A 144,179-nucleotide genomic window follows, 5' to 3' on the forward strand; every position below is an offset into this window, starting at 1 on the left:
AGGGATGCCAAATACAGAGATTTTTGGTTTGGAGTTTTTTGGGGTGTCTTTGGTTTTGTTTTTTAAACCTAGCTAATTGCTGTGGTATCAGCTGCAGTGCAGTCCTACAGCTAACCTGCACTGGTACAACTGAGGATACATTAAACAGGAGGAGAGGGGTGAAATTAACAGCTGGTACAAAGAGGAGCAAGAACTACTTAGCATTTTGCATCAGCAAAGTTGGTTTGATAGGGAGTAGTCACAAAGAATGACCAGATTAGCTTATATGTAGTAGAGTTGTACCTATGTTTCTGCCAAGGCCAAACCCCATCTTAAGCCTTGCATAGGGTTGGACCTATTGCTCTACACAAAGTTTACATGGTTTGTCTGTAGTGAAAGGGCCGTGGCCTACAGTATTTGCAAAGATCAGGCCCATGGTGCAAGTGCCATTATCTCCCCATGCAGCTTTGAGGGGTGTCAGGCACTGGGCCAGGCAGCTACCATGGCTGTCCCTGCTCCTGGCCCTTTCCCTTGTCCACAGTTGTTCAGCTGCCAGGGTGGAGCAGAGAAGTTTGGCTGAATTACCTGGTGCTGGGCGCTTCCAGTAAGCCATGCCCAGGTTTTTCCTCAGGGGGAACTTCTCTATCGTCCTCCTCCACCTCTTGTCCTACCTGGGCAGGCCCTGCACCTAGGGCCTCACCCTCGAGGTGAGGCTGTGTGGCCTCCTCCAAAGGTGGTGGAGGCGAGAGGCCCCCGTTAGGGGAACGGATACAGCCCCTCGCCCTGAGGGGGTGCCCGGGGAGGGCTGAAGAGCCCCGGGCACGCTGGCCGAGGAAGGCGGCCGCTCCACCGCCCTCAACCTTCGCCGCCTGACAAAATGGCTCCCCCACCCGTGCTGCAGCCGGCGGAGCTTCGCGGCGGGGGGGGGGGGGGGAGCGGCCGGGGAGGCCCCGCGGAGCTCTCCATGGTGGCCGCCGGCCATTGCCCGCCGCGGGGCCTCGGGGGCCGGGCCGCCCGCCGCGCCGCCCCTCGTCGCCCGTGGCCCCCCAGTCTCGGCCCCACGCCCGCCCGTCCCGGGGGCGGGGGCGCGCCGCGGCGGGGCGCCTCCGGCTCCCCGCTCGCCTCCCCCGGGGCGGGGGGGAGAAAGACCCCGGAGGCGCCGGGCCACAGCCTCCGCCCCTCTCCGCGCCCCGCGGCGGAGGCGCCGCCCCGGGGAGAGCGGAGTTTCGCCACGCTCCCTAACGGCCGCGCTGCCGGCGCGGCGGAGCCAGGAGTTTCGCCACGCTCCCGTAGTCCCCTCGTGGGGTGGTGGCGCGGTGCATGCCGGGCCCGAGGCGGACTGTCCCTTCGCTGCGCGAGGAGCTGGGAGCCGCGCCTGCCGCCATGTTCCGCCGGGCCGCCGCCGCCCGGGGCCTCTAGCCGCCCCCGCCCCGCCTCGCCGCCGGCCGCCGCGCGCCCCTCTCCCCGCCAGCACGCCGGCGGAGGCGGCGGACTAAGGCGTCGCCGCGCCCAGCAGCAGCCGCCGCCGCCGGAGCCCGGCAGCGCCCAGCGATGTCCGCCAAGGAGGGGAGCAAGGTGCTGCTGCTGCCGCCCCACGCCACCAGCGAGCGCGCCGTCAAGGGTGAGCGTCCCCGTCCTGACCCGCGGCCTGGCGCCGCCCGGGCCCGGCGGGGGAGCGCGGAACGTGGCTGTCCGGCGCGGCGCGGGGGCGGCGGCCGCGACCCCCGGCGGGGCGGAGGCCGCCCGAGTGTCTGGGGGCTTCCGCGCGTGGGGGGGTGCCCTGGCGCCGGGCTGCCCAGGGGTGGGGGCGGGAGCGGCGTGTCCGCGGGAGGGCTGCCCGGCTTCGCGCAGAGGCGTGGGGCGCCCGCACCGGCGTGGAAGGACGCGGGGTTGCCTGGGTTTGTAGGCGGGGAGGCCGAGCTGGGCGAGGGCGCTGCCTGCGGTGAGCCCCGGGGCGGGCCACGCCGCCTCCCGGCGCTGCCCGTGGGGCGGAGGGGCTGCGTGCCGCGCGTGGAAGCGGTGCCCGAGGCCTGCGGCCCTGGTGCATCCCGCCCAGATGCGGGGTTGGCACGAGTGTTGCGTGTGCTCTGCTGGCCGGGGGCCACCGGCTTCCCCTCCTGGGGTCCGGCCCCTTTCCGCCTGGCTCGCTGCGGGGGTTTTCCTCTGTCTGCGAAGAGGAGATCCTTATAATTGCAGAAGCTGACAGCGCCGAGGAAGAGGGAGTGGGAAGGTGCTGCCGCCCTTTCTTTTGGCAGCTGGTCTCCGGTTCCCAATTCTGATGGAAAAAAATCACCTTGATCTATTTCTTCAGAGCCTGTTTCAGTAGCACAGTCTCATGGGACGCCTTTAAAAGTCGAACGTTGTACTTCCCCGAAGAACAAGTAAAACGTTTTAAAGTAGATAAATCTGCGTGAAACTAAGATGGTCTAGTGACCAAAATGCTGTAAAATACTAAGCTCCTTTGCTCCGGAGCCCATCAAATGTGTCATTTTAGTATTTGTGGGGAGAATAATCCTCTGCAACTAAAGTATCCTAAATATATTCATTAGATCTAAACTGTCAGTTAAGAGGATAGCATAGGTAACACTTAAGAGAATTTCTAGGTTTTGAGTAAATTGAGTAATTTACTCAAATTACGGATTATTTTATTTTGATCTCAAAGGTTTTGATACTGAACTGCGTTTGATGGTGGTAGTGTGGACATTTGTGATAGCAGACCTGGGCTATTGGAACTCATGGTTGTACACAAAGCAGTTAGCTTTTAAGAGTGAAATTCCTAGGAACATAGTGTCTTAACTGAGTTCAAAGGGGTGGAGATCTGTTCGTTTAATTTTTTATATGACAGGCGGTCCTAAGAAAGGAGAAGGACGCCTTTGTCTTAAGCAGGTCTTAATTAGAGCCTTGGAATCCCATAGCATGTTTTGGATATTGGCATGTTTTCCAGTAAGCTGGAAAGCTTTGCTCATAGTAAATTGTTAGACATTTTGGATTGCTTAACCTGTTGATTTGTTGGAACGAATTGCAAGACTAAAAGTAGAAAATGTTAAAACTAGTCTGTTGGAAACTTGTACTCATTAGCGCTGCTTTAACGTATAGTGTTTAGACTTGCTGATATTTTGTACCTTTACCGCAATTTGTTGTAACAAATTAAGTTTTAAAACTATGCAAGAGAACTAATGGTAAGTGGTTAGATACTTTAGAGTGTACTGGAAAGCCTGCTGGTTTCCAGTCACTTGATAATTCATCTTGTATAGATGTGACCTGTGCACCTGGTTGTTTAAAATCATACTTAAGACTTGCTTCATTCTAACAGGATCACAGCCTGAGGTTACAGTATTTGAACCCAGGTGTGTAGGATACAGAACTATCATAAAGGTAATCAGACTTTGATAGCTTTATCTGACATAATTGCAACCAGTTAAGTGTTCATATAGCAGCGTTTTTCTGTTCCTTCTGTTGACCGGTCCTGTTCGTACCTATCGTGCTGAATCATTGGCTTCTGGAATAAGCCTGGACAGCTGTGCCAAACTGTCTCTGTTCTTGATATGAAGGACAGGGTGGTTTGGTTCCCCCCTCCCCCATTAGGTGCAGTGCAGCTGGAAGTACTTTTTTTCAGATAGCAACTCTAGAGGTGCAAGATAGCAGGTTATGTCAGTGCCAAGTGGGAGTATCTATGCAGTGTAAATATGTTTGTTGAAACCATGTTAAAATGTGGCAACTATATCACATCCCTGTTCTCAAACAGATGTGTTGCCTTTCAAATACCAAAAAATGTTCACCGTACTCTTTACCTATTGTACAATGAATAGATTACAGATGTGGTGATAGTCTCTTAAGGTGGGCCCTCTGCTGTAGTCAAGACAATGCTGCATACCAGGGGACCCAAAAGGGTAAGGTTTTTATACTGGAAATGTGTGGACCAGGTGTGCTGGTTGAAACTGTTGAAAAAAGAGTTCAAATGGTTGCATAACGTCTTATACTTTTAACTTCTGTAGTGCTTATGCATCACTGTAGAAATTGCTCTATTTTCATAAGTATCCACTTATTTATTGATAATGATTAGTGAATTAGTTTACTGGAATAAGATTTGGGGTGTCTTTTTATGGCAATACTTTTTTGTGTTTGTTTTGTTTAATGTGATCCACTATAGGAGAAAAAAAAAAAGGTGTAAAAGTGGTCTGAAAATGTTCCTTTTGTGTGTGCCAGTTCTGTTCCCAAGAAAAAACATCCTAGGGGCACTCAGACTTTCTGTCTCTCCTTGCTGAGACATTTCATTTATAATGTCTCAGGTCCTTGAGAACAGCCACAGAGAAAAATGTAGTGGTATTACCTGGTATATCTGTGTATTTGTCCATATTTCAGCTTTTCATGCTCTCCATATTCTAGGTCTTTTGGGGAAGAAATGTCAATTAAGGACTTAGTGTTTGCTGTATTTGCATTGTTTCATCTCTTGCTTTTATTTTAACTTTGTTTCTTCCTCTCTATTACTGGAAGAGGGGAAAAAATAGAAGAAACCATTATATTTCAGAGGCTATGAGAAATTAAATCCTTTACCACTAATAATACATATTGGCAGAAATGGGCAAGAGATGCTCACCCAAGAAAAAATTGTTAGATTATTCTATCGTCAGTAACTAGTCTTTTCTAATAAGGTAGGATAATAATTAGGATGTGTCCCCTTTATATTTTGACCTGTATATTTAGCAATTAGTGGAAAGTGCATGTACCTAGAAAAATATCTGAAAGGTTAACAGGTGTAATGTTCATATTAGACATACATATAATACACCTAATAATGGCTTTAAACAGGCAGTTTATGCAGTCTAGCGGCATTGGTCTGGCATACCTTCCCAAGTATGAATTGTCTCATCAAAGGTCATCGGTTGCTTTTAAAGTGTATAAAAAGCTCAATTTTTCTCTCTTTATGACTTAGTTAAAGTGTCTAAGTAAGTTGTACTTACAGAGTTTCCTATAAATTAATGCTTAGCTATGGAATTGAAATGTCTAAAGTCAGGTTTTGGCATTTGGTTCTCAAAAGGTGTCTTGTGGCACTTCTTTGTTACTGGGGTTTTTTTTTAATAGAGATGAGAAAATGTACCTGTTGTCTTGATTCAGTGTTTTCTAAGGCATCCTCTGCATCTTTGAAGAATGATACTTAGTGTTTTACTGTCTTGTGTAGATAGCATTTTCCTCTATTATGTTGTCAAAATCACAGAGGAAAAAAAAAAAATCTTTAAACTGCTGTTGATACTTAAGTGCCATATCTGGTTAGTTTGGGTTTGCCTTTCTTTTTGGATGGTAATTGACTGACTTCAGTCAGTGCACTTGACCACTCAGTGCATGTGACTTTCATACTTTAAATTTGTCCATGTGCTGTATCTTTTGTATTGAAACAACTGGTTTACTACCTTGTAGTAAAGTGTTTTTCACTGATAGGGAGGAAAAAGGGCTTGTAAGCTCAGATGGTTTGATAGAGTGGTCCCGGGCATGGCAGGGATGAGCCTTCATTGTCTGTCTTTCAGGGCAAAGCACCAGGGCTTGTCTGACCCACCTGTGTGTAGCTACACCACAGAGTTGTACTTGGAGGTACTCTATCCTACCCGGCATTGTGCTTGCTCACTATGGGTGTTACGAGGCTTTGGGAAGCAATCCACAGGACCTTGTCATGCTGAGCTGATGGGTATTTTTTGCTGAACTTGGAGATGATGTCTGTTCTTCTGGAAGTGGGAGGCTTCGATATTCCTTTGTTTTGGATAAGTCATGATACAGTCTGATTGGCAAACAGTTATTTTGGATATTAAATGGTAGGTCACTGAAACAACTCTTCAGAGAATCCCAAAGAGAAGTAACTCATAGCCTTGATTAAGGTCCTAAATTAAGACACTAATAGCTGCTTTTAAACAATGATATCCATGTAGGAGAAAAAGAAATAATTGCAGTATTTAACTTTAAAATTCAGAGTCTGGTAAACAGAAAAAAAAAACAACAAAAAAAACCCCAGCAGGTAAAAGGATATATGCTTACAGACAGCGTGAAGGCTGTTTTAAAGATACTATAAGGCACTTAGAATGCCTTTATGCTGCTGGTCAGAAATTACCCTATAGTCATCCAGAAAAGCAGCAGAGTAAAGAGACTATTAAAAGGTCATAATTAAAAAAAAAAAAAAAAAAAAAAAAAGAAAAATCACAGGGGGGTTTTTGGGGTGAGACAACGGAATGGAATTGAATTCTGACAAGTTAGTGTTTGACTGTTTTTATTATTTTATTGAGAGGATGGTTAGAGGGAATGAATCTTAAAATAGCAACGGCAAAACCCAAAAAAACGACCCAAAATGGAAGCCCGCCTTAATTTCAGTAGCGCCAATTAGCAGTTGAGGCTTGGAAAGGTAAGGCCAAAGCAGAAAAATCTGGCAACTGCTTACGTGTGTTATTTTTTGTGTAAGGAGCTAAGGACTCTTTCACCTACGAGTCAATTCTTATTGCTGAATCGGACCAAAGAATTGTCTCATTGAAATGTAAGTGGTTTCAGAACATATCAACAAAAGAAATGTTCAAAAAAAGTATCCCAGGACCAGAAGATATTTGTCTGTTGGTTCTAAAGGAATTCTTTGGGGGGTTTGGTACAAAATTGCAGATTTATTTTCCATAGCCTGTGGCATAACTCATCTTCTGAGTCTGAGAAATGGAGCACAGAAGTATTTTTTTAAAAACTCTAGATCGAACTGGAGAGCTGTAGATCAGTAAGTTTAATTTAAGCAGACTCTTAGCACTTATAAGAAAGAGTGGACTATGTCCCTGAGGAAACAGAGTATTAAAGAGGAGTTGGTACAGTTTTCATAGATGGAAATTAAGAGAAATTGTTAGAATATTTTGGAGGAGCTAGTGAACTGGTTGATCCAGGCAAAACTATTCATTAGGTTCCTTCATTGGAGCCTTTAAAGTAAGCAAAAGAGGAAATACCTCTTTTGAATCAAAATTAGTTAGAAAAGAAAGGGTGTTAATAGGTAATAAACTCGCATGGTTGAGAGAGGTTAACATCTGTCATCTGTGCCCTTCAAATGTATTGATAAGTTATTTAGAAAACAGAGTGAATGGCATATAACAACATTTACTCAGGATAGTAAACTTCCAGAGATATTTCAGAAAACTATAGTTAGACTGAGTGCCTGGGCAAAGAAGTTGCAGGAGACGCTATTCTGATAAATGCTCTACAAGGGAAAGAACAATTCTTGCTTAAACATAGAGGGCAGCGAACTCAGGAAAGAAACATTAGGGATTGTATGGATAATATTCTGAAAATGTTAGTGTAGTGGCAGTTGAACAGGCTGATGGGAATTTAGGGATTATTAGAAGATCACTTTAGAAAAAAGAGAATGCACCATCATGCCATTGTATGCATCTTATGTTTTATGTGCATCTTGAACAGCAGCATGTTAATTTTGGTCCCCCTTCCTGGTTTTCTTTTTTATCTAAAGATCTGTTTGGAGGCACAGAGTGGCTTTCATTCAAGGTGGTGCAATAAAAATGAGAAATCCGTGACTTGGGAAAGGGGTAGGTAAGTAGGGGATAGAGTTAGATAGTGCTTACATCATGAGTGGTATTTGGAATAGTTGAATAAGAAACAACTGTAGTTCTTGTCTTCCTATGAAAAGGAGAAATGAAGTACTAAACAAAATTTTCCAGAAATGAATATAAAGGAAAGGAGAAATACTTTTTCATATAACGTGTAATTAAAATTGTGGAATTCATAGCAGTAAGTTGCAGTGGTGGCAGAAACTTAAAAAGCGTCTATTTAGGATCTGGACAAAATAGTGAAAAATAGTTCTGTCAGTGATCATAAACATGATGGTCTGGATGAAATTCTAGAGGAAATTCTTAAAGCCACCCTGTTTGGAAAGCAGAGAGTATGGGGAGGGACACATCTATGAGCCCATCATTGCCAGAAGCACATTAAAGCACTCAATAATCTTTTGGCCTAGCCCACTATGGCAATTTTAATGGGAGGAGCATCTTTAAATACTTCTCAAACAATTGTATTTTCCTGAGAGAAACTTCCAAAAGCATTCATGTTAACTGAAAAATTACACAGACAGTATAAAAGGTGAATGCACCATGGCATACTAGGTGTATCAGTAGTTTCATTTGAGATTTAAAATTCTGTGAAACTTATCTTAGGATCACAGAACTATAGAATGGTTTGGGTTGGAGGAGACCTTAAAGACCATCTAGCTCCAACCCTCTGCCATGGGCAGGGACACCTTCCACTGGACCAGGTTGCTCAAAGCCCCGTCCAGCCTGGCCTTGAACACTGCCAGGGAGGGGGCAGCCACAGCTGCTCTGGGCAACCTGTTCCAGTGTCTCACCACCCTCACAGTGAAGGATTTCTTCCTTCTGTCTAATCTAAATCTAACCCCTTTCAGTTTAAAACCATTACCCCTTCTGTTGTTTTAAGACTGCAAGTACATGGTAGGCAAGGCATAAAATAAATAGTGCCTGCAGAGCTTTTGTAGGGTTTCATGGTTTACAGGGTCATTTTTCGTTGCTTCTAGAATGCTTCTTGATATAGCAGGCGGCATGCATTCAAAGAAACTTGAAGGAGGGATTAGTTCTTGTGGCGTTTTGGAAAAGTACCATAATTCGCAAGAAACTGACTTTGCTGAATCTGTGCTTTCTTGTTTGGGATGAATAGGATAACTCCTATCTTTTGACAACTATGATTTTAGCTTTCCAGTTCAGCGAGATGCTGCTTTGTATTTGTGCTTAACTAATAATGTTTTCAAGGTTGCTGGTCATAGACCATCTGTGATTTCTTTATGCTCTTTCTTTTCAGATGTGTTCTGCCAGATTCAGAAGGATAATTGGATGTAGTCTGTCCTCATAGCAGCCATGGAGGCTACATCTCTCTTTCTTCTGTATAGATGGTGGTAGAAGGGTGAAAACTCCAGGGACAGATAGAAAGAAGTGCTAGGTGATTCTTCTGAGTGACACTACATAGACAGCAATGCATTTATTAAACCAAAAGCCACAAAACCTGACCAAACGACAGAAAAGCCACAGACAGCTATGCTATCGTGCTAATAAACCTGCTGACAAAATGAAGGATACTGGCCTTTTAGCAGAACACCATGGTTGTATTGATATATGATATCACTTAGTGGAGACAAATGTTACATGCTGTTTCTTGTATACCTACCATCAAAGCAACAAACTCTTTACACACACCATGTCTTTGTTTAGTAACCTTAGTAATGTGAGCTGAGATTTTATCTGTGAAATCAAAAACACTCTTAAAACGAAATCTGGGACATTGAGCATGCTTTTACAGCCAAAGCTGAGTTCATGGAACATGTCATGGGCTCCTGATTATAAAGGAAAAATGTTTGATTTTCTTTCACTGTCAGAGAAAAATAATTAAATAAGTTTTCAGGTCTTTAAGAGCAGAAAATACTTTGCTTGTGGAAGTACAGTACTTGTATGGTTGATCCTTGATATTTTTCCTACTGTTAGTCTAGAGGCTTTGATCTCATCTTGTTTCATGAGCCTGTTCTAACAAGGTGTCTCTGATATAAGTCAGATTTTACCAAGGTTATTAAAATGGGCATATATATCAGTGTGGTTTAAATTTACACTATCTACATGTAGGATTTTTACACGCAGCTACTGTTGTACTCAGTTACTAGACAATGTGAGATCTGCTTTGGGTCTGGAAGTAGCGTGTTTGTGTTAGTTGCCATATTGCACCTCAGAAGGATTATTATATTGAGTAAAGTGCCATGCTAGTGTAGCTTTTCTACTTTTGAACCTTTTAACAACGTACTGTGAGTTTATCCATTCAGATTGGTGCTAACTTTTGGATCTCTCTAGCATGCTTTATTGTAAGGTATAAATATACCCAGATGCTTGTAGAAAGTCAGTATAGAACTAGGTTTAGAGGTTTTGCTTTTGATATCTCTTGTTTTAGTAGTACTACGGTATAAAGGAAAGGTGATTATTTTACTCTTTGTAAATGCATGTACAAATAGTAATAAAAACCATCAAAGCCTTTTTGTTAACAAATCCCAAAAGCTACTTGATGTTTTTCTTCCTAGCATTTCTGTTTAAAATTTTGAATCACTATGTTAAAATTACATCATCCATACCTATTTTAAAGGTGAAATTGATTGATTTTTGACTAGTAAGCAATGGTTTGGTTTAGAAAATCTTGTCTGTTACTGTAAATCATGATATGTTATCTTTGTTACTAACTTCTATACTTTTACTAATAGGATATAGTCTGTTATTTTGTAGTGCAGTGTGTATTGCTTTAGAGATTAATCTCTAAATGCTTTTCTATTGCTTAGCTTTGCTGGGAACAGAAGAAGGGAATCCCTTAATGACCAACACCATGTTATTTCCTTAGGGCAATTCCTCTTAATTACCATTCTGTTGCAGTCCCAAGAGTGCAGGTTATGCACAAAGACTTTGAAACATAGGTTATATTTCTATCTTGGAACACATGATGCCGCAATTCTTTTTCCTTAGGCTATAACATTCTATTACTACTTCATCAAAGGTTTAATTAAACCCATTAGTTTGCAGAAATTGTCTACATGCTTCAAAAATTACAATCCTTAACCTATTAAAAGATGTTATTTCTAATATTTTTCAAAGCTATGAACTTTAATATAGTGTTAACTATTGTTGAGACAGTATAAACTGGAAAGATACAGGTTTTATAGTAAGCATTACTGTTTTATTCAGCTGGGTGATGCAGATAAAATCTTTAGCCATGTTTTATTCTGCCTTCTCTGGAAAATTATTCTAAAAATAATCCTTATTGATCAATAGAAAGATACATGTATTGTATGAGAAGGGTTTTGTTAAACTTTGAGGAACTAGTTTTAAGACTTAATTATTTCATGAGGCAAATATAACTTTGCGGATGTTTTATTACTTCTGATATTACACTTGTGAGTTTTGGACATTATGGGTTACCTCTGGATATACAGAGTTTTTAATTTGAATCTTATCTTTATAAGTATATTAATTAAAATAGGTTGAGACAATTCTTTGCAGACATTGGACAAAAACATGTTTTTATAGCCTCCTAGAAAATGTAACTTGCGAGACAAACTCAAAGATGTAGTTTGTTAAAACAGACAGAATTAATTTTTGTGCAAATCTGATCTGATCCACATAAGATATTATGTGGACATAAGCACTTTATTAAGAGAAGAAAATTTAATCTATCATGTGCTTAGAACCTCTGAAATATTTCTGAACTGTGATAAGGAAGAGGTCAAAACCATCCTTCTGAATTCTGCAGGCATTGGTAATAGATAATGATTTGCACATAAGAGAATGAAGAACAGCTGGTTACTTCAAAAAACCATTCCCTACCACACCCTGCATCTATCCAAAATACCTCCAATACCCTTCACTCAAGTAGATCATTGTCTAGGAATAATACTAGAACTAATGAATCACAGTTCCTACAGAACTGTGTCTTAAAGGTGATTGACTTTGGTTCTGGGAAGGTATGATCCCTAATGCTTTTGCAGTAATTAAAACAGGAGAAAGCTACTTTGTTAATTGTCTGATCTCTCATGAAAGGGTAAGCTCAACTGCTGAAGGCAGTTGTGGGCCCCCAAATAATGTATTTTTAAAAGTGTGGAAAGGAATAGCCTACAACTAATTTATGTACACGTAAATATAAATTTCTAAATAATGAAAAAATAACATTAAGGGAATAGGAACTTTGGAAAGTAAAATTAAAAAAACAGTGAATGCTAGAATTGATGCTCGCCTGGTCATAATTAAGTGCTTCTAAAAATTAGTTAAATTTATCTTGGTGGAAGAATGGATTTCTCTTTTCAGAGACAGACTTATGTTCTTAAACGATTTTTATACATGGAACAGAAGGTTTTGTCTTTCGATTTCTTAAATGCATTAAGTTTATTAAAATTTGGACTACATGGAATGTTAGTACTGCCAAATGAAACTTGAACCATTGCTAGAGGAGACTGGAAGCAAAGGCAAGCCATTTCTTTTCGGTTAATAAAATACTTTATGTCCAAAAATAAAGTGCCGGATTTGTTCTACAATATGAAATGTAAAGGCATGTTTTTCAGCTTCTTCCTACTTAAAAACTTTTATAAGAGGAAGAATAAACAATTCTCCAGTTTACTTTCTAGTATAATTTAATTTCAGTGAATATATTGTATGTGATTTATGCATTAGTTTTCTGGATAGATTTTTATTAATTGCATAAAGAAGAAGGGTAGCAATGTGTTGCTAATAATCTAGAAGTCAATATAAATGAAGTCAGTGAATGTTTTAGTATTTAAGCATTGGTTTTTGGAATGTAGAGTTTAATTTTGGAAAATAAGAAAATAGAATATAAATTATCTACAAGCGGATTCACATTACCAGTTGTTCTTATCTTTGGATCGTGTGTTTCCCAGGGTTGTTTTTTTTAAGCATCACAGAATCATAGAATGGTTTGGGTTGGAAGGAACCTTAAAGATCATCTAGTTCCAACCCCCCTGCCCTGGGCAGGGACACCTTCCACTAGGCCAGGTTGCTCAAAGCCCCATCCTGCCTGGCCTTGAACACTGCCAGGGAGGGGGCAGCCACAAACTCTTTGGCCAACCTGTTCCAGTGTCTCACCATCCTCACAGTAAAGAATTTCTTCCTTCTATTTAATCTAAATCTAACCCCTTTCAGTTTACAACCATTACCTCTCAGCCTATCACTACACGCCTTGATACAGAGTCCCTCTCCACCTTTCCTGTAGCCCCCTTTAAGTACTGGAAAGCCGCTATAAGATCTCCCTGGAGCCTTCTCTTCTCCGGGCTGAACAACCCCAACTCTCCCAGCCTGTCCTCACAAGAGAGGTGCTCAAGTCCCCTGATCATCTATGTGGCCCTCCTCTGAATTTGCTTGAGCAGGTCTATGTCCTTCTTATTTAAGGTGCCCACGGTACTTTAAGTGGGGTCTCACAAGAGCAGAGTAGAGGGGCAGAATCCCCTCCCTCGACCTGCTGGCCACACTTCTCTTAATGCAGCCCGGGATACAGTTGGCTTTCTGCGCTGTGCAAGCACATCGCTGGCTCACAGTCAGTTTTCGATCCACTAGTACTCCCAAGTCCTTCTCTACGGGGCTGCTCTCAATCCACTTATTGCCCAGCCTGTATTTGTGTTTGGGAATACCCTGACCCATGTGCAGGACCTTGCACTTGGCCTTGTTGAACTTCATGAGGTTTGCACGGGCCCACCTCTCCAGCCTGTCCAGGTCCCTCTGGATGGCACATCCCTTCCCTCCAGCGTGTTGGCCGCACCACACAGCTTGGTGTTGTTGGCACATTTGCTGAGGGTGCACTCGATCCCACTGTCCATGTCAATGACAAAGATGTTAAACAGTGCCAGTCCCAACACCAGCCCCTGAGGAATACCACTCGTCACTGCTCTCCGTTCAGTCATTGAGCCGTTGACCGCAACTCTTTGTGTGTGACCGACCGTCCAGCCAACTAAACCACTGAGCGATCCACCCATCAGATCCATGTCTCTCCAATTTAGAGACAAAGATGTTGTGCAGGACAGTGTCAAATGCTTTGCGCAAGTCCAGGTAGATGACATGAGTTGCTCTTCCCTTATTCCCCAACGCTTTAAACCTGTCGTAGCAGACCACTAAATTTGTCAGGCACAATTTGCTGTTTGTGAAGCCATCCACCTTCTTATTTTCCACACACCCTAGCATAGTTTCCTGGAGGATCCACTCCATGACTTTGCCAGTCACAGAGGTGAGACTGACAGGCCTCTAGTTCCCTGGATCCTCTTTATTTTCCTTTTTAAAAATAGGGATTTCTCCTTTTCCAGTCAGCAGGAACTTCGCTAGACTACCACAACTTCTCAAATATGATGGACGGTGGTTTAGCCACTTCATCTGTGAGTTCACTCAGGACCCATATTGAAATAATATTTAAATGGAAATAAAAAATGAGGTTTTGCTCCTTTTATATTTTATTTCATTCTTTCAATAGTGGTATGCTTTTTGGGAGGGGGTGGTTGGTGTTTTTTTTCAGATTAGTTTTATTTTCTGTAATCCAGCATTAGTGTGATGATATTTTGATGCACTGCTCAGTAGCAATTTTGATGTATCCTCTCCTCCCACATCCCTATTTCATTTGTGCAGTAACTGAACTGCCATTTTTTTAATTCATGTAAGATGCTGCATGTCAGATGTATTATTTGGGCAGTTTCTGAGTCCCCAACCTCAGACCACTTATTTGCTCCACTTCAAGATATGGATTACATATGGTTGCTTTTGACCCATGAAGCCAGGATCCAAGGTCTCCAATTCTTCCAGTAATTTTCTAAAGTTGTGTCTAGTATATGGACAGCGTCTACTCTGACTTTAATCTTTCTAGAGACAGTGCAACAGAAAAATGATGACAACAAGCTCAAAGGAAGAATTTCAACCTACAGTAGCAATGTTGCAGGCTCCCAAGATTACATTCTTTTCTGATTTGTCGATGGTTTGACAGAACTTAAAACTGGCAGTTTATCCTGCCCTTTTGTGCCATTCAGGGGCCAAGAGCATGTGAGTGCTGCTCTCTCTTCACCTTCTCTGTAATGTCATCATAGACCTCTGTTAGAGTTCCCTTTAGTTTTTTGGCTTTAGGCTGAAGAATCCTAGTCTACTTAGTTACTTCTGTTGCAGAAATAATTCTAACTTTTTGATTTCCTTTATCGTTCCTTGAATCCTTTTTAAATTATTTTTTCTTTTTTATAAGGTGGACAAACCGGAGTTCCATACTAGATTTATCAGTGGCATAATTTTATCTTCTTTTGTTTTCTATTTGCTAATAATTATTAATATTCAGTTTTCTGGGTTTCTTAGACTTGACATCATCAAATATTTTCCTAGAACTATAGGAAAGACCTTGCTTCTGAATAGTAACACTAATTTTATAATCTGTGATTTTTATATGTAAATATTTATTTCCTTCATTAATTTACATTTATTAATATTTAATGTGTCATATTTTGCTGATCCACTCAGTAGCATAGATGACTTCTGTAGCTCTTCATAGCCTGCCCTATTCTTCATTGACTGGAATACTTGCTGTGACCTGAAGGCTGCATCACTCCATGAGTTACCTTCTTTTCAGTGTAATTTATGAATTTATTAAATAGTGCAGATTCTTGTGGGCCTCCTCCAGTGAACTTCTTCCTTTCCAGGTGTTGGCTATTACCTGCTATCATTTCTAGTCCTTTGAATGGTTTTGTATCCTTTTCTTGCTAGCTTTGGATTCGTTTTGGTGTTCATTTTGTTATTGTTGGGCTTTTTGAGTTTGGTTTTGGGTGGGGTTTTTTTTTTAGGCTTTGATGATGGACTTATTTTAAAATGCCTTTTTAAGTCTGAGTGGATATTAAGTGGATCTCCTGCATCCCTAGTACTTGCTGAGTCTTTCAGAGAATGACAGTATATTGGAGAGAGATTATGTCTTTTTGCAAAGGCAGTTTTGATTCTTCCAAATGTTGTACATATTATTGTGCATTCTAACTCTGTTTTATAGTTTCTACAAATTTGCACATTATAGGTGCTAATTTTTTTAAATACATACACAGATAGCACTATTCCATTGAGCTTTTAATGTTGTCATTGAGTTGATTGATTGAAAGACAAATTTGCTACTTTGGATATCAGCTATTCCATGATAGATCCAATTCTAGAAGGAGTATTTTTTTAAAATAGCATTGTTGAGACTACAGTTTCTTCTTTTTAAATTTTAGCTGTGCCTTTTCCACCAACACATCGCTTGACGTCTGAAGAAGTGTTTGACACAGATGGAAGACCAAGGGTTGACATTTTGAAGAACCACTTGATAAAAGAAGGTCGAGTAGATGAAGAAATTGCACTTAGAATCATCAATGAGGGTGCTGCAATATTACGGAGGGAAAAAACTATGATAGAAGTTGAAGCACCAATTACAGGTAATATTTCTAGATTATTTGACTCAAATAAAAATACCAGATTTTTTCAGTAGTAGAGTTCGTCTTAAAAATTGCTAAAATAAAATTTCTGTATAGTCTTACTGAATTGTCCCTTACAACTGCATTTGCCTAACAGTACTTCAAATGGTCTGAAAAAATAGGCTGCACGTTATTTTGCAAAATGAAGGCATTAAACCTATTTGAAAAAAATAGTATAGTTGGTATTAAAATGACAAAACAGAAACTAGTTAAATGCTGGTGAATTATGGATTTCTAATTCCTGCAGTGTTCTAAGTGGGAATAAAGGCATCTACCTGGAATAGAAAAATAAACTCAGAATTATCCTAAAACCTAAATATGTGAAGAGAAGCTAATTGCTGTGGTTTTAAGCAAATACCCTGAACTGAAATTCTGAGTGAAAAAATAGTTCCTCTGTAGGTGAGACTGACAATTGTATGTAAAACTATGTTTTTGTCAGGGTAGTAGTACTGGAAAGTGTTGAAAGATTGTTTTAGAATCTTTATTGTGCTAGGACCAGATCACCTGTGATACAAAACTGACTCTTAGGGGTTTTTTGAGTATTTTCATGGTTGACTACTACTATTTCTGTTTGACATGGTGAAAGGTGGAATTGGTGTCCTTTAGTACTTCTATTTATAAACAATCCAGACTGATAGAAAATAGTTTATGTTGCATATCTGTTGTTTATGATAATGAAAATAGATTTGACTTTTGTGTTCAAATTAGATTTTCTTTCATTTGAATCTGTTTTCTTCTAAATGGACCTATATAAAATTAGTGTTTGAAAAGCTTTTAGGGCATCAGCTTGCTTTAATTTGTTAGCATTGGGTAGATGAAAACACTTAAACAGTGCATTATTATTACTGACATTTTAAAAAAAATGAATGATTGTAATGACGGAAATCACTAAGTGACGAACTCAAGAGTCTTTTGAAGCTCCAGATAAAGCTCAAAACTACAGTGTTGTCTATATGTTTAAAATTTTTATATTTCCATTGATTTAGATAGTTACCCAGAGCTACTGGTGTATTGGCAACTGAAAAAAAAGGGAAGTTCTTGCAGTGTTTGAGTAGAAATCTTTAAAAAAGTGACATAAAAGAGGACACATTCTGTTTAGTCTAATATTTTGTAGGTCATGATGAAAAATGGTCTGCTCCAAGGGACTAAAAACCTTTTAAGTGTGGTGCGCTATATCCAATATTTCCTTCCAAAATTAGAACAACTTTTTTTCCCAAAAAAACCTTACTGATAAACTCTGAGGAGTCAGAAGATGCTATTCATCAGTTGATCAGTGACATTTCTCTCAAATTGCTGTTAATTATTATCAGCCATATCTCATGCAGAAGCAAGAAGGCAGCTCCTGACTTCCATTGAGCTGGGAACTCCTGTGGGAATGAGGAGTTAGGAGCAGTTGTCTCTTCCATACATTTTTAATTTATTTTTTTTTTTTAAATAAATTGTGAGATGACCTGGCTTTGCTGTATGCTCTTCAAAGTCTCCCCATCTGCTATCTTTGGCACTTCTGCCTTAGGTTGCTGACCACTGGTTTTGTCCTGTCTCATATTCTAAAAACACAAGAAAAATCCACTGTTGAAATAGTGAACGTGGTTATTTGAAGGAGAAAAGTAACTGAGCAAAGAGAAGATATGATGATATTGAAAGGTATGTTAGTCTGACACAGAAACAAAAGCATATTCCCTGCTTTTTTCAATCCCACATGGACATAGCAAATTGTTGCAAAGCAGCAGGCATTTTCAAATATGCATACCAAGGAGAATTTGCAAAGATACCTAAAGGGTTGGGGAGGACATTAAAGAGCTGCTGACAACTTTCAAGACCTCGTTGCTCAGTGCATTAACTTTGTTTGCAGAATATTCCCCAATCTGCTAGACTCAAATAGGGCTATCATCAGTGTCACCACATGTAGTGAGGACAGCATCTTACTGAAAAGCAAAGGGGGAAGCTTCAAAACTTTCTGTTATTCCTGCGTTATAGCTGCCTTTCCTCTTAATTGCAAGTACTTTGTGGCTGTTTACTTAACTATAACTTAGTAGCTTTTCTGTTAGATTTTTTTAAAATTAATTTGAACAAAATTTTTGCTTGCAGTGTGTGGTGATATTCATGGCCAGTTCTTTGATCTAATGAAGCTGTTTGAAGTGGGAGGATCACCTGCTAACACAAGATACCTCTTCCTCGGTGACTATGTAGACAGAGGTTATTTTAGTATAGAGGTAACTGAATATATTAATCTGTTTTGTCCTAAATTTTTCTATAAGCACACTTTCATGGAGGTTTTCAAATGAAATTTTAGGTATGCTTTAACATGTAAATGTATTCTTCCTTGCTGTGCTTCTTGCTATGACAAATGCCTGCTTACAGGAGGATACTGACCAGCTGTTTGGAGTGTCCTGTTGAAAACACCAGACTTTATAACATTTTCCTCCTCTTTCTTTAATTAGTTTTTTAAAAGTTGAATTCTATAGTATTATTTTACATAATTCTGCTTCTCTGGTAATATTCAGGAGGGTGTGTTTTTATGTTTCTGGAGAACAGGTGAGTCATGACTGCAAGGTCTTTTAATTTATTATGGCTGCTTATCTGTATAGATTCATTTTATTATGTAATCAAATGTTTTTAAATAATATTTTTCTTTACTAAAATTCTGAGGGTGATTACAGATATTCCCTAAGGATGACGTGTGTTTCTGCTATTAATTTTTCAGGTATTTTGAATTCAAATATTTTTTTTCATTTTCAGCATGTTTATTCAGTATGCTACATTCCAGAGATACTCACTTATTCATATGAATTAGTTTCAGAGCTATGATTGTTAAGGTAACTATTCCTCTGGAGCCAGCTTGGGAAATGCCTCAGCTTGGGATCTCTTTATAGATACCAAATCTGATAGAATGGCATACCATTTGAAATAGTATTTTGAAAGTCATGGTGTATGATACTTCGTTTCTGCGTTAAACTCACACTGTTCTAATAACATGTGTGGGTACATACTGTAAAGGGCATACACAATGCCTTTTGGGGTTGTTAGGGATGGTAGACGAACAGGAGATGCAGCAAGAGTGATTGCGTCAAAGTCATTTGTAAGGAAAAAGTGCAACAGGCATTCCCTCTTCATTAATTCAGTCTTCTTGGTCTGTTCTTGATGATTGCAAATAATGTAATTGTCCTTGAAAAGGACATTTACATAGCAGCACCGTATGTTAATATATCAAAGCATGGTATGAAAGCTTTTCAACCATTACTCTTAAAAAAACCTTCTAAATAATGGACATTCTTGAATATATTAATAAGAACAGGCTCAAATCTTTTTCCTCATATGATTTTAATTTAATTTTTAATATGATATCTGGCATGCTAAATATATTTGTGGAATATGTAAAGATATGCTAAATATGTTCTTGAAAACCACTCCGAGGTTCTTAAAAGGTTCGTCTTTCTTCTTTGAGATAATATGCTCTCTTGTACTCTGAGTGGCTGTTGGAACATCAGTGAAGTACGTGGCAGATTATCTGAATAAAGTTGAACTGATGCAAGGGCATGAAGGTGGGGCTATGCTTTGTGGTTCTATTGAGAAAGAAAAAAGTTCATGAAAATCAGACATTTGTTCTTAAAAAAAATTTCCTACTTAAGTTTTTGCATTAATTAAAATTTAGGAAGTTTAAGTTGACCTCCAGGAGTTTTCATATATGGTTAATTTGAAGCCTTTCTTAGTGATCAGAAATCTAATATACTTTTGTAAAATATTTGACTTCAGAGAAAAGTGAAGGTGAAATTTTTAAAAAATGTGCAAACAGTGAAATTCCATTTGTCACTACTAAATTCTTAATCAGTCTGTCCTGAAGCATCTTTAATTGCATTGATATTTTAGTAGTAAACCATTTCCAATTAAAAAATGTCATCATCTAATAGGAAAGATAATTACATGCTATTGTGATTGTATATAACAAACTGCTGGGATCAAGATGGAGCCCTTCACATAAGTGTGTGCAAATTCTTCTTTTCTGTATGGGAAGTAACAGAACATAGAGAACTCTGACATTACCCTGTCTGTGTTTGATAATAGAAAATAAAAATACCAGCACAGGAAAGGTGAAAAAAAAAGAAATTTTTTTACTTAATAGGTAATATGTTTCATGCTTAAGAACATGTAAATCTCAGCAATTTAATCAAATGTAGTATCCATTCACTGAAAAGAAGGCACTATGTTGCCACTTTTCTATTAAATGTTTTCAAGGTTGCCAGCTTGTATAAATTTTTCATCCAAACTGACTTAACTAAAACAGTTCACAATTGTAGAATTTGCCAAACTAATTCATGTATTCATTTGATGATAAGCTGTTGTTTTGTAAGAAACTGATTAAGCTCTCTGCTGGGAAACAGTTTTAAAGCGTCTGCGAACTTTGCAATATATCAGGTTATTTTAGAGTTACAGAAACATTGGGAATCAAATAGTATCATTAGAAAAATTACTGGTTTGCATATTTTTACTAAGAAGATAAGAAAAATTCAGTAATTAGTTTAGCTAAACTTCATAATAGAAGTCTTTGATGTATTTCTCCATGTTTGCTGTCTTTTTTAAAGTGTTCCTTTGTTTTCTTTCTTCCTTCGTGTTCTTACTGTTCTACGCAGAAAAACTGAAAAACGGTAGCTTCAGGGTATTCACATTGATTAAGAACAATAATAACAACTTGCAGGTGACTTCAATGTAATCCAAAACTTCCATGGTTTTAAGATTCCTGTACTCAGTTAAAAACACAAGAATCAGATTTGAAATTTAAGAAATAAATTTTGGGTATTCAAGATTGCTGGGTGGTGATGGACTCTGAACTGAAAAAATTGTGTGTGTTCTGTAGCTCTATCCTCAACTCTGTTTGCTGCTGATGTTGCAATAATAATGATATATGGAAACTTACTGTAATTCTTTGAATATGATGCTTGAACAGTGAATAAACAACCAACTTTCCCCAGGTCTTCAAATGATATATCTGACTTTAATGTAAATAGTTTTGTGGGGTTTTTTCTTCAATCTCTATTAATAAATATCTGCTTTCCTTCTTATGCCAGTGTTTAGAATCATATTATAAAATCAGATTTTAGGCACAAACACATATATTATTTGTCTAGATGAAAGCGTTCTGCAGTATAATTCTGCTGAGTCTGTTTTATTATTGAGTGTCCAGTAAATATATTTTCAGCATTCTGTGTAGCTGTTCTTAGGTATTAAGCAATTTGTATAACTCATGACCAGAATGGGACTCAGGGAATCGGTGCTGTATTTTAAAATGGCACATTAAGCTGTACTTGCTTTTGAAGCTGTTAACATTCTTACTCAATGTTTTTCAGTAATAATTTTTAAAGTTCTTATAAACTACTATATTTTACTGGATATCTTTGTTTTTCAACAGTGTGTGCTGTACTTATGGGTCCTGAAAATTCTCTACCCAAGCACATTATTTCTTTTGAGAGGCAACCATGAATGCAGACACCTAACAGAGTATTTTACCTTTAAGCAAGAATGTAAGTACTGTCTAAGAATGTAAAATTAGTAAAATCGTTGGAAGTAAAATTACTTCCAACATGCTGATCTACAGTCTGTCATTTTGCATGAGAGATGTTTGTCTGTTAGTTTACTTAAGGTCTTGCAAACATTTGGAGACTGCATTGACTTCTGTAGAATTGCTTGCAGTTAAGTGTGGCGTTGGAGGGCAAGTTATGTAGAAAACTGCTGTCTGTAAAGATATGTTACGGAGTAAATGTTGACATATGAGTCCTGGAGAGAGGAACATTACTTTGCTGTCTTGGCTATAACTGGGAGTGCAAAGTAACTTGCTGAGCAGCATTGTGAAGCTAGCAAGAAAACCCTGCTGCTGAGTAATTTTTCCATTTGGGTATTGATTTCAACTATTCTAGTAAGATACCTCTCGATGATGAACCAGCTCCTCCATTTGGAGACTTGTGTAAGTATTGATCCAGTGATAAATGGATCATTTGCCCTGGTAAAATCCTCTTTGATGTGTAAAAGTGATGTGATCTATAAGCAGTTCTTAGCTTTTCACTGTAAATGGGAAATCATAGACTTTTCAGTAGCATTTTATACTGAAGTATGCTATATAATTGTATAATGCAAAATAATTCTGTGATTTTTGAAAAAAACAAAATAGTTTCTCCACACGAGATAAGAAGAAATGAAAAAAGCTTGTAGTTCTGGAAGAGAGTATATCTTAGAAATGTGCTTCTTGTTGTGGTGTTTAGAAATGCTCATTTAAGCCCCAAAATAATTATTTATTTGGGGTTTTTTAAGCATTCAATTTCAGATTTGCTCTTCTAATTATGATCTACTAGATCTACTTGCTTCTTCTATCTAACATGGATTCTTAATGTTTTATATTCTTTTTCCTGCAGGTAAAATAAAGTACTCAGAAAGAGTCTATGATGCTTGTATGGAAGCTTTCGATTGTCTCCCTCTTGCTGCTCTCTTAAATCAGCAGTTTCTTTGTGTTCATGGTGGACTTTCACCAGAAATTAATACACTAGATGACATTAGGAGAGTGAGTATTTTGTGTATTTGAAAATAAGTGAAAATACAGATGTTTATATGATGCTGTACAAAGTCATGTTTATGAAATTGTCAGTATATTATTATCTGTTCTTGTCTCTTTTGAAAGTGTAAATCAGGAAATATAGGCTTAGTAGTATCTTAATTAAAAACTCTTGGATTATCTAGTGCATTTTCCATTAGTAGATCTCACTGGAACAGCTGGGATTGTTACAGAACACACACAGAAAAAACCCTCAAAAACTCCACATAGTTTCCTGAGGTAGATCGTACATGTGAAGAGTTTCATATCCAATCAAAGTAATGCTTTGTGTTTCTTTTTAGGTAAGAGCTAGTGTTCTCATGGCTTTCAGAACAAAATTCATAGAAGTTAATTGTAGTCTTAAAATTGTTTGGTATGTCAAACATATTTCAGTTATTCTTATATTTATTTGAAAACTTTTATTCTCTTGATTATGCGGATTTTGGTTTTGAAAGAGTGTGAAATTGCAGTATTAACAGAAATTCAGATTGTTTTTTAAAATGGCACATTTGGTAGGCATTTGAGTGACAGCTGTGAAGTGCTTCTCACTGTGGTAAATGGGCTGAGTATATGGGTAAGAGGAATTAAAAGTTTTTATGTTATGGAAACACTAAATAGTGGTGTGCAGTTTAGAGGGAAATAGACTGTGACGATGTGAGGTATCTGTTTCTAACAACTTGGTTTCAACTTTCATGGACTGCTAATGTCAGGTGAAGATTGTATCAGATGGGAATTTTCAAACTCAGTTGCTTTCCTTTTTGCATACTCCTTTTTTGACTTATTGTAGTTGGCTGACATCGTGACTGCTGTGTTTGGAAATCAAAACCATTCCCGTTACGATTAGGAACAACTAAAGTGTAGCTGATTTCAGCTTACAATAAATATAGGTGGTTCTAAAAAGTCTTTGGGATTATAGGTAAGGATGGAAGAAAAAAATTGTTTATCTACATACAGAAGAAGGTATGTGGGGACCTACTTCAAAAAAGATCTAAATATCAGAGAGAAGAAAAAAGTATGTTCCAAATTTAGTTTTGTAGTAGATAAATATTGATGGCCCATTTTGTCTTTTATCTTCATTTATTGTATTTCTCATTGTCTTAGCATTTTCTCCTTTACTTGTGCTGCATTTTTCTTTTTTAGCTCTCCCTATCCTCAGATTTATGGGATGCTATACAGTTGAATCTAATTTCTGAATTCACCAGATTTTTTTTGTACTGACTGGACCATTTCAGAGGCTGGAATGTCAGCTTATTTCACTTACAGATATGCTGCCAGGCAGAATTATGTGAGAGGAGAAAAAAATGGTAGAAACAGAGAGGAAGCATATGCTTCAGTGGTGTGAGAAAATGTACTGAGGCACATTGCATTTTCAGAGCAAATACTAATGTGTTCAGAAATCTGTATGCATTGTACAGAGGAAGAAGTAAGAAAGCAAAGCAACGGTGCTATTCTGGCAAGGCCTTAGCTCTTCTCATGTTACAGATGAAAAGAAACATGGTCAAAGCTATTTGAAAAGTAGTGTAAAAGAAACATAGTCTGGAAAAACACTTTAGAAAGCCGCTGTCATAATAAGATTGTGATTAATTTTTCTTTTAGACTCTAATTTGCAGCTAATCATGTTTCAAAGTGTTGAGTAAACTTAATTAAAAGGTAGTTCTGACATTGTGTCCTGTACTTTCATATGTGCTCTGTAATGCTCAAGGTTGGTTACGTTAGGATGAAATAGAAGCTTGTGTGTTTTATCTCTCTCTCTCTCTGTGTACGTGTATATATATATATATATATGTGAAAATCTGCATTGTATATTGCTTCTGATGAAAACCACATTTTAAAATATAAGGCAGTGTTATTAGAACTGCTCTTTGGGCCTTTTTTGTTTTTAAACAATCATCTGCTAACTTGGAAGAGGCACCATTCATGGATCAGCAGCAGCTTCATAGCTGTATTAGGGCTTGGCATGCACTGATACTGTAAATATATTTAAATGGGTGATGTGAAATGCAATTTTTACATCTAGGAAAATATCATATACTTATGGTACAAGTGTGATACGTGAAATGGCTTGTATAGTATTACAAGCCTTCTAGTTTATTAGCAGAAGTTCTTATAAAGGAGAGGTCTACTCTGCAAATGTGTAAGCATAATCATCTGGCATAAGAAGGGAAATCACGGCTCTATAAACAGTGTAGGAATCATGTAAGACAAAAAGAAAAAATTCTGTGCAGATGCAATTTCTTCTGGATGGGATCTTTTCTCAGTATTTTGACATTCAGGAAGGTCATTAAACTACACAAATTAAATTATTATTTTTGCTGGCATAAACTTATTGCCAGTAGATGACAGCAATCATTGTAGCTATGACAGTAAAGCCTACCCAGAAAGATTGCTGCAAGCGCTTCTTATTTGGGGGAAAATGGAAGTTTGTGAAACTTGCAGTAATCTGAGTTTTATTCTGTGACTTCATTTATGCAAATGTTCTCATTGTGTTGGTAAAGAGTGTCTCTTTCAGACACATGTCCATGAACTTAGAGAAGCTGTTTAGTTGATTACACATTTACACTGCCAAAACTTCTGCTGAAACAAAATTCCAGGAATTGTGATTTTAAGCCTTGTGATTTATAAGGAGGGAAGTGTCCAAATAAGATCAGAGAATATTCAGATTGGAAAAAGACCCTTGGGATCATTGAGTCCGACCATCCGCCCTACTCTACAAGTTCTCCCCTACACCATAAAACCTAGCATCTCATCTAAATGACCCTTAAAGACATCCTGGAATGGTGACTTCGCCACCACCCTGGGTAGCCTATTCCACTGTCTCACCGTTCTTTCTGTGAAAAATTTTTTCCTAATGTCCAGTCTGAACTTCCCCTGTTGCAGTTTAAAGCCATTCCCTCTTGTTCTATCGCTAATTACCTGTGAGAAGAGACAGCACCAACCTCTCTACAATGTCCTTTCAGGTAGTTGTAGAGAGTGATGAGGTCTCCCCTCAGCCTTCTCCTCAGACTAAACAGTCCAAGCTCCTTCAATCGCTCCTCATAGGGTTTATTCTCCAGGACCTTCACCAGCTCTGTTGCCCTCCTCTGCACTCGCTCCAGCACCTCGATATCTCTCTCATATTGAGGTGCCCAAAACTGGACATAATACTCCAGGTGTGGCCTCACCAGTGCAGAGTACAGGGGCACTATCACCTCCCTACTTCTGCTGGTCACATTATTTCTAATACAAGCCAGGATGCCATTGGCTTTCTTGGCCACCTGGGCACACTGCTGGCTCATGTTCAGCTGCCTGTCAATTAGAACCCCCAGATCCTTTTCTTCCGACAGCTCTCCAGCCACACCTCCCCAAGGCTGTAGCCATGCATGGGGTTGTGGCCCAAGTGCAGGACCTGGCTCTTGTCCTTGTTAAAGCTCATCCCATTAACATTGGCTCACTGATCCAATCTATCCAAGTCTCTCTGTAGAGCCTCTCTATCTTCATGCAGATTGACACTCCTGCTTAACTTGGTGTCATCTGCAGACTTACTGATGATACACTCTATGTCCTTATCAAGATCATCAATAAAGACGTTAAACAGAAATGATCCCAACACCGAGCCCCGAGGAACACCACTTGTGACTGGCCACCAGCTGGATTTAACTCCACTGACCACCACTCTCTGGGACCATCCATCCATCCAGTGCTTGATCTAGCAGACCATACACTCATCCAGGCCACGAGCAGCCAGTTTTTCTTTGAGAATTCTATGGGGAACTGTGTTGAATGCTTTTTGAAAATCCAGAAATCCAGGTAGACAATATCCACAGCTTTTCCCTTGTCCATATAGAAGGAGATCAGGTTTGTGAGGCAGGACCTGCCTTTCATGATGACTAGGCCTGATCCCCTGGTTGTCCATTTTATGACTTTTAATGGCACTCAAGATGATCTGCTCCATGACCTTCCCTAGTACTGCAGTCAATTTGGATGGGGATTCTTAATTTAAAGAAGAGAAACAGAGAATTTGTTCTTCATTTGCAACAGATGGTCATTCTTGGTTTTTAGTTCTTGGTGATACTGAGGATTGATCAGCAAAGTGCCTTGAAATATAAGGGGGCGGGCACTGCTGGGAATCTGTGTTTATAATACCTTGCTTCCTTTCTGTGGTCTGCTGGAATTTCCTTTTCTTCAGTAATACATGACTGCCACTCTTCACTGGCCTTCCCACTGTTTTAGGGCTTTGCTATGTGATAGTTCTCAGGAAAAGTAGGACAGATTAATTAAAACTGATGTCTGTATCTTCAGGTATGTGGAACTTCCATGAAGGTCTTTTGTCTCAAAAGTAAAACAATTTGTTGTACCTTAATCTACCTCCAAGGTTTTGCTACACCTGAATTTGAACATCCATGTGGAGGTATGATGCAGTTTTGTAGCCCTGACTGCATAATACCTAGAAATTAATTTAGATTTAAATATCTTGTGGTATATATTAAAAAATACGCTACCTATTTCTGTTTTAACAGCAGGTGTAGTGATTCTCATTCTTAAATAAAATTGTTGTTCTCAGTTACCTTAATCATATTTAGAAATAAGTCAGGCTAATTTGGATTGAGATTCTGTTTTGACGTAGTCACAACATTCAGAAATAGTTAATCTGTGTTTTGAATTGACTCGCATCCTTTGTTAACTTTCTTGCTGTCCCAATGTAGAAAAGCCCTTAAGTTGATTCTGATTTGATAATATGCAGTCTGGTTGAGTAGCTTGCAGTGATATTTCCTTAAATTTTGAGTCTTGAGAACCCTGCCAGGTGGTAGACTGACTGGTGAAGGAGACACTGATTTGGTGTGTGTATATTTATTTTTTACAAACTGACCTCCTACTTCAAGAAATGGCTACATTATTATTCCAGTGCTATGGGAAAGTAATCTCAGAGAGAGGTGCATTGCATGCAGCAACCAAAACCTTTTATTTATAACGTCTATCCATTTGGCCCGAGTCATAAGGAAAATACTTGAAGAATAACTCAAGAAAATTTCTATAAATGCTTTCTAGACTTTAAGCCTTCTGTATTGCAGGACACATCAGTCAACGAACAGTTGAATCTTCCTTGTGTGTGTGCTTCTGTTAGCTTCTGGACCCAAATTTATCGCTGGAGGTTTAGAAACTTGATGGTTTAATCTACAGAAATTCAGGTACTTGCAGAAGTTGATGGACTGACTTCTTCAATCTGGAAGAAATATTCCATACCGGGTTTATCATCCAGTGTGGGAAATGTTAAACCACTGGATTTTTAATACTGAATAAATTCCAACAACAATTTCAGTTAATACCTGCCTTGCCATTATCTGGCAGGAATTTGTAAAGATCTGGACCTCTCCACTTATGTTACAGGTGGCAGCCTCGGGAGCTCTGATTTTCCAGGGCATGAGAGAGCTTGGCACTACTGCTGGTTCCATATTTGAATGGATTCCTATGGACCGTTAGACTCAAATTCACCAGGTGTTCACCAAACCTCCCATCGAACCTGTCATGAAGAGTTAAGTGTTCTCTAGTACCATCAAAGTCATCTTCTTTGGTATGGGAGGTAAAGTGAGATAAATGCACTGTCCATCGAAGAACTGTTCCTACATTTCTTGGATAAAATCATCTTGTGAACAAACTCCAGCTACATAAAGATCAAATAAACTTTACATTGAATTTGGGATATCTAATTTCATTTCTGGGACATCAGAGATTGACTGACTGTTATTTACTTAAGCAGGGTATTTTCCTTTTACGTTAACAAATGCACTGTCCTCCTTACCTCTGCCCCTTTTCACTGTGGTTACTAGGAAGGTTGCAGGTGTTTCCAAGTGGAAATGTGTAAAGAAGAAGCTAGAGAAAAGAAAACAAAGACATCTCCCAATATGCTTGTGGCCCATTACACCAGGGCTATAGCTGAGAAATAAAGCCTGTGTGAAAGAAGTCTAAGATGGCTAAGCTAATTACCTCTTCATTACATTGTTAAATATCCATTATGGAGAGGGGTGTTTCTGTTTTTTTTTCTAGTTGGGGTTATTTTTTTTAATTGGATGATATATTTAGTCACTTCTAGTTATATAATTATTCATGCTTTTCTTTTATAATTCCTGTTTTCTATACTGTTTCTCTTGCTAATTCCTGGCAGTGTCTCCAGATTGGTAGATATGGCATGTGCATGAAAAAGGACCATTTTGTTTCTTGTTTGTAACTTGACCTGGTATTACACATATCCATCAGTCTGGAACTTATCTCCCTTCTTTTTGCAACTAATAAATCTTATTGCTCTTAACAGGTTTGGTTCTTTTGGCATGCCTCTGCCTTATTTCATGAGGAGGAGAGGAAAAAAATATACAGTAACTACTTCTCTTTGATATGGTTGGGATTTATTCTAAAAAAGCTTGGTATTGATGGATATGTAGTTTAACAAATGGGTAAAACTTACTGATTTAATATTCAAAGAATCTTTGTGCTCTTGCCTTTTCTCAAACAGTTAGATAGATTCAAAGAGCCTCCAGCCTTTGGACCAATGTGTGACTTACTGTGGTCTGATCCTTCAGAAGATTTTGGAAATGAAAATTCACAAGAGCATTTCAGTCACAATACAGTCAGAGGATGCTCATACTTTTATAGGTGAGAGTATCCTATGATCAATTTGATGTTTTAATGCTGACTCTTGCTGCATATTTTAAGATAATTTATTTTACTCATAGTTCTTTTCATTTCACAGCTATCCAGCAGTTTGTGAATTTTTGCAAAATAATAATTTGTTGTCAATCATTAGAGCACATGAAGCACAAGATGCAGGGTGAGTACTTTCTGTCCTTCAAGAAATTATTCACAGTGTAAAATAAAAATTAATTGTAAAAATTAATTATTAAAAATAAAATAATCTGTTTGGTTTTGCAGTTATAGAATGTACAGGAAAAGCCAAACTACAGGGTTCCCATCATTAATAACAATTTTTTCAGCACCTAATTACCTGGATGTCTACAATAACAAAGGTAAGAACTTGTTATTAGTAACTGTATGCAATAATAAAATAAAAATGTCTTACTAGATGAGTCATCTAATATCGAAAATTTTTTGCCAGTTAAGAAATGAAAGGACAAAAAAATTCCATTAATAAAAGTTATGTTATGAAGAAGAGCATGTATGAACATTAATGATGACCTGTAAGACTGCTCCACCTTGATGCACAAGTGTGGGCAAACATTTCCTTTGTAAAGTTGTTGCTATTTAGTACTTAGAATGTATTACCAGGTGTTTTTCACTCAGGCAAGGCTTTCCTGTGCTGTGTTTTCACTCCTCCGGTTGTCTTTAGTTTGTGAATTAAGTAAGGAAGGGAGGAAGCATTAATCAGCTGCCTATGCATAAGGTAGTTTGTGTTGTGTATCAAGGGCATCTGAGGGGCTAATTGTGGTGGTACAGGGCCATAATGGGCAATCAGGAATGGGCAAGTACTGATCTAAATACTGATCACAACTGGAAATGTTACTAGGGAGTTGTAAAGCAGAAGGAATTATTTTTTGTCCATGCACTGCTCAAGATAAAGTTGCATAGGAGAAGCATGCTTAATATTGTAGAGAAAATTTACAAGTCAGAATTACAGAGAAGAGCTTAGCTGTGAATTAACGTTACTCATAGATGAGAACAAAGTTCAACAACAGAAATAATTAAAAATAAAGCCTGCTGAAATTCAAGTATGGTGTTCCTTTGAAACCAAGACCTCTTTTCTATGAAACACGTTGCATTTTCTCCCACCCGCCTCCAAAGAACCACCCCCCTAAACCCATACGACTTATGTAGGGTGATGAACTGTATAGAAGAAAAGATGAGCTGTTGTTACTTGCGCTGATTGTAGAGGAGGAATAAAAATAACTTTAACTGACTTTTTACGGTTTTTTCACTATCTGTGTGGATATTGCATTTTAAGAATCCTTTTTCACATCAGTTATTCCCAGCATAATGCAAGAGTAAGTATGGAAAAATGCCATCAACAGTTATTTAGCTTTAGAATGCTTCTGGTTTTCTGTTTTATTTCTCTGTGGTTTCCCTTCTCCCTGATCTAGATTTCTATGGTTTTATGCCAGGCTTACAATGTTGGAAGACACATATGAAGACTAAAACCTGAATCTGGATATACTGCAGTTCTGAGTTAGGTTTTTGTTAAAGTTGCTGAAATTATACCTTTTAAGTACCTTTGTTCATTATGGACTATAATAGGATATAGTACAAAACTATATTGACATGTAACAGTACTTCAAACTGCAACATGAGCAGTAAAAATCCAGAGTTTATTAGAAATCTGTCCTGTAGATACTGTGAAAGAAAGAGAATGGAGTATCTCTGGGATTATTTTGTCTTTAATATAAAATAGAGCTAAAACAAACCTGTAATTTAACATTTGTGATACACATGAGTTTTAAAATGTCTGAATTTTATTTTAGCTGCTGTATTAAAATATGAAAACAATGTGATGAATATTCGTCAGTTCAATTGTTCTCCTCATCCTTACTGGCTACCAAATTTTATGGATGTTTTCACATGGTCTTTGCCATTTGTTGGAGAAAAAGGTAGGCAAAAGTTTCACATCAGTGAATATCTTTACTATTTCTCTCAGACTGGTGGTTGGAAGATCTATTTTTTTAAAAAATATATTTACCAGTGGGAGGTTAATAGCATAATTTTTGTGAAAATAGATATTTGTATTTGTCTTTATCAGGTAGAAGATTTGGTGAAGTTGTTAAACTAATGTGGAGGGTTCTTTTGGCATGTGAAAACACCATTTCTGAAAAAGGATAGACTGAAATACAACTCTTTCTCAGTGTTTTGATTGTTTTCTTCACCTGTTTCATTTGAGATAATTAAAACTGCATCTAATAAAGCAGAGGTGTTCGCAGAAATTATTATTTCCATTGAGGGTGTATACCTGCATTATTGAGTAGTATCTTTGAGCTGCATTTGAAGTCAGTATGAAAATGTTTATATTCTACAAAATGCTAAGGTATATACATTATTAAACTTGTTATAGGTATAAACTATGTTGAGATGTTCATGTAAAATTTTCAACTTTTCTATATAGTTATAACAGAGTGACCTTCATTAAAGATAACTTTTTTCGGTTACAGTTTTTCTTGTAAAAAAGGTAATTTAGCACAGATCCTCTTCTTTTTTTTTTTTTCTCTTTTTTTTTTTTCTTTTTTTTTTTTCTTTTTTTCCCCTCTAGGGTTGATAAGTGAATCTAGGACACTGGGGCTTCAGGTAGTCTTCAGTTAAAAAGCAATAAGGTTAGAGGCTATGTGGGTCTGTTTCAAATCCTTCCATCACAGGAACTGCTCTTTTTATGAAAGAGATCTGGAAAGCTCTTAAAATTTCTTTGAAAAGTATTCTTGAAATGACATATTTACAGTCATATAAGCTTAGTATTCTAGATTTGTTTATATTGTCTTTAGTGAGCAGGATAAATGCAAATAATTTGGACACGTTTTAGTGTGGTTAACCTGCCCAACAATTTTTTTCATTGTTAAACAGAGGGATTTGACATTTGAAAGGAGACTGTTGTTTGTATCTCCCTTACCTGACGATGCAGTAGATAGCATTTTCAGCAGCAAAGGGTTAATAGCGTTTATTTTGCTTTTGTTACAGTGTTTGTAATGAGACACCCAAGTGCTGTTAAGTAAGTGGCTCATTGACCCAGGTGTATGTTTGAGACTGCTGGAATCATGGCCTTTGTCTTTGGGCAAATACATGTTTCCACTTTTGATGAAGGATACAGTGTCAATATTATCTGGTCTGTGCTGAACAGGTCAAAATAAGAATAATTTGGGGTTTTTTTTTCATTAAAGTAGAGAGTAACTTTTCCAAGAACGGAGAAGAATACCATAGCAGATAACAGGGATTGTATGAATTAGTATGAATAAATGCAGACAACAATTTACAGGGTTTTTAACCATCTGACTGAAATTCTGGAATAGGATTCTGAACACTTAGTGGGAGGAGAAGTTAGACTGTTTTAAGAAGGAGTCTGATATATGTGGGAAAGATTGAGTGACAGAATGGGGAGATTCCTGGAGAAAGAAAATACAAGCTTTTTGAGACAAGTTTGTCTATCCACTATGTCAATAATTTTAAGGGGAGTTTGAAAAGACATGCAGTTTGTACCGTATTTATATCATAACATTTTTCTGCTTCAGTGCTTCTGCTACATGCCTGCAGGTGCCAGGAATGGAACAGCTTTCTCATTTTAAGCCTAAATTTGAGCAGTCAAAATTTTTCATATTTAAGTAAGTTTTGCATAAAATCAAGTTCAAATACTTACTCTAATGTAAAAATACTAATACGCAGGAAGAGAATTCTTATCTAAAAGAACTTGTACGATAGGAGAGAAAGCTCTGCTGTGTTCTTTGTTAGGTGGTATAATTTTTAGCTGCTTATTTTTCTGAGCTTTTTTAATTCTGTGACAACGCACATCAAGAAAAGCACATATTTTTGAAAACAGATTACTGAGCAATGGCTGTGATTTGAGAAGTTCATTCACTATCATTACTGGTGACTAGTTATATCTTGTGTTCATGGAAATATTTAAAATTCTACAGGGAATTAATTAAGATTTATTTTTTCCTATACAGTAACAGAAATGTTGGTGAATGTTCTGAGCATTTGCTCTGATGATGAACTGATGACAGAAGGAGAAGATCAGTTTGACGGTAGGGGTTACTTTAAGATATACAAGTCTTTTAATGGTAATAACTTGCGAAACAATAGTTAAACTGGTGTAGTGTTACCTGGAATTTGTAGAAAATTGCCTTCAGATTTTTCTTTAGATAATGACGCTTGGAGGGGGGCAGAGAACGGAATTGTGGTTTTGTGTTTGTAATCAAGAAGCAGTAATGGTATCCTTTGCAAATATCATATCTGATTTCTATATAAAACTGAAACTTTATGTGGAAAATTCTCATAATTTCTTGGCACTTTAAATTTGTAACATACTAAACTTACTTTGCTAATATTCAAAATAAATTTATTATAAGATCTTCAATTTCTTGTTTATTCTCTTCAATAAAGAGTTGATGTAGGTTGAAAGTCAGATAGAATATTTCCTATGGCAAAGTACTGTACGTAAAGTGTGAAATACAAGTTTAAGTCTTGGTGTCTGAGTTTAAAGCATAAAAGTTAAAGAAGAACTTTTATATGTAGACTGTATAATATGTATTTATGTAATGAATTATAACTTTCTTTTAAACTATCATACAGTAGATTGTTAAGGAGATGTTTGTAGCATGATGATTAAGAAGTAACATTAACATGAAGACCTAGCATATCGCACTTTGTTTTGTTGTGTTTTTACAGTAGTGCTTAATGTCACAGCTAAAAGTTTGTCAGACTTGCTTCATTTTATCCAGTAACAGAACTGATTTGGTGCATCGTTTGATGATGGGGGAGGAGGAAGGAAAGTTTCAGCGGCCTTTGAGGAACACTAGAGGGTCACTTATAAAGATATCAGAGACACGACCCCATTCTTAATGTTTGATAACTACTGTGTTCAAATTCAGTAGCAGAATAGTCTTGTGCTAAGCAGCTCTGTGTTTTAGATTGAAATGTATTGGTTGTGAGCCACTTGAACTTTGCTGCCATTTAGATTGTTGCCAGAAATACAAAAAATGAGAAATAGTCTCAAATGTGATCCTGGAAACAGTTAATTTATGTTTTTAATTCCAGCAATCCTACTAAATTGAGCGTAAACCAATTATATCAAGCATTTGGAGAGCAGGGTGAGGTGGTATTCTGAGACGTTAGGATTTGCACTGATCAGCATAAGTGCACTCATCAATTGATTGCCTATGCCCTGTTTTTAGTATAATAGTTGCAGTTTCCTAATTTGAATTATTTTATTCTTCTGTCTCCTTTAACAATTTCTTTGCTTGATGCATCTCTTAATGCCACTTAGGTACTGTCTACGCTTTATCTTTCTGTGTGAATGGATTTTTTTTTAACTGTCGACTTTCAAACTTTCACTTGTTTATCGTCAAATTTTAAAATATACTCAACAATTCCATTTCTTGTTTGATGAATGCATTTTTAAGTGTTGTTATTTTCCATTTTATTTTTTCACATTTCTTCTCCATTCTTTCTTTATTACCACTGCCAAGTTAAATATCTTTATTTTATTTGTCTCACTCTCACCTTTTTCTCCATCGTTCACTTCCTTTTTTTCTGGACTCTCCATCTGAAGAGCGACTCATATATGGCAATAAAAAAGGTACAGACCAGACAGAGTAGGAATGTTTGAAATATGACTTCATAGAACCTGACAGTATTACTATTAAATGCAGAAAACACTTTTCTGTTGAGAGACATATGTAGCATTTTATTATTATTACCCATTCTAATGGGATGTTTATAAAGGTTGTGTATTTTGTTATCAGAAGTCATATTCCAAGACATCTGTCTTTCTGTGCATGAATTTTTTTCCTCCTTTCTTCCATTCCTTTTTTTTGTAGAATTTCATTCTTTTACCTATTTCTAAATTTTTATCTTTGGTCCTGCATGTGTAGGGAACGTTCAGTTGTCTGTCTTGCTCTTTAATATTTTTATTGTGAGCTTTTTTTAAGGTTGTGCATGGAATGTATTTATATAATGTTCCAAAACCTGATTTGTATAGTACTTTTAGTTTCCTTCAACTGAGATGTCAAAAAGGTACTTTTTGATTGTATGTGCAATTTTGAAAATGGCTAGTTATGAAATGTAAAAAGAAGCCAACTAACTTAAATTCGTGGTCTATCACCTGTTTTTCAGAAATCCCAGGGTAGGTGATTCAGTGCAGAAAAAGTCTTCTGACCATTACTTACCTAATAATGTTTGCTCTCTATATAAATTTGCCCCTTCCAGATAATATTTCTAGTACTTGGGAATGCATTACATTATAGAGATGTTTCCAGAGGTGATGTGAATTTTTCAGAGCATAATAGTATAAGGGTTTCAGAATTTTTTTCCTGTGTAGGTATTGGGAATGGAAAATGGGAGAGTGTCGTATCTCCTCTAATTTAGAGTGTAATCAAGACATTCTTCTGCAAGCAGATAACACCTTACTGTCTTCTCTGAACTAACCAGGATTCAGTGGCCACATTAGTGCAGTGCTGCAGCCTGGAGTAATATGTTTGGCCTTTTGACTTGGCTGTGTTGCTTCTGGAGGGTTGGGGCAATGAAAGATAATGTTAAAGAAACCAAGCCACAAACCCCAAAACTACCCAAAACCAACCTTTCTCTTTTTACTGTTCCAGAGTTACATACGGGCACTGCTTGAAATCTTTTCAGCCTGCATGTTACAGCTCTGCATCAGTGTAGCTGTCAAATAGGTGTAGGTAGGAGGAAAACTGAGGGACATGTAGGGAAAGATTGATGGTCCCTCATTTAGCGCTAGCCTTTACAGAAACTCTGAAAGTCTCCTTCTCATTCCAGATCCCCAAGCTGTTATTTAATAGTGTTCAAACATAGAAAGTAAAAATTCCTAGAACTTTAAAAATTAAAAGTTAAAATTGAAAATGAACTATTTTCAGTAAAAATAGAATGTTTCAGTCTATCCTGTTCAAAGTTTTTCTAGACCCTTCTGGAGTTTTTTGGTTTTTCTTTTAATTTGTTGTCTGCAGTTCATAAAGTTGTTCCTTTGCCTAAAAAAGCTTTATTCAGTAGTTCCTGGCTTTTTCATTTTGTTTAAATGGATTGGCAGATATTTGTCATACCCTGAGATTCTTTCATTGTGTTCATACAAAAGTTGTCTCTTGCTCCCTTTTTTCTTTGTCTCTACTATACGTTTTCCTTCTTGTGTGATTTTGTTGTTGTTGTTTATCCTTGTATGCCTTATCTTGAATTATGTTTGGTTTGGTGTTCAGGGTGGGAAGTCCACCCACTTTTGCACAACAGAAGGCCTTGCATTCTTGCAGCTGTGGTCTGAGAAGGGTGACTTTTGTTCTAGAGTCTGTGTACTCTCACGTGGAAGCTAAATACTAGTGAGCAGGGATGAAAAAAGCTTCTTCCACAGCTGCCTTTTTTGAATGTGAGTAGACAGATTTGTGGATATACAGCTTTCCTCTGACCACTCCTGTGATCCTCTCTTCTACCTTCTTGCAAATTAGTTTGGCAACTTTTTCATGAGTACCTTTCTCCCAGGGTTAATGAACAATTATGTATGGAAGATACGGAATACCTAACACAGCTGTCTGAGTTTGTTCACTTTTGGTCCCCTGTGGTTGAACTTAAAAGTATGACTGAGTTACTCTTTATCTTGGTGTGATTAATACTCTCCTTCTCCAATGACTGAGGAGAAGTAAGGATTTTAGTTTTGATACCTCCTCATCTGCCTTTACGGTTTTAGTGGAATTGAGGAGTCAGCAAAAGGAAAGGAGGATGAGAGGAAGGATGACTTTTATACGTTGAAATGAGCCAGCAACACCTAGTGTTGGAGAAAGGAGCTTCTGTTTTTATAATGCCAAGGCAAGCAAAGGTGGCTGTCCTTCCCAATCATAAACCTCCTTTTAGAGTTTTGTCTTCACTTTTATCTGTCACAAATGGTATCTCTCTGCTCTGTGGAATATGCAATTATTTACTCCAGATCTTTGGTATTTGCCATTTCTGCCAATGATGCAAATCTAAAATGATACAAAACATAGACTTAGGTGGTAAGGGAGGTAATACCACATTTCTTTGGTATTTTACTTTGTTGTTTTTTTTCTCGGGGTGCATTTTGCGGAGTTGACATAAAAACAAGCAAACTACTGCTTTCTCTCAGACAGCTGTGTAAGAATTAGCAACAAATACTTATTTTTTGTTGCTTTAATATCTCTTTGGCTCCTATATTGGGCAGCATGCAGATATCAGTGAAGAATTTAAAGTGTAAAATTTAGGCAAATGAGTTATGATAGTTACTACACCTTAGTGGCGGTAATTTAGATGCTTGCTAGCTTTAGGAAATCACTGGGAACATCCTAAACTTTATGAGTGTTTTGTGGACACAGACATGATGGTGGTTTTGATGGTCTTCTTTGCGCCCTTTGGGTACTGGCCTCCTGTGAAGAGTACTGAATTGTGTTGAATTCAATGCACTTTAAAATGGTAACCTTGTAAATACTCATGAGCTTGAGACTCTCTCTTATTCCATTGAAAGTAGGTACAGCTGCCGCACGGAAAGAAATAATCAGAAACAAAATTCGTGCAATTGGCAAGATGGCAAGAGTCTTCTCTGTTCTCAGGTACTTGCGTGACTTCTACATTCCTAAAACCCTTCTTATGTATAGTAAGAAAACATCTCTGTTCCAGGGTAATGAATCCAAATATTTTTCAGGGAGATCATTGTGCATCAGAATCCTGTTTGGCGTACTGATGCACCCCATCGATGTTGATATTTTTGGTTAAAGAATATTTTAAAATTATTTTTGATAAGTGTTTCAAGAAACTAAGAGAATGTGGTCTTTAGTTTACAAGTTATTTGTCCAGCCGTTAACTGTGAGTGTTGGAAAGACAATAACAAAATAGAGAGATTGAAATCAGTGGTGTAATGGAGAAGATCAGGACTGGCTTGGATAATTTCTAGCATATCAGAAAGTTGACGACTAGAGGGATTTTGTTTCAGGTTTTTGTTTGTTTGTTTTCAGCTTTTAAAAAATACCATTTTCTTGTACCTGTCTATATCTAGAGATTTCATGATCACATCTACCCAAAATGTATAATTTCTCACAGACCATAATTGTTCAAATAGGGATAATTTTTTAAAGTTGGTGTTTCCTGAAGCACAGATACTTTGAACAAAAATGTGGATTGTTTTATGGCACTGAGATATGTTCAGTACCTCATGAGGCATTCAGTGCTAATTTCAAAGCTAATGAGCCTGCATGTGAATAATTGCTCAGAATTTGGTTCAGAAGCAATCTAATCAGTGTTTCTAAGTCCTAGGCAGAGGAAAGACTGGTATGAAATAGTAATATTTTCCCCTTTCTAGTTGTTTGAATTCACATTCAGTCTTGACATGCATAAAGCATAGTAAAAAAGCTCTTCCTCTCCCCATCCCTTATTTTACTTTATTTCAAGTTTTCATGAGTGGCTATTTAGGGGTTTGTTACTGTTTTTTCTCACACCAGGGAGGAGAGTGAAAGTGTGCTGACACTCAAGGGTTTGACTCCCACTGGAATGTTACCTAGTGGAGTGTTGGCTGGAGGACGACAGACCCTGCAAAGTGGTAATGATGTTATGCAACTTGCTGTGCCTCAGATGGACTGGGGCACATCTCACTCTTTTGCTAACACTACACATAATGCATGCAGGGAATTTCTTATGCTTTTCAGTTCTTGTCTTAGCGGCTGATACAAGCATAGTGTTATGTGTTAATCAGGCAATGTGAAATGGATACTTAACCAGGGTATAAAACTAAAAGCAAATGAGTTCAGCGGTGTCAGGCCACATTTTTCAGACTTTGAGCTTCCTTAGTTTACAATTTTTCAGGTGGTGCATATGCCTGAAGGGGGGTGACCGTATAGATCTGGTATTGAGGCATTTGATCATTACTAATACAAAAATGGCAATGCAATTTTGCATCATTATTTGTCTGCTTTCCATTAAAATGGTTTTATTATAGATGTGTTAGTATTTTCATTTACAATGTCAAATATTTGTTGATAATAGTATTAACAAACAGCTACAGGCTGCAGAGTTCCATATTACACTCCATTGGTAGATTGAAATGTGCTACGTTTTGTACCCTGGTAATTAATGCCAAAGTTTGTTCTCTGTGTTGTTTGTCAAATGTTCTATGTATAATTGACCTCCCTGAATTGTCTTTGTAACATGCTGTTTCCTTCCTCTGCAGATGTAGCTGCTTTCTTAGATCTGTCTGTCTCTCTCTAGGTATAGATGTATGTCTGTATAAGTGTTAAAATTAAACCACTATCCCAGACACTTGTCTGTCTCTTGATGTAGAAGCAATGTTGTAGCACCTTGTTTTTTGAGGTTTGCTGCATTTGCTGCTGCACATTGTCAGTGCATTTTGAACAATAATGTACTTGAAAAATATTCAGTAATTGTTATAAAATCAGTTAAGAATAAAGGGATTGAATTTAAAACTTGTAAATAAATCAAAATAAAAGGGTGTTATTAAGTGTGCATATATTTTTTGCATGAAAATAAAAAGAACTCTATACAAAATATACCTGTAATCTGGCTCATTGAATATTTTGTAAAAGGTTTTTCTTCTTTTTTTAGTTTGTTGAATCATTGGATCATATTTTTCACAAAGACCATGAATGATTAACTAGGTTTAGGGAGAATGCTATGAGATTATACTGAATATATTAAAAGAATGAAGTCCACGTTTCTGTTCACAATGGTAGATAACTAAAGTATACCAGTCTGAAACTGGACTTTGTATCAGCAGCACTCTTAATTATTGAAAGACTTTTTGTTGGCCATCTTCAGGCTTTACTAGAAAGTATAAAACTGTTGTGTGGGACCACTGTATTTTATAACTATTGAAAGATTGTGATACATGAATACCACTTTTTACATAATCTATTTTCCAAGAGTAGCTGCTTTTCTCATTTTGTGATTTAAGCTGTTTATTTGGATTTTTAAAATTTTCTATGTAGTTTTTTTAAAACCTTTCACTACATTTTCTATTAAACTATCAAAGCTGGTTTTTAATAGCTTTGAAACATGAATGTCATATTTTAAGTCATTTTTCTGTGGACATATAATGTCTACAAGTAAGTTTATATGTCCAGTGTATGTATGTGATTGTTTTGTGAACGTCTATAACAAGAAATGGTGTATGTTTCCTAATCCATCCAACTATTCCAAAAGCATATGTTCAGTTTTAATTTTCATTGTTTAATAAGATACTTTATTATGCTTAAAAAATAAGACTGCATTCCTCTCACTCATTTAACGAATTTTTATCCATGTTGCATTACAAATATCAGAGAGGATCAAACTGACTAGAAAATTTTTTTAGCATAAAACATATGACTTTCTACCATTACCGAAAATGTGAGAACATTTGGAAAGTATGCAAAATGCGTTTTGGATTTTTATGGGTGTGGTTTTCCTCTTGACACTAGAACTTTTGATGGCAATATTCCTTGGTGCACTACATTAATATACCTCATTTGTTTTAGTCATGTTGATTGTTCAAATTAACTCATGCCAACTGTTAGTTCTCCTTAAATTACAGTAGCTTCTTTTTACTGATAAGAACTTTACTGTTTCAGTCTTTAAAACGTATTTTTCAAATTATTATGCTCAATTGCAAAACTAGAAGTAAACCAAAAATAAAATAAAACCACTAATTGACACACTTCTAAATCATCATAATATCAGTGAATTCATAATCTTGGCAAAAATATGGTCACTGATAGTATAGTAGGATTTCTTACTACAGGTAATTGTCTTTTGAAGTGTATTGTATTGTGTTGATCAGTATACTATCAATAATTTAAATTAGTCTAGATTTGAGAAAATAACAATAGTAATTGTAGTAGTTTTTATTCTTCATTTGCTTGAAAATTCACAAAATTGGCCAATATGTCATGGGTTTCCAGGTTTCAGTCTTAACGAGTGCTCAGTTTTCAATGGCATATTGGGAAAAGGTCTAGCTGTGCTGGTTGCTATTAAATCTGTAAGAAGCTTTGAAAGCTGTAGAAATTAGAGTGTGTATCTACAATTCTCTAGAGACCTGGGCTAAAATTTTTTTATCAGGGCAAATATATATATATATATATATATATATATATAAAAGTCACCATTAAGGCAATGTATATGCAATTTTTGCATATATGCCTATTATAATTCTTAATGTCAGTAATATATTCAGTATTAGGTCTTAGCACATACCATTACTGTTTCAGGAATTTGTTCAGCCACACCTGCTATCTTTTATGGGCAGTGCTTGAACAGATTCTTACAGTAAAACAGAGCAGTCTGAGGGTGAAATACAAATTCTTAACTGTAGTGAAAGGGTTAAAGAAAGACAAGTCAGTTATAAAATATAATTTTGGGGAAAAGGGCAGAACTACATCCTATGGAAGAAGTCAATATATGATTTTTTTTTTTCCCTAGAAATATATGGATATATTTTTTTGGAAAAAAAAATCATAGGTTATTTTTCAGTAGCTTTAATATACTAGGATAAAAACAGACTTTGGGAAATCATGGCCTTTATGTATTTCTAAACTTTTTATAAATGTAGATTTATGGTTTTTATTATTTATGTTGCTTGCATTACAGTAGCTGAAAGATTAAAGACCATATTGAGTACTGTTCTTTAAAGTAGCATTTCCTAGTGACTTATTCTGTGAACTGAATCCAACAAAATTATTTTCCAAATAGAGTCATCATCTGTTAAAAAACCCCAAACACCTAAAGCCTTATTCAGCAACATACTAAACACAAGCCTAATAAGTACATCCATGGAAATCAGTTGTACTAGCCAAATACTTTCACTGCTGCCCTTCCTATTAGTCAGAGGGGCAGTAAGATAGTTTTTGGTTTTATGTTGAAAATTGGCAAGGATTTTGTATCAGATCTGTCCTCTAAGTAAAGCAGAGGGAGAGCTGGAAATGAGGATGGAAATGCCACTGAACCCTGTTTAAATTTGCACTCAAATTGAGAATTTTCTGAGCAAAGACTTCAGGATTATCTGTTACATTATAAAATATATAATAAATCTCTTAGTATTTATTTGAGGTTTATCAGGGTTTACAAATAATATAGTTTTAATTTAGATGTACCTGCAAAAGAGTATCCAACAAAATTATTTTCCAAATTGAGTCTTTACAGTCTGGTTTATTTAAGTGCTTCTATTTTCCAGTCAGTTTGTTCTTTTATGTCAAGTTGAAAATGATCTTTTTCTTAACTGTGATGTATATTCCAAGATCTTTTTGGAATAATAGTACTACAAGTAGAATGAACTAGGAGTGAATTTTGAAATTTGTGTTTATGACCAAGCCACATAATTTACAGAGATAAATCAGTATTCGTGATCTTTTCAGGAAAAGATTGAAAACAAAGACTTCACAGGTAACAGGAAATGGTGGAAAGAGGTTGTTTTTTTAAATAGTTTTGTATTTGTATGGCAAATTGATTATAGTATGTAAGTATGTATTTGGTGACTTTCTAAAATAATTCTTAAACTAATTTATTTTTACAATTTGAGAAAGTTTCTTTCCCTTAATGTAAACTTAAATAACCATTCATTCATGTGGCTTTTTGATTTAATTCAGGGATTGCCCTTGTCTCTGTAGATTTAAATGCAGGAAATGTTTATTTTTGGGGGTTTTTTGGTACCATGGAATCTACAATATGTAAAAGTTAGAGCTGCATTGCCCTCACGTATTCCACATTATTTTAGCAGCACTTAATGCAAGTATCTAATTTTATTTATTTTTCTAGAGTATCTCAGTGAAAATTACAATTTTATGCAACAGTGAGTTTAAAGCGTAATGTAGGCAATTAATACATAACAACATAGTGTGGGCATAGTGTTGGCAATTGAAGTGTTGTCTGGTGTTTGTTGGATAGGAAATGAGAAGTAGTAAAATTAATTCACTTTAAAGAATTCTATTCTGATCTAATGCCATGTTTTCTTATATGACTAGTTTCCTCAACATTTGCCTCAATACGCTCTTACAGTTTTTGTTGTTAACAATATGTATCAAGCTCTATGCAAGTGGGTTTGCCACTCTGTATGCTATTTTTGGTTCCCATTTCTGAAATTATGGTATTAGAGCATGGCACATAGTAGGGGAGGTAAAAAGTTGTTACCATTATTTGAAATTTAGCTACAGCTTAGGTCATAGTTATAAAATGGTTTCTTTAGTAAGTCTGCCCTAATAGAAAGTTATTTCGATTTTGATATCCTAAGTACCTTATGTTAAAACTTTCACTTCTAAAACAACTGGGAAAGATTTTACACCTAAGAAGTTACAGCAGATGTCATGGTTATTTAGTCTGAAAAACAACTAGTAAACTAGATTTTTTTCATATTCACATTAATTCACCCACCAAGACTATGTTAAATCCAAACCTCCTGCTGTAGACCTTGTTGTTGATTCAACTAAACAATTTACGAGACTGTAAATATGACTTGCTAGATTTGCCTTTTTTGGTTTAAATTTCACGGTTCAGTTCTCAGAGATACCTGTCTTAGCTTAAAACACAGTGAAAAACTGAAGTACTAGGTAAACTTCAGGGAGCTAAATATAAAGAGAAAAATAATTTATTAGAACACTGCTAGTGTTATTTTTATAGCATCCTTCATGGTAATGTAATGAAGTTTACTAATCGATTTTAATATTTAGAAATAGTAGCCTCAAATAGATTTTCAGTATTTTTTTTAAACCGTACCACAGCTTTTAACATCAGTTGAAATTTCCTGTTGCTGTCTTAGAAAAAACAAAACCCCTAAAAACTTACAGAAATGTGCAGTTAATAACATCAGTTAATTAGTGTTGCTTTGATGTACTTTCAGTTGATAAATTGTATTAGTTAAAATTTAGGAGAAGTTTCACTTAAACTTAAAAACAACCCCTTAAATCCTTAATTATCATTTTAACTAATTGTAATCTAAGCTGGCGTAGCATACTATATTAAATTGATCATTGCCTTTTCTGCTATGCGATATTACACTCTTCATCTTTCTCATTCATTTTGCATGCATCTGCTCACTTCTGTACAGCCACTGTAGAGGCAATTGAGGCTGAAAAAGGTATGATCAGAGTCTTTGCCATTGGCAGAGATCTGTGGTGTCTGGGAGGGAATTCAAAAGTACTCTGTGTGGGTGTGTTTTACTTTCAACTTGCACAAGCAGAGATGAATCAACTGCATTGATTCATCCCTTTTACATGTAACATTCATTTCTGGCTTTAGGATGATGATTATCTTTAATATTTTAGGGACATTCTTGGGATTTTTTTGGTCTTTTTTTGTTTGTTTTTACAAAACATGCAGTAGGTTTTTGTATAATAGCATGTTGTGATACGTGGTGTTGTCTTGAAGTCCTTAAAAATGGTAGTGTTTAGCGGTTTTTTTCTGCATTCAACTGCAAGGTTTTATTTGATTGGGGGGGGGATTATATGTGGAAGAAGGGTTGTTTATGCATGCCTTTTCTCATAAAATCTATTTCAATGGCTTTAAACATATTTTTTTAAAACTTTCATAACACATCTGGTAGTGCAAGATGTATAAATGTAATGGTTTTTTTCTATAGATTTTGAACATAATTTGTTGACGAAATTTATTTCCAGTATATAGACCAGCCTGCCAGTATGAGGCATATTAAATTCCATGGATTATTAGTGCTTCTGTGCTAATAAATAAGTTGTATATATGTCCTTTGTTAGTGGTATTGAGCAAAATGCTATCAAATTATTTTTTGTTCAGAGTATTCAATTTCAGATTGTTATCTTTTCAGAGAGACTTTAATTTTCTCTTGCTCAATATTCAATCAAGTAAATGACAATCAGCATAGCAGTTGAGAGAGCTACCTTTGGGGTTTTTCAGATTTGATTGCAGAGCACCATTTTAATGACTATATTCTTTGTTTTTTAATTAAGGAAGTCAGATCTCCAAAAATATAAACAAGTGCCATATTCTGTTCTCACACACACGTGCAAGAGGTCCCGTTGTTGTGAGTGGAAAGCTGTACTTATATCTCCAAAGAATTATTTCATCCCAAAGACTTCAGTCTTATTCTGTGGTCAGCCATTTTCAGGTGTAAATACGACTACAGACCTCATTCATTAAAATAATCAGTAGCAAAATAAAACCTATTTTCTATACTTCTTTTAAATACATTTGTATTTAAATGATACCATTGTTTAACCACAGTGCTAAGTCAGTGATTGTGGTTGTGTCCATTTCCATCATCCACATGATTAGCACAGAATGTGAACTACATCCTGCAGTTTTGCCTGCATGAAAACTGCAGGATCAGGCCATCGATGCGTATGCAGGATGTAAATTTACTATTACTTTTGTAACCCTTTGCTGCTTTGCCTCCGCTGCACTTGCTGTGCTGCTTACATCTTGCTGACATTCTACCAAAGAGAAGGGGGATGTTAGTAAGATAAGCCTGATGCACTGGGCAGCAAAAGCAGTTGGTGTTGATAGCTGGCCATGCCAGGGACACGCAGAAGCAATCAAGTGGGCTTAAACCCCTTGATTCTTACTTGTAGAATATTTGCCATACTTGGTTCTTTTTGTTACAAACTGAAATCATGATTGCCGTTGAACATTTCAGGAAAGCAAGTTAGAGAAGCTTTTACTAATACAGATGCAGAGCCATAAGTTTCTTTGGCTGATTTCTTACCTGTTTTTAAACATCATTTGTTAGAAAAAGTATATGCTTTCAATTTATTTTTCCATTACTGACATATCAAATTTGCATTTTGTTAAGCAATACGAGGATTCTCTCCGCAACATAAAATCTGCAGTTTTGAAGAAGCAAAAGGTTTGGATAGGATCAATGAGAGAATGCCACCAAGAAAAGATGCTCTTCAGCAAGATGGTATTAATACTATAAACACAACAAATGCCAATGGAAACAATGGAACTGGCAACAACAATGCACAGTGACCACGTCAGCTTCTGGTTTACTCATGTCTTGCCTGAGAATTCCTAGATTACTGCTTTTTGATGTGACAACAAATGCAATAGCCAGGGGGATCGCTTGAAGTGACTACTTAATATGAGGTGGAAAACCATCCAGCTTGATCCCGCTGAAAAAGACCGCCATGCTTTTGAGACAACAGCCCCTCTCTTTACGTGGTGACCCGACCTCCTGGGAGCGTGCCTCGCCTAATTACACAAAGTCCATCACTGGCTGCTGAAGCTCCAGAAGAGATCTGGGGAAAGAACCGGGCTGTTACCACTAAAGCACATCTAGACTAGCATCTTATGCTTATTGTTGTCAACACTTTTGAGTTTACAAATGGGATTTTTCTTTCAGTAGAGGTAGTTTGTTTGTTTGTTTTTTAAACCAGACTTTCAAATACAACCCTAAGAGCTAACTATTTATTAATGGACATCGGTTTCATGAAATGTCTTTAAAAAGCTAGATTAGAATGGTCTTAAAATATCTGAGGCTGCAAAAACTGTATTTTAAATAGAGAGAAAAAATGCCAAAAAAAAAAATCTCAGTTGGTCATCCTGTAAAATGCTGACCTCAGGTTTCTCCTTAGATGTTGCTAATTCTATATTGTATTCACTGTATTTTTTAGTTACAGCTTATCAGAAGATTTCTATGTAGGAATGTTTATTACTTGAACACAGATTTAAAAAAATATTTAATTTAGAAACTTTTTTGCCCAGCTTTTTCAAGACTCTTCCCCACCTTGAATTTTAAAAAAAAAAATATTATATATACTAATTTTAAAAGTAAGAAAAATATGGAAATGTTAATTTTAAGGTACTTTTAATTGAACTTTGTACATTGTTTAAGTAAATTTTGATTCATATCAAGTCTGTAAAGCTTGGCATTGTATTTTGTGTATGCATGTTTTAATTTTGCAAATATTTAATATATAGACCTATGATGTACATCTATAGGTTACCTAGATGTTATGGGTACTTTTAGTTTATTGTGAGTATTACGGTTGCATAAATAGCTAATAATCACTGGGCTGAATAGCTGCAAGCTTTTTATTATTTTTAAATCTGTAAAGGAAACTGAAACTGTATCGGACATACTTTTTGTTTAGGCAAAGCAGCGCGTAAGCAATTGCTCTGTTCAACTGCTAAGGCATTAGTGAAAGTGTAAACTTGAGACTGCATGTATTTTGGTATCTACAGGACTGCTTGGTTAAAATAAAAATTGAAGCCCTGTGCTAATTTGTTCACAAATAATGGACTGTACTGATTGCCACTGTACTTTGTTACATATTTTGACATTTGCTCCATGTCCTTCTCATCCCCTGGAACACAACTTGAAACTTATGTCACTAGAGTTCATCTCCCCTTTTTCTTTGCTTGCCATGAAGTACAATCTGTACATACCCCTAAGTTGGAAATTTTATGCATGTTCTGAACTATTCGAGTATTTTATAAACAGTAGCACACAATAAATTTTGTGCATGGGCTGCGGCTCCTATCACTGTGTATTGGTTTTATTTGGCATATGTAGGTCTCATATGACCTTGAAAATTGATTAGAAATAGTTTTCAAAATTTAGGCTATTGAAAAAGCCTAAAAGGTCAGATATAGCTTGCAGAGAAGTAGTTGAATGTAAATGGTATTTGATTTAACTGTTATTCCTGCTGCTTTTTTTTTTTTTTGCTTTTGAGCTCTCTGTCATAAATAAAATACGTAGATATTTTCTGTCTGATAAACTGAACATCCATTGCTGGTTTGTACAAACTTGTAAGAGCAAGGTTAGTTGATTCTAGGAAGGCTGTTCAGTATAGCTATGTTTTATGTGTTGGTTTAACTAAATATTCAATAGTGAAGCGTGTTGGGGTTGCTTTTTGGGCAGAAGGGGTAGTCTGTTTGTTTTGACAATCAATACAGTTACATGATTTAGTCTTTTTGGTATATTCTTTTTAAAGTAAGGACAAGAACAGAATGAGAATTAAGATTAAAAAATAAAAAGTGGCACATGGTTGCTAATGGAGCTTTAATGTATGATTTTACTTTATTGCAGATGCATTCTAATTGAAAACTCTCTGAAAGTTAGAGTGCAGAAGATCCAAGTTAAAAAATGGTAAGTTTTTTTGTTGTTTTATGAAGCACTCCCATACTTGCAAGCTGTACAGTCTGCATATGATGCTGTATTAGAGCAGAACGAACATGTTGATAAGTACAACTGAAATGTTACATGAACATTATGATGGTACCTTCCTCCTTGTAAGTTCTAGTGGAAAATTTCTTGACCTCACAAGACAGTATTTTTCATGATTTGATAGATATTAGTTGTGATGAGTATTATGACTAGCTGGAGTTGTGGATGTGAAGAAAATCCCCAGTCAGTCTTTGATAATAATCAGACCTCATTGTAATAGGAGTCAACTGGTTCTGATACTTGGCACAGCAGTTAAGTGCCCAGCTGCAATGATCCTTGCTTCCTTGAGGATTCCCTTGCAGTATCTGTTCTGCTTCCATGTAGATTCCCTTGCAGTATCCATTGTCTGTAGTAGTTTTTGCTAGCTATGAAGGCAGATCTGCAATAAAGGAAAATTTCTTGGACAGCTGTTGACCTGATTTCTCTTCTCATGCTGTGTGTCTGTCACCCATTAAGCAAGTAGTCAGGTAACAGCATTAGGTCTGTGGATTTTGTTTGGAAAGTAGGTACTGATACCTTGCTACTGTGTTTCTGAAAGGTGGAAGTCTGGAGCTGTCTCTAATTCTTGTATTGTTGAGAAGAAATTATATCCTCCCTCCCAGAAAACTGTAAGTAGTTTGCATTGCTCGTTTGTGCTTTCAGCATTTTAAGGCGAGGGCAGAGGGGGAAGTCTATGTGTCCTTAGTCTGTTCTTGGGTGGGGAGGGGAGGCTGCTTGGAAATAGCTCTGTCAGTCAAAGGACACAGGTAGCAAAAGCTGTGAGAGGCATGGCTGATTCTGGGTTTGAGTTGGAGCAGTCAGTGCTGCCGAGCCCTGCCCTGGGCTAATGGACACCGTGTGGGTCCCAGGGAAGAGGCCTTTCTTTCCTGAACTGATGGAGTAAACCATCATCTGTGGTGTTCTTACCTGTAGGGCACCGGCAGCGAGGAGGAATATTCAAAGGTGGGCTGGGGGTTCTGACCGTTCTGAGAAATGTAGGTGCGTTTTAGTGAAACTGAGAAGCAAAAGTGCCTGAGTAAGGGTTTGGGGGGCTTATTTTAAAGCAGGGACTTGTGCTGTCGAGAAACTTGCTGCCACCTGGTGAGCCAAACAGGGAAAACCAGCCTAGTTCACAGAGCCTACCTACATTTAGTTTAATGGCAAACGCAACTTTACTACCCAAAATGATAGTCTTAAACAGCAGCTTTGCTTTCAAAGCTTATCGAATTCGTTGTGAAATGAAAAAAAATTATATAGTCGTATCTACTGAATTGTGAAGACTGACATCTCTAGCAAAAAGACAAATGGTTGGGATTGGGTCTGGGTTTCTCTTAGAAAGAGGTAGGTCTATTCTGGTTTGAGTCTGAATGCTTTTTGAGGGGAATAGTCTCATAAACAGCTTTCTTTTTTCTAATGTTCAATCTTGAGGTGCCATTATGTTATATAGAAAAATAAGGCTTTTTCAGGGGCAAGATAGATGGTATCTGTTCATTCTTGCCTATTTTTTTGCTACAGTTTCATTATCAATCATTCAATTCCTGTTATCCATTTAACAATTCTTTTGTCACTAGCATGTAATGAAAAAAACTTTTGGCCATGAAACAGGTGAGTGTCATTAGGACATAGAACCCTGTTCATCTGGTCATTTTCTTGTAACAGTAGCATGTACAAGCCAGACTTAATCAATATTCTGCTTTGAATGACAAGTGGTGGGGATTTTTTTTAGTCACACAAAAAGATACAGATGCACTAATATGCTTTAATTATTAAATGCTAAGCTTCTTCACTTGTAAGTAAGTTTGCTCAAGAGCAAAGAAAGAAGAACCAAAGCTTATGAGAATCTTGGTGAAGCTTGGAAAGCCACTGGCAGGTGTATATATATATACACACACTCATATATATATATATGTATCTGTGGATACTTGCACCAAGGATGACCAAAGTAATGTAGAGTGGAATGTCTGCTACTTTCCCAAGATAACTTCTATCTATTGTTCGTATTTGAAATAATTAATTTTAATCTGACCCAGGAATTTTAAACTGAATTGTGTTTCTAAGTTCGATTTCAGAAAAAGTTCATAGTCTAAAGCCATATTTAGGTTGCAGAACATTGATTAAGTGAAATACTTCAGCTTTTTTGGTATGTAAATGTGGTATCACTGTTTTGCAAAAACCTTTTATGTTGTACGTACTGTGTAAGAGTGAAAGGTGTGTCATATTAGTATGAACTCTACTAACCCTAGCTCTTTTTGTTTGGGGAATAATAGAAATAGGGGTTTGCTGTTTGTGTGAGGGTGTCCTCTAGTACAATTGTTATTTGTTAAAGCCTTGTTTAGAACTGTTAGGAAATGCACTGCTAGCTGCTGGACTTGCAGCTTCTGTTACATTTATGGCAGGAGACAGATTCACTGTGGCTTTCTAAAAAACCAAATGTGCTATTCAAGCGGTTCTTTTTAAATCCTTTGAAAACATCCACATAGTCATTTATATTGTCCAAGTCACAGTTGCTTTCAGTTTAGATTTACACATGTTCTTAGTGTTAGCATTTAGATACTGGCTTTTTTTATTGCTGAGTCATTTTCTGTGTAACCCACTCCTGTGCAAGGAGATATTTCAAAACTAGATCCAAGAAGAATTCTCCTTTCCATTGCTACCTTAAGCATAATGGTAACTAATTTAAGAAAATGAACGGGGGGGGGGGGAGGGGGCAGGTACAGTCAGATTCTCATGGTCCTTAAAATGTCCGTGTTAATGTTACTTAAACCAATCACTTGCATGTTTTTCAATATTATAATGGAAAGACTAATAAAGAGGGAGGGTGTAAAATGCTTTACATCACAGCCTCAGGCTTTTTTTGGTTATACACAGTTAGCTCAGCAGTGAAGTTTATGTATTTTAGGAAAGTTGCTGAGTGCTGGAGGTTTGTCAAGACAGTTTAATCATGCTGGAATCTGGCAGAGGGGTGGTAGTTCTGTCTGGGTCAAAAGGACTAAATCTTAGGGGTAATAGAGAAGATACATCTTTTATTATACAATAAAGAATATGTGCTGTAAATTAAGGCAGTTGTAAGTGAAACAAGCTTATTGAATCATCAAGGCTGCATATTTGATTATACAAACTTTAAAATTATTCTTTTACACACAAGGATAGTCTGTGTCTACATAAAGCATGTTACATGTTCTGCAGTTTGTTTTAAAAAAGAAAACAAAAACCCCATATAATCTTCTTCTATTGGCCAACAATTGCCAGCAGCAAACGCCGGTAATCACCGCTTGTATCACTTGCTATCATTGTAGCCAAAGTCTTCTGATACATTTGTGTGAACATCTGTTTAATTTGCACAAGGTCAATCTATGTAAAGAAAAAAAAAAAGCATGAAACATAGACACAGTGTATGATTTTAACTCCTAGCCAGTCACCTGCATCTCCTCCCTCACAGGCTGCAGAACACGCGCCAAGGGTGAAGTGTGCGACTGATTAACTCTGCAGCCTTACAAGCCAGGTGGTCCCTCTAAGGACCGAGGAGCAGCTCCCAAAGCAGAGTGTCTAGCAGGTGTTCCTTGCTTTGTTAGGACTGTACTGTCCTAACTCTTAACAGCTGAATATTTGAACTTGAGGTGCTTGTCTGCTACATGGACAGGCAACCACAGTTAAGAAGGAAGACAAGCAGTATTACCATCTAGCCAGAGATAATTAAGTTACTATATAAAAACTGGCTTTAAAACAAATTAATAGATTCATCTAAATGTGAACCCCATAAAAGCTTCATTGCAATACATTGTTTCTACAGTTGTGAAAGTAGGACTAAGTGAAAAGCTGGTTAGGGTAGATGGCTTTCTGCTACATGTGACTTTTACAGAGGAGAAAGTTTCTTACCTCACTGCGAGTGACTATAATTCTGATGAGGGTAGAATCATCTGTGCCAGCTCCTTTCATAGAATAATAAAGTCTTTCTGCAAAAAAGGCTGGGCGATTTAAAGCACATTGCACTGCAATAAAGTACATTTTTAGCATTAGTTCCAGTATTGTATGCTGTAAAACAATACCTGGTAGGGTCAATTCAGGATTGATCCTGATCTAGCTGTAGACAGCTAAAGGTAGGTACTGGTGAAGATCCAGTTACTGTGGATCACAGGAGGTGTTTTATAGGGCTAAGCTTATTTTCAAGCTGACCAAATGAGTTATTCACATGAAAACTTAGTTATTTGCAGTTAACGTCTCTGGAGGTGTTCTTCAAAGTTGTCTGAAATCTTAACTCTCAAACAGGTAATTTAAAAATTAGTTCTTCTCCTTGGATAGCTGGTACTGAGATACAAGGTATTTTACTCCTGTTCCGTTGCTAGATTCTCACTAACAAAAGTACCACTGTAAAGGGTTCTCACTCTAGTAGTTACAGAATGGATCTTGTTTCTGTTAGACTGTTCACTCTCAGAGATGAGCCTTTATTCTTTTACGTGATCCTCAGAGCTGAATTTTTTCCATAAAACTCTTTAGCAGAGAATTATTTGGGAAGTTTTTGCTTATCCATTATGGCTATGGAAACGCTGTCATTTTGGTAGGCATTGGTAGGACTGGTGCCTGCAGATCTACTATTACTAATAAGTCATAGTGATTCTCACTATCAGCAAATTGTGCTAAATTTGAACTGCTTTATAACAAGTCAGCAGGAAAAAGTGAATTCAGAACAGGTTTTCCATTTTGCTGAAGCTTTCCTTAGCTAATGCTGAGCTTTTTGGGGGTAGGTGGTGGTGGGGAAGAGGAGTGGAAAGTGAACTGTGCCTATAAAGTAGGTTCATGCTGGTGTTGAAATCATGTGTGGGGGTGGCTCAGCTGTCTTGCTGAAGTGCCAAACAACCAGAGTCACAGCTCTGATACCCTGGTACTCATTTTGCAGAGCTCTGAAAAATACAGCTACCAGCACTAACCAGTGACCCCCGTCTCTGTGGCATTGTCTGTCTTCCCAGAGAAGTGACAGAGAGTTCCTATGTAAACTTCTCTTGTTTCAAACTGACTTCTTCATGGTGGATGCTTATTTTCTCCAATTAAGTGTAAAGTGAATACTTTTGGGGGTTTTTTGCTAGCAGAGTCTCAGATTGTGTGTTCATTTGCCATATGGCCAGTGTTGAATGGGATTCTTCTTCAGTTACATTTAGAAAGATTAATTCCTAAGGGATAAGAGGAACATATCACTTACAAATAGTCTTCAAACCACGTTCCACACTTCCAGAAAATTCTCGGTCAATGCTACTTAATAAATCACGATTGGCAATCTACAAATAAAGGAGATTAATATGTGGATAATGAAATGCAGTAACAACTGGAACCTTAAAATACACTGACCAAGCTCATTGGAAATCAGTGAAGAACTCCTACCCTGGAGTATGCCTCAACTGTTGCTTTCAGTTGGGGAAAACTTCTGCTTGCCAGAACCATATTAAAGCAAGATTCATCAGTCCCAAGTTTTCCTTCACCTGCTTGGTACAGACGTTGAGCATCTTCTTGAGCTTTCTGATAATCCACAGTTTGATTCTCATCCCGATTACCCTAAAAGCAAAGACAACAGATGTAAAATGAAATTACACAGAGAAGACTATCCTTTAACTGCTTGCAAGCCCAAGCATGTATCTTCAAAGCTTGAAGCAGAAAGACTAATACCAGTTTGAAATACATTACGTTGCTTTAAAAACACTCTTTGGTTTAATATTTCTTATAGGCAACAAATACAAAAGTGGCCCAGAACCCTATCTGTAGGGCATGCTTTAAACTACAGAGATGCTGACTCAGATAATTCACCCCTACATACCATCTCATAGTTCTAATTCAGGAAGTACTGTACTTAATTCTCTATTTTACTTAACATAAGCTTTCTCTTAATTTGTTTCTAGGCTTCAAGTTGCAAAGAATCTTCCCAAATTAACTAATGAATTATCTTACTGAATATGCACACCTGAAATACCTCGGGTCTTCTATTGTATTTAGAATTTGCTAATTCCAAGCAAGAATGTCTCCAGAAAGCATTTACTGTAGTTGTAATATGTCCATAGGGCTTGTATGACATTTTATGTGCTTTGGGGTTTCTTTGCTGCCCAGTGCATGGATGGACACAGCTAAATATACTGGCTGAGTAGGCTGAACACATGCTCTCCAATTCTGTTGTATCTATAGTGGCTAATACAGTATTTAAATGATGTGGTTGTCAGTTATTGTAAACTACTGGATTTATCAAAATAAAAATTAGCAGCATGAGCTTCTCAAAGTTTGCTTTCTTGTGCATTTTGACTTTTTAATCCAAATACCTAGTGCATAGCTAAGCTCTCACAAAGGGACAGGCAAACAAGCTCAAGAAGCGTCATAGAAATTCTAACAGCAAATAGGCAGATTGATCAGAGATATGTGGGAAGTTGCATTAGTACATATTTCTTCCTAAACATGGGTAACTGCAAGTTACTATTCTTCAACAGAAAAAGAGCCCTAGTAAATGATGTGGGATAAGCAAGCTCCAGTGTTTGCCCAAGTTCAGTAGTAGCACCTCCCTAATTCTGGTGATATGAAAGGAAGGCAGGCTCTGGTGTAACCTGGGAGGTAAGTTTTACCCTATGGTACCTCTTGGTTGTTCATAGGGATTCCCACAGGATACCATAAAGGTTATCCTATCCTATCAGATTCACCCAAATGATTTTGTTAATATATGCAGAAAGTAAGCATCTTGCTTTAACAGCAGTGCAGAGCACTGCTTTATAGTACCCCTGGATCGCATCTGCACAATAAAATACTTACACATAAATTCTGAGATTAATATAGGGTGCTAAATTAGGTCACACAATTCCTCACAGATCTGTAGATAGAAACTATCTCTTCCTTGGGGAGGGACTGAAGTGTCATACCTTGTCATTAGGGAATAAATTAATGGCCCAGGGCTAAATTCTTAAAAACCTGGCTCTTGCTAAGCATACACAGGCAATTTATTTATGGAGCCATTATGACTATACACATCAAAGTCAGACTGTACACCATTATCTTACTAAAAAAAAAAAAAAATTAAAGCTCACTTGGCACATCGATATAAGTAATCGTTCAAAGTGTCCTGAAGTGTCTGCTCTGATGTCCTGTTCAATGTCCCTTCCAAATTCTGATTTATAGCAGTTCACTATTTCTTGTATTTCCTGGTTTGTCCGTGTGCAAAGGATCTCAATCAGCACTCTCTCCTGAGTGCCCGCTCCCTGTAGGCAGAGGAAGAGAGGGCATAACTACAAAGCACTACCTATTCAGTTTTCTTTAACTGTGAAATTAAGCAGTCATCTGTTATTTCAGAACTTAACACAATCTACATTGTAAGAACAGTATCCTTGCAGTGTGAAAGCACCAAGTCTTCTGTACACTTAAAATGGAATTAAGCTTCCTCAAACATTCAATTCTGTACTAGTTAAAAAAAATACCCCAAACTATACATCCACAACAGTGACATCAGCCAAAGTTAACTGGAAAATGGTTTAGGAAGGAAATTCTTTGGCAACCTTAATCTGGAAAGATACTGGAAGAAGGTAGAGCCTTATGTTAATCATTAAAGCCAAAGATAACATGTAAATTCCGTTTTTGGTAAGCATACAAGTGTGTGCCCTATTCTAAATGTGGCCTCTTCCTCAACATGGAGCACTGCTAGGAATTTTTCACAGATGCTTCACTCTCCCCAGAATAAAAATTAACTGAGTTCTGTGTACAATGAGATCTTACAGGCATGGTCATCCCTATTCAGGCAATGATTAGATAAGTAGTGTTTGTTATATTATACATCTTTTAAAATGGTCAAGAGTGGCTGTTTCCTCCACTAAATCCAGATCTTCATTTGACCTCCACATTCTTTAGAAGGTCTGCATTCATACAAGGGTTAAGTTCTTTGTTTCCAGTATCAACCACCTGCTAGCTGCTGCAGATCAAACAAGCAAGAAATTCTGGTAAACTGGATGTAGCAGCTTAGCAGAGTTAAAAGTTTAAACCAACTCACTCACCTAATCCCTAATGCAGTCTTAATACTTGAACAGATATATGCATCATCTGACCTTAAGAAAGTATTTTTTCATTGTTCTTTTGGTAAAAAACCTGGGATAATCCAAAAACTATCTTTCAGTAACAAATGGTTTGGTTTTTTAGTAAGGAGAGATACATACCTTCAGTTTAAACGGTGATTACAATTTTAACAGCACCCTGGCCCTTTCTAGGTTGTAGCAAAAATTGGGACCAAGTGGCAAAGTTCAGTCCTGCAGCATTTCATCCTCTGCTGGACAGCTGCTCTGGATTGGCTAATCCTGCAGAAATTGGCTAGAACTGGGGGATGCAGCAGCAAAGAATTTTAAGCTGCACAGTCCCAAAATCCATTTGCCACTATGGGATTTTTCAGCAATGCAGGGATCAGGTATTCTCTTCTGTTAGATGAGCATTTTAAGTCAGTTTTAGACTATGTCGTTCACAGGAAAACCATACCTTCATCGCATGACGTAAACTCCAGGCATCATAGTAGGTGCTAGGCATGAAGAGTGCTAGAATCAGTTCTTCCACATTTCCACTTAACTCAGACTTCAGGTCTTTAATTAAATCCTGTTCAATTATAAACACAAAAAGGGCTTTGGTGAGTGTTAGCCATGTAGATTATATACTGGAAAAAGGTCAAACTAGAATTTACTTTTGTGACTGATCTCTAGCTTTGTTCTGTTTTTCCTGTAAACCTTTGTTTTATTTCTTATAAAGAACTTCCCTCTGTCCAAAACTTTGACAGCTCAGCTCTTCTGCATTATCTCCTCACTAATTAAGACCCAGTCAGGTCCTGAAAAATACCACAACTATAAAATTCCACTTTAAGTTGCAGAAATGACAGATAGAAGAAATTAAATTATCTCAGCCTTTTATTGACTAACCAGTCCTCAACCAGTTTCTCAGTTTATTCCTTATGAAAAAAACAGATTTTAGCGCTGGTTTGTGCACTGAAAACTCAGTAGTTTCAGATGCTAATACAAGGACTGTTTAAGCTCATTTTCTATCTCTCAAGCATTACAAAAGCAGCGACGCTTCTTGTTTGGTCAGGGACAGAGCCAGCCTCCAACATTCCTCCACCCCTGCTTCTGACAGGTATCAGGACAACACCATGTTAAATAGCAGATGTCCCCCAGTACACAAGGAATGTAACCAAAGGTGCATTTTTAAAAAGCCCAGTCCCCAGCCCAGGACTAAAATGCAATCAGGCAGTTAAAGCAGCAGCTGCAAGTTTGGTTTTGTTTACCGATTCAAAGAACTAGTGAACATACCTTGCCATACATTGTCTTGAAAGCTGCCTTGATTTTTTGCCTTTGATCATTGGAGCGGTTAGCAACAACATTTATGATAGCCTGCTCATCGGTTCCTTGGAAACAGAAGGGCAATTTCATGTAAGAACTCCGACACTATGCATTTTCTTATCTTGCATTTGGGCATAGTAACATAATAAATGACTATCATTTAAGTCTACCAATTTTTGTCTACTAAATTGCCCAAGTCATTTTGAAAGTGTGACTTTAGAAAGGCCTTGGGGAGGGAAAAAAAAAGGTTAAATGAAAATTGAGGAAAAGGACAAAATGGCAGTAAGAAGTTAGCTCAATGGAAATTTAAGCTATTGCTTACTTACCAAACCCCTTCATAGCTTTGCGTAGAATTTCTGCATCCCTTCCAGCATCAAAGTTTGGAGCAGCTTTAATTGTGCCCTGGGTACACTGAACCATTGCTGCAGGCTGAAAATAAGAGTCACATGTAACTAGCTATTCTGCACAATGTAAATTCAAATTAAAAATCACAACTCTGGAATCAGTGCTTCAGAAGGAAGTGTCCATTAGTTCCCCATTTTTTTTCTAACACAGAATCAGGGTGACATTTAGTTGTGTTGAGCAGCTTTGGCCCACCAATGCCAAATCCATGCTTGTACCCAATTCTATGGATGAAGATCTACTCAATGAGTGAGTATACACAGATACAGGGTTATGATTTTGTTCAGGGTGTACTCTGAGTGTAGCTCTTCACACAGAAGATGCTGTAGATTGTTGGAAACCGGTTGTAAAAATACTGAAACTACAGAAGGAACGATTGATTACAGAAGAGGATACGGCACATACCGGACCAGGCATTGGTGATGATGCTTGTCCACCAGGATATCCTACTGAAAATAAAGAACAAGATAAAAGGAATTAATTAGGTCTCCTCTTACTATGTAAATGCTGTCTGAAAATAAAGCCATTTACAGACCTACCACTGCATAAAACCTGTTTCCTAAGTAATGATCAGTAACTGAACTTCTTGCCCTTGGGAATATGGGAAGAAGCAATCACAGATGCATTCTGGCACATACACTAGCAAGGCAGTTCTAAAAATACTACATTTACTGGTGCTATGGGAACTGGAAGGATCTCTCCTTGTTAAATATTGCTATCTTTGACAAAAGCCAAAATAGCCAATGCAAATGAAGAATGTGTGTCCCGTGCTCTTTTAAAGTCATATTAGAGACTTTAAAAGGTCTAGTATATAAACAATAAATATTAAGAATTCATTGTTGCAAAAAGAATTGAAATCTCATTTTGTGATCAAAAGCACTGTAAATGCAAAAGCTACAACTACTCTTTTTTTCACTGGAATTTTATTTTAATCCATAATATGTATGTACAATAGTTATAATTTTAACAGCAGTTTAGTTGTTAGTAGAGTTAACAAAGCAATCATTAAAAAACAAGGGTTTGCTGCTTTGAATTTCTTGTAAACACAACTGACACATTCCAGGACAAAAATCATCTTGATGGTAACTCACCACTCAAAGCATTAAAAACACTGCACTGTTTTTAAGCAATTGCGTGCATCTCCTTTCCATTTCCCCCACGGTGGCAGGGATCACCATGAACACACAGATCTGAAAAATGCATCCATTTCTTCGAGATTAACAAAAACAGCTAGATACTCATTGAATGGGGACTCTGGAGTTCACAGATCTCATCAGGTACTTGCAGTCTGAAGAATAAGCACCTAACCCACTACATCATGACCATTAATCGGTGACAGCCATCCCTTCTGGATGTAGCACCTGTAGAGATGGTTCTCATCAGCCCATTGGTGGTCTTGTCAAGGAAGGTTTACAACATACAAACCTCAACAGCTAAAAGTAACAAAGGTAAGGGCCTAGTTTGTTACTACCTATCCCGGGGATCTCTTGGTTTAACCTTGGATGCTTAAAGTTTCTTCTATATGACATACCTGGAATTTGTGCTGGTCCACCTCCAGCATAGCTCTGGGCAGGAGGCTGCGGATAGCCGCCAAAACCAGGGCCAGTGGGAGGCACACCAAACCCAGAGCCCGTAGGAGCTAGGAGAAGAAGAAAGACTTCAACATGCTTAATGTTTTGTACTTTACTTCTAACACAACATAAGCCAGGTTATTGAGCAGAACTATGGAAGAGACTAATTCTTCCATGTCTGTGCAGTGGCCCAAAACCATCAAGGCCCTGCCATCAGCCTGCAGGTATTTACTGCCAGATAGCAATCTGGCTGGCTGCCTAAACTGATTGCTAACAAAGCTACTTTTCTTCTTTCTACTACTACCAAGCACAAGAAATGGTTACACCAGCAATCACTCCCAAAGGGGTACTCTAACAAAGATCTTACCTCCAGGATAAGGTGGCATTCCTCCAGCCTGGGGAGCTCCAGGGTAGCCCCCAGGGGCAGGGTAGCCCCCAGGGGCAGGGTAGCCTGCTGCCCCTGGGTACCCAGCAGTGGGTGGTGCTGCAGGATAGGTCCCTCCTCCTGCTGGAGGGTATCCTCCAGGAACAGGGGGATAGGAGTACTGACCGGCTGGTGGATAGACAGACTCTTGTCCTGTTGGCTGAACAAAAAAAAGCATGTATGTACACTTGCTAACACCATCAGAGTAAAAAAACTCTCAAGCTACCAAAATGTCCACATTTATAATAACATGAATTATGTAATTAGATTCAGCACTTGAAGCAGCAGCAGCAGAATTCCTGAGGGCTGGGTGGGGCCTCATGGTTGAGTTTTCTGATGCATCTCCCATGTTGACACAGAATTGGAGAATGCTGCAGTGGAAGGCACCTCTGGGCAGCATCCACCTTCAAAGCAGAGCCAGCTTCAGAGTTAGATTTGCTCACGCAAGGTGTCAAGTTTTCAGTATCTCCAAGGAACAGCAAATCCACAGCCTCTCTGGGCCTGTTCCAGTATTTGACCACTCTCATGATAAAAACTGTTTTATTCAAATCAAATAACAATTACAACCTGTGGTTGTTACCAGCTGCCCTTTCACTGTGTACCTCTGACAAAAGACTGGCTCTAATGTCTGTCACTCCTCCTTTACGTAGCAGAGGACTGAACAGATCTCCGCTTAGCCTTCTCTTCTCCAGGCAAGATTCCCTCATGGACACACTCTTGTTTGTCCATGTCTCTGTTGTACTGGGAGGCCACAACTAGACACGGTATTCCAGATGTGGCCTTGTGGCACAGAGGAATAATCACTTCCCTTGACCTGCTGGCTTTGCTTTTGCTAAAACCTGGTATGTCATTAGCCTTCCTCCCTGGGCACATGCATTGAGCCACATTCAACTTGTCAACCAGCATGACCCCTGCTCCTTTACTGGAAAGCTGCTACTTCTATCCCTTGTAAGAGGTGAGCTCAGATAGGCTTGCTCTCTATGAATCATTAGGAGCTCACCTCCTGTTTTTATAGGACTTTTAAGAGCTTAGTATCTTTGAACCTTCAGCCCCTCTTGTACAACCAGTAATTTCAAATGTTACATGGTAAGAACTTAGAACAAGTGTTGGCATTTTTTTTCCATTTCTTTTGAAATCCAGATTATAAAGCATGGACATTCACTGACTGAATCTGGACCACTCAGTTTGAACACCTATTAATCAGGTATTAAATAAAAACAAGTCAATCATCTATATGCCTTTGTTTTGCTACATGTATGACTTACCAGTAACAACACAAAGGTTACTACTAGCGTTAAGGTACATTAGAAATATTTACTTCAATGACCAGGATCTCTAAGGGAAAACCCTGTAAGTCATACACTTGATCTTAAAAATCAGGTATTTAAAATCAGCTTTGTAATGAAGCATAATGTATGGGCTTGTTACTCACTTGCTGAGAATCCTCTTTACTGACCAGCTTTAGAAATATGGGTGACACATTACATACAGTACACACTCATTCTCAAGCCCAGAAAACAGAAATACACTGCAAAAGAGTAAAGTCTAGCTCAAACGTTCTCCTCCAGTTTGGTTGCCCCAAGATTTCTACCCCCAGATTACTGTGCCCAGGCTATAGAATATTCTCTTCCCCAGAGATGCAGTCTAACCTTTCTCTGCCAGACTCAACAAAAAGATTTAAATGGAATTTAGATTTGCAAATCCAAAATTAGGATCCTTAAAAGTGCTGCTCAGATAACTATCACTACTTCAGAAGAAAATAATTTTCCATTGGTTTTTTGCACTTGTTATCACTTTGGGCATCATCAATGAGACTAGGAAACCTGGAATCACTGATATGGAATCTAAATGGTCTTTTAAATTAATCTGTTGAAGTTGGCTATATTTTAGATGCTAGCTAAGAAAAAAATATTTTCAGTTGTAGTTAAAAATAAATTTAAGCTACAATCATGAGGGTTCAGCAGAACCTTGAGAGGAGAAAAGAAATCCAAGAGTTAAAGTCTGATTTCTAACATGTTTGTCTTTAGTTTGAGTGGCCTTAGTGTTTCAGAGGGAGTAAGGATAAATTGTAAAGCAAAATAATTGGAGAATTTATTGTGTGTATTTATATATATATTGCATGTATTTATAGCTTTTCAGTATCTTAATGGGATCCAGGCTGAGCTCCATGCTGAATTCTAGTTCTGTACTACGTAATACACAGACCATACAAAATTTCAACAATTGCAGTACGATCAGTGCCATACCAGTAAAAGCACACAGCTACATCTAGCTTTGAAAAACGATGAAGGCATATCAGCCACACCTGATACATTCCAGCCTTCCACTAAGTTTCATTGGAATTTTTAGTCCATTCAGTCATGAACTGAAGGTGGAACAAAGTCCTGTGGCTGAAGGATAGAGGGTCAAAGTCAAGATACAATGTCTTCTGTCCTCAGAAAAATATTTACTTGGTGTCGTATGAAAGCTGGGCTACTTGCGTAAAGCATTCCAAGCTCTTCCTGAGGGTAACGGCCACTTAAGTTTGTTCAGCATCTCTGTAAATCCTGGGATACGAGTACACGGAATATTTGATAGAGACCATTTCAGAGATTACCTCTGACCCTGTATGTATGTAAAGGCCCTCATATTTATGTAAGAGCTACTGATACTTTTAAAAAATTATTTGTTGAGATAGTTAGCTATATTAAAAAAAAAAAAAACCACAACCAAAAACAAAACCCAAAAAACCTCACAAGACAAACTAAAACAATCAAAAACCTTTTTGGAACAATAGGCAACATTAAAAAAAAATAAATCTTAAACTTCCTTCTTGGAATTCTTATAAGACAACGGTAAAGTCATCCTCAGGGATATATAGATGGAAAACAAAGACCATAATTTCTAAAGAATACTGTATATGAACTGACAGCTACTATTTACACACACAAAGCATAGTAAGAAGGGGTACTCGCAGAATATAAATACATCAGGAATGCAACACACTGAAAAGCCATACTTACAGGATAGCCAGGGAAAGCAGGGTAGCCACCAGAAGGGGGATAACCCGGGTATGACATTCTGGGGGGAAAAAAAATTACATTTTCACTGTCAAGGCACCATGCCTGAGTTTGTAGTAGTCATTTGCTTGCTAATTACCTGTTAAATCACTTGAACGATATGAAACATGGTAAGAGGCCTGAACCTCCAAAAAGAACTCTAAGATACAGGATACACTTGGAGGTGCCAGCGGGAGGGGCTGAGCCCTTTGCCAGAACAGAAACAGAAGGATCAGGCTAGAGCAGGGCCCCAGTCCCACACTGCACCAAGCACGTCTCCTACCACACTGCACTCCACAGGGGTAGTTCCTGTGAGAAGAGCAGTTCCCTATTGATCCCGTGTAAAATGATGATTTGATAGAAACATGTAATCCCCCTGCATTACTTCATTTGTGTAGATGATTTCTGTTTCCTGCCACTAGCTGTATAGTCCCATTTTTAGTAGAAGGGTTTGAGGAGTAGGAATTGAATGGGACAGAGATCATTCCCCACGTTGACAATGAGTTGGGCGGGGAATTTCAAGGCCATTAGCCAGGCTAAGAAACATTTAATGGTGGGGGAAAAAATCATGTCCACGCTGACCAGCCGGATTCCCTGATCAGGGCCTGGGAGCTATGGCACATTTCTAAGACAATATGCACCTTAGGGGCACAACTCAAAGAACACAGGAAATATAAAAATGAATGTAATCCAGCAAATTATTGTTCACATTTCTAGGTATTCACTGGTCAAATCAAATGGATTTCAAAGAAGAATGCTTACTGCGTTGAATCATTAAGGCAATAGGTGATCAGAGAATTAAACACCTGAGACTTAACGTGGAAAACACTAAAACTCTGCAAAGGTTAGTTCAAGTAAGAGCCAAAACTGACTTGCAGAGACGCACAGCTATGCAGTCTCAAACTGATAAACTTGAATCATCACTTGCAAATAAATAAAGGGGGAAGAACAACATGAGGTATATTTGTAGTACTATAATCACAAACACCACTAATGGCTATTTATTTTCCCAAGAAGAAACACCTTAAACCAGTAACTGTACAGTATTACTGACAGCTGCTTGAATGGACTTTAAATTTGGCTTTTAACAGCACATTTCTTTTGATATTTCTGACTGTAATGTTAATTGTAACTCCTTTGCAGAGCAAGATGACCAGCAGCATTTCCTTCTGATTTCACTTTCACTCTTTCTGCATACAGGAAAATATTGTGTCAGCAAAACTGAATATTAATAAAACTTATTCAACTTTTCAGCTTCATGTAATTCAACTAAAGTTACACCATTAAGACGACAGGATTGTAAAGCCTGTAAAACTTGTTGAGGTCCACTGTATCATTTCCACTGTACAAGTGTTTTTCACGATGCAAAAACAACAGCTGGCGACAGCAACTCAGCTGTTTCAACAGCTGTAAAAAGTTTAATTTGTACAATAAACGGGACCCAACAATCTTTTAGCCATATTAAAATATATCAAATTTTAGACTTATTGGTAAGAAATTAATTCTAAATGAAGTTTTCAGCTATGTCTCTGATTTACTAGCAAACACATTCTGGCAAAAAGCTTTTTAAGCCATGAGTATCCAACATCTCATTTTCAAGCAAATAAGCCATCAAGGCTATGTCATAGTTTTGATTAGCAAATTAACCACCTGTGATTTATGGTGTACCAGTACATTCTTTAATGCTTTCCTTATTTTGTCATATTGGTTCTTTTTCTAGGATTCAAATTGTGATGCGAGTTCTTTTGGGCCAGGTACTAGGAATCATGGTATTTAATTTAATCATTCCCCTCTTAACAAGACCTTGATTCCTATTTGTCATTCTTCTGAATTACAAAAACAAAAATGTTTTCTTTGCATTTGCCTGATCTAGCTGGGTTTTTTTCTTTTCTATTTGAAAAAAAAATTTAGAGTAATAAAAGGGTCAAGTAAGGACTGCTGTTTCAAGTACTTCAGGTCTTGTATAACTAGATGGACATGATGCTGAATTGGGATTTCAGACTTGCTTCTGACACGAAAGTCTCTTCAAAACTTACCGTGACCACACCGCAATATTTACTAAAGCCTCTCTGAGTATGCAGATATGGTTTCCAGGAGATAAATTAAGTCACATATACAATAGCAAGCACTTAGTAAATACTGGACTGCCATGGCTGTAGCATATGGTCTCACTTATCTCAGGCGCAAGCATCCTCAAGCAGAACAGAGGCTCTGATGTTACTACTTTTATAGCCAAAATAATAACAGACTTTCCCATCAGATTTTAATTTCCACCCCGCTCTCCCCGGCCGGGGCATAAGGCGAGGCCCGGCCGGTGACGGGTTAAGCCGCAGCCCGCCCGGGGGTGAGTCCAGCGGCGGCGGCGCCGGCCAAGGGCGGCTGCGGGCCGCAACACCCGCCGGCACCCGCCGCTCCTCCTCTGCCGGCGGAAATCGAAATGCCGTGGGAGGGGGGGGATGGACAGGTGCAGTATCAGGGGATGCGCTAAACCCGGCGCGTTGGCAGGAGCTCCGCGGGTAAAACCAGGGAGGTCTCCGCTCGCTGCGCGGCCCGGCCCCCGCGGAGACGCCCCAGGCCCAGCCCCACACACGACGGGGCAAGGGAGGCACCGCCCGCCCCGGCCCGGCCGCGCACACCCACGCCCCCCGCCGAGGACGCCCCCGCCAGCACCGCACCGCCCCGCAGCCTTTCCCGGGCCGCGGTGGGGCCGCCCCGCCCGCAGCCGGCCCTGCCCGCCGGGCGAGCCACCGCCCTCTAGGTTTCGGGAAGGGCGGTCACGCACCGCCCTGGTCTCTCCGCGCTCCCTCAGCCGCCAGCCCCGGGCCGGCGCGGCGAACCCTCCGGCGCGGCACACCGCGGGCGGAGGCGGGTATTACTCTACTTACTCCTCCTGAGGCGACCGGGACCTCGCCCCCGCTCCGCTCCGCACCGGGCGGGCAGGCCCAAGGGAGGGGGGGTGCGGCGCTCTGGGACGGGCCGGCGCCTCCCTCGACCGAACACTTGCCGAGCCCCGGGCGGACGCCGCTCGGGTGGCGCCGGGCCCCAGCACGCCTCTGCCGCAGGGTGCAGCGGAGCCGGGGCCGAGCCCCCCCCCCCCCCCCCCGAGGCGGCGTGTGAGGAGAGCCGCCGCGGCCCGAGGCGGGGGGCGCAAGAGTCACGGCCGGCCGACTCCTCCCCTCGCCCCCCCCCCCTCCGGCTGCCTCACCTGAGGGGAAACCTGCGGAGCCTCCGGCCTCCCTCCCGCAGCTGCACCGCAAAATGGAGGCTGTGGGGCCGGGCGGCACCCGCCCCGCCCCCGGCACCGAGCCCGCCCCGGCCCGGCCCACGGGCCCCGCTCCCCGCGGGCAGGGGCGCTGCGTCCGAGTCCGGGCAGGGCGGAGGCGGGCCGGCAGCGGCTCCCGGTGGGGATCGCCCCGCTAACCCCGGAGCCTTTTCCTCTCTGTGCAGGTTTGCCCCACGTTGCTGAAGGAAAGCTGCAGTATGGCCAGTTCTCCTTCAAAACGGCTGAGAGGTAAGTTCAAAGAGCCAAGTGCCGCCGAAAGGCAGAGCGACTTGCCAATGGAGCTGTCAGGGAAAGCGCGGAGTGATGCCATCCCACGGGAGTGAGTCCTTAGCCACCCGCCTAGGAAAGGAAGGGAGAAATCCACACAGCAGTTCCCTTATAGCACCACTGCAGTGGAGTTCAGCCCTAACGCATGTAGCCCTAAATCGAGGCTCTTATCCAGTAACACATGAGTCTTTAGATCAAAATCATCATTCAGTAGCCGGCAGGTAGTGAGCCAAGTCATCTAGGCCACCAGAACAGTGTATAACAGGCAAACTAGAAAAAACACATAAGTGGAGCTGGAGGAGTCTCTCCTTTATATGTAGTTACTCAAGGTCAGGATTTAGGTCCCAAGAGGGCATGAAGGTAAGATTGTCCTGAGTACTACCTATTTTTCTCTAGAAAGAAACTTTAATTACAGTTATTTGTATGTAATTGGGGGAAGTGCACTTAGTGTTTTGTTTCTATTATTCTAAACATATGTTTATTCATATTTATACTTAGACACTACATACACATAGTCTTTCCTTTACCTGGTGGTTAATTACTCATGAGACATTCTGACCAGCAAAATACGATTTATGAAGGATCCACCTTTGATATTATCAGCAGTTACTTGAGATTATTCAAAATATCTTCCTACTTTTTTATGATAAACGTGTTAGTAGTTCAGAGACAATTAAAATGCAAACAATTTTTTTTCCTGTAACCTGGTGCAGCACTTGAGCTTTAGATGAAACATCAGCCACTGTTCTATTTGTCTGTAAAACAGCATTAAGTGCAGGCAGCAGAAAACAGTTGGGTAATAATTTACCATGCTTGCCTGCTTCAAATGAAAAGCACCTAGAATCACATAAAGAATCTAATAAATGACCTATCTTCAGCAAAACTGGGCTTGTTCTTCCTTGTTTGCCCAGAATACATCAGGAACAGCTTTAATCCTCACAGTATTCTTCAGCTGACACTCCCAGTGTATGTCTACTTTATTTCACCTCTGTTAAGCCCATTTATTTCGGGACAGGTATATATTTAAATCCCCATTTCCATGGGAACCAAGTACATGGTTCACCATGTACATAAAGTACACCATTCTTTATCTCTTCCATTTAGTGGACTGTTTGGATTTGAGCTATTCGAGGAAAGGAGCAATCTTTTCACAAACAAATGGGAAAAGAAAAAGATAAAACATTTTACAAAACAGCCTATATCTGAAGAATCTGTTAAATGCATTGCATGTTTATATGTTAAGAATATCTAGAATTACTTTTTTAAAGCATGGAATGGAACCATTGTGGTCATCTAATTTCACTCCCTATATTTAAGGAAATCTCTTGGCTTGTTACTGTAGCTAGAGCCAGCACATTTAGGAAAGCTTCTAAAACCCCATGCAGAGTTAAGGCAACTTAATAAAATTGAATTTTCTAATAGCGAGAAGTTGGGAGACATACTCTTGCTCTTTTGTAATACCCTTGCGGGTTTTTTTAAGACATGATACTGGACAGAATTTTGGTCTGAAGGGACATAGGGACATAGTCATGCTAACTGAGTGCTATCAATTGAAAAAAAAGTTTTGTTTTGGTTCTGAGTACTTTATTGTTGGTGACATAGGTGACTAAAGCATGGCTGCTTCTCTGCTGTGTATCCTGGTTGGAACATTTTTCCTACTTAAATAATATGAGGCATTACTTTTGATGTTCTATTTCAGTTTGCTGTAAGCAACAAGATCTGGTCAGCTTTGAACCAGAGGTCAAAGTATAACAAACCAACAGGATACTGCAGTGATCCAAGTCTAAATTATGTACTAAAAATACTTTTCCTGTTACACTGCCTTGTGACTGCAGTAATTAAAATGCAGATAGTCAAGGTTAGCTGTTGAGTTAACCTTCCATGTGCACAGGGAGCGCGGAGCAAGTTCAGGTCACTTCGGTAAGAGTCATGTGTTTGGTTAGCTGCTCCAGTGAGAGCCACTACCCAGTGAGTCATGTTAGGGCTCCACCCACTGTAAGCCAAACATCAAGGTTTCACACACACTCCTTACAATTCGGTTGCTACTGGGGTCTCTAGGTCTGTTGTGTAGAACCACAGTAAAAATAAAAGCCTCACGCTTTCTCAAAGCACAGAAGGAGACCAGCAGGTTGTTCTGCTAGACTGCTTAAAAGAGCAGCATGTCCAATGTTTTTCACCATCAACTTTTCAATCCTTCTAATTCTGCATTTCAAATATAGATGGCGTATGTCCACAGGAGCAGTCACACGCCAAAACAGTACTTCCTTTTTGCAGCAGACTTAAGTATTCTGCCAAGAAACTTAAATGACTCAACTAACAAGGCAAACTTAGGGACCTTCATCCCAGTGTATTGAAATAATCATGAAATTGTAATTCTGGCAGCAAGGATTATTTTTTTTTTAAAGTATCCAATTTCAGATAATAAAATAAAAAGTTTGTTATTCTCAATGACACAGAACAATTATTTCCATTTTTCTGCGGGAGAGCTGAGCACGCACACGACCAATGTGATCAAGCAATGCCCGTTTAGTACAACTAAGAAAGCCCTTTTATAATGTTCTCCCGCACACGTGAGTAACATGCAGTACAAGTCCTCAAGATTGGACAGTTAACTTAGCCTGTGCTTTAAACCTTCTTATGACTGGATAAAAAGTGCCACATCAGCCTTGCCAGGCTTCCTGCCTTGTGGAACTTCCTCTTCCGTCCCAACCCCTTCTGGGGGTGGTTTGTCTCGTCGAGTTTCTCCCCCCTCATTCAGGGTCACATCCTTATCGCATTCTTGCTCGGCTGAGGCCCTTATCAGTCTTGTTCTCATACAGGATTGCTCACATAGCCATTCTCTCACAGAAAGCCCTCTAGAATCCCAACATATCCCTCTTTTTGTTTTTGAGCAATCCGAATTTTTTGCAGGCCCTTTTGTACTGAATGTCTAACACAGGAAACTAAGCACGGTAAAATAATAGCAAGCATGATAACTACAAGAATTACAGTAATTCCCCTTTATAACAACTCTTTCAATCATCCTGTGATTCCCAATGAAGCAAACCATTCTGATAAGGGTGATGTTACAACAGTTAACTTCTTCATGTTATCTTTCAGTTTTCTCAGATTCTTATAGATAGATACCGAATGGTCAGATAAATTCATACAGCACATTCCTTCAAACTCTTCACACCCATGCCCTCGTGCTAAAAGCAGAGAATCAATGGCAGCCCTATCTTGAAGTACAGCATGTCTAAGACTCTTGACATCCATAGCCAAATCACCTATTACATTTGATGTCAAGTTCATTTGTTTAGCAGTCCAACATGCAAAACAAGTGACTAGTTGTAATGCCTTTTTGGTCCCAAATGGAGACACTTGCCAAAAAGAGGCTGTGGTGTCCATGCGCCATTCTCCTGCTAAGCAAACATCTTGTTTTCAACAGTTCAGCTTTCTTATCTTCTTGCTACGCATGCAGTTTCTCAGCCCCTTGGCTTTGCAGGTGTTCTTCACACCAGCTACAGCCTGTTGTTACAGTGAGGCTACTCGGTCTGGATCACTCATAACATGTCCGTTGTTTTCTAACCATTCCACGAATCCCTCTTTTTGTTTTTGAGCGATCTAGACCCCTTTTATTGTTCGGTCCATCATTTTCATAAAACACTTCCACGCAGAGCCTAACATCATTAAAAGATTACAACGACAATCAAAACTGTTATTCAATATAAAACCAAATCATTTAACCATCTAGTATTGGTAACTTTTTAGCCAAATCATTATTAAATACTCTTCCTTCTTCAAGATGTAAACTCATCGTGTAAGCATCACTATAAAACCAAGTGTCATTTACTGGTACTGCTGAAGGAGTCACGTTTTGCCATCCTAGCTAGACTGTCTGATTATACCAACCATGTGTCAGAGTTGTATAAGGCCGATGCCTCCCAGATCTCCCCTTTCTTTGTTTTGCTGTGGCACCTGCAAGACTTGTTTGAGAGCTGTATCAATCAGGGCTTAGACAAACTTTAAAACATAGCATACTTAGAATAGTTCCACAGAAGGTTAAAAGAATACAGCAGTTACAATTACTAGTTAAAAAGAGTAGGCTAATTTCACTACCCATAATTAAGGGATACAACTAAATACTACAAAATAAACAGCAAGGAAAATACAGAGTAGCACACTTAATTAATAGGAGTACTAACATTCAGATCTGCAATTGCTAGAGAACCTTGGATGCAGCAAGAATTCAGAATGCCCTTCCTCGCAAACTGGAAATCTTACGCACGATGTGTCCATCCATAGGTGAGGCATCCAAAGTCGCTGCAAGCAGGTTCAGCCTCTAAATCAACAGGCCAAAATAACTGGCTTTTTTTTTTTTTTTTTTTTTGGTGATCAGAAACATCTGATTTCATCCTCCTGTTGGGTTTCACCCAGAGCCTGGCCAGCACTCCAGGGGGAAAACCAAGGGAGTTTCTAATAAGGTTAAACACTTGAGTTCTTAATTCTTAATATTGCTAAACAAAGAAAGTTGAATACACACATTCTTACCGCATTTCATCCTTATTAATAACTACATTTCATCTAAACTACATCTTTCACTAGTGACTAGTAAGCCTATATATCTCATTAAGGAGTTGCAATTACTGTTGGCATTTTCTCTTAGAAGAATTGGCAACTGTAGTGTAGTTTGTTCTGTTGCAGTAGCAAACATTACTCAGACATTCTGCTTAAGTTATCAGTTGAAGAGATGGCAAACTGTTGGTACAGGGGCATCCATAGCACTCACAGCTGGATCCTGAGTGCTGGCTGCCTCTCACGCCTCAGGTGTGGTTGCACACACCTTGCCAGTAATCACCAGGGACTGTGACCTGTGGAGACACAAGCATAACCTCTTCCTCAGGTTATTAAAGGAAATGGTCCTTCCCAGTTACCCCTTTTTAAGTTTTTTGTTAACACTTGAGCTTTGCTTTGGATTTCTTGTTGATCTGGTATCTGTGATGAGAAATGACACAATATTGGTGGCACCTGTGAGACAGGGGAATGTTTAAAAGGTTCATGACATATAATGCCTTATTTAGCCTTTCGTGAGGTGTAGATTGATACTGTACATCTCCCCGTTTTTGTTGTTCTACAGATGCTTTATCTTTAGTGAGAGTACATTTTACTAGAAGTCAATCTTGTGTCACTGTCTGAGCCCAAATAAGGGGTGCCTGCTGATCCAAATCCTGAGTAATTGCGGCTTCTTGGTATACTATTAGGAGGAACCGCAGTAAAGTAAGCAAGCTGAACAATTTTTTACCCTTTTGTTACAGAACACAGGGGTTCAGGCCATAATTCTGATTTTCTTCTTCATAACCAACATCTACGACCCCTGGTAAAACAAACAACCCTGTAACCCTCTAAGGTTGTAGATCATTTTTTGACAATATTTCCGTCAGGTAGATTGTTCAGAGGTGCACTCTCCCCGCAGAGCACGCACCTAAATTGAAGACAACAATTAACACAGAATTACTGCCTCCTGCTAGAGGAGGTATTTTACATGTAGCTCTTAAAACACTGAGCCCAGACAGCAGCACTGATGACTCGCTGCAGCTGGGCCGCGTCTCACACACGCAGAACAATCACACAACCACACAAAGAAGTTTCCCACACTCCTTACTGACACCACATAAAATGACAAACATTACAAATACGAAGACTCCATTAAGAACATATAGAGCCAGTGCTGCATGACAGCGTCAGCACCTTCTCTGTGAAAAAACTTGTTGCTTTTGTCGGGGGTTGGGGGGGGGGGTGGGTGCGGGCCGAGCGCGGTGCCGGGCTGGGCTGCAGGCGGTCACTCCGCGGCGGGGGGGGGGGCTCGGGGGGCCCCGGGCCGCCGCCGCCGCCAACTCCATACTGCGCGCCCCGACCACTGCTGGACCCCGCGGACTCCCCCGATGCCGCCTCATTCTCCTTCTGACGGCATCAGTTGCTCTTCGGGTGTTCTCAGCCCTGGCCGCGCAGCTCTCCGTTTCGCCCCTGCTGCCCTTCGAGGATACGGCGGCGCGAAGTAAACAGGTATTTTCCTGAGCTAACGCGCCGAGAGCTGCTAGGGGCGCCGGCATCGGAGGCGAATTATCAGAACGAGATGCTACTCGGATCGCTGTAAAAGCAGAAGCATCCTCAGCTTCTTGATCATGCTCGCTGCTCAGCTCTTGCAAAGTCTCATGGATTTGTTTCTAGAGTGTTCTATAGCTGCTCACTTCTTTTGCTGATTTTCCTCCATCACTGATTGAATTCCAAAGCTGTTTCCGTATAGATTCCCAAGTAGATATAAGTCCCTTTTCTCAGTTCCACCTTAAATTTTCTAGAGTGAACTTATATTTTTGCCCCCTCATAGAGAGGACACACTGGAGGAGTTTCACCACTGCCTGTTCGTCCTTGGCAAGGTAGCCCCATTCCTCCCCAGCCACCGCCTCTCGCGGATCTGTTATCTTCAAACTCTCTCTCTCTCCCTTTTAAGTTACAGCGCGCAGATTCTCACCTTCAGACACCGGGGCAGTGTCTGGATATGTCGACTGGCTTTCTCCCCCTTAGATTGCACTCCGACGAGTCCTCCTTAGTGACGACTTTGTGCCAATCTTGAGGCCCCCACCCAGGGACGCCACTTGCGGGAGAGCTGAGCACACACACGACCAATGTGATCAAGCAATGCCCGTTTAGTACAACTAAGAAAGCCCTTTTATAATGTTCTCCTGCACACGTGCGTAACATGCAGTACAAATCCTCAAGACTAAACAGTTAACTTAGCCTGTGCTTTAAACCTTCTTATGATTGGATAAAAAGTGCCACATCAGCCTTGCCAGGCTTCCTGCCTTGTGTAACTTCCTCTTCCGTCCCAACCCCTTCCGGGGGTTGTCTGTCTCGTCGAGTTTCTCCCCCCTCATTCAGGGTCACATCCTTATCGCATTCTTGCTCGGCTGAGGCCCTTATCAGTCTTGTTCTCATACAGATTGCTCACATGGCCATTCTCTCGCAGAAAGCCCTCTAGAATCCCAACATTTTTCCAAGGCTTACACCCAAACACATGGTTTATCAAAGATCAGTCACTGGTCAATCAACCAATCACTGGACATACCCAGTCAGTTTGATGCAATTACATTCTAAATGAGGAATTCAGTATAAACCAGTTGGATGTCCACAGAAGACTTGACAAGAACCCATAATTGGTTAAACTGCAGAAGACCGGAATCAGCATGAGCAAGGATAAAGAACTTGTAAGAAAGAACAAAGGCTGTGTTGAAAAGGGAATTTGTAGAATTCTGTTAAGTTGGTCTGGGATCAATTCCAAGTTTTTTCTTAAATGAGTAGGGCACAGAAGTTAGGAATAAACTAATGATACCTGTGGGCAAAACTGTGAGATGTCGGCAAGACTGAGAATAATCCAAACCAGGAGAAATATGTGATCTATTTTTTATTTTTTTTTAATTAAAAAGTGTCATAATTTAAATCAATAATCTTATTGGTAAATTAGAGTTCAGCTGCAAATGACAGCAGGGGCAAGAGATGGGGATGCTCAATCACATTACCTGACAGACACCAAGAGGCAAACAAGGAATTTGTAATAGGAAAGGGTTAATGTATTATTATATTCATTGATTTATATGCTGGTATGGGTATGGTCTTTAACAACTCTGGTGCGAGAAAGACTGAAATTAAGTTTTAAGTGGGCAGCTAAGTGATCAAAGCATAGGCAGTGTGTCAGACAAAAGGAGATAAAGCTTAATATGTTTAGTAAAATGAAGGCTACAGTATGATGGCAACCTGTAAGAGATAATGTATAAATACCAGGAAGAGCATGAAATAAGAACTTTAGTAAGAACAAAGGAGATATATTTAGGTATATTTAAAATAAGAGTTTAAGATATGGTTGGTCAAGATGAGGAAGAACTGAATTTGTGATTCAGGAAACCCCTTCTAAGGTGGTTGGTGGACACAGGGAATCAGAGAAGATGGCAACAATGAAGTGTCTGTTAAAATTAGCAGCGCGAACTTCTTTTCCTACCCAGAGAAACACATAGGATTAACCCTGTTCTTCAGCCATGTGAGTTTAGAATGTCAAATTTCAATTGCTTTTGAGCTTAATCAGCAAACAGTAACACAATACAGTCTTCAAGGACTTCAGATCTTACTCTAATCCTAGTCACCACCACCAGAACTGTTCTGTGCAGCATCAATCCTAAGTACCTGATAGCAGTCATAGGACACCTGACTGTTGAATACTGCCTATCCACTAATATCTCTTGAAGAATCATCTCAGTGTCATCTGCAAGCCTTGCAGAGCACAGGGAACCTAAGTACCATCAGGTATCTGCAGTTTCCATTGTGGTACACCACCTTCTTTCCACTGCTGACACTGTCATCAGTTAAGAAATACTGGAGCATTACCAGCTCCCTCCTGCAATTTTAACAAGGCATTTCTCTTAAAGATAGTTCATCCTGCAAGCATTGATTTTTGAGAAGTAACACAAGAGTACCTTTATGTGCTTGTGGGTTTTGCCTGCATTTGATCAAAGATGCAAGCAAGCAGAGTCTTACTACACTAGGAAGATGTCAGAACAGAATATAATGTCTGCATGCTAATTAAACTGCAGGTTGTCAGAGGTCACCATGCTCACTGAAAAAACACAAGGTTTCATTGCTTCTTTGTACTGCCAAGAGATGCTTTGCTGAAACTCTCTTCCTTTGTTGATACTGAGATTACGTCTGAGAAGGGTCCAAGACAGCAAGGTGAACTGATTTTATAATTCATCCAGCTTTTCTAAGTACATAGTATACTGTGTACGCAGTATACTGCGTACTTAGGAGAGTCAATTGTAACAATAAGCTTTGTTCTGTATATTGAGGAAAAGAAGTTTTCAAGGAGAACTTCACACTGAGGTAAAACCCCAAGATCAGCTCAACTAAACCAGGATACAAAAAAAGATTGTCTCATTTGAGCAATTAAATACTTGGGTCCTAGAAGCTCATGACAGACCCATTTAAGAAAGGTATCTTAAAGCTTAATACTTACCAGGAAAACATGCACATTGCCAGAAATAAACATGTAATACAGTAATGTCAAGTAACGTTGTACTCAGAGAAGCCATCTAAGAAAAGAAGAAGGCTGAACATGTCACAGAGGATATGAAAGTTTATTGTATTAGTGAGGGCACTAATACGACCAAATACAATATACGGTGTATATAGAAACACACCCAGAGAACTATCTGTCTTGACTATTTACAGCTAGACTTTGTCAGTTATTTGTGGAGTAATGCATCCTAAACAAACAAAAAAGGAAAAAGTTCCCTAATAAATCCAAGAAATCTGTGGTTTACAAATCAATAGCAAGTTAAAGCTTGAAATCCTTGGTGACGTTTCTTGACTCCCAAGCTCTTACCACCAGATTTTCTATTTGAACTTCAAGTTTTAGATAGATTTGAAGTGGAACAATTCAAAGAAAATACCTATAGGAATCCCTGTCCAGATTTTCAAACTCCAGAGAAGGCATGCCTCCCAGGTAATAATACAGCCCAGGCTCTACAGTTAAGTAAAATGATGCATTACACAGTTGTGTTTGCAATATTGTCCTTCCTAAGAGTGAAATTTGAAATCAGGCATTCAAAATTCCAGAGTCAAAGCAAGATTCACAATGAGCCATTCACCCAGTAAAAAGGCACAGAATGGATGGGATCAGATACAGATTTTTTTAAAACAGCAACTATTTTTTTCCTACTCCAAGCATTTGTCACTGCTGTCTGGCATAGAACTGAACCTATGGGTTGTGGCCTCTTCTGAACACCTCTACTTTGCAGTGAATCTTTCTACCCAGGAAGACATAACCTCAGTCCCTTACAACATACTATCATTAGTCATCAGGTAATTGCAAGGACTGGCAAATTCCACAATACCTTTTTTGTATCAATGATGACAAATTGGATCTTTCTTCTCAGAACTTTGCATTTTGTGCACAACAGCTTATTAAACAGCATAGCTATTCGACTTGTAGAGCATTTAGAATCTTTCTTCTGGCATTTTATCAGTCTACCTAACAGAGAATGGCAAGAGTTTACTGCAGAGGAGAGATCACGGAAAGATTATGCTTCCCCTCCCTTCAACTTTTTTGCAGTAATTGACTTATCTAGCTTTCTGCTTGTCCTTTTCCTCCACCTATTTCAAGGCTTACTTTAAAAAGCACCTTGACCTGAAAATTTGTCAAATAGTTAAATGGCCAAAGTTATGAAATTGAAGGGAAAACAACAAGAGCTGAGTTTTACATTTACTTAATGCTTACAAATAGCATTTTAAAAGAGATGAGAATCTTTGCTCTACTGTCAATTTTCATGTACCTTATCCTCGCAGTTAGAGTTTAGCAGTCCCTGAGGGAATTCTCCAGATTGGAACAACTGGTAACAGGATCTACAGATTTGTAATCTGAGTCCCATTCTTGAATTTATCTGCAAATTAGCACAAAAAATTATTTTGAGGAATGCTAGCTTTGCAGGCTTCTCTAACATTTCAAATTCATATGTGAGGCATCAGAAATAGTCATTAATAATTAGAAGAGAACAGTTAACGTCATAGAAGAGGGGCACTTTATTAGGCAAAACCTCTTCAGTACAGCTGAACAGACTTCTAAAGGTAATGTTATTTGCTGAGACTGTAAAAAGTTACAGATCAGATGGATTGGTATTGGCTTTCTTTCATCTAGAACTCATTGAACGTAAAGTAGGTTTTGGGGAGAAAATGGGAAATTTCCGTTCACATAATTTTAGCAGCAGTACAGGGTCATGAAACAGAAAATTCTTATTTGCTGACACCCAACTTTTAACCTCAAAACCTTATGTAGTTTTGCTGTGCCTTTCCTTCTTTTGCAAAGACAGAAACTCCAGTAGCCACACTTGTTCAGCCACCAATGCTTTTCAAGCCCTTTTAACCATGAACTGCTAGTTTAATTCTCTGAATGCCTGCTTTGAGGGGCTAATGTTATTGACCTTGACTTCCTTTCCCAAAGGATCAGATATGTGTAGAAATGATACCATAACAAACTGAATTTGCTGTCTCGTACTGTCAGTACCCTGCTGAAGGGCACACACACAACACCACTATAAACCAGTGACCAGTCTGTAGTCCTCTGTGGAAAAGCATATTATGTGCAACACACAAAGACATGCTTTCAGTGTGCTTTAACAGCCACAAAAAACCCTGCAACAAAGTTTGCAGAATTGGAGTTGACTTGCTTCCACTCTAGTTTTCTTTCTTCATGCCATGTTATCCCCCCTTCCTTTTCAAAAACTGATTAAACTGAATAAATGAGAACAGTTTTTTGTGGACAGAAGCCATTCTTGCCACTGCAATGGAACTTTTATTTCAAATACATTCTTACAATAAAGCCATATTTTTTTATACCCAGGAGACAAAAGATTCACATATTCCATTTTAAAATATTGGTCTCAACTAAACTGCAGCCTTTCCCATTCATTTCCTAAACGACGTTAGGGATTTTTCAGGGCAATGGAAATAAAGATGTAAACCAAGTCATCTAGGTAATTAAATTACGGTCCAAGGAAATTTGCAACACAAAATTTGATAGAAAAGTGTATCTGCTCGTTCTTCAGGCTTTTTGAAGTGTAGGTGGCAGAAGTTTCTTTATAAACTCAGAAGTTTTTCGTTGAGAGCAATCTGTGACTGTGTGAGGTTTGCCAAGTAGGTTACCATCAGTAGGTCCTGAGAGGGGAAAAAAAAAACAGTGGTCAGAAATATTAACTAAGATGGTAGCCTATTAGGGAGTTGAATTTCTAAGACCTATAAAGCAGTTTACAATCAGCCACAAGAGATAGTGAGTCTTGGAAGTCCTACCCTGAGGAACGCTTCCTTCGCAGGAAGGTTTTGGCATTCCCAGACTAGGAAGCACTGCTTGTGAAATTTTAACTGTGAGTTCACCCATGTTAACCAGGTAAGTCAAAGGGTATAAGCAAAATTAAAAATTAGTTCTGGTCGTGCAGACTGTGTGTGACAACACATTCAGAAACTTAGGTTTCGCTTTCTAAAAATCCATTACAGAAATAAGGTAGCACACCAAAACGTTGTTCATGTCTTAAGTGTTGCACAAGGAGATGGAACTTCAGCTCAGGCAATGGAAGCTGGCAAGTCACCAGTTATCCTTGAAATCCATACTGCTTTAAGCTTGGTAATTCATACTGTCCAATCACTCTAAAAGAATTGGTGCTGGCTTTCAGATTACTTGAGTAATTCCCAAGTACCTTAAAACTTATTCTCTCATTTGCAGTTGCTTGCATGATTATTACAGTAAGCTCATTTATCCACCCTAAGATCTTAAAACATCAAATTACTGCCAAGAAAGGGCTGTATTTTCTATTAACATGTTTGTATGAAAAGACAGATTGTTTTGATCACAGACAAATTTGTGGCTGTCCGACATTTTCAAAATTGCTGGCAATTCGCTGAAAAAATCAGATGATGAACTTACATTGATATTGCTGTTCAACATTGTCTCAAAGTCCTCTGGTGAAATCTTTGGCACCTGGTTAATAAGATCCATCAGGAAACGCCCAACAGTGTTGTCAGCAGCCACTTTGCCAGACTAAGCGCAAGAAACATACACTTCAGTGTGAGTAAAACTCAGTAAGTTTATGGCCCAGAAAGAGAATATATAAAAAGGAAAACAAGATGCACAAGCTTACATGAAACTTATTTGCTGGCTCATAAGAAGCTGGCCTTACCAATACATCCTCTGCATACTGCAGCACCATGGTCAGGGTGTCCTGAATCCTGGCTGATGCTGACCCCACCTGCTGTAAGTCACTGGACAAGCCAATCACTCGATTAGGGCTAAAACAAGTCTTCATGATAAGGTCCACTGAAGGCAAAAGGAGGATCAGTGAAACTGACTGCCACAGAAACCAGTTTAAATCCTTAACTTGTTGAAGATTTTTAGGACAGCTTCAGCAAGACAAGTCTAATTCCCAGTGAAATTCCCAGAATAGCAATTTTACCAGGGTAACAGTGTCACAACAATGGTTATAACCAAAATAGGAAGAAAACATTCACCTCCTATCCGCTCTGTATCATAATAAACATATTTCACTGTTAGAGGTGTGAACATCACGCCCATAGTTTTACCAGGGACTCCCATGGGGGCACTAGAAAAAAAAAAAAAGAAACGGACATATTTAAGGGAGGAAGTAAAAATTTCCATCTCAATGATCTCTGTTAGCACTGAAGTGTGAACGTAAGTAGGTTACTCATTCTCACCAAAATCAGCGATATTAAGACCATGGATAACTGCAAACAGGAAGTCAGTCCTGGCATACTATTAATTGCTCATTTTCATCCAAAAATATTCCTAGCTGGTCTGATGTTTGTCAGCATGAATGCATCAAGAGCTAAGTACCATCTTCTTAGCCACAGCTCCTGTCTGCTTATAGAACAGGTATTCCTCTATCCTAAAACACTCCATGCTCTTTGAGAAATCACGTAAGAAACAAACATAAATGTGACAAAAATTCAAGTACAAAGCACTCTCAACACCTTCATTATTTCTGTTATTCAAAGTATTTGAAGTTCATTTGTGCTTTAAGTAAGAAAGATGTCACGGAACAGCTTCCTTTTTGAAGATGCATAGTCAAGAAGCAGTAGACTTCTGCTACAAAGAAAGGCTGGAGTTTTATCCTTGAACAGGAGAGCTCTTCAGCCACTACTGGGAAGAACAGTGAGGTAGAATAGTTTCATTGCTTAATATTTAATCTCCATTATTAATCGATAAAAATTGAAAGAGTTAAGGGGCAGGAAGACTGATCAAGATGCTGTTTGATTTATGTTTTACTTGCACTAATCCTCCAACTTAAACTGCCAAGCAATAAATCCCAGTAACTACAGGTTAGCTATCAGACAGTGTGATGGAACTTAGTGACATTAATGCTAGCTATATAAATCCTGTAAAATGTCATGAAGATGTTCAGAACATTGTTAAAAAACTTAATTAAGTCACAATTCCCCAACCCAAAGAGGTACCAGCTTATGAAAGGTTAGGTATTTCAACTTATATATAATGGTCAAGACATTCCAATGGGAAGTAAGCCATGATCTCTAGCTCACTGCTGTGTTTTAAATACTGCACAATATTGTCCACAGTGAGACACTGCAAGCCCACTGCATTTCTCATTAACCTGATGTGGTGTCTCTCAGTAATTCAGATAGCTCCCCCCTACCCCGAAATGCAGCCTCCCAGAGTACCTGACATAGGCTTTAATGCTCATGCGTGAATTCTGGAGACTTGTGTCCACAGTGAGGTGGATTGGATTGTGCGCTTCCCGGCTGTAATACTCATGGATCAGGACAGAGTGTTCCGTGATGTCATGACCTGTTGCATACCTTCAAAAGAGCACAGGTTGAGGAGCCATTCTTCCAAGAGTCAAGTGCCCAATGTTTGGTATTGTTGGTATTTAACAAGTTTGTATCCTAAAATACTGATTTCTAAACACCGAACCACACAAATGTACTAAATACAAGTGTTTCAGCTAGGAAATTTGTAGTTTTATGGCCAGCTGTCCTAGAATTGTAAGAAACGGGCTGAGCACGCCCATGCCCACAACATGCACAGGGCCAATGTTGTAGTACCAGCCATAAAGTCGGTGCAGCTGACATCAGACACCCAAGATTCAGTTATCTGCCACTATGTTCTGGAGCAACTCTATTTCTGTACGTCAAAGCATCTCAAACAAATCTGAACCAACCAAGCAGATCTTCCACAAATCAAACATCTCTCTGCAGGAGGTATAACTTGTTAATCTAGCTCCTTTAGCTGCTCTGCAATTAGCTTCTCACAGAAAAAATCCTGTCATTAGAACTTTGCTGTGCCATTAGAAGGTTGTTGAGGAAGTCTGCTCCACAGGAACAGAACTGAGCTATTTTGTAGGACCACAGAAGCACAAAAATGCTAATAAAACTATCCACACACTCAGACAGACTCTATTCCTGTAACACCCTACTGATCTTGCTTCGCATCCCACACACAAGTACTTCACCTTTTCTCAGCTGAGAACATCTGCATGCTCAAGCTGGTATCACTGATTCCTCCTGAGGCTTCGCTACTTGAAACTGCTCTTTTGTGTCCTCCCTTCTTTTTAACCAGTTATCTTTCATGGTGCAGGTTGTATTACAGGTGACTAAGTTCTTCCAACAAAGCTGTGCAAGCATGCTCTAACTATCATACCTTTGCTGGATATAAACAAAACCAAACCCTGTAAGTCTTCAGTACCGTCTCTTCCTATTACGAACTACAGGAGCTTTAGAGCTGATGCTATAACAGGAGCTGCAAGATATTACTGTCACAAGCATTAGTTCTTCTCAACCCGTGACAATTCTGTATTTCAAGTAGTTTAAAGGACCAACACAACTGCTTGCATGTTCTTGCGGAAGGAGAACTTACCAGCCCAAGATGATCTCGCTAGGAGACACCTTCTTGTGCAACTCATACATGTTTTTGGCAAATTCCATATCGACTGCCACCTGAGAAACGGGACAGGGCCAAGTCAGCTAGTTACAGGGAGGCTTAACCCTCAGCAGGGGGCAAAACGGGCACAAGCCCTAACGCCGCCATCGGAGGAAGCGCAGGGAAGCACAGGGCCCGCACCTCTCGGCAGTCGCCGTCCCGCCAAGGCCCACCGCCCGCTCCACGGCACGGCCCGGGCGGGCCCGGCCGGAGCCGGCGCGGAGCCTCTCCGAGGCGGGCCAGCCACGCCGGCCCCGTTCCGCCCGGGCCGCCTCTGGAGAGCAGCGGGCGGCCTCGCGCTCCGTACCTCATCCTCGGACTCGTTGTGAGGGACGGAGAAACAGTTGGTGACCTCCACCGAGTGCTTGTCCACGGTCCCTACGGGAGGGCAGCGCGGTTAGGGGGGTGCCGTGGGGGGCGGCAACTGCTCGCCCCCAGAGTTGGCGGCGGGCGGGGCAGGGCGGCTCTTACCCAGCAGCGTCCCGATGACCCGCGCCGCGCCCTCGTTGCGACGCTCGAAGCTGTCCACGATGGAGGCGAGCACGACCGGGTGCAGCCGCACCACGCGGCCGCCGGGGAAGGGGCCTGAGAGCGCGGCCGACAGCGGCGCGGCCGGCTGCGGCGGTGGTGCCGGAGCAGCGGCCGGGGGCGGTGCGGCAGTGGGGGGAGCGTTTCCCGCCAGGGCGGCGGGCGCCGCCGTCGGGCTCTGCGCCGGGGCGGCCGCAGGAGGAGCCGGAGCGGGAGTTGTCGCCGCCATTTTGCAAGAGAGAGGTCGGGGGATCGGCGTGGGTAATAATTGGTTGGTCTGAACGCCTGTCATGCAGTGTTACTTTCCTATTGGGGAAAGGGGTGTGCTAAGGCCCTGCTCCCATCTGTTAATCACTCTGAGGGGAGCGATGATTGGAGGACGAGCACAATAGTACACGGTCTGTGGCTAAAGCTTAATCTTGTTCCCACCCTCTTAGGGCCGGAAAGGTTTTCAATTGGGTTCTTATATCCCCCGCCTCCGTGCCTGTCTGCTCCCTCATTGGCCTCCTGTCTGTCAGGGCTGGAAGGCCTATTGATTGGCTGTTGGGCGGGCACTTACCTTACGCTTGCTAGGGGAGGGTCGGGTCGGCGTCTGCCGCTGTGGTGCTGAGCGCTCGCTCGGCGGGGCCGGCAGTGGGGGGCATTGGCGGTGCACGGGGCCGAGGGCCCTGCTGGAGGTAGGCCCGGCAAGGCCGAGTGTCCCGGAGCTCCCCGTAGCTTCCCAAGCCCCACCACCTTGGTGGTCCCAGGGGTGTTGCTGTATGCCAAGGGCCTGCTGCGGCTGGCTGTGTTTCTGGGGCGTGTTCTCGGTACCGCTGCAGGCCCGTGTTGCCATCGGCTGTGGGTAGCTGCCGGGGTGGCGGTGGCGTCGGCGTCCTGGTCAAGGCGGCAGGGCCGCTGCTGCCCCCTTAGCCTGATTGTAGTGAGGGGAGAGGTGTTAGTGCTTCTGCTGCCCTACGGCGGTACGGTGATGTAAACCTAGCAGCCTGGAGGCATAGAGCTAAGCTGCCACCACAGTGGAGGAGGTTATGCTGTAGTGCTGTGAGGGCTCTGCAGCCCTTAAGGTGTTGGCCCTCTGAAGTGGAGAAGTGCTGTTAGTTCTTTTTTCCAGGTCTTTGTTGCTCATGAGGCATACTTGTGTTTTCCCACAAATAAACTGTTTGTATGTGTGTATGTACACACATATATAAGCACTGAAAGTCTCACTTGCTAGTAAAATGCTTAGTCCAGTGAAACTGTGTCAAGTCAGAAACTACATCAGTTCTGTGGCACCACTTTGTCTGTCGGGGCTGTTTGAATAATTGGGAACATTTCCAGGTAGCTGTTCCCCAGGTGTAGCACAGAGCAAAGTGCAGTGGTGATTGCCACCTCAGATGTGATCATCTTTACTCTCAGAGATCCCCTTTGGGCTCCTGACACACTCTTCCCCATATTTGTATTACCAGTTAAACTCAATGTCAAAAATTATTTTATCATGACTGATGGAGTTTTCTCTGCTTCAGTAGCCGAGGGGTGAGCATCACCTGATGAGCTGTTTTGACTCATTTTTTTGAAGACAGGCTTCTGAGTGTAAAAGGCACAGCTCAATAAAAAGATAATGCATTCTGCCCATGTGCTAGAATTTGCTGCTTTTACATAAATGGGGAACACCTGTCAAAGCTACGCAGCAGAGCTAATGCATGGGAACATGAACAGATTTTATCTTTTCATAAAAGCACTTCCTTGTCTGTGTACCAGGAAAAACTGGATCTCCTATTTTTAGGCTTTCACTGCACAGCCTTCCTTTCTTGTAGGTGTGCCTGGGTCAAACTGCATAAAACTTTAAAATATTTCTGTTCCTGGAGCTTTGGTCCAATGTGTCCAATGTGTCCAATGTGTGAGGTGTTCTTGTTAGAGAGCAGCTGTTTGATCTCATTTTTGTTTGTATCAAACTATCCTTGGTGCTTAATTTGACATTGTTGGCTGCAGATTCAGGTGAAGCAAGGAAGGCTTTTTAAGACCTGCCCATTATACTTTTATGTTGCCACCTTAAAAATTGGGCAGCTTAATATGGAGCCACAGCTGTGCTTCAAAACTGGCAACTGTGATAACCTTCTTTTAATATGCTGATGTTAAGCTGCTGGACAGAATGCGGGAGAGTGTATGTAGTGAGTAAGGATGGATAGCCTGTATCTCAAAAGTCAAAGATTAGTGGTTGGCTCACACAAAGCCCACTTCGTATAAAGCTTGTGCAAATCTAATGATGAGAAAATCAATCATATGATAGTGCTTGGAGCAGATGTGTCCAAGCTACAAAACTGTTTTTATTTGCTGAATGACTACTGAAAAATAGAGACCTTCATAATAAATATTGTTTCACAAAGTATTATTTTACTTCTAGAGCAAGGTAGTTACAAGTACACATATTAATGGTGCCTGTTGTTGAAAATATAGCATACATCTAGTGAGGTGATTAAGATATTTAGATACCACCCCAGTACAGTGAAATCTATCTGCCTAGAGGAGAAACAGAAGACACATTTGCACATGAACATGGATCAGTATGGTAACTCAGGGCCTTCTGATTTTATGTTTTTCCTTGCTTGGTTTCCGTGCATCTGATTTTGATGGTGAATACAAGTAACCTATCTCTGCTCTTGTATAACTTCTCTTTATAGTCCTTACATGTGACTGAGTCATCATTATTGCATTTGCTGTCATGTCAGCTGAATTTTCACAGATGAGAAGATAGCTACTGATAAAGAAATTATCATCTTGCTTGTATTACTGGACACAACATTGTTTCTTGCTCTAAGGAAAAATATTTCTTACATTGCATTACAGGTAAAATAAAATATTTACAATGTATTTGATTCATTTCAGGACATAGTTGTATCCGGTTAGTTTAATGGGGTGGAATCTGACATTTTTATTCCATTATTATAAGAATAATTTTCTATTGTGCATTCTAAGAAGTTAGTAGAGTCTTTCAGTTATTTCTGCCAAGAGAAAAATGCATCAGTGAACTTAACATTTATTTGATATAATCATGCTTATTTGGGAAAAAATAAGTATCACATCTCATTTCCAAATAATTATGAGATCAAAGGACAGAAAACCATTTCCCTGTCTGGAATTTCAAATCTGTCTCCAGTCTTCATTGTGCTCACAGAGTTCCCTCTTCACCTTCTCTGATGGTCAGATTACCAGCACTTCTGTTGTCTACTGGTTATCTGTATTTTCCAGGATCCATATGTTCTGCTTTCTATCCAGGACTGTTATATGATGTAGTCATGGGTAATGACTTTACTTGGTTTTCGTTGTTGTTTTTTTTTTCTCCTGTTAAAAAAGTAATAGTTCCCTTAGTTAGTGTAATGGAATGCCTTAGATACTCATCTGCTTCTTGTGCATTTGAGATTGTCAGCAGATGAAAGACAGTTGTTGGCAGCAGCCAATTCCCAGGGTACTGTCAGCTGATTCAGCTTCTTCCCTTCAGCAAGAGGGATTCAAGCCCTTCCCTGCTTTTGTGTAATGTTTTATGGGGCTACCTTAATTATCAGAACAATAACACTGACACATGGGACTACTGAGGTAATGCTTAGAGAGAAAATCCAAATACTATCTAAAAGTAATGAGGCTTAGTGTTAATTGCATGTCACACTGGTAAAAGAATATGCCTTCTTGAAAGTTAGAGTGGCCATGGAAGTATCATTAGGTGTTCAAAAATAGCACATTAGGGATTGCCATGTGCTTTTTAGTCACTATGTGGAAATATAGAGATCCAAGCTAAAGTAAAAGTAACTTCGTAAAATAACTTGCAGTGAAAAGTAAGAGAAATGTACACAGGCTGGCATACTTAGGGTAACAGATGCTTTCATGGTAAGACATTTAGGCTCACTGAAGAAGGGAAGAGATATGTACTGAACAAGGGATGGCTGTGGAAATAAACAAATACCCCCAAACCTTGGCAAACCCCAAATGGTGCAAAGTAATTGGTTTAGACAAGTGCTTAAATTTTTTTAATTGTTGAAATATGTCCCAAAACTATTTATTTAGTTGTTCATGATTATTGTACGTACCAGTTCCATTGCTTCCAATGGCCAGTGAGAGATCTGTCGAAAAGAGAGAAGGTGAACTACTTTTAAAAGCTGTGGTAATAGGTATTTTGATCTAAAAAAGGCAGATTCTTGTTTTTGCAGTAGTGCAATCCCTCAGTCTTTAGTGCAAATGTATCAGTAATAACTTGGGACAGTCTTTTCCTGAAGAGGAGGTGGGTATGGTGCTTTTTTTTTTTTTTTTGGCAATTCAGTATATACTGTTGGTATCAAAGGCTAACTGCTTTTATTCCAAATGCTGATGGGATATTTTGAAAGTCCTCTGTTGTCTCATACCATGCCCTTCCACCGGCAGGTACAATCATGCGTTCACCCTGTTTTCTCAGATGGGTTTGACTGAAAATGCTAGCCATAATATTTTATTATTTTATTATGAAGATCTGTATCACATTTGTATATATAAAACAGTGACTGAACTCATAAAAGCCCTTATGGAATTTGTACTGTGAGGATCTTAGAATCACAGAAGGGTTTGGGCTGGAAGGGACCTTAAAGATCATCTAGCTCCAACTATGGGAGTTGGAGTCCCATGGGCAGGGACACCTTCCACTAGACCAGGTTTCTCAAAGCCCCATCCTGCCTGGCCTTGAACAGGCGAGGAGGCAGCCACAAACTCTCTGGCCAACCTGTTCCAGTGTTGCACCACTCTCACTGTGAACAATTTCTTCCTTACATATCATCTAAATCTATCTTCTTGTCGCGGTAGAGACGGACACAACAAATGAATGTAGCAGGCAAAATGTCTAAAAATCTTTATTTTCCAAACCCTTCTTTTATATCTGCTTTACCAAACTGTGCTCATTTGATTGGTCACATAGTTGTCTTTTAACATTAGCATTGCTATCAGTTAATCTGTACTCTTCTAATCTGCTCCTCCATAGGTGTGAGACTGCAGCTCTTACATCCTGCTTCCTTGCTCATTCTTCCCCTTATGTTGTTTTTTCAGCAGACATTCCTCCTTTTCAAGGGTACACTGGAATCTTATCAAGGCAAAACTCTTCTTCAATCAGGCTGGTGGCAGACCTGCTGCCTCCCTCAACAATTCCCCCTTTTTGTATTTGTGCTAAAAATATTGTGTGAGCAGTTCTCTGCAGGGTCCTTTGCAGAAGACTGACAAGACAAGGCAACATTAAAAGCACAGTCACAATTAGCAACATCACTACCCCCACAGTTTTGACCAAAGATATTAACCATCCAGACACACCTCAACCTTTAAACATCCTTGTTAGCCAATCTAAGTTCTCATCCTCTTTCAAACGCTTAACACTATCTTTTAACTGTCATATGCTCTTATGGATCAATTCAGAATGATCTGCAGTTGCTGGGGAACCCTGGTTGCAGCGAGGATTTAGAGTACCTTTCCTTGCAAGCTGGAAATCCTACAGAATGCATCCATCCATAGGTGAGGCATCCAAAGTTGCTGCAAGCAGGTCCAGCCTCCAAGTCAACAGGCCAAAATAACTGACAATTTTCTTTGAGCAGAAACATCTGACTTCATCCTCCTCTTGGGTTCCACCCAGAGCCTGGCCAGCACTCAAGAGGGAAAACCAAGGGAGTTTCTAATAAGGTTAAACACTTTGAGTTCTTAATTCTTAATATTGCTAAACAAAGGAAGTTGAATACACACATTCTTACAGCATTTCATCCTTATTAATAACTACGTTCTGTCTAAGCTACATCTTTCACTAGTCACTAGTAAGCCTATATATTTCATTTAGGAGTTGCAATTACTGTTAGCATTTTCTCTTAAAAGAGCTGGCAACCATAGTGTGATTAAGAACAGAGTCCTATTATAGTAGCAAGCGTTACCTGTACATTCTGTTTAAATGATCAGTTAAAAAGACCACAAACTCTTGGCACAGGGGCATCCACAGCACCCACAGCTGGCTCCTGAGTGTCCAACAAAAGCTGCCTCTTATGCCTCAGGTATGGTTGCACACACCTTGCTGGTAACCACTGGGGGCCGTGATCTGTGGAGACACAAGCATAACCTCTTCCCCACGTTAATAACTCACATGGTCCATTCCACTGGCCAGTGACTAAATCTTTAACATGTACTTTGACGCCCTTTTGCAAATTCTGTTTTGAAAAAAGAGAAGAAAAATGTTGAAAAAGAGGAGGTAAAGAAGAATTATCCCCATAATGGAAAAATTTAAGAACATAAAACTGCTTTATCTAAACATGACTGTGGTGACTCTGGTGGTTCCCCAATCATTCCCCCTTTTTGTTTTTGAAGCTGCTGCTTCAGCGTACCATGTGCATGCTCAACAATCGCTTGTCCTGTTGGGGAATGGGGAATTCCTGTAACATGAGTAACACCCCACAACTTTAAAAATGTTTGAACTTTCTGTGAAGCATATGTTGGGCCATTGTCCGTTTTAATTTGGCGTGGCACCCCAAGCACAGAAAAAGCCTTCTGCAAATGTCGAATCACATCTTTTCCTGTTTCTCCATTATGTGCTGTTGCTACTAAAGCATGGGAATAAGTATCAATAGAAACATGAACATATTTCTGTCTGCCAAACTCATTTATATGAGTAACATCAGTTTGCCAAATCTGTAAAGCCTGCATACCTCTGGGATTAGTACCAAAGTACCTTGGAGTGTGAGTTCCTTGGCAATCAGGGCAGGCAGCTACAATAGAGTGAGCTTCAGTATGGGACAAACCAAACTGCTGTTGTAAAGATCAAAAACCTTGATGAAAAAATTGATGTGATAATACAGCTTGTTGCTTCATGCTAGGAACAGTACTCAGAGCCATAGCAGAAACAAGAGCATCCGCTCTGGCATTACCTTCCATATAAAACCTTGGTAAAGTTGTATGACTATGAATGTGCATGATAAAATAAGGTTCTGTTCGTAGTTGAATACTCTTCCAGAGTTCCAAGAGCACATCAAATAATAATTGATTGTCTGACATTGTCAAAACCACTTTCTCTAGTCGAGAAACTAAGTTAGCTAAATATGCTGAATCAGTTACAGTATTTACAAGAATAGAAAAGATAGAAAACCAATAGCTATTGCACGTAACTCTCCTACTTGTGGAGAACCATTGTGATATACTACTTTGTTGTTCCAGTTGTTGTTTTCATACCATACTACTGCTGCTTTACTTGTTTTCCCCGAACCATCTGTAAAGACAGTGGGGCCTTTCACAGGTTCTGGCAGGCTTAAATTTTTCTGACCAAATGGTATTTCTCAAGCGAATTTCGGTAGCGGGTGCAATGGTAGATGATATGATATACACCCTTTAAAACCTGCCATGGCTGCTTGCAGCTCATAATTATTTGCCAGACACCATTCCAAATACCAATTTTGAACAGGTAAAACAATCGTAGCTGGATCACGCCCTGTTAGTTCTAAACATCGTTTTCTGGCTTTTATGATTACATCAGCAATAAGTTCAAACAATGATAAAAACATCCATTCTAGAATATGCAATGGGTCATCCCACTCAGGATTCCACTGCACCAAAGCACCAAATGGCACAATTTTGTCAATTAGTACAAAGAATTGTACCAATTGAGACAGATCTATTGGAGAAACAAATTTCTTGTGTATAGATTGTTCCACAATGTGAATTTCATTTAATGCTTCCTTATTTAATATTCTAGGTTCTGTTGGATCATTGGAATTTTTTAATAATTCCAGTAATGGCTGCAACTGCGAATTGGTCAGTCCAAGATAGGGCCTGATCCAATTCAAGGATCCCATCAGTTTCTGTACATTATTGAGTGTTTTAACCTCAAGGTTGAGTTTCACAGGTTGGGGCACAACCTGCTTGCTTGTGACTGTCGTTCCCAAATATTTCCAGGATTCTGTCTTTTGTACCTTTTCAGGGGCAATAATTAATCCATATTGTTGTAATGAGTGGCCAAATTCTCCATGTCGTTCAACTGCTCCTTGCTGTTTGATGCTAACAGGTTGTTATCCATGTAATGGTAACAATAACGTGTAGGAAATTTTTCCCTTACAGGTGACAAAGCTTGTGCTACAAACCACTGACAAATTGTTGGTGAATTTTTCATGCCTTGTGGTAAAACCTTACGTTGATACCTGTTTGAAGATTCTGCATGATTTAAAGAAGGCACAGAAAATGCAAATTTTTCTTTATCTTGAGAGGCCAATGGGATAGTAAAAAACCCAATCTTTTAAATCCATCACAATGATTTCCCAGTCTACAGGGATCATGGCAGGTGAGGGTAGGCCCAGTTGTAGGGCTCCCATCGTAGCCATGACAGCATTAATTTGCCGTAGGCCATGTAAAAATTGCCATTTTCCTGATTTCTTTTTGATTACAAACACTGGGGTATTCCATGGGCTATGAGAAGGTTCAGTATGTCCAGCAGCCAGCTGTTCTGCCACCAATCCTGTAGGGCTTTAATTTCTCAGTTGGCAGGGGCCACTGATCCACCACACAGGGTCATTTGTTAACCAGGTCAATGCAAGTGTGGGTTGTTTAACACCCTGCAGCACAGTGGCCCCCATCAAAAATCAGTAGTGATTTTCACTCCCTACTGTGGCAAACAGTCTCTCCCCAACAGATTCAGGGGGGCTGTCATCACATAGGGTTTGACGGTCGCCTGTTGACCCTCAGGGTTGGTGATCAGAATTGGCACAGCTGCTACTCCTGCTTGTGTCGACCCTCCCAGTCCTATCACTCCCATTCACATATTTTCTGTTGGCCAGGTGGATGGCCAGGAATAATGAGATATAATAGTTACATCAGCTCCCGTGTCCAGAAGTCCAGTGAGTGTTACCGTCACTGGCGATTGTCCTCTCTTGTATAGTGTACAGATCATCTGCGGTCTTGATGATGAAACAGTCTGTGACCAGAAGACTTGCGGAGGTCCTGTGGAGCCGAATTCTCCATTATGTCACAACCTTTGTTCTGTCTTAGGAACACAACTCAAAAAAGGTACAAGCTGAGCAATGCGAGTGCCTTTTGGAATGGTTACTGGTGGGTAAGGAGAAGAAATCATAGCACAAATTTGTCCAGTAAAATCGGCATCAATAATTCCCACATGCACAATTAATCCATTCAAAGTGCTGCTAGATCTTCTGATTAGTAGCACGCTCAATCCTCGTCCTATAGGTCCTTTCGCATCAAGTGGGACATTAACAACGTCTTTTTATTTATACTTGTGCTTGGAGGTCCCCTTATCTTCTTCCAGTGTTCTAAAGTACAGCCTAGGGGACTCTTTTTGACTGTTCTCCCACTCTGGCTGCTTCCTATTTCATCTGCTTTACCTTAAAACACTACTTAAGTAAGTTGACAATATTCAGATAGTACAAAGGTGCACTCTCCCCATAGAGTACACACTGAAATTCAAGACAACAGTTAACACAGAATTACTGCCTCCTGCTGGAGGAGATATTTCACTTGTGACACTCAAAACACTGAGCCCCAACAAACAGGCAGCACCAGTGACCCAGCGGCGAGCACTAGGGCTCTGTACTAAAGAATGTTCACTCAAACTCCGCAGCTGGGCTGCGTCTCACACACGCAAAACAATCACACAACCACACGAAGAGGCTTCTTACACTTGTTACTCACACAACATAAAATGACAAATACTACAAACAGCAAAACACCATTCAGAATATATAAAGCCATTGCTTGTTGATGATGTGGTGCTGACAGACAAGGGACGGTGCATCACAGTGTCACACCTGCTGTAAAACCTGCCGCTTTTGGCGCGCGGGGGGAGCGGGCACGGGCCGAGAGCGCGGTGCCAGAGGCCGCAGGTGGCCGCCCCGCGGCGGGGGGTGCTGGGGACCCCCCGGGGCCGCTGCCACCAACTCCGTGCCTGCAGGTGGGGGCGCGAATGCTGAGTACAGCCGTGAGCGATCGCCTCCTGTAGTGAATGAGTTTTTAAGTCCGTCCTCATTAATGTTTTCCTGTAGTTCTTTCATAACAGAAAAATGCCGTCCTTATCAGCAGGTAGTGGACGTGTGGAAGGGGCTGGCGGCTTTTCTGGAGGTGTTTCAGCCACAGCTGTAGGATCCGTCCAAGAATCGGATCCACTAGGTGACCTGGCATCAGCTGCAGCTGCCGCAGCAGTCCCATAACTTTTTAGCTGTTTCAGGGATTGATGTACCGGTTGCCATGCAGTTGAAGATGACACAGCGATGGCATTCTTCCTTATGGCCACCTCAGAATAAGGCGCTCCCTGCCTCTTTCCATGTTTCGAGATCAAGAGCAGACAGTGCATCAGCAGGGACCCCATTCCTTTTGCACCAAATAAGCAAAGTGCACAGGGCTTTCTCCTCATCAGAGGGAGGTGGTGGAGCAGAGGGCTCCACGATGGGAGGTGAAGGGGCGGCTGCCTGAGGGACTTTCTGCTCATTCGGACTTTGTGGAGGAAACAACTCATCCTGTGCTTCTTCATCAGAGTCCTCATACAATCCCCTCACCCTCAACCGCAGTCTGTGTTTAGGACGGGCTCCCCCTGCTAGGTCTATATCTTGACTTCTTGCTGCTGAGATCTGGACCATGGGCGCCCAAGGGGTTTCCCCTGAGCTTTCTTTCTTTGCCTTAAAGTCCTTTAAAGTCTCTTTTAACAACCTCCAGGTTGTAAGAAGGTCGTTTACATTCTTATTACCCTGAAAGGCACACTTAAGCAATTTCTCTCCTAATTCTTCCCATTTGTTCACACTAAATGCAGTAACAGTGCTAGCATCTTACTCTGTATAAGCGTTCTCCTTAAACCTTGGTTGGTGGTTTTTAAACCTTTTCTTTTTAATAGAGCCTTCCAAGTAGACAATATTGTTTCTTCCTCTTTCATTATTTATTGGCCCATAACTAAAGTTTTGTTCCCAGTGGATCACCTTATTAGGTGTCGAAGTTCAGGTCTGGACCAGGCAGATTCCCACTGCTCTCAGCTTCACCAGGCTCTGTCTCTGCTGCAAGTCGTCATGCAGCCCACATAGAATTTCTCAAATTCTGTGTCAAAATCACGTTGGATTCTTATTACATCCCCTTTGTTGCAATTACATCACCTTCAAATTATCACATCGGACCCACCATTTGTCATGGTAGAGATGGACACAACAAACTAATGTTGCAGGCAAAATGTCTAAAAATTTTTATTTTCCAAACCCTTCATTTATATCTGCTTTACCAAACCGTGTGCTCATTTGATTGGTTACATAGTTGTCTTTTAACATTAGCATTGCTATCAGTTAATCTGTACTCTTCTAATCTGCTCCTCCATAGGTGTTCCTCTTATGTTGTTTTTTCAGCAGACATTCTTCCTTTTCAAGGGTACACTGGAGTCTTATCAAGGTGAAACTCTTCTTCAATCAGGCTGGTGGCAGACTCGCTGCCTCCCCCAACACCCTCTTTCAGTTTAAAACTGTTACCCCTGATAAACAGTCCCTCCCCATCTTCCCTGTAGCCCCCTTTAATTACTAGAAGGCCGCTATAAGGTGTTCCCAGAGCCTTCTCTTCTCCAGGCTGAACAACCCCAACTCTCTCAGCCTGTCCTCATAAGGGAGGTGCTCCAACCTTTGATCGCCTTCGTGGCCCTTTTCTGAATCACTTGAGCAGGTGAGACCTCCCACCTCCCTGGAACTGGGCTCCAGTCAGGTCTGGCTTTTGTAAACGCAGGCTGTGTAGAGATTCAGTATGTGGCTTCCTTGGTCTTATGTATTTGGTTTGTTGACTCGGTTGTCTCTCGTCCCTTCTATGGGAGACTGCATTTCACCATTTATTCCACCCATTGTTGGTCGTGTGGTGTCATTGTTGGGGTCAGTGGGATTGATGTTGTTTATGTATAATCTGACTGACTTGTGTGTACCCCCAGCGTTCACCCATGTACTGACCCTTTTTTATGACATACAATTTGGTTATTGGTTCATCTTTATGCTGGCTGTGTCCTTTATGCTAGGCCTGATAACTGGCAAAACAAAATTGGCGACAAGGATGGCCCCGTCCAAAGTTCCCAGTTGGGAAGATCCTGTGTATAGTTTGCTGGCCCTCGAATGGATTAAATCTGGGGGACCATGTGAACAGTGGGAGAAGCGGTTGGCGGAGGCTGAACTGCAGGATGTATTAGAAAATATTCAAAAATTATCCAGTAAGGCACAAGATGCTGTAACCTTCAGGAGACGGGGATGGATCCTGTTAACAGCATATAAGAAACAGCACCAGCAAAAAGATCACTTACTGGCTGAATGTTCCCATATGCGAGCTCAGATTATGACATTAGAATCTGTAAACAAGCTCCTTATTGATAAACTTGACACTTCTCAAACTGTACCCGAGAAGGGTACAGTACAAGTTGCCCAGTGTAAACGTGGGAAGAGACGAGGACAATGTAGTCATAAGAAGGTCCACTCAGAGGTGGATGTACACCATAACCCTGATGACTTGGATGATGATATCTGGTACCCTGCGGAGTCTGATGGGGCTGGTGCCTCAGGTGATGCTGCAGATGTGAGACCAGTCATCAGGAGGAAGGTGGAATTTTCTGAGGGTGAGCCACCAGTAAAGAGACCTACAATGGAAGATTTCACACAGCAAGAAATCAGTGATATCCTTGCATGGTTCAGTCAGAGACCAGGAGAGCCCCTGCTTGCTTGGATGGTACGTTTATATGATCAGGGAGCATCAGGGGTTAGCCTGGATAATTTTGACTGCAGAAAGTTTGTAACTCTGAGTTCAGACCCTCTGGTGCAGGAAGTGTTTTGGACTAATGATGACAGTACTAATCTTTTGGCTTTAGCCCCTGTGAGGTGAAAGGCAAAATACCCCCTAGAGAATTCCTGGCCAGGTTCTGACCGGCCATGGTATACTCTGCGGGATGGTATACAGCGATTGAAGGAAGAAGGAATGAAACTGGCCATTCATGTAGGCCATGTTGATGTGTTGATGCAACTTCGATTGTTGTGCCTATGAAAAATGCAATCATTAGGACTGCTCCACCGGCTTATAAGGATGTTCTTGTAACTCTCTTACTGAGTGAAACAGGAAATCCCATTAGAGATGTAATTGAGAAAATGCATCAGCTAGGTGACCTTGGAGAATGGACTCCCTGGGAGCATCAGGGCTATCGAGAATTCCAACGTCAACGTCAACAGGGCCCCTGGGAGTATACACAGAACCGAGACACCCGACATGGTAAAAATACTGGATGTCAGTTGTCTCGAGGACAATTGTTTAATGCTTTATTGAAAGATGGCGTACCTCTCGCTAAAATTTATGGTCTTGACACCAGTGAATTATGGAGGTTGTACAAACAGAGAGGGTTACAGAAATCCTGTAGAAAAGTGCAGAATTATCAAGCACACTGGTCAGAAACTGTTCAGCCTACAGCACCCCCTCTGGATCCTCAACAGGATCCCGCCTTTGCTCACGGTGGGCCCTCCAGGAGCAGTTTGGTTGTTCTGGGGAAGAGCCACAAATGGCAACAGTATTCTGACCTGTACCCCTCAAGAGACAGCAGGTACTGTAATCCATATTGAAATATTGGCCAAGCTCCAGTACATTGGGCACGGGAGGACCGACGACGCCATGTGGTGCTACAAATATTCTGGAAAAAACGGTCCTCTCAAATAGTAAAGGCTCTAGTAGATACTGGAGTGGAGGCCTCCCTGATTTATGGAAATCCGAAGAAATTTAAAGGTCAGTCTGTGATTATTACAGGACTGGGTGGAAAACAAATTGAAGTGGTACAAATCCAAATTGATATGAAAATTGGAAATCTTCTGAAAGGACAGTATACAGTCATGATTGTTCTGATCCCAGAGTATATAATCGGAATAGATATTCTAAAGGGACTTACTTTGAATCTTCTTGATGATCATTATCAATTTGGGGTAAAGAGTTATATCACTAACCGGGCAGTTTTAGTAGGGAAGATAAAGATGCCTCCGGTTCAGATCCCATCTGTGACCAAGGTAGTAACCATGAAACAGTGCAGGATTCCAGGCGGTCATGAAGAAATTTCCCAAACAATCAAAGATTTACTGGCTGCAGGGGTTTTAAAACTGATTACCACAATGTGGAATAGTCCAATCTGGCCAGTCAAGAAGGCTGATGGATCCTGGACAATGACTGTGGATTATAGAGAACTGAACAAGAGCACCCCACCTCTTGCGACAGCTGTACCTGATATGATCATTTTAATAGAAAGAGTTCAGAGGCATCCTGGCACGTGGTATGCTGTCATTGACCTGGCCAATGCATATTTTATGATTCCGATTGCAGAAGAGCATTGGGATCAATTTGCATTTACATGGCAAGGACGGTAATACACCTTTACCAGGTTGCCTCAAGGATGGGTGCATAGTCCAACTATTTGCCATAGAATAGTGACTGAGCACCTGGATGAGGTACAGCTCCCTTCTCATATGCAAATGATCCACTATATTGATGACATCCTGATTCAGGGGACTGTTGGGATTCTAGAGGGCTTTCTGCGAGAGAATGGCCATGTGAGCAATCCTGCGTGAGAACAAGACTGATAAGAGCCTCAGCCGAGCAAGAATGCGATAAGGATGTGACCCTGAATGAGGGGGGAGAAACTTGATGAGACAGACAACCCCCGGAAGGGGTTGGGACGGAAGAGGAAGTTACACAAGGCAGGAAGCCTGGCAAGGCTGATGTGGCACTTTTAATCCAGTCATAAGAAGGTTTAAAGCACAGGCTAAGTTAACTGTCCGATCTTGAGGACTTGTACTGCATGTTACTCACGTGTGCGGGAGAACATTATAAAAGGGCTTTCTTAGTTGTACTAAACGGGCATTGCTTGATCACATTGGTCATGTGCGTGCTCAGTTCTCCTGCAGGGGACCAATGCGGGTGAATTACAACAAATGCTCGAAGTGCTACTAACGCATATGAGGCAGAAAGGTTGGGAGATTAATCCTACTAAGATCCAAGGGCCATCTCAGACAGTTAAATTCCTAGGAATACATTGGAACTGTGGTCATCGAGAAATACTACCTAAAGCTCAGCAAAAGATTCTTGACTTTGCTATATCACAGAATAAGAAGGAGGCGCAGAGATTTATCGGACTGTTTTGTTTCTGGAGACAACATATTCCACATTTAGGACAGATTCTGGCCCCATTATACAAGGTAACTCACAAAAAGCATGACTTCGAATGGGGAGATGAGCAGCAGGCTGCCTTTGAATTGGCAAACAAGGCTATTCAAAGGGCTTTGCACTTATGGCCCATGCAGGATGGCGAAGTAGAATTAAATGGATCTGTAAATGGGTCATATGCTCATTGGAGCCTCTGGCAGAAACAAGGGAAGAGAAGAGTCCCCTTAGGATTCTGGGGAAGAAAGTTACCAGAGGCAGGGCATAATTACATGCCCTTTGAGAAACAACCGTTAGCCTGTTATTGGGCCTTGATAGAAACCGAGCAGCTCACAATAGGCCACGAGGTGGCCCTGCGCCCCGAAATCCCTATTATGCAGTGGGTTAAAAGCTCCCTGAAGACTCACCGCATAGGGCATGAGCAAGAATCGAGCATTATAAAATGGAAATGGTACATCCAGGACAGAGCAAAGGTGGGACCTGGTGGTGTTGCTGCCCTCCGTGAGCAAGTAGTGGCTGCCCCCTTGCAGGATCAAGAGGTAAAGCCTGATCCTATAGCTGAACAGGAATCCCCTGTGCAATGGGGGAAGACCCTGGATCAGCTGCTACCTCTTGAAAGGGAACACGCATGGTTTACAGATGGGTCAGCTAAATATACAGGAGGGAAAAGGCTTTGGAAGGCAGTGGCTTATCATCCTCATTCAGGGAAATTTCTGGAGACCACAGGAGAAGGGGAAAGTAGCCAATATGCTGAGTTATGCATATAAAGCATATATGGCATATAAAGCATATATGGCTTTAAAACAAGAGGATTTAGGGGAATGTCACCTATACACCGATTCTTGGTCAGTGGCAAATGGATTGGCTACTCGGCTGCCAACATGGGTAGCCAAAGATTGGAAAATTTACTCTAAAATAGTCTGGGGAAAGGCAATATGGAAAGATATTTGGGAATTGTTTCAAAGAACCAAGGTGACAGTATTCCATGTAGATGCTCATGGTAATATAAATTCACCTGAGCATCTTTACAATTCTGTCACTGATAACCGGGCAAAGATTTCCCAAGCCGGACTGGAGTTCCCTCAGGAAGGAGACCATGAAGGCTTGGCAAAATGGGCACACCAGAAATGTGGGCGTCTTGGGGAAAAGGCCACTCACAAGATGGGCACACCAGAACTGTGGGCCCAAGAGCATGGCATGGTTATGTCACTGGATATGATCAAAACAATAATTGCCCAATGCCCTGTGTGCCGGCATACTCATAAGCGCCCGGTACCAAATATTGTAAAAGGAGAATTGGGAAGAGGGAAATTGCCAGGACAAATCTGGCAGATGGACTATATTGGCCCTTTACCCCAGGACTGAGGGTGCAAATACATCTGCACTGTAGTTGACACATATTCAGGATACTTGATTGCTTATCCCTGCAGAAAAGCCACGCACCGTAGTACTACCTCTACCATAGATATAATGATCCTATACTATGGCATCCCCTTACAAATACAAACTGATAATGGGTCCCATTTCTGAAATAAATTTGTACAGCAATATGCAGAGCAGCATAACATTCAATGGATCTTCCATATCCCATACTATCCACAGGCTGCAGGATTAATTGAACGAATGAATGGGCTTTTAAAGGAGCAGTTACAAAAGCTGGGAAATGGAAACGTATCCCGATGGAGATCTCACCTCACAGATGTGCGCCACACCCTCAACAATAGACCCATCAGGGAGATGGAGACACCCTTGATGTGTATGACTAGGCTGAATCTGCAAATAAAGCCTCTAATGGTAACTGAAACTTTAACCTACTGGGAAATGGTTCCAGGTGCAATGGCCCCCTACTGGGCCACTCCAGAGGCTGCTGGGCTAGATCTTTATGCATCAGAACTGGTAAAGATAAATCGAGGGCAGACAAGGGTTATTAACATTGGGACAGGAATCCAAATTCCCCCAAGACACTTGGGCTTAATAACTGCTCGCTCAAACCTAGCCCTAAAAGACGTTCATGTAATGGGAGGAGTGACTGATGCAGACTACCAGGGAGAGATCAAAGTAATCCTGCTGAATAATGGTGAACAAGATTTAGTTATTCAACCCAATGATAGGGTAGCACAGCTATTAACATTACCAATTTTGACAACAATGGTGAGGAAGGGGGACCCACCCCAAGTCACTACTGTTCGTGGAGACAAAGGATTTGAATCCACCAACTTTAGTAATGGGGCAAAAGTATGGGTCCAAGGGCCAAGTGGCCCCCCTGAGCCAGCTGAAGTAATAGCTGTAGGAGAAGATAACACCATCCTAATCATGAAGCCTGGACAGAAAAAATGGGAACATGTCCCGCAAATAAATGTTATTTGCGGGAATAATGATGGTCTAAAGTTTTGTCTTCTAGGTCTTGCATGGCACCGCCGGGAATATGAAATCGCTCCTGTGACAAATGTATTCAACCTGATTGGGCAGCGTGCAGACTGGAATACAAGTTGACGCTGAACTGTGCTGAGCAGATGACATCAGCTTCAGATCCACAGTCACACTGATCTTCCAATGAAAAAGACCCCAACAGTGAAGAATATGAAGAAACAGCTGACTGTGGCAGTGTCTGTAGCCGAATACAAGATAAAGATGTGACACTTAGAGATCGTGTGAGGGCTGTGGTCCACCCATATGTCAAGGGGCTAAGTGAAATGCTGGGGTTTCAACCCCAAGCCCCAAATGAAGGTTGACATGTGGGTGATTCCCCCAGCCCTTCACAAAGTGGGGGTGAGTTTACCTTTAAGCTTCCCTCCAGGGTGCGGCCAGCCTTTCAGGGAGAGCCATGAGGTAAATGAGCCCCGGGTGTCCCGCATTAAGTAAACAAAGGTCAGGTGTCCCACTTGGGGATAAAAGTTGGGACCACTTGCAGGAAGGGGCAGTGTCTGTCTGTGAGGTGGATGCACTTTGCAGAGTTCCCTGTTGGGGAAGGACCTCCTGCCTCCCTGGGGCTGGGCTCCAGTCAGGTCTGGCTTTTGTAAAGGTGGGCTGTGTAGAGATTCAGTATGTGGCTTCCTTGGTCTTATGTATTTGGTTTGTTGACTCGGTAGTCTCCTGTCCCTTCTATGGGAGACTGCATTTCACCATTTATTCCACCCATTGTTGGTTGTGCAGTGGTGTTGTTGGGGTCAGTGGGATTGATGTTGTTTATGTATAATCTGACTGACTTGTTTGTACCCCCAGCGTTCACCCATGTACTGACCCTTTTGTATGAAATACAATTTGGTTATTGGTTCATCTTTATGCTGGCTGTGTCCTTTATGCTAGGCCTGATAACTGGCAAAACACCTTCTTATGTTAGGGTCCCTAGAGCTGGACACAACACTGCAGGTGGGATCTCACAAAAGCAGAGTAGAGGGGGAGAACCCCCTCCCTTGACCTGCTGGTCACACTCCTCTTGATGCAGCCGAGGATACAGTTGGCTTTCTGTGCTGTGTGAGCACATTGCTGGCTCGCAGTCAGTTTTCTACCCACTAGTATCCCCAGGCCCTTCTCTGCAGGGCTGCTCTCAATCCACTCATTGCTCAGCCTGTATTTGTGTTTGGGAATACCCTGACCCATGTGCAGGACCTTGCACTTGGCTTTGTTGAACTTCATGACGTTTGCACAGGCCCACCTCTCCAGCCTGTCCAGGTCCCTCTGGATGGCACATCCCTTCCCTCCAGTGTGTTGGTCACACCACACAGCTTGGTGTCGTTGGCAAATTTGGTGAGGGTGCACTCAATCCCACTGTCCCCATTGCCAACAAATATGTTAAACAGCACCAGCCACCACTCATCACTGCTTTCCACTTGGACATTGAGCTATTGACTGCACTCTTTGAGTGTGACCATACAGCCAATTTGTTATCCACCAAGAGATCCGTCCATCAGATCCATGTCTCTCCAATTTGGAGACAAGTTTGTTGTGTGGGACAGTGTCAAATGCTTTGCACAAGTCCAGGTAGATGATGTCAGTTGCTCTTCCCTTATCCCCCAATGCTGTAACCCTGTTGTTTAAGGCCACCAAATTTGTCAGGGACAATTTGCTCTTCGTGAAGCAGTGTTGGCTGTCACCAATCACTTCCTTATTTTCCATGTGCCCTAGCATCGTTTCCAGGAGGATCTGTTCCACGATCTTGTCAGGCACAGAGATGAGACTGACTGGTCTGTAGTTCCCTGGATCTTCCTTTTTTCCCTTTTTAAAGATGGTGGTTATGCTTCCACTTTTCCAGTCAGCAGGAACTTCACTGGATACACCCTTGGCTAGATTATTTTTTGAAAAGTTTGTTTCAGCTGTTTTCAGGGCCTGGTCAAGATCATATAATTCTTTGATTATTAAATCAGGGTGTGTAAAAAGGTAGTCTGCATCCACTATTACCTAGTTCTTTGTACTGGCCACAGGATATTTGGACACCCATGGCAGGGACTAAGGCTGCTCAAATAATAATGGAAAAGCATAATCCGTGTGCAGGCATTAATACCACAATTGTTTGAGGAAAATCAGAACTATTTAATAGTGATGCCCCAGCTTACATGTGCATATTGCAAATATTTGCATAAAGACAGATGTTACTAGACATTATTAGAGCAGGGTGCTGCTTTTTGGACCAATTGCATATGAGGCCTTTTTGTCATTGTAAGCATTTAATGAGAAATCAGTTATACTGTAAGTGTATGAATGCTTCAGACACATGGATAGAAAGACATGAGAAATAGTCTTACCCGAAGTGTACTACTGTCTAGGTTTTGGGTTTGAAAATGTAGGAAAGGAAATAATAGGATGAAATGAGAATTTTATATATATATATATATATATATATATATATATATATATATATATAGGACATGGAGAAAAGACAACCGGATAACTAGAAATAGGATTGTTTGGGAAACATGAAACTCCTTGACATGTGAGATTTAAGGCTAGTGAATGATAAGAGGTCTTGTGGTGGCTCCCAGACGGACCTGGAATCAGTGTTTACGTGCCTGGCAGGCAGTATGCTCTTCTTGCTAGCCAGATCAATTGCTCTAATAAAATGTACTGCCCTCCCGCCAGCCAGAATAAAGGTCGTTCATGCGGGTGTTTGGTGAAAGGTTTTCTTGCGCCGAGCCTCCAGGGCTGGGTGCGGGAGTCTCCTCCCGGCTCCCTGCGCCCCCTTGCGCTTGCAGGCCGAACGCCTGCTCCACGCGAGGGGGCGGCAGGCGGCCGCGGGGCGCCTCAGGCGCTGCCTAGTAGCGGGTCCGTAGTTCCAGCGCCTCCTTCCCGTGGTCTGAAATCGTCGCCCTTACGGGGGTTTCACGCTTAATTGGATTTACTGATCATTGCGAAGAGATGCAGTTTTATTTTCCTCTGTTACTAAAGCAATTCGATAGTCATGAACGCAAACCACATCCTTTGTAATCACTTAATGCTAATTAATTAGTGATTAACTCTGCCTGGTTTGAAGTAGTATAAGTGGGAATTTGTGCATAGTACTTTTCCCACCAATCTTTATTACACCTGTTTAACTTCCAGTTTCTTTCTTCAGTTAGTAAAATTGAGGTAGCATCAATGAGGTAGGATTCATTTATTTTACCTTAATCCTACCTTAATTCTTCTGTGCCATTTCTTATATCAGAGATTTACATATGGATGTTATGGTGGTGCAATCCTAAAATGTACTGTACAACCCCAAATTTTACTTAAATGTGTGGTAATGAAAGGTGTTTTGGGTCTTGGATGAAAGCACAAACTTTCCAACCTCTCAGGACATTCCTGCTTCTTGATCCATGATTGCGATTATCTTCTGCTTTTGACTCAAATCATGTTCAGAGGTCAGCTTCCAAGTGAGAGGCATTTTGTGTACTACTTTAAGACAGAATGTGCTTGGACTAACCTAGCGAAGCAGTTAGGTATGCTACTTTGCAGGATCAAACCTTGTGTCATTATGTTATATTAAATTCTTCCTGCCTACCCCATAAAGTGAGAACTGAAGGAGTCCTGATTTTTTTTTTTTTTTTTTTTTCCCCGGGGAGTGTGGGGCAGAAGTGTGGCAGCGCTACTGTCCTTTCTGTGTAATCAACATGAATAAGTAACCTCTGGCAGGCAGCCTTTAACACAGTGTCCCTTTGTCTGGTAACTTGCTGCTCCTGTGATTGACTTAAAAGCATTTTGTAACAGAGCAGTGCTGTGCCCTTTAATACCTACTGACATCCAAATAAAATGAAGTATAATGACACTGATAGCAGATAAGTATGAAGGTTCTTGTGCAGGCAGATTTTGAATATGAAATATTTCTAACACTTTTAACAACTAACGTGTCAGTGTGCTCTTTGTTGGGAAAATAATTTCTTTCCCCAGTCCCTGTTCTTATAAAATCACTTTACAGTTTCACTTCTCTTATCAGTAACCATGTCCTTTCCTTGGTATCCTTTCCAGCATGTGTCAAAGTCACCTCTTTTGATACATTTGAGCCCAGAGCAAAATTGCATATGTCCTCAGAAGCATTGAACTAGACCTTTGGGACTGGCACTGTTAGCTATGTCGCTCAGAATATGGTGTCTGGAGATGGAATCTGCATGCAGAAATGAAGTAACTAGACTGAAAAATACATTATTTCATTTGATGTTGTAGGGAAGCCTGCTGAGAGATAGAATGGCAAAAATATTATTTTGTGAACTCAAAGATTATATGATTTTTACATCACCAGAGTCTGACAGTATTGTCTGTCCCTTCACAGCTCTGTGCTTTTTTTCTAGTATGAGGCAGCTGCATCATGATGTGCCGGATGAATAAGCGGACAGTAAGGGAAAAGGTAAGAAAACAATAATTTACATACAGAAATGAGAACTGAAGAGGAGCAGCAGTAATGAAATTGAGGGGACAGTTTCTGTTTAGGAGCCTGGGAGACCTGAGAGCCCATTGCATTTCTATTACTGGCATCTTGGGTGATGTTAAGGCAAGTCATCCATATAACTGAAGTAATGACAGAGACATGCTTTGGGTAGTGTTTTAGCTCTTTCAATGAGAAACGTTTGATAACAGCTAGATAGTATTATTCTCCTCCTATCTGTGCCACTAACTTTGGGGAAGTCATTTAACATTCAGATCTTAGTTGTTCACTCCTGCAAAATATGACTAATGATATTGTAGTGGCTAGGTGTGTATATAGGACATGCACAGACTGTCTACTGAGAAATGGCAGGAAAGCCCTTACCATTTGAGGAAACTGCTTTGAGAGGAAGCAGAAGAGTGCATTTCCTGATCCAAAGGCCGCGCTTTGGAGACAAAGGAAGCATTCAACTAGCCTAAGCAGGAGGAGAACAGTAAATGCCTCAGTACTGTTTTCCAATAATAAATGGAAATAGTTCTTTAGCTGAGGTGAGTTCATGCTGCTGAGACCTCAGGTGTAGCAGCAAAATTTGATTGCATTTTGTGTTTAACTTGTTTATCACGAAAGCTTGGACTATACTATAGTATTTGCAAGGGCTGCCTTTGCTAAATGCTGTCCTAACCAATCTGTCTGTAGATTTGAAATACCCCAAGTGCTGACATATAAACTTGCCTTGTATATTCTGTTTGCCATTTTGTCTTTCTGCATCAGAAAGCATGATACAACATTGGGTAGTTTGACTTGTCTGCACAAATTGAGGATTGATTCCAAGCTGCCCAGTACTGCAGCCAAATCAAGCATTTACAGCTCTGCTCAACTTGAGTTATTGTGGCAGATAGGGGAGTACACAAACATAATTAACTAGGCTGTTCGAGTGAGATTTCCAGCTCCCTTCTGAAAAGTCAAATTTCTGTTTGCAGCTACAACTTAACAGCTAAGTTCTTTCACCCAGTGTAACTTGACCTAAAAAGTTCATAATTTCCAGAGTTGTTTTTAAATGTTATTGGGATTTTCTGTTCTAATTCTCTCAAACATGTGGAGTTTGCCATTTACTATTCTGAATGACATCCCTTTTCATCTCTTCTTTTTGCATTGGAATAAATAACAAGAGCTGATCCATCACTGAGATATCATCACAGTCATTTTTTTCCATAGCTGCCAGCAACGCTGCCTTCTGCCAATAGCAAAATTTATGGGAGATATCCCTCACCATGCCAGTCATCTTCCCTTAGCTAGCTCTGTCTAGAAGTCTTTCTTTTTCATTCTCTGCCCTCTGAAGTCCAGAGTGGATTCTGTCTTTCTCTGAAAATACTGTAAAACTTGTCTCCTAGATCCTTTTGTTGTTAAGCATTTTCCTTACTAAATACGAATAAATTGCCTAATTTTTACATGTGCCAGTATCTTACACTTCGGTGGTATACATCTTGAGTTATTCTGTAGAGTTCATTAACAGAATGATCATTCAGTAAGTACATCTTATCTTAAAGACAGTGGAAGTTACAACCTTTTGCATTTTTTTGTCTTGTCACAGCTTAGCAAATATGAGAAGCAAATCCCTCATTTCTGAAAGAAAATATTTTTGAATGGTAGGAGAAACATACCCAGAAAAAGACATTGCTTTGACTTTCTAGTGAGGTCTCCCAATGGCTTTAAAATATAAGAATATGTAGGTCTTGCAGTCTTACTATTCAGTTTTCATTCCTCTTATACCTCATTTGATGTTTTAAAAATTAGATAGCCAGAAAGTTACTGGGTTTTTAATAACTTCTGGCTAAGGGACAGAAGCATGGATAGTATTTCCATAGTCTGTCTTCTGTCCTGGGTGATTGCCTATGTTTGGAGCCTGGACTCTGCGTGTTCTCTCTGTAGTCAGTGGTAAGAGAAGTGTCTCCAGAAAGCAATCCCATCACCTTGATGAAGTCTAACATAGATGCTCATAGTTGCCCTCTTAAGACAATTGTCACTCTGAGTATTTTATGGAGAGCCTACAGAGCTTAGATGTCTATTGTAAGCATCTAATTTACCTTCTTAATGCAAAACGTCTGAACACAGCCCTAACCTGTGAAAACAGGATGACAGCATGAAACAAAGAACTGAAGTGGCACCAGCTTGTGCTAGTGCGTATTTTGGAATGAAAGGAAGGCTGGGCTAGCAGCTTGGTTTTCTGTTCTTGCTTCTGCACTCTAATCACTGTACTCTAGTTCATTAATGCATTCTATCTTATTCTGGCTATGCCTTCCCCTATGGCTTCAAATATCTCTCATCTATATAGCTAAAAAAAAAAAAAAAAGTTTTATTTCTATCAAGGATCTAATTTTGGGTGAAGGGCTTTGTTTCTGTATTTTTTTCCTTTTTAAAAAGTATTTTTAGTTTTAAGAATTGAAGAAGTGATTAAAAACAGAAGAACAGAAGCTTAAAGATGCCTTTTGGTGGTAGCACAGCATCTCTCCAGCAAAATGAAACATGCTCTCAGAGTGGCAGAGGCTAGACATACACTGTGCCCTGTGGAACTGAGACAGATTTTACTCTAGCCGCTGCATCAAGTCCTGTATTGGCTGATGTGGCCTTCAAAGATAGGTATCTGTAGGAAACACTAAACTTAGGGGCATGGATGAAATATTGGTCATCTGAATATAGCCTAGATTCTTTCTGCATCAGTGTAAGATATGGCTAGTAACACTACCTTGCTTTGCAGGAGATTTATGGTGAGAATTATTTTAGTTTGTTAAAAGCTCAGATATTCTGTCCTGGGAGATGTATGAGGACAGTAGATAGGAGTGAAAAAAGCTTCTCCATATTTCCTCTGTAAATCATTTCTGAGATGGGCAGTCTGTAACTTTTCAGCAGTGTTTAAATTCACTCTCTTGAAAAGAAAAGCATCTTGCTCTCTGTGGTACTGTTTGCTGTTTCCCAGTTTGAAATCAACTAGTAGAACACCAGAGGGTTTCTCAAACAGCTGACCATTAAACAGTAAGGAACAAAGATCAATTGAAAACACATTTAGATTTAAGCTTCCTGTCCTGCTTTTAATTTCTTCAAATTAGCATTGGGAGTTATTACTGTGGTCAGTCTGGCCTTTTATTTGTTCTATGGTTTATTCATATAAACAATCAACTTCAGGGATGCCCAATTACTTTCTGGGGTTTTTTAACATATATATTTTTAATATCTTCTAAATATTCCCAAATTTATCAAAGATTTATAGTCTTAAATGAAGAAAACATGTTAAATAGAAACATGTTATTTGAAACAGAACTATCTGAGTCTACAGGGAGTTTGCAACTCACTTTGCAAGCAGAATTTGGGTCATGGCACTTTAAAACTTCAGTAGCTTTCTTGAGTCTGGGGTCTGGATTTCTGGCAGCCTGGAGTATTGTTTCTGTTCAGATGGAGCTGTACAGACACAAAAGGATATATAGCTCCAAAGAGTTTGCAGTTCAGATAGAAATTGGGAATAGTCAGCTGTTTGGCTGAGCTTACTTATGCCTTTAGAGGACAGGAGGGGAATCCTAAATGTAGTTTGTAGCAACCTCTGCGCATTAAAATGATTGAAGCACCTGCAGTTCTGTCCATGGCTGTTCTGAGTCCTGAACCTCTTGTGTAAGGTGCCATGCTACTCTATTGCCACCAAAAGCATGATGCCAGACACATTGTTTTGTTGCAAATCTTGCAATAATTGCTGGTTTTGGCTTTTGTTTTGTTTCTTTTATTTTTTTAAGACACACTAAAGTAAATGATATTATCAGCTTTTGGAGTTTTGTATTGTGTTTTTAATTCTCAGTGTTACAAAAAGAAAATTATGACTGTAGGAATACTGTATCAAGCAAATACTGTTTTGTCAATATGCAAAACCTTTCACCCACTTTCACAGTTTTGGGGATTGTTAGAAAAGATAATTGAGCATTGAAAGCTGATGGCAATATAGCATCACTGTCAAGAAGAAAATAAGGATTACACATGTATGTTTGTGTTATATATGTTAGAACAAATACATTGACAAATACATTGCAATGTAGACACACTCAAAATAGTTTAGATATGAGAAGCCCTAAGGCCATGTTAGTACAGCAGCCTCCCTGGACTAATACACCCTTCACAGTGGGGCCACTGAATTTCTGTGCTCAGTCAGCTATATGATTTCCCATACCTAAGCTAGCTTGCTCAGGTACCTCAGCTATCACTGTATGGCTATGTAAGTAATGCAGGCATATTAACTTCACAGAAGGCCAAGCACACAGGAACAATCAACATCCCCAGAAGAGATCCCAGGCTCTGAGTCAGTATGCTAAATCTTTTTAAGGGAATAGTGTTAGTGATAGCTTCAGTATACAACAGGGTATTCATTATGAATAATGGTAGCCCAGAGCCAGCTAATTCTATTTGCAGAGTGGTTTCCCTAAAAAGCAGATGTTGGACAGATGGTAGTCAAATGATCAGTCATGTCACCACCTACAGCACGTCCGAGGGTTGTGGGGAAAAAGATAGTGTGTGGAACATCTCATTTCTGTGGGAGCTTTGTACTTTTTTACAGGTATAAAAAGGCTCATAAAAATATTATGTTGTCGGTTAAGAATTGTAGAGCTGCTGATGGTTGGCTATGGCAAGTTAGCAAAGCTTCACCTTGATGTGCTTGTTACCCTTGGATGACTGTAAATATATAACAGAACTCTCCAAAGGTGATGAGATTCCATGCTAGCCAGAGGTTTGCAGAAGCCTTTTTTAGGCTGGAACACTTCTTGCTTCTCTTTTTATTCCTCTTCCTTGAAAACTTTTTAATGCTTTTTTTAGTCTGTTTTCTTATGGAAGCTCTCTATATGCTGTTATGTTGCTTGTCAATAGCATTGGAAGAGTATCCTTTCAACTGAAAACTGTAGTTCAATATTCTGTCACAACTGAGGTATTCAAAGCAAATACGACTGCCTGCATAGATAGTGACTTGTAGCATAGTCCAGTATTTAACAGGGCTTATGTAAGGTAGTGTTCAGTCTTTATCATCTTTGTTCAGCATGGGAACTAGATTGTACTTCCTGTGTAATAGCAAGCCTTTCCCAAGACCTAATTCTGACCATGGGTTCATAACAGTACTGATTTTCATGCATCTTAATTGTTGCTAAATACATTCATTTTGTCAGCTGAAGTCAAATTAGAAAACACATACTATGCAAATAGAACATGGTACTTAATTGTATTAAGTGGTATGTCCAGTTTGTGTCACCACAGGAGAAGCTTCTTCTGGGTCTTGTGTACAACTTTTGCAAAGGTTCAAGACTGCTCTATTAAAATGAAATCTTTGGTTTCCATTGCCCTTTAATCAAACACAAACCAGAGCTTCCAGGGATTGTAAAGGATTGTAAGGGATTTAATAATGTCTCAAGTTGAATTTGGCTCTTTTGCAGCCCATCAAAAGAAGTTGTCCTTGACAAAAACAGTATTTTAAATATCTGCTCACAAGCACTGGAGCCAAAAGGTTGCTATTTCATTTGGCAAAATACTTTCCCAAGAACAAGACTAAGACCTGAAGCTGAGCCAAAATAAGCTCTAACAGATGCTTAGCCTAGAAAGCACTAGACTGAATGGCTAAAATTGTTGATAGAGTGTACAGGAAAAGGGAAGGACAGCTAGCTAGTTCCGCTTCTGAGTTGCTGTGTGGGCAAGCTGGATCCCTTATGTCCTAGTGCTCTGCCAACCAGAGGACCTATTTCATCTGTCTGCCACCTCACTTCAGCTTCTGGGGCTTAATCCATTTCTGACTGTGAGTACTGCTGTAGTTAACAATAGACCTTCATAATAGCTGAGGAGTCTAATCTTGTTCTTTCCTAATGGACTCTGTTTTAGCTTGAACAGGAAAAACCCTTTGGATGAAGAGCCTCTGCTGTGGCCTTCCACTCACACTTTCCATACCACATCTAATACTTGAGCTTGCAAAAAAGAAGAGTTTCAGATCATAGTGAGATTTGAGAATTGCAAAGGCTGTGCTCCTGTGGTGACTGAGCTTGATCTAATGGGCCACACAGTCCTTTCCTTTCCATTTGCTGGTTCCGGCCTTGATCTGTCCTCATGTAATGCTGACTTTGCTCTCAGATCTGGTGACAAAGTTAATAACTTTCTTGGTGTCTTTTCTGTTAATGCAAAGAAAGGGTGTGGAACTCTGAGGCAAGGACAGAGCAGGACTGTAGTGGCCAGCAGTTGGGGTGATTCAGGTTGTTCTAAAAGTACAGCCTGATGATGCTGCTCTATGGCAGTTTCTGTGAAACTGCAGCTTAAGTACTTGGTCATTCTCCAGATCCTGGCAGCGAGAGGAGGTGAGGGCAAACAAGCTAAACAGTTTTCCTGAGGTACAGAGATGCCTGATCCATAACCAGAACTGAAGTCCTGGGTTCTTAAGTCAGACTGTAATCACAGATATCGCCAGGATATAAGTAGCTAATTGCCACTCTTCTGGAAACAGTCAGTCGGTCTAGATGGCTTTGTTCAAGTTAAATACCAAGCATCAGTGCTTAAGGGAAAAGGTAAATAAATGCTGGTTGTGCCGCAGTAGAGGTTGGGACAGATTCTTATCTCATTGACTTTGATGCATGCCTGGAGTAGGCCTTCTATCTGGTGTAATTGATACTAGGGTGTCTTGTGAAATGAAAATTTTCTAGAGCTTGAGGGGGAGAGGAGAGCATGTGCCAAGAATACCAACCTTGTTCATAAATCTCTAAATTCAAAGAAGCAGGTATTTGTTTGTGTATATGGCTTTATTTATTTAGACTGTTTGACACTGCGTTTCCTCCCTAGGCAAAATTCAGAAGGAGCTTTGCCTTAACTGCTCCTGTGAAGCCTGTGCCCATGGAAATACAGTATGACAATGCTCCTCTCCATAAACTCCAGCATGGCTGAATCTAAGGAACAGATAATCTCATCCCATAACTGTAACTCCTAACATCTGAAATCCAGGATCACAGTGGAGTATAGTGGTGGGAGAAAGACAGACTGCTTTAAAGAGTCATTGGCACTTAAAAATAGCCAGCATATGCTTTCTCAGGAGCATGCTGTGCTGTGCTGTAATATATAATAAACTGAGATAACATTATAATGAACAGGAGATATCCTTTGGAAGGTGTTGGTTCGCATTGATTTCAGTACCTTTTATTGGACGAAGGGAGTTCCAAAAGCACCAACTTGGGTTTGTCACAATCCTAGTAAATTATTATCCTGATATTATGCTGATGAGGTATTACGAACATGGTGGTAGCAGGCAAAGCTTCTGGGAAGTTAGGACCCAGGGGAAGCCATTGAAAATCTCGACTAAGAGCATCTGACTCTCCCTAAAAGACAGTACTAAATATGTGGCAGCACTGTGTTACCATGGGTGCATCTTGGGAAAGAGCACTGCCAGAAAAATTTTTCCCATTATTTCCTAGGAGTCAGTTTGGCCAGGTCTTGAACAAGATTGCTGCACTGCAAACAGCTTGGTTTGTATGGCTTGGCTAGAGCTGCTTTTGGGAGACATGTGAGCTTTGATTTGGTCACTGGTCCAGACCTTGTGAGGTCTGGTAGAAGAGGTTTACTCCATCCTATTTAAAGAAGCCTTAGTGGGTTGCTCTAAAGAACTGGGGTATTGGCTTCAGCTTCAAGTTAATGAAACCATAGCAACATGCTGTGGGATGCAGCAGTTGACAGGCTATATATTAAGAATTGTTCAGTCTCTGTGAAAGTGGGAATAAACCTCCAATACCTGATTTTAAAAAACTACAAGTTTGCCTAAGACTGTGAATTTAACAGTGAGGGGTCTAGGACATAAATAAAGTATTCAAGTTCCATCTAGCAGAAGCTGGATGTGCTTGCTGTAATGTAACTGTAAGGAACTATCTTCACAGAGCGACTAAGCATAATCTGAAACCAGTTGTCTCTGTAAGCATAGACAAAGTCACAACAAGAATGACATGCTGATCATTGGCTAGAAAATGCCATGAAATATTTCGTGGCTCAAGGAGCAGACATGTTATTCTCTGTAATAGGAGAATTATTTTTTTTTCAGTCTAGTTTGACCTCAGATTGTTTGTTCATTCTGCTGTCAGAATTTGGTGATCTGTAAGTCCAGGACACTGTCTTTTAAATGATGCCTGTATAATTTTCTACAGTTTTTCTCTCCAGTTATCTCTGACATTGTGGAGCACTTAAATTCAACAAAACCTAAATTGCTGAAGTTAACTTCTTTGGTATGTTTATGGGGGTTTTGAGTGCTACCCTTGAAAAGCCCTTTGCAATGCCCCAACCACTTACTGATACTCTACAAAATGAAATTACAAGCAGTGTTTATTCCTGAGCAATATTAACTTGCAGTATTTCTGGCTCATAGGAAATCTTACCTCAAGTTTATCCCAACTCAGAATAAAAACACTGCTTGCAGTAATTTGCAAATCAGAAATTTTTAGGTACTCCCTTGGAAATGGCAGCTACTGATTGAAATCACCTGTTTGCTTATTAGACAATGAAATGTTGAGCAAGGCAGAACAGCTGATTAGAATCTGAAAGCTTTGAGGTTTCCAGCCAGAGCTTCTGTTTTGGAAGAAGGAGTACTGGAAACCCGGAAAGTCTGTGCTTTGCCTCCAGTTTCTTTAGGCTCTAGGTTACCTTGGAAAAGAAGCCTAAAAGCCCTTACTGTCTGTAGTCCTGGTATAGTGCACCAGATTACTAGGCTAGTAATCAGAGTAGGTAGGGCTTGAACAAATTTGATTTCTTTTTAATTTTTGACCAGAACTACTAGTGATGTCCTACCTGCTGTGTGGTCCTCTAGCAACTGGCAAAATGCAAGTATTGTGTGTAAGTAGAACTATAAACAGGATATGTTGTGCTGTCCAAAAAGGTAGCAAAAATCTGCTGTGATTTTTTTTTTTTTTTCCCCTGCCAAATTCAGAGATCTCAGACATTTGAGGCTCCTTTTTAAAATCAGATCTGTACTCCAGCTCTGCTGGTGTTTTCTGTGTCCTGTATGTGTTTTTACTTGAAGAGGTGCTTGGGTTTCTCAGTCCTGAGATTGGGTTGAAATTCACTACAGACAAGTGCACTGTCAGCTAGAGAAGAATTAAATACAACAATGCCCCTGACTTGGGATGCATGCTTGTGTCAGGGATCTGTGATCCTGTTCTCCTCTCTGATTTTGGAGTGTGGGTTGGTACTGAGGAGGGTGAGGACACTGATGCATAAACAAATATAAGGGTTGCTTTGGTATTGCAGTTCATAGCAAGGCAGGGTGTGCTTACAAAGTCTAGTGTGACACAAATTAAACCAATCTGTTTCTCAGTTAAAGAGAAGCTAATAACAAATGTGCCTATAAACACTTTTTCTGATTATGCAATTTTTGGCTTATGTGGGAGATACCTACATAAAGTTAGCTATCATGAATAGGTAGTGAGGTCCTTAGTGCACTAGCAGCTGATGTTAGTCCAACCAATAGCAGAGTTTCAACTGCTTTTGGTTGATCTAAGACTTGCCCCATGTATGAAAACTAGTTGTACGTGGAAGTCCCCAAAACCTTACTTCTGAAGTATCTTGTTCCAATATAAGGATTTTTGGAGGCCTGGGCTTACTCATCTGAATCTTCTAAAACATTGACCAGGCTCTTCAATATGTTCCTTGAGCACTAACTTTGTCAAAAGTGTACAAGTGTTCTCTATGTAAAATTGCAAGTGTGTTTTCATGAAAAGCTATCATACCTCCACCTGGCTATGTGAATACAACATCAAGGTGAATCAACTGGTGGCATTGCATGGAACAAAAAAAGCTATTCCTTATTTAGGAGGAACTTATCTTGAGATTTCTGTCACTTGGTGTTTTTTGGTTTTTTTTTATGGCACTGTTTGTGTTGCATCCTCTGTTTTAGCTGACATTTTCTGTTTTCAGTTTTGCTGATGGACTTCAGTGGTATTTCTGTCCTACAGGGATCAATTAACAAGTTCACTTTCCTTTATATTGTAAGTAAATAGCCTCATGGGGAGGGACTTTAAGTCACTAATAGTTGTAGCAGGAAGATAATGAAGGTTATTTATCAGCTGTCCAGCTGTCTGTCCATGTGACTGAATTGGGCAGCAGTTGACGGCTTTGTATTATAGTCATTTTGGGAACTTTATTTGGGCAAGTGACCTTCTTTGTGATTCCTTGTGTCTGACAACTGTGTGCAGAGCAAGCAAGTGAATAGAAACTACCACATATGGTTGGTTTGGGTTTGCAGGCCAACACTCTTGTCTCCAGTAATACATACCTGCAATTCCTTCTTGGCCATTGAAAGGGATGGGAAGATACTCTGCACCATGAAGATGTCTTCCCAAAGGAGTAAAAAAAATGTTATCTACAGTGCCAAAACTAATAGACAATAACAAGTTCCTCTGTATGTCATCTGTTGCCTTTTCAAACTGAGGGGTGCAGCTTGAGGACTGGCTCCATGAACATCTAAAAATTGCTAGATACACCCTCAATCCAAACAGCTCTGGGTGGTTCTCCTGTGCTCAGAGGGAGGGAATCAATTTCAGGAGCACACTCCCCAATCTGTTACACAACCTGAGCATGCAGACATTTAAAGTATTTGCCATAGATGATTCTGATGTTTTCAATTCCCTAAAGAGACCAAACGTTTTGCCTCCACTTTGAAGAACTCTGGCTGCCTTCTCTATGTGTCAGGGAGGGCAATGGGAGTGGCTTCTAGTCTCTTCTGCAAAGCACTGTGGAACATCACAGTGTATGGCACTGTTGAGGTCCCACAGGAAGAGATACTTGCAGCAGACATGGCAAGGCAGAGCTGGCAGATGTAATAATGAGCCAGAAGCACAGAGAGGTTTGATCTGCAGCACATGAAGAACTTATAAACTGTGCTTTATGTGTGTTAATAGGCTAAGCTGTTTATCCACGTTTTGTGTGGCTTGTTTTCAGCTACAGCAGGCACTATTAGAAATATTTAGACAGCTCTTCAAAACATCACCAGCTCACTGGGCCTCAGTTTTGTTGAGACGGTTTTTGACACTAATAAAAGTCAATACATGAGGGCATGTATACCACAGAACACAGTTATGACAATAGAAGGGTAGGATGTTGCCGTCTGTCAACTTTGTATGTACAATGCCATTGATTTGAAGATGGCTACTGTAACTTTGCTTCCTAGTAGGTCAATTCTCTTCTTAGGATGGAGAAGGGACAAAAGAGTTTCCTGGAGAGCTGGGGGCTAGGATCAAGCTGGGAATTGGAGGAAGTGTGCCCAGTCTAATGGATAACTGAGGTAGCAGTGGTGGTGCTAGTGTTAAGACATCAAAATGAAGCGTTCTTGGGATTTGTCTGTGAAAGGTCTGAATATATCTGGTGAGAAAGCTTTCTTTTTGGTTTCAGTGGAGACCCAGGTGCTGAGGAAAAAGCAAGAGTAAGAAAAGAGATGAAAGAACTTGTAACCAAGGTTGCTTGTGTCAGATTCTGGATGAACAGCAAGGTCCAGTTTCCATTGCTGTTGGGAATCTTTTAACAGCAAGAAAACAAATCTGTAAAGAAGGAAACATACAAAGCTACAAGATGGAGGTATGTGAGAATCCTTGACATAGCTAAGGAATGCAAAATTGGTCTTAGTGTATCTATTTGCTAAATCCTCTATTAGAATTCTTGCTGATCCTCAGCCTCTGTCAAACCATTTCTGTATGCAGGAAAGCATTGTGTTTACAGGTCTTTGAAGAATTATCTTAGGTTTCCTGCAGACTTGTAAACCAGCTGTTTATTTCCTTCAGTCTTAATCTTATGCTTACAAGAAAAAGTGTTTGGAGCTTGAAGTTAGGCTGAATTGTCTTCTCATTCCTTCAAATTATGCTCATAGAAGCTGATTCTGATGCTTGTTGCTAGTTAACTGTGGTATCCTAACTGCTGAGTTTGTCTTGTTATCTCTATAGACAGGCTGCTCTGTTACGAGGTATTGTTGGACTGGAGAAGGGAAGGGTTAGGCAAAATAGTTTGAACAATTGTGTTGGTTTAAATATTTATAGCTAACCAGCAACTTCTTGTGATTGGGTTGTAACTGTGTGGTTTTATTTGCTTCTATAAAATATGACAAATGCTTTCTTCTTCCCACCATATATAAAATTATATGCTCTTTAGGGTAGTGACTTTTCAGTTCATAAGGCTCAGAGGACCCCTTGTGACCCTTAAGCATACCTATACTGTCACCAGTAAAATGATCTTAAGTCTTCAGCCTTTGATTCATTATCCAAGCCAAGCAGCATGGGCAGAGTTGACACTTGCAAGGACCATATCCTAAGTAAGCTCTTGGTGTAAACCAAAGAACTATTTCGCGCTATTCTTGACATCAGCTAAATACTATTACGGTGTTTTGGGGGGGGGGGTGGGGGGGTGGGGGGGGGGGGTGGTTTGGTTTGGTTTTTTTCAACCAATCATTTTTGAAGCTGAGTAGAAGGATGTTTTCTCTATTGTGTGCTTCTTGACTGAGTATCTTGCATAAGCAAGTAAAAAAAAAAAAAAGAGCCTCTCTGATCTAGTTCAGAAGTACTGTTTTGGAAATGCAGTTTCTACTGGCATAAATTAATGGGCTTCCAAAAAATAACTATTGCATAGAATATACAGTTCTGTTTTGACATTGCATATATCTAGCACTATATGTTTATCTAAAAGATAACTTATGAAATTAAAGTAGCTCAATATCACCTCCAGCTGAAAAAACACAGCTTTTATACAGCATAGCCCTTGGGAAGCTTAGGCTTGTGTTTTTTGGATCAAATTACTTTTCCAAGTTGGAGACCACTTTGGAATTTTGGATCCTCTTTGAGTTTAACATGATCAAAAAAGAAAATTTGGCATGTACGTTCCCTGTGTCTACTGGTTCAGAATTTATTGGTAGGAGTTCTTCTAAGAATCAGTTCAGTATAAATTCTGGAAAATAATCTGATGTTAATAGAATATTATACAATGAGAATACACATGGGTAATTCTGTACTAGACCCCTATGTGTCCTCAGAAGTGAATTTCTAGGCAATTGTCTGTGTGCTAAAGCAACTGACTGGAGAGGAAATTGTGTGTTTCTGTCATGATACCTGTCTGAAGGAGGTCTGAGTCAATTTTGGTGGGATTTGGAATATCTTCAGTAAAAATACCAGTTGTCACTGCGAAGATGCTTGGGCATGCTGACAGGAACTGCACAGTTAAGTGTGTACTGTTGAGCACAAAATTCTTCAGAAAATCAAAGCAACAGCCATAGAATTGAAAACTACTGTATAAGTGCACTGTGGAAGACACAAGGCTATAAACTTAGTATCTAGTCCTTCCCTTCATTCCTCATTTAATCTTCCCTTAGGGTGAGTACCAGTAAAGTTCAGTTTAAGTCATTAGTCTGAAATTTGTCCAAAGTACTTGAATATTTGATCAGTAAATATAGGTAACCTGGAAGATAGAGAAGATGGTTTGTTATGGGCAAATGAGAGATCATACTGTGTAATATGCAGTTCATGATATTTGAGGTTGACCTTTGGTTTTTGGCACTGCAGAATATTTTCCAAAATAAGCACAAACCAGTAAGTTCCAATTCAAGAGCTCTCTGTGCTGTGAATCCATTCCCAGCAAGGGTTCAGATTTAAAGCATCCAGCTTTAAGTTGTATTGAAATGCAGCTCCTTATTCTTTTCACATAAAGAGTTGTGTTATTCTCTTGTAGTGGATTAAAATGACTTGGAAAGAATGCTTTTTAAGAATATTTTTATTTTTTTAGAGTTCTGAAGTTCACTGCTAAGTTGATAAATTGTCTTTTTCATTCCTCCCCAATCACCATCTCATTTTTCCCCTCACAGATATTCAGGCTTTATTTTAATTATTATTTGTCTAAAACCTATCTAGCTGTGACCCTGGAAGAAATAAATAAAACTGATTACTTTACACTGCCAAATTCTGTAGTAATTCTTTCTCCCATTTCAGTTAAGATTAAAATATGCAATGCAGTGGCAATAGGGAACATCTTGCATGTTTGAGAATTACAGAATGGCATTTTGGTACACTGGCTTACAGGAGGACCAGGAGTTAACTTTGATGGAATAACTGAAAACCAGTGGGGCCAGATATCCACTTGGTGGCAACCTCTCTGTTTCTGATGAAGTTTATAAGGTTTTGAAAGCTGCATTTGCAGAAAAGATAACGGTATGTCCAGATAGGCAATAGTTTGATGCTTCCTACCACATGGAAGGCCTGTGCACAGACTACTTCCATGAGATAACATACAAGCAGAAAGAAGATGGCTTTCAGTTTTTATTAACCTTTTAAAAGCATCCACTACCTTTTAGCTCAAGGGAAATGTATGTGAAAACTTCCAGAAAATAAGGAAAGCTTTGTTGTCAGTAGAAGAAATTGGAGGACAACAGCTAAGAGAACTCTCCCCTGTTAGCCAATTTCAGTTTGACTATTCCCTACATGTGTTTAGTCCTTGCCCCTGTCTTTTTTGCTCCACAGATGCAGGGGACAGCATGACATAAATGCCAATCTGAACACATAGTTCACACGTAATGTTCTTGTAAATGTCATGTTCATTAACCACTGCAAATTGGGAGTTTTGATCCAGGGCTGGAGACTATAGCTGACTTTAAAAAAATCCTTTCTTTTGATGGCTGGTAGTTAGTGTTAAATGATGGCAATGGTGCTCACCTGCTTGTCAAAAAAAATTAATCCATGCTGTGGACTCCTACCAAAGGTAAATGGAGAACATCTAGCTTGGTTCATATGATCCATGTTTGCTGTATAAACTCTGAAGACTGATTATTGTTAGAGAAATGATGGGTGTAGCAATTACCCTCAAACAGACTCTGTTAATCAAACAACCGTTTTCTCCCAAAAAGGCACTTAATGAGCAAATGAAAGTGAGCAAGTTTGAAGTTGCAAGACCACTTTACCATTTACGACAAATGCTTCTTACTAGCAGAAAGAAGCTTCTACAGCAGTATCAAATTTTGTTGCTGGTGTCATGAATGACGTTGAGTAAACTGGCCATGACAAGCAAAACCTCAGTAGGCAACATGCTTTGTGAGCTTGTGTTTGTGTCTGTATTGCTCCATCGTTCACATTATGCAATGGACAGTGTAGAAAACTGCCTAGGGTCATCAGAACCTGATGACTTGGGTTCCTCCTGTGGCTCCATCTCTATTTGCTTCTTTTTGTAACTAACTGGTTTATTCTGGTAGCACAGTGCATTACAGGGCACAAACCCAGAAGGTTCTCTGCTGCTTCCTGGAAACCTAATAGTCTATACTCTTAACTTTCTAGTGTTTGATTCCTTCTTTTCTACACAGACTTTTCTAAACCGTTAGTTCATTTGCATTCTGCCAGAAGAAATGTTCCTTCAGGCAGTTGATAGAATAATCTGTAAGTATTGTGGTTTTAGCTAGCATACCAGAAGTTCTGGCTCAGCCCAGGTTGCTCAGATGGGCATTCCTGGGACTGTAGAGCAGTCTCAAGGGCATAATAAGAGCAGCAGTTATAACAAAAGGCAAAGGGCAGTATCTAGAAATCTAGACGTGTCTCCTCTCCGTAGATTTTTTAAGGTAGTGCCAATGCAGAGAATAAGAGATTCCCATTTCTCATGAGCAGGCCCGCTGTGAAGAAGTTTATCTAGGATAGTTGGTAGTGGCATGAGTTGAGAAAGATCTTAAGTTGCCCAAATTCACAATGTGAGTGAAAGACATACGACAGAAGTAGCTTAAGTTGTAATTTGTTCTTGCCTTTCCTTCTAATTTCTTTCACCTTTAAGCTTCCCCTTATCAAACATCCCAAGATGGCAGCTAGAAAGGAATGAGAAGAAAATATAGAAATAAAGGCTATGCATCAGATGCTGAATAGCATTGCCTTACCGATATCTATGCTTGCTTAGCATAGTCTGAAATTTTGAAGGGTGCTGTGTTCTGTGTAGGTTTTGGGGTTTTTTTATGTCACACCTTACATAACATTGCACATAATACATAATATTATTCATGTACTACAGTTTAAAGAAACTCTGGTAGAGTGATAACTCTATTTGTGAGCTACAGGGATCCTAAAAGTTTGGTTTTTTCTATTTAACACTTTCCAGAAATCTGTTGAATTCTATGAGAAAAACTCATACCATTTGAGGATTTTTTATCTTCCTCTCTTTCCCTTTTAGCTGGGACTATCAAGAACACTTAGTACAGCTAGTTACTGATACTCAGAATTTACTCCCATTCTCAGAAATGATGCTTCCAAACGTGTCATGCAGCATGAATTCCAACTTGCTCGTGAGCATAAAATTGTCTGGTTCCTCTATAGCAGAGAAGACCTTCTGTTTAGTGATTTCTACTGTTAATGGGTTCTCAAGTATTTTTCAGATTGAGGAGAGACTCTACAGAGCCTAAAACTGCCAGATTTATTTTTCATTCAAGGATCAAATCTTGTCCTCATTGGGTAGTTGTATGTAGAGAAGGAAATTGAGAGGGAGAGGAGGGGAAATATCAACTGAAAATATTTGTGAAATATATGTGAAATATTTGCTGTGAATATCAACTGAAAATATATGTGAAAATATTTGCTGTGAATTATATAATCCAAAATTATACCAAGACTAAATAATCTACTGTCCATTTTAAATTAGAAATGCCATTATTTTTCTAATGCAGTTGTTCAGTGGTGAACAGCATTGTCTTGAGAAGTTTGCTGGCAACTGCAGAATAATATCACAGTATAAAAGCACAAATTAGTAGTTGGCACAACAAAGTTGATTTGCAAATTGTATAGCTCTGTTGAAAAGCAATATGAGGAATCCTTTTCCCACCCCTCAGTTCTGCAGAACATTTTTTCCATTTTTGCAGTGTGACTTAAGTTCTTAGGTTTTGGTATTTAAAGGACGGGTGCTGCGTGCAAAAATCTGAGCATAGAAATATTGTTTTTGGAAGGATATTGTAGTTGGAAATTGGAGAGGCACTGAACTAAAAGGGCTATGGCAGACTAGGAAGGAACAAAAGTACTGAACCTTGGATTTGTTAATGTAGTTTCCACTTCATGAAAATAAAGCTGTCCCAGAAACTTAACTACTATTCTGAATAGACTTCAAAACCGATCCCCACAGCTTTAAGCTGGCCTTCAAAAAGCCCTGTATTTTGAGGGATAGATCTTATTCATATGCTAAATGAATGACTTAGCTGTTCAGTTGCTTGAGCTCTGCAGAAAAACACTAAGAAATACAGTTTCTGAGCATATTCTCTTCTTAGTGTGGATTTCTACCTGAAAAAGCCTTATGTTTGATCTTAACAAAACTAACTATACTAGATTCATGTATTCCTCTTATGTTTTCTGAAGACTACACTTGAAAGAATAGAAATTGTGTGGAGGTAGTAAATCATGGACGTATTTGAGACTTAGCCATTGGAATGACAGGTCAGGATAAATATCCCATTTTGTACTTGTGACTCATACAAAGAAATGGCATACTGTGTACCAACTTCTGAAAAGGCTCTTTAATGAGTATGTAAACATCAGGCAGACACTGATATGTCTTAAATCTTTCAGGTGATAGTATGTCCAGGATAGGGCTTGTTGAAGGCATGGTTTTGCAACAACTCATCTGACTGGGCCAGAGTTTCTAGGTAGAGGCCTTCTGAAAACCCCTGTCTGGGTCCAGAGGCTATCACAGAGGAAAACTCTGGGGGACTTGCTGATATAATGCTGATAATAAGTGGCCTAAGGAAAAGGTTGAGGGTTAAGTGATAAAACTGGAAAATGAAATTGCTTCTTCCAAAGTTGAGCTGAGCTGAGAGTCAGACTTGGAGAACATTCAGAGAAGCAGGCTTTGTGAAGTTTTAGAATGATGGAAGTACCAAATGCTTAATATCCCAAATAATTTCTGAATGACGGAGCCTCTCTGAAAGCACTTGATTGTGATCTCAAATTATACTTCATATACATACTGCAGGCTTTGAATATCTGGAAATGGGGTGTGTGTGTTGTCTTCACCCCTGCTTTTCCCCCCACACCCATGGGGATCTCTTAAACGTTGTAGCTGAAGGGATTTGAGTGTTTTCCACTGGTTAAAAACATTCTTGTACATTGGATAAGGATTCTATTTGTAGCTAAGCTATTTAAGGATTACTAAAATGATAGGCAAACTATAATTATGATACAAATACTAATTATTGGAAAAATGGGACAAGTTCTAATTTTAAGACTGCTAAATATTCAAAACTGCTAAATATTGTTTTTTCAAGACTGAGCTTCAAATTACCTTCACTTTTAATTTAAGCAGTCTTACGAAATAGATTACAATGTTTTGGAGTGTTCTATCTGCAATATCTTTTATTTTCAAAGAAACGTGCTTGTACTAGAACAACTTCTAGTGACTGACCTTGATATGGACCCAGGCCTTGATGAGCTCTGTGCATCCTTTGCTGTTCCATTCACTGTCCCATTCTACTATAACCCCGGGCATTGCTAGGAGTTAGTTGGAACTTCAGCAGGTTGTTGTGAGGTGCAGGCAAGTCCTGCCCATTGATGCCTATGCAAGAAGAAATGAGTGGGAAAGTAAGAGCATGGACACTCTATGCACTCAATATCACAAGTACTGAGCCTGTTTACTTCTTTTAAATTGTATTTTAATGCATTACTGAAGTTCTGTTTAAAATATTTGGGTTTTCATCTTCGTAATTAAAAGAAACAGTGTGTGGAAAAAAAAATGTTATCCCTGCAACCCAGCAAATGGCACTTTATATCCCCAAACAAGGAATCAATTAGACTTAAATTGATAGCTTATGAGGTTTGTCAAATGTGATCTGTAACATGAATTGGAATATAAACCACATGGATTAACAAGTTGCCATAGAAACTTCTTCTGAAATTGGAACTGAAACTTGCTGAAGAACACAGTCCATGACATTTTGTTAGCTCTAAGCCTTTATATGTAATATTTGCTGTAACAATAGCTATGTGATGTGATTTCTTTTTTCGTCCTCCTAACTTCCATTAACACTGGAAATGGGTTGTTTATGGTAACTCTGCAGTTGCTCTGGTTTTTCTAGCTGCTAGGGTTCGCTCCATTCAAGTGATGACTCTAAGTCCTGATGTTGCAGGTATTAGGTATGGAATAATAGGCTGCAATTATGTATTTAGTATTTGCATCCAAATGGGTTTGGCAGTTACAGGCTAACTTCAGGAATGTGCATGTACCTGCACAGTAGCAGTTATACTCCTATATATACTGTTCACTCTTTAAAAGCTATCTATAGCTGAAATCACCAGCTTCCACAACTCAGCTGCTAAACTGGATCTAGAGTGACCCTCTGTGCAGTAACAATTAGCTGATTCAAATTGTGGATGGAGCATGTGGACCTTCCATTTCTAGGACAGCATTTTAAATCTTGGTGTCTTCTCACTGCTCTCACCCCTGGGTTTGTGCAGCTCAGTGCATCTGCAAACTAGACATCTATAGCTTTTGAGAGAGACTACCATTAAAATATGCAGAGACCTATTGCTGAAGTTGAAGTCCACATTTATATCCACCATCTAATCATGGTTAGGGGAATGGAAGGCTGCTCTGCTACTCTCCTGTGTTGTGTGCTATCTGTAGTCAGGTCTTTTGTCTTCAGGGCTGTTAGTCCAATACTTCTTGTGCTAAAGTCACTTGAAATAAAGATCTGGCTAAGCTGCTAGGATATAAAACTAAAATAACATTGAAGTGACTTAGTGCAAGAGAGAATGTCAAATCCTTGTTCAACTGAAAGTGAAGGGATATAAGACAAGAGTTCTGATCCAGATTTTAAGTGAGCTTGAAGTAAATCAACAAATATCCTTAGCTGTAACTTTGTTCAAAGTTGTTATTTTCAACAGTTTTGTCCTGGAGAAATCTGAGACTTGGCATGAAAAAAGACAGCAAAAACTTTAGATGACTAGACAGCCAGGTCTGGCTAATCCAGATAGCTTTTAAAGCCCGTATTAGGTTAATTGAAAAGCCTACATTGTTGACCTATTGGTTTGCTTACACTTTAAGGCTTTGGATACCTAGACATCTGGATGAGGCATCCATGGAGTAGCGAGGTCTCTGTGTAGTAATAGCTAACTGAATCCCCCTTTAAGCTTTAGCCTGCTGTTTAACACGTATTTACAAGTGCTCAGTGTTTTGTGCTTGACCAAACTATAATATATATACTCGTTCCTATTAATCAATGTAGAATCATATTTGAAACAGAACTGTTTTGTGCACTCTGATTCCTCAGTCAAACCAAGTTTGAATACTCCATTTTCAGCATTTTTACAAGTAGTAAGATGTAGCCTTTTGCTGCCATTTTCAATCTGTTCTTTTAGGACTGTTGTTTAGTTTAGATTTTAACTATTTATAAGGACCCTCTGATGTGCATTTTGGCTGTTCTTAGCTCTTACTGGAAACTGAGACTGAAGTATTATAAAAACATAACTAGTGCATGCAGTCTTGGGTTGTGTGCCAAAATAAAGAAGGGACTGGGGGGCAGAGGGAGGTAGGAATAACTGAAATGAAAGAGGTCATGTTCTCAAAATAAGTGGCTGCAACTTGGCATAACTTTGGAAATTGCATCTGTTTATGCTAGTGAAGAATTTGGCATAAAATAGTTGCCAGTTCAATCTAGGATTTAGTTCTCTAACCCTTCTGAATATAATTTGGAATTCTAGTCTTGACCCCACGAGTCTTGTTTCCTTTATTTCTCTAAAGATGATGGAATAATAAGGTTGGCTGGCTAGGTCAGAAGATTGGAAAATTATTTATGCATTATGACTCCTAAAGTGAATGCAGTTATAGCAAGATCCTTTCATAAAGATTTTGTAAAATAATAGTAGTGCTAAAAAAATCATTAGAGCTGTAGTTAGTGGACAGATTTATCAGTCTCTTTTGAGGCCGTAGTTCCACTTAGAACATGAATCCAGAAAAAAAATGGGCTCTGCTATATAAACAACTGATGCAGCTGAGCCTTTGATTCTTTATGGAGCCTTGCAGAAAATGTGCAGTTTGCGGGAGTGGGATATGGACTTCTTAGTGTATGAAACTGTTGTGGTAAATACCCTTTTAGCATATTGCATCTTACTATTTTCATGGATCTGATAATCTGCATAACAATAACAGTAAGCACTCATGCTACTAGAGTTAGCAAGTCTGGACTAGTTTCTCTTGTTGTGACAGTGCTGCTGTATTGACAGGAGAAGATTCAAAAACCTTTATTTATTTGCAGTTGGGTTTCTTTTTTTTTTCTATATACTGTTCAGTTGACAGCCCAGCTAGTTACCGTGCAGAAGAAAGGAATATAATTCCTTAATGCCTAAAAGCTAGATAATTGTTTACATTATTTATAGTTGAATTTTTAGCAATAGTGGAGTCAGGGGTGGGGGAGGGTGTGGGGAATTATATAACTGTAAAAACAAATATAATTGCAGTGATATTTTATAAAAATATTAAATAGACCAATGGAAAACTACAGATAAAATGTCAAGGAATGTACACAAAACCTGATTCTGTGGAAATCACCTTCCACAGCCCTTCCCTTTTGACAGCATGTAAAGGGGTCTCACCATCCTCAGTTATCCCTCAGCTGAGTCAGAAGAGCTGCAATGATTACCAGCTTAGGCTCTGACACAGCCCAGTTGACTTTGAGCTGGTATTTGTGCATCTGATAATACTTCTATTGGTGTAGGATGTAAACACATGCATGGCAGAAATAGGATAATGCCGCAACTTTTTTTCTGCAGGAATAAAGACTGGCAAACACCTGCAAATCATCCCCACCCCCACCCCACCCCCCACTCCAACAACCAGCCAATCCACCAGACAGCCCTTGAATCTTACTCTGTTTTCTATTAGTATTTATCCATGCAAACTTCTGCTTACAAGCACATTTCTAGAAAGAGAAGACTAAATTCTTTGTAAAATGTGCTTGCATGAGTACTTGTGCATGATCTTGTGTAGTCACTGTGATTTGAGTCATGCAGTGTGACACAAAGCAATATCCATATAGGATCATCTCATATCCATATAGGATAGGAGGATGAGTGTGAATGGTGGGTAATTGATGTAAAACAGCCTAGAGTTGGATAGCATAAAACTGTCAATTTACTTGTGCTATTAGGAGTTCAAAAAATGAATAAGGATCATATTTCTAAATTAAAAGTTTGGTCAAATGTTTTTCTACAAAAAAATATAATAAATGTTTTTTGGAAATTTCTGTTGTCATAAGAAATTATTTAAATCAGGTTTCATGCACGCTTTGCAAATTTATTAGAACCATGACTTCACAGAACACACTTAAAAATCTGAATCAAACCAGATTTTGCAAATAGATTTATACTTTATTATTGTTCCCAATGCAGTTGACCACTTTTCAGGAACAGTTCCACTGAACTCAACAGGGTTATTTATGGAATAATGAAAACAATGCTGAGACTTCAGTAAGAAAATGTTTCAAATGCTGTAGCTAAACACAGGTCTGAAAACATCAGGTTGAGGCAAGTGTTGCAGACATAAGAGGGTGTTGATCTTCTGTATTCCTTGCGTCCTCTGTATTCATTACAATTTCTTATAAACAATTTTGGTCCTGTCCATGCTTTTCACTTAAAGCACCTTGTAATAGTAACATTACAGTCTTGCTGCTACTTTGTCACAGCATGTTCCTTCCCAACTTTAAGAACTGACCTTACTTTCTCTAAAGCTGAATCTTAAGCAGCACAGATGTCTGTCTTTACCTGGTCATTGAAGCTTTACCTGCTTCATTGAGATTCCCTGAATCTCATTTTCTAGCATCTTTTTACAGCTATAAATATGAAGCCTAGAAAGAGGGTCATGTTGTACTCAACTGCAGAGGCAAAAATAATTTCACAAGAGACATTCTGTGAAAAATCAGTCTTTTGTACAAGTAGGTGTAAGTTTACCAGAAGAAAGGATGTGGGAGACTATAAAGTCCATAGACTTCCTGTAGTACTACCTAATGCACACAAACTAGCAGTCACATAACACTTTTACAGTCATGCTGCTGCATTGCTCCAGTCTTCAAAGTGTCTGGATCCACCTCTGTCTGTGGTTTTGCAACGTTGTCTTTCTTTGCATGATCTTGCACAAGTATGGCTAACTGCATAAAATTATATGAATGTTGCCTAGTAACACTGATGCACAAAATAACTACCAGAGTATTCTCTACAGGGATTACTTGCTTAAGGCTTAGTAGACTCAGGGAACACTTAAAATGCATATTTAAGAAATATGTGACTACATTAATATGCTTACTCATTCCTTAACTTCTAATGTGAGGTAACATTGAGATTGGCCTCATTATCTACAATATGTCACTCAGACTGGCTCAGTGCTAATAGTCACTATATCATCACCTGTGATAAGGGTAAAATGATGGCCATTTTAAATTTTAACTTTTATTTGCAAAAGATGTTCAGTCAGCGCTATTGACGTGAATGTTCCTCTGCTGTCTTACAGATTCACACAATGCAATAGATTAAAACATTTTTCTTGTCTTTTGTAATGTTTCAAGCGTCAATTCCTTTGCCTGTTAAATGTGTTTCTGAGCATTTGAAACACTGAAAAATGATTAAAGAGTAAAACCCTAAATAAAAAAACTCCTTAGATCATCAGGTTCCTTTTGTCTAGTAAGCCATGATAATCACCATGTACCCCAGGATTATTTCTCAAGAAGAAAATTGACTTAAACATCTTGCCTTCACTGAGTTATTAAGACCTGGCAAGTCACATGTAACTGTGTTATACCATGCTTTGGGTAAAGCTTCTAAGCAGACCGTGGTGACTAGTTTAATTTTTTTAAAAGTGCAAACCAACTGGAAGCCTCTTACTGGTCTGATGAAGACAGAGCTGAGGGTTCAAAAGCTTAAGGAGAAAGTTTGAAAGGCAAGTGATGACTAGACAAGGTCATTGTATTTAAAAAAAAAAAGAAGAAAAAAGTGCACATAACTATAGCACTACTCTATGCATGGGGATATGCAGTCAGTAACATTTTCTAATCTAGTGCTGTTATCCAGCACCAAACTTGTCCTGTTTGTAGCCATTCTACATCCTTCAGGGGGAATTATGGTGGTGGAGTCTCTGAAATAAGCCAGAACTTAGTTTCTATCTTGCTCATGAAGCTGAATTTACCCCCAATAAAGAAAACAGTTGCTCTTCAGCTATCTGTCACTGTTCCTAGTAACTGCTATTAAAAATATAATGAACTGAATATGGCTTTCTCAGTAAGGCTCTGAAATTTTATACACTAGGTACAAATCTGATGCAATTTGAATAATGAAATATTCTTGGGGTTCGTGGTTTTAGCTGAAGTTGGCAAAGTGAAATATCTCACAAAGGAAAAGCAGTTTAGGTAGCTCAGACTAAAGCACAGATAGATGGTTGTGGTAAGAGGAAGTCAGCAAATTTAAGCTAGAAATTATAGGTAAACTGTTAATACTGTGGATAAACAAACAATTGCAAAATGTGCCTAGAATGTGGTGAGCTTTATGTAGTTTGACAGCCTTGTATTAAGACTGGTTGTCACTCTAAAGTTTTCAAATGGTTGAGTTATTGTCTTCCTCCTTAACAGGGAGCGCATGGTATTCTTGTGTTGCAGTCATGGAACAGTGGCTCACTGGAAAACAGTGTCACTATCAGCATTAAAGGGGTGGGGGAAGCTGAATCCCTGAAAGATTAAGTATTGGGTCATGGTATACCAAAGCAGTGTTGTGGCTTGGCTCTGGTAATTTTTGTTTGCCTAAGTTGATGCTAACCACGGAAAACTGTGCATTAGTCTTCTCATTCAGCTTCGTGCTTTGTCCCTAGCTACTTAGCCTGTGGCCTCCTGCAGATACAGATGTTCTGCTGTTTGAAGTATAGGAATTCAGCACACCTTTTGGAGACTGATTAGTGTTTTTGTGTGACTTACATGCACACTGGGGGTCTTGGTTGCCAGCTGTCAGTAGTGGTTTGTAACCAAAACATAGACCAGAGGGGTCAGAGTCCTAAAATGAGGAATGTCATGGCCTGACATTCACATGGGGTGGGAAGCTGTCTAGGCAAGGCAAACTCAGCGCTACCTCAGGCTGCAACTGTAGTTGAGTTGCACACATTATGGAGAGGATGCAGTAAGTTATAGTGATAGGTTTCCTTTTTCTGGCTCCAGTGGGAGCAGGCTGAACCCTCTGCTAAGAATGCGGAGCTGACTTTTGGCCTTTTCAGGCAATGGATTCTGACACTCACCCTCATTCAGATCATTTTGACAAGTTCAGCCTGTTAGAACAGGAGATTACGTTTAAGCTACTGGAAGTAAGGACTTTGCCTGCTGTCACTATGTTTTGCCTGCAATGAATAGCAGTCCTGCACAGAGCACAAATCCATTTTTGTCTTGCCTTCTCTGAAACAAGATTACCTTTGTTTCACCCTAGAGTGAAGAACCTGGTCCTTTTAAATACCTCATGGTAACACATACAGTTTCCCTTACCAGTACTTTCAGCATCTTTAGCACTGTGTGCCATTTTCCAGATGCTATGTTCATGGATTTATTAATGTACCAAAGACGATAAATTTACTTGGGGAATTATTTTCAGCCCAGATCACAGTGCTGCTTTTATTTGCTGATGAGCCTCTGTATTTCTTTGCCAACATTCCTGCATGTTTCTGGTTCTTATTTATTTTTCTAATGCTAGTTTACTCTCATTAATCACTCTAAACCTATACAAAAGTGATTTTCTCATATTACGAGAAATCTCTTACAGGGCATGGACCTTATGTTACTTCCTGAATATATTACAATATCTTAATTAGGCTACATATTAAATAGCAAAATACTTGATTAGATAACTATTTCTGTCTATGGCAAGCTAGTATCTTCAATCTTAACCCTAGAGGCTGATTCAGGCTAATCATATAACGCATAAATTATGCATGGCCTCAATGTAAGCAGCTTTGTAATACCTCAGTCTCTCAGCCCTGATAGGACTCTTTCCTGGAGGACAATTCAACACCTGCTTATTAAGTATGAAGAGACAGAAGTATGTAAGGTAGATACATTTGTCTCCCTCTCACTGAGCAAAAATGATCTGGCTAGCTCTGATTTTTGGGAACCTGGTCTGGGACTAATATAAGTTTGGGCTTTTTTAGCATTTGGTGACTGAAGTACATAAAGCAATCCCTGCAGCAGAAATATGTGTCAGTTATAATTAAGTGTCATCTATGGGGGAGTGGGGGTGGGGAAGAGGACTGACATGGGTGATTTAAGAGAAAGTTCCTCCTACACTGCATCATTTAGTAAGACTGGGGGTGAGCCTTGCTGTACTGCAGTGGTTTTTACATCTCTTCTATTTCTAAGGACCCAAAAAGTGGTCAGGAAAGAAGTGAGCACCTAAAAGGAGGGGGGTTATAGGGAAAGAATCTAAGGTGTACTCATCAAACTCAGTACATCTGTGTTGGTCTGTAAGGTTTGGGACAACTGTGTTTTGGGAGGATGGTCACTGGAATTCCAGGAACAAGCCCTTGTTGAAGCGGAAAGTGATTTCTTATGCCAAATTGCATCTTCTGATTATTACTCATTCATACCTGTTTGAGGTTCATGCAAGCAATTTTGGGAACTAAAACTACATCACTTCTAAAATGCATCATCTTATACTGGAAGAGCAGGTATTTTGTAAGGTGGAAGGAGGAATACTGAGGGAAGAATCAATCTCATTCCCTGCACAAAGCCTTCAGCACTGCTTTGGGTTGTACCTGATGAGCTTTGGTGCACAGCTGTTGAGTTTGCTCAGTACAGCTTTCAGGAGCAGAGAATAAACACTTTTACTCAGAAAATAAGCAAATTTACTCAGGAGGACCCTGTCTGCCAAGTGGAGCCAACTCCCTCCTTGGCTGTGTTTATGAAAATGTTTAAATCGGGAAAACAAGAGAAGAGCAAACAGATTCCTTGACCCACCCAGCATTTCTCTCTGCAGCACAGCCACTCCTGCTGTGTGGGATCTATCACATGATTGGGAAATTCTTCTGGGAGCTGTTATTTTAAAATATTGGCAGCATATCACTGGGTGGGACTACTCTATCTCTTATCTTCTTACATTCTCCTACTAGCTATTTTTCCTGTTTTATAGATCTTCTTGCTCTGGCTTTATCAACTATAACAACATAATTCTGGTTTGTCCTCTGTGTGACTTTTTTCATATGCTTTGAATGAAGGTTGTTCTGTGGAAGGTGTCCCAAAGACATGTCACCAAATATGACACTTTTGAGTGTCTGGAACCCTAGTGAGGGAACAGTCATCTCCAAATGGCCTGGATGGCTTCTGACACTGTATTAATGCACCTGCGTGGGCCAGAGTCTGTCTGTACCCGGATATATGAAGAGGCATCTGTGCAAAGTGTCATAAATGTCACTGTGTGTCCTTGCTCCCTGGTACAGTAGTGCAGTCAGAACTTCAGCATTTTAAAAAAGCTTGCAATTAACTCTGAGCCTGGCTTCAGGAGGTCCTGCCTTACAATATGCTGTTTCATTCAGAAATAGACAGAAACCTCCTTCCCTTTTATTGTTTGGACAGTGATTGTGCATAGGGAGAGGGAATGGCAGAGAAGTGATAAAGCATATATAAGCTCTCGCATTGTGTATTTCACTGCCTTGCTGTTTTGAATAGTAGCTAATGATATTTGCAAAGCTTCTTGCTGTTACACAGGATTGTTCCATTCCACTGAGGGAGACCCTTTGCTTCTTTGCTTCAGAAACAATGGACCAGTCACAAAAGGATTTTGCTTTAGCAGATGTTTCTGTTGGCTGGCCTGCTCCTGATAAGATCTCCTCCTGCTGTGTACAAAGAGTGCTTGAGCTAAGGGCTTTAATATCTTGTATGGCCAAGGTTTTGTTTTAAAGGGTGTAGTAGTTTATTTTTGGAAGGAACTGAGGAGCGGCCACATAGCATTGAACTCTCCTATCCTGTTTATCACCTCCAAGTCCAGCCCTTCTCCCAAAATGAGTTTCCAAGATGCCGCACTGTGCTGAACTACAAGATAAGATTTGGCACTTGGTTTTATGCTTTTGGCAAAGTACAAGTTGGCACAGAAGTTTGAAAATGGAAATTGCTTATGGATAAACTACTTGGGCTAATTCACACCTAGAATAATATCAGACACTAGTGAAGTTCCTTTACAAGTGAATTTGTTCTCTCTTGCCCATGTGTTGTCTTAAATGTGCTGGAGTGTGACTGCCATAGCCACCATGGAAAGGCTGATTAAATCAAAGAAGGGCTAATCACCTTTGCTGAAAACACTTTTTAAAAAGTCAAATTCTTGAATTTTCTTGTACTGTGTATCTTGTCCTGTCTAGTGTTTTTCTTGTGCTCTTGGCAGAATCCTGCACAGGGCTTTTTCTGCATTGCAGGCAATGTAAGAGAAGAAAGTAGAGGGAAAATTACCACTAAGAGAGCTGTCTAAGCTAGACAATGGATACCAGCAACCCTAATTTGCAGAGTCTTGGAGTTCCAAATAATCTAATTTAGATGTCTGAGAAGTATAATTTTGCTAGACTTCCAGTTGTGTGCTCCATGAGCATGACTAGAATGCTGCAGCATGAACTCTGGTCTGCCTAAATGCATCACTTGTATAGTTTCTTGAATGAATGCTGATAAGCAAAGCTGCAACAGCCCAGCTGCTTAGATCTGTTGATGTGAACAAGACTTAAGCCCCTTCTTCTCAAGCGCCCTTCTTGAATTAGTGTCTGACTACTCCAGTCCAGTTGGATCCGAGTCAGGAGAACTAAGAAAACTCAAATTAAGCAAAGCCCCACAACTTGCCTTTGTTAAAGCTGAGTGTTGAATATTCATATTGGAGTAACAGGCAGGAGATGAGGAGTACAGAAGACTGTAGTGTGTTCCCTATTGCTGTATTTACAGCATCTTTAAAAACATTACCAAAATCCCCTCCCTATCACTTTGACTGATTAATAGAAATGGGGCAAGCCTTTTTTTGACTGCCATTCAGCCTAAGGTAACAGGGCTTCTCTTTGTACAGGCATATCTACAAATGCTTGCGTACAGGGTATTAGCATATACAGATAATATCTATGCTGTATTTATACAGCATAGATATTATCTAGCGAGGTTCTGAATTAATTGGAAACACCAGCTCCCTGAAAGACTTGCATCCTACAGGACTGTTTTCTCAAATGTAATTAAGTGCTAAATGCAGATGAAAATAGGGCTGCGGACAAGGTTAGGGGTGCAGAGAACACAGTAGTTTCCTAGTTTTGTGGCAAACTGTGCTAAACTTATCCCAGCAAAATTTGTCGGTTTGTACCTTTTCCAAAAGTTATACAAATGGTTGCTGACCTGTTATTCTGGAAGCTGGGAGCAAAGGAACTGTTGCTGTCCAGTCGTTTCTGACTTTCCCAGCTGCATTTCCTATAGCAGGAGCTGAGGAAGGAACAGCTGCAATTGTCTTACGCTACAAGATTCCCTCTCACTGGAGAAATCGCCTGCTGCATGGATTCACTAGGCTTTAAGCCTGCTTAGTGCAGACTGTCAGACATAGAGCAGCTGTAAAAGCTACATAATTGGGTCTTTCAAAGATAACAGTAGGTATAGAACAGCTCATTTCTGAGAAGTGGTGTTAGGATACCTTTTCTGATATTCCTCTCTCACAGATTTCAGTGATAGGTCTTGCATGTCCTGTTAGGCACTATGTATGTGGCTTGCAGTTCTCTCTAGTTAGCACAGTTAATCCATAAATGTGAAGTTTCTGGGCTTTGTAAGTAGTACCATCTCCAACAGTAATGCTCTACTGTCCCCCAGAAAGGATTTATCCTTCTAAGTACAGAGTACTGTATGAAACTATAACTACTTCCTGAAACTGTTCATCTAACTGTAAATGGTCTCTTTCAATAACTTAATGTATTGCCTTTGGCTTCTCTAGATCCTCTGTGACCATCTTATTCCTAACAGTGACAGAAGTAGTTATCCACATGCACTACATAGGTATTTTGTCTTAGTCTCTCCTTCCCTCAATCTCAAGGATCTCTTCTTTATTAAAAAAGAATAATGTCTGTTTCACAAAGAATTGGAGAGATTAGTGGAAGAAACTCAGTGCAAAAGCAGTTTCTGTTTCTTGAAGAGGTCAGTTTGGCTTGCTAGAAGCGTGAAGCCTCTAGCAGTACCCTTACATCCTTGCTCTTTGGGTACAGATCCTTGGGCTTAGAAATGTTTAGCAGAGGCTTGGTATTAGGTTAAGAACAACAACTGTAATGAAAATAGAATATTTATGAATATTGGAAAACATTTTAACTAGCCCGCACATTTTAGGAGACTGGTCAGAGCAACTGAAATGGCTTGTGCTAAGTGTTGCAATTTTATTCTGTTTTGAACAACTAATGTTTTAATGAGTGTTTAAATACACATCACGTGGATAAAAATGATCACTAAATTTCCATTCCTTTTAATAAAATAAACCGCTGTGGCATCTGTCTCAACCAATACTGCACTAATTCCTTTTCTGGCTGGAGGTCGTCTTGTTCCTTGAATACAATTTACTTAAGCAGAAAAAATTCCTGTGTTTCCTTGTAGTTTGCTTGGAAAGCAGTAGTAAAATCTCAGTGCAAGCCACATAATTATTGTGACAGTAAACTGCGATATGATGCCCACACATTTTCTGGTATTTGATTCCAGTGAGCTTTTGTTATGAAACACTTTGTAATGCAGATCAACACATGCTAGAGCAGAGGTTCCTGAACAGACTTTTGCTGTGACATCACATGTGGCTACAGAAAGCGCACAGCGGATGGAATCCTGATGACAGCACTAGTAGTTACTTGAAACTGTGCTGGCCTTGCACAATGTTTCTGGTGGCTTCATTTGAGAGTTGCTGTGCCAGGCCTGGTCCAACCTGAAGGTCTTTAGCACAGTAATTTTCATTCTATTTTTTGTCCTGTGAACTATGGAAGAGAAATGCCCCATAGGGGGCAAAGGGTCTTGCCTAAAACAAGACTGTAAGCCAGCAACAACAGGGAAGTACAATACAATGATGGTGGGAGGACTGCAGTGAACCACCTCTCCTGCTAGCTTATCTGCAAGATCCTTCATGACTGGGAGGGAGCAGATGGGATGGCTACAAAACCACTGACTGCCCCTTTGCCGAAGCCAGACAGCTGAAATGAAATGAGATGTTTGGCTAACTGCTGCAGAAGCACATAGGAACAGTATAGGCAAGCTCCCAGCTCACCCATTTGAAAGAAAGGCTGAAGGTTTTATTTGGCGCTATATCTGTGTTAGCAAAATAGAAAGTCATGTTTCTCTTTTAAATTATTCCAGGCAGGATTCCAGGTTCTCTTATCACCATGGTATCTAACATTATTTTGATATCAGTTTTGCTAAGGGAAACACAGGAAAGATTGCCCGTGGTTTGAACTGTTATCATTGTTGGGCAGACCCAGGGTCATCTTTGCTGAGGAAAGCCATTCTCCGCAGCCTCCTGGGACATGCTGCAATAGGAAGAGTTTTAGTCTCTGGAATTCCCATAACAGAGATTGGCTGTCACCTCTTCATCAATGCTAGCAGTCTCATGCTGCAGTGATTTACTGCTTTGAAAGCCTCAGATGATTTTAAGCTGAGATTGGATATGCTCCTTAGCAAAATTATATAAACTGTAGTGGCAAAGTTCACGTCATCTATGCTATGACTTTCATTACTGCTGAAGTTGCTTATGTATGGACAGATTCCTAGAGGATCTATAAATAGCACAGCTTTCAATGGGATAGAGCTGATTTACTAAGGATTTGGTTCTTTTCTTCTGGAAGACACTGAGCTATGAAGTTTCTGTCAGAGAGGAGGTCTCTGTCTGCGGCAGCTGTGTTGGCTAAACCGTCACCTAATAGACCCTTGAGTAGCTGCGAGAAGCATTCACTAACAGGTAAACCCTGAATTTGCCAGGCCAGTACCATCCACTTAGATGCATTCAGACCTTCACTGTGCAGCCTCCCCTCCAGGATTGATACTGCAGCATCAGCATCACACCAGTGATGCACTGATTTGGGAGACAAGTTTCTTTTCCTCTGCTTGTTCTGAAATAGATTGTTAGAGTTCATTCAAGTACTACCGCTCTCATTCAGACTCTGAAATTCACAGAAACTTGCAAGAAATGCAAGTTTGCAAAATGCATTTTTTTGCTCCTTAACCAGCAGATGGAGAACAAGTTTTCTTGTTAGTTGCTGTACTCAGTGTGGATCAGCACAAAGCAAACAGATCGGTGCTTGATCTGCTCTTCGTTGTGATTAAAGGAAGTTTGTGCTTATTGTGAGAAGCCCTGTGGGAGATATGACAGCTAAAAACAGTTACTCTTTCATCTGTACGGTCCAGTCTTATGTGGTGTTTGGAATATAAAAGCATGTGCATAACAATCCCCTTCCCTTGAAACAAGACTTTATTGTAGATATTGATCTTTCCCACTCCTATTGTATTTGAGAGACTGTCCTGGTTCAGCTAGGATAGGGTTAAGTTTCTCCCAAGCAAGGGGAAGGGATCTCCAGCCAGGTTATTCATACCATCCTGATGTCAGGTCCAGTGGGAAGCTTTCCTGTGTGGCTTTTGTCATGGGAAGCACGCGCGGTGGGCTGGCTATGCATCTGGGAGGTAGGGGTGTGTGGTGATGGATTACTGGGTGACTTTGCCTTTGATATATAACTTTAACATTAATTTTAAACATGAGTAGATGAAAATAGGTTAGCGCTGGAGATTTCTAGCTTTTTCTCAGCACTCATCATAACTCAAGAGATGGTTCTGCGAGACATACACTCTGCTTTGTGATCAAATGGCATTTCTGGGGAAACTTCAATATTCTCCTTATAATACAGCTTTGTGTGATGTGACCTGAAGGCTGTGATGAGGAGACCCTGTACTCTGGCACTATCAACAAGTGCCCTTGATGCTGCCTTCAGCAAAAATGCTAACAGAAATTATTTCCTGAAGTACATTTTACCAGCTGCCTTGAAATAGAAGAGTCTGTGAACAGATACTGTGTGAGATCAAGCTCTATCCATAGAGGGTGAGGGGAAGGGAAAAAACAAAAGTTTCCGCTCAAGCATTACAAAGAAGGAATAAATCTCAGCCAGCACTATGCAGAGGCAGAAGTTGAGTCAGGGAAGGGCCTTTTTTGTTGCCACCCAAAAGGCAGAGACAGATCAGCTTTGTTTTCCCATTCCGTGTTAGCTGTGCTGAACTCATCCTTGGTTTGTTTTACAGCTATTTAGTTATATAATCAGGGAGACCAAAAGATTGTTGAGTACCAACTAAGTAATTCCTCTTTGTCAGAGAAGCTAAATAAATAAATGAGAGAAATTACTGAAGATGGCTTCACTGATGTTAGAGTTGTAAAAAGAAAGCAAACATTTGAATGAATCCTTACCCTTGGTGTATTTAAATTGAAATCCATATAACTTAAAGCTGTTTTCGGAAATGCTGTATACTGCAGACACTCAGCACTTATGAGGAAAAAAGTACAGCCCCAAGAAAATTCAAATTGGGCACCTGCAATCAGCAATCACTTAAAACAATTTCTACTCTATTTGCTGCTATCCTCTCTAGTCTTACTGCTTTTCCTTACTCAGTACAGCTCTGTTCTTAACTTCCATGCTACTGCAATCCTAATGCTGTGTAAAAAATGCTGCAGGGCATGTTTCTACCTCACCTCATTTAATTTATTTGACATTTATGTCACTGGGATACTTGATTTGTGCATTCAGAGTGTGAGCTTTAAATAAACATCTCTCACTTTAATACTTTGTAGAAAGCTGTGAGTGTTATAAAAAACGTCATTCATCAATGCTGATTTTTGGAAAAAACAGCCATCGAATCATCCTGATACGCAGTTGTTGAAAAAGAGAGCCCACTGTGCATAATACTTTTGGCAAAATAGAAGTATAATCATATGTGGTTACACTTTACACTCTGCCTGCATATGCTGACCTGCAGCTCAGACTAACCAGAGTGTGTGTGTTTTGAGGTTCATGATCAGACGTCAGGAGGTACTTGTTGCAGCTCTGCTATTTACTGACTGGCTTTGAACAAGTTTCACCTGTCTCTTCAAAGACTTACACATATTTCAGCAAGAATAATTAACAGAATCTTACCTTATCTGTGATTTACAAGAAAACATTTGAAAGCTGAGGTGCTGTAGAGTCTCTAAGTTTCAAGGTGCAGAACTAAGAAGACCTGCATTTATATTTCGGTAACAGGAATCTATAGCACTGGCAGCTTCTGAAAGAGATAGATCTGATAGAACGTAAAAGGAAGCCTACATGTGATAGATCACTCTCTTCTTGTGTTCTTGACCCTGCACTGTGTGAAACTTTTTGCTTTAGAGGGAGAGGGTAATAAGACCTCTCTATTGATGTAAAAAAGAAAAACCTCTTGGCAAGTGGCAAAGCCATCCCTCCATGCTGAGTGCTTCACAGATGCCTTGATGCAATTGCAAGAGTATGTAGAAATGTTTGTCAGAAATGTGAATGCAATTATATTACACAGATCTTAGTTTTGCAGAAATAATAATCACACAGAGCAGAGAGCAAGACTATTCCATTTAGGAGGGTTTGCAAGTAGATACAAAATTGTTTCTTCAAAATAAAGGAAGTGCTGTTATGTAGAGAAACACCATGAAAAAGCCAGTCTAAGGAAACCAGGCAGTGGAGGAGAGCAAACATGCCTTTTGGTATCGAACAAGAAAAAAGAAAGATGAAAGAAAGAGTCAGAACATGTGATTTATATAAAAGCAGTTAAGACACTTTATTATTTGGTAATTATATGACTGTTTCTACTATAGGGAGGAAAAAGTGGGCATTCACTCTTTGAACTTTTCTCTTGGGATTCTTGAGGTCATTATTACTTAGGTTCGTTAAAACTGTGAGTATTGAGAAATAGGGGCAGGGAATATAGACTTAAACTTTCAGGCCCCAAGGACCTACAGGATCCTCTCTCACTGGAGCAGGAGGGAGCAGATAGTGTATGTGCCCCCCAGGCTCCAAAAATCTTGTGGTTGTTTTGTTTACTACACAAGTGCTGACTACACCCCGGTAAAGTCCTTTAATCAATGTTTCCCTTGTAGCAGCAGATCAAGTAGCAAGGAAAAAAAGGTAATATGACACAGGAAAACAAGACATTCTGTCAAACAGAAAAGGCAACAGCTTCTCTTAAACAGGTAAACCAAGATTGCCACAGTCTGATCATTCTGTGGCATAAAACCCAAAGCAAACCCCACAGCATATGTCAGACAGAGCTGAGGGAAACTGCAGACTAGAAAGGGCTTGCAGGGCTCTGATGGAAAACAACCCTTCCACTTGGATTCTAGTCTCTTAATGATTTTTCTTAACAGTGCTGCAGTACTACACTAGGCATGGTTATTTCTGTACTGGACCATTGGTTCACACTGTGAAATTTGGTATAGATTATGAGGCCAAGGCACATATTTCAGACTTTGATAAGAAAATGTTGATGCTGGAAGACTTCATACCATGGCATGTTCACAAACACTGTTAAATAGCATAGCATTCAGCTGATGGCACTTTTGGGTACATTAAACTTAAAGAGTTGACAAAAAGGAGAATACATACCAGCACCTCCAGTCAGTGTTGTCAAAAGTTGACCAAAACCTCACTAACTGTCCCAGCATCTTTTCACATTCCACCAGGATAATTTTCTTGTCTTTACAGAAATAATATCATTCATGGAAAAGGGAAGACTGAATAATTTTTATTTGCTTTCAGGCCATTTGGGATACTAGTTTGGATGCAGAGAAAGACAAACTTACTGAACCATAAGGTAGAGTACATTTAGCTTCCAAATTCAAAAGAGTTACAAACTGTCTTCATAAACAATTATTTGTTAGTGACAATTCCATTTTATTTAAATTTCCATTGGATAATAACTGTAGTGAATAAATATGGTTATGTACAGATAATTTGGTTTAAACATATACATTTTAGGAAATAAAGCAGCAATACTTTCAAAATTATAGTTTTCTGGTTTACTGATGAGCATTAACAAAATAGGAGAGAGCAGAAATGAATTAATAGTGTAGTCTTATCTGTTGTTATGCAGCATGATGACAGTATCATTTATGCCTTATTTAATGTTTCTAACAACTCCCGCTAAATGTACTTCTACTAGTGACAGCCCCACCTTTCCGTGGCCTAGCAGCTTTGGATAAACACACACACTCTGTAGCTATGTCCTGACCTTTTCATGAAGTAACAGAACTAGTTTGTGAAGACTCTTCATGTTGATTTCAATGGCTTTGGTTTCCTCTTGTCTGTCAGAGATAGACCAAGAAAGTGGCCTTTGAATGTGGTAAGCTTTTGGCAGGATTTGGATCAGGATTTTGAAGACCTTACGAACTGTGGCTTCAGCTGCTTTTTGGTCTCAGTAAGAGAAACTTGCTCTCACATGATTCCTGGATTTTGTAGTCTACAGCTGGAAAAAGTATCAGCCACATCAAAACTCCTGACACAAACTCAAATAGCCAAGGGAGGGGAAATAGTAGCTAATGTTTAGATTTACTCCATGGATACATGGATTGATTAGAAGTTTTGGCCTTGTCCCAGTTTGTGTATAGACCTTGCACAGCATTTGTGAAGTGCTCAGCATCAGTTTGGACACACCAAGTGGAACAGGGACCTCCTGTGTTCCCCTGCCTTCCTGCTCTGTCCCCTGAATATGTGAGAGCAGCCTGTGGTTCGGCACCCTTCTGAGGAGCACCTGCTTCCTCCCACTCTAAACAGACCAATACAACAATCTGTCACTCCTCTCCAGGATTGAAAATGGTGAAGTTAAGGTTGGTCATTAAGTAACAACACCAGATACCTGCTAGTGGAAGAGTCTCTCTTACCAAGTCACTAAAGTTCAGGCACTCTCTCTTCTTTGAGTTTGTTGTTTGTGTTGGTTTGGGGTTTTTTAGGTAACAGTGTACAGTGTATATATTTCAAGAACCGTGAGCTTGTTTGAAGTTTCTCTTTGAAAAATAACACTCCACTGAGGCTCTAAACAATCACTTTCTGAAGTCAGATGCATGCCCAGAAGCAGAATCTTTGTCTTGCAAAGAAAGAGCTGATTCTGTAGATTAGCTTAATACTGAGACAAATTGATGAGCCAGTGAGTGGCTCCTAAAACTGTAATGTTTTATGCTTGGATACTTGCCCTCAATACATGGCACTAAGGAAGGTGTGAAATTTCTCTTTGCCTTCCTAGAAATCTAAGGAAATAAATTAATAGGTTTTTGTGGTTCTTTTCTTCCTCTTTCTCTGCTGATACACAGAGAAATTGAGTAATGGTCTGCTAGATCTTCAATAATACTGGAATGGTCTTTGCAAGTGATCCCTCCTCTTGATCATGCCCAGATGCAAATGAAATGCGTGGTCTCTGTCAAGACCTAAATAAGCTGGGATCCAGGCTTGCAAATTTGTCCTAGAATGATGCTTATTTGGAACATGAGATTAAGGGTCCTCAGACAGTATGTACTTTGGAACAAACTTTCAGTGAACAGCTCCTGGCAATAACAAATTTGATACAGGAGTAGTCTGAACATGTCCATGTCTTAACCAAGACTGTATTATTCTCTGTAGTTATGTTACTAGTAAGTTAAATGGCATATTCAGAAGCTTGTGTCAAAGGGTCAGAGAAGGTAAATCTACTGGGAATTATGGAGTGTTTCTGTCAAAGATTTAGGAAGCAGACATCACCAGAAGCTTGTCTGTTTTTTCTCAACTGGATCAGTTAATTTAGAAAGAGGTATAATCTTTGCCTACAAAACTTGCTCCAAAGGATTTTACTAGTAACATATCAGCTAGCTAGGATTCAGTAAGAACCACCCAAACATGGTATTAGTAAAAGATCCTATCAGTTTAAACAGGGATGCGATCAATTAATTTCTGTTGTGTCAGATTGATTTGCTGTGCACCTTGTTTCTTAACAATACACTAATATAGTTGCCCTTTCACCGTTCTCCCAGTGAAAGTTCTCGCTATTTTCAGAATGTGGGTGTTCATTATTTCTCCAAGTGGAAAAAACCAACAAGCTTGTTAAGGTATTATAAGACAGACACTTAAAACCAAACCAAAAATCATGTTTTGTTAGATAAAATACCAGCTTTGGTACTTATAATAAAGCTAAAGGAGCAGTTTCTTTCTCATTGATAAGACTTCATCCACTATTTAATGCAATACCGGATTTTCCTGTGCCTCTGCTTTATTCCACCAATCTTCATCTCCTTATTTGTTTGCATTTTTCCACTCAGGCACTTTCTCTTGTAAATAGAAGGAACTCTTCTGCCAAACTTCAACTACCCCCTAACTGTCCTTCAGAAGCCTCTTCAAGGCCTGTCTTTGCTGCACTGCCTACAAATCACTGTCACCTAGCAGTCTTGAAGCTGCAGGCCATCTGTGACCATGGTGACTGCTGATTTATGTGAGCACACCCATCTTCATTGTTATTCATACCACCTTCTTTCACACATTTTTCCCTTAGTCACAAAATTTCTTGTCCTGGGAACATGGAGTGCAAAGAGTCTGGGATGGGAATTGCCTAAAATAATGAATATAAGGTGCAAAATAGACTTAGAGCTTTGTGAAAAATATATTGAGAAATAATAATATGTTTGGAGTATCTGTTTGTCAAAACAAGATTGTATCAAATATAATTACAGAGGAGGATATATCTACCAAAATAAGTAGGCCAGAATCACTGATCCAGACAAAGACTGGAATGATTTAAAAAAAGAATTTACTTAAATCACTCACAGTCTTCAAGGCTACACAAGCCTCCATCTAACTCAGAGTAGCCTTGAAGCTTTTCTGAATCTTCTTGTCTTTCACAGCTCTAAGGGTGCACCAGAGCTTTGACATTTTTGGGACATAACCTCTTTCATATGTCTAAACCCCTAGCACTGATGGCTGAGAATGAGGCATGGTGTGACAGAGATTTTTCTGGTAGATCTGTCGCCTGTGGGACTCCTCTGTCCCATGTGGGACTCCTCTGTCTCAGAGACTTCTCAAGGGACACATTAGAGCATATAAAGCTTTCTTTATGGCTGCCATGTGTCTCTGGAAAGGAGCCAGACAGTTACCCTTTTATGAACCTATATTAGGGCAAGATAGGAAAATATCTAAGTGGGAAGCACATAAATCTGTGTAAAGAAAACTTGTTATATAAATTAGAGGAATACATTGTTTAGGAAAGCCTATGTCTAGTAAGCATAAAATTAATTTAGTGGCAGTTCCGACATTTTAGAGGAACATCCTATACTCAACAACAGGGGCCCAATCCTGCCATCACTGAAGCAATATTAGTGCTGATGATTTGGACAGAATTCCCAAGGTGTTAAGTGAAGATTACTTCTTTTTCATAGCCATAGATGACATGTAATCTCTACATTGCACCTATCCTGCCTTTCTACATTTTCACATGCCATAG

At 39.8% G+C, this 144,179-nt stretch overlaps 3 protein-coding genes across 12 annotated transcripts; 1 reads left to right on the plus strand and 2 right to left on the minus strand.

Annotated features, from left to right (window-relative positions):
* Window positions 1-1,115: 1,115 nt before the first annotated feature.
* On the plus strand, window positions 1,116-47,691 carry PPP3CB (protein phosphatase 3 catalytic subunit beta). 8 transcript variants are annotated; one of them, XM_074907276.1, is made up of 16 exons: window positions 1,116-1,600; window positions 15,755-15,955; window positions 18,083-18,207; window positions 21,399-21,510; window positions 22,396-22,541; window positions 29,056-29,195; window positions 29,293-29,370; window positions 29,472-29,566; window positions 31,013-31,138; window positions 33,194-33,271; window positions 34,798-34,824; window positions 37,726-37,810; window positions 38,696-38,793; window positions 42,596-42,623; window positions 44,281-44,310; window positions 46,000-46,083. In XM_074907276.1, exons 1-14 carry the CDS (start codon window positions 1,531-1,533, stop codon window positions 42,604-42,606), a joined length of 1,392 nt encoding a protein of 463 aa, XP_074763377.1. In that variant the 5' UTR covers window positions 1,116-1,530; the 3' UTR covers window positions 42,607-42,623; window positions 44,281-44,310; window positions 46,000-46,083. The 8 variants fall into 8 exon arrangements, with proteins under 8 accessions (XP_074763377.1, XP_074763370.1, XP_074763371.1 ...); XM_074907269.1 differs by lacking the exon at window positions 42,596-42,623 and having other exon boundaries at window positions 1,119-1,600; window positions 46,000-47,691; XM_074907270.1 differs by lacking the exon at window positions 42,596-42,623 and having other exon boundaries at window positions 1,119-1,600; window positions 37,729-37,810; window positions 46,000-47,691.
* Window positions 47,692-51,360: 3,669 nt separating this feature from the next.
* ANXA7 (annexin A7) lies at window positions 51,361-66,432 on the minus strand. Of its 3 annotated transcripts, none has more exons than XM_074907280.1 (13): window positions 66,324-66,432; window positions 63,083-63,140; window positions 60,024-60,240; window positions 59,617-59,724; window positions 58,491-58,531; window positions 58,010-58,112; window positions 57,654-57,748; window positions 56,836-56,949; window positions 55,407-55,577; window positions 53,731-53,901; window positions 53,552-53,627; window positions 52,234-52,346; window positions 51,361-51,708 (listed from the first exon to the last, which is right to left on the minus strand). In XM_074907280.1, the coding sequence occupies exons 2-13, from the start codon at window positions 63,137-63,139 to the stop codon at window positions 51,586-51,588; spliced, it is 1,389 nt and encodes a 462-aa protein (XP_074763381.1). In that variant the 5' UTR covers window position 63,140; window positions 66,324-66,432; the 3' UTR covers window positions 51,361-51,585. The 3 variants fall into 3 exon arrangements, with proteins under 3 accessions (XP_074763381.1, XP_074763378.1, XP_074763380.1); XM_074907277.1 differs by having other exon boundaries at window positions 58,491-58,534; window positions 66,324-66,431; XM_074907279.1 differs by lacking the exon at window positions 66,324-66,432 and adding an exon at window positions 66,004-66,157 and having other exon boundaries at window positions 58,491-58,534.
* Window positions 66,433-75,805: 9,373 nt separating this feature from the next.
* On the minus strand, window positions 75,806-82,964 carry EIF3F (eukaryotic translation initiation factor 3 subunit F). Its single transcript, XM_074907281.1, has 8 exons — window positions 82,660-82,964; window positions 82,496-82,566; window positions 82,126-82,205; window positions 80,931-81,068; window positions 79,746-79,837; window positions 79,418-79,554; window positions 79,165-79,278; window positions 75,806-78,401 (listed from the first exon to the last, which is right to left on the minus strand). Exons 1-8 carry the CDS (start codon window positions 82,943-82,945, stop codon window positions 78,324-78,326), a joined length of 996 nt encoding a protein of 331 aa, XP_074763382.1. The 5' UTR covers window positions 82,946-82,964; the 3' UTR covers window positions 75,806-78,323.
* Between the last annotated feature and the right edge of the window lie 61,215 nt (window positions 82,965-144,179).

The sequence above is a fragment of the Athene noctua genome, chromosome 5, assembly GCF_965140245.1.
Source record: "Athene noctua chromosome 5, bAthNoc1.hap1.1, whole genome shotgun sequence".
Lineage (NCBI taxonomy): Eukaryota > Metazoa > Chordata > Aves > Strigiformes > Strigidae > Athene > Athene noctua.

Excerpts from the sequence above, each read along its gene's own strand:
- PPP3CB (XM_074907269.1), top strand. The coding sequence starts at position 1,531 with ATGTCCGCCAAGGAGGGGAGCAAGGTGCTGCTGCTGCCGCCCCACGCC. Across the intron at positions 21,511-22,395 it reads TTTTACCTTTAAGCAAGAAT|GTAAAATAAAGTACTCAGAA; the intron begins GTAAGTACTGTC and ends TTTTTCCTGCAG. Across the intron at positions 37,811-38,695 it reads AGAGTCTTCTCTGTTCTCAG|GGAGGAGAGTGAAAGTGTGC; the intron begins GTACTTGCGTGA and ends TTCTCACACCAG.
- ANXA7 (XM_074907277.1), bottom strand. The coding sequence starts at position 63,139 with ATGTCATACCCGGGTTATCCCCCTTCTGGTGGCTACCCTGCTTTCCCT. Across the intron at positions 60,241-63,082 it reads CTGCTTTCCCTGGCTATCCT|CCAACAGGACAAGAGTCTGT; the intron begins GTAAGTATGGCT and ends TTTTTTGTTCAG. Across the intron at positions 57,749-58,009 it reads CAAAGCTATGAAGGGGTTTG|GAACCGATGAGCAGGCTATC; the intron begins GTAAGTAAGCAA and ends TCTGTTTCCAAG.
- EIF3F (XM_074907281.1), bottom strand. The coding sequence starts at position 82,945 with ATGGCGGCGACAACTCCCGCTCCGGCTCCTCCTGCGGCCGCCCCGGCG. Across the intron at positions 81,069-82,125 it reads AGCGAGATCATCTTGGGCTG|GTATGCAACAGGTCATGACA; the intron begins GTAAGTTCTCCT and ends GCTCTTTTGAAG. Across the intron at positions 79,838-80,930 it reads AGCATTAAAGCCTATGTCAG|TGCCCCCATGGGAGTCCCTG; the intron begins GTACTCTGGGAG and ends TTTTTTTTCTAG.